This window comes from Anopheles nili, chromosome 3 (assembly GCF_943737925.1).
Source record: "Anopheles nili chromosome 3, idAnoNiliSN_F5_01, whole genome shotgun sequence".
In the NCBI taxonomy this organism is placed as follows: domain Eukaryota; kingdom Metazoa; phylum Arthropoda; class Insecta; order Diptera; family Culicidae; genus Anopheles; species Anopheles nili.
This window is the reverse complement of record NC_071292.1, coordinates 33,394,776-33,516,671: the sequence shown is the minus strand read 5'-3', so window position 1 is coordinate 33,516,671 and position 121,896 is coordinate 33,394,776. Positions and strand designations below refer to the sequence as shown.

Below are 121,896 nucleotides of genomic sequence, written 5' to 3'. Positions count from 1 at the left end.
AAGGATGTCTGCATTGCCACGGCAAACTTGACGGCCTGCTTCGATCAGCTGAAATAGCGACAGATCAAACGATCTGCCGATAGTCGCTGGCATGGTGGGAAGAAGTTGCTCACAATTTATCAACCGCACCGCGGTTCATGTAGTGTGTCGCCGTGATCATGTCATCATGTGAGTAATTCACTTCTGCGCTCAGTCGTGCCACTGAGCCATCGTTGGCTGGGGTTCCTATTCCAGCAGGGAAGGAAAACCCGATGCAACATTATGAGCACAACATAAGCGTGAAAAATGGCCATACACGTTTAAGCTGATCGTCCTTCTTTCCAAACGATGCAAACAGTTTTCCGCGTTGTGAAGGAATAAATTCACATTTGATTTAAAAATAACAAACGGATACACAATGTCATCTTAAAATTCTCTGAATTATTCGGTTAGTTTCCCGATTGCGTGAGGTAACTTTTTGTTTCAACTTAGTACATCCCGCAACATTCGCTAATGGAAAGACGTTGTGTCAAAGCTTAAACATCATTATCACAATAGTAATAGCGCTATTATACGCCATTCCACGTCGTCCAGAACGAACCGTTTCCGCACTCCGAGCAACGTGAGGAAAATCGGGAAGCACTTAATAGCAGCTTGATTAAATGGTTGCGAAACGTGGAATAGAAATTGATCAAACCCGCTTGGAAGGTTGCAAAAGGAGAGTGAATCAGACGAAGCGGAGCTGCAATCTCGTAGGATTCCCCGCTAGTACGGAGGATTCGCTTCATTTTCCCATATAAATATCGCTCGCCGGTTGGTGTGTCTGGGGCTTGGGTTGGCGATGGGCATGAGAAAGCGGAGGGCTGATGTATGTATGTTATGCGTATGTTCCCACCTCATTCGAGCGACCCATTCGCATCGACGCAAAGGATGGAACGACGAGGGAGACCGATCGTTAGAGATCAGCGGGAGGATCGCACCGATTTGGTCTGGCTTTGGCGTGCTTCCTTTTCCCCGGCCCGGGTACACCTCCAGCAGCACCGTAAACCAAGACCGATCGCCATAAATTAATCTCACTCGAAATGTATTACGCTAATGACGCGACATTCTATGTAACCGATCGGGAGTGGATCCTCCCAATCCGGGCGTGGATGCAAAGCGGTTCCTGGCAGTCGACCGTTTTTCCTGGCTGATGCTTTGCTATTTTATTAGCCTCTGCCTAGTGCCCTGCCGTATCGTTTCACCCGCACCTGCGGCGTCCCATCGGAACGGGAATGGGTTATAAATAAGTTCCTGATATTACATGCCGCCATAACTGCATGATTAGCCGCCGTCCCAGACAGCACGGCTACAACGCAACAGTCTACGTCTCGTAGTTTGGCGGGACGCGTACGTTTGGCAAGTCTAAATTAGATTTTGCGAAAAACCACCATCACGTCCAGGTGATGGTACTTCGCACAACCGAACGACGTGGTTCGACGATCCCACCCGGGTGAAAACTTTGTCAGTCACCTAATCGTGACGACTGTCGTCGTTTTGGTGGGAAAACATAATCCTATCCACCACGACTTTTCCTGTCCTCCAATCCCACGTGACTAACGACCTGTTCGATCCCTCCTCTTATTTGTTCGTCTTACTTTCACCGAATGCAACGCGACCCAATCTTGGGGTGCAAGCGCTCCTAGCGATTACTCCTACTCCGGAAAATGGCTTTTCCCTGAGCGTATGCTCTGATCGGTATACTTGCCATCGGCTCGTTAACCAGCGTGAGTGTGAGCGTCTTTTTCTTGCTTTGTTGCAACTGAAGGTGGGGAAATGTTTGAGAAAAAGCTCTTTGAAAGTCCTCCCACAAATCGTGACTCTTCGTTGGACACGGATCCAGGAATGCCCATAATTGCTAACCAGAGGCGAAATAATACTTTCCCAACCAGTGGGCGTGTTTTAACTAAATCAAATGAGCGAAATAAAATCCATCGAAACGATATGATTTTGTTGACTAAACAGTTCAAGCAATGCCATTACAATTTAATTTAAATTCAATGTTTTCAACCAATATTCAAACCTTCGAAAGTTTTAAGTTGCTGTTTCGATGTATCTTGATTCGAGTCAATAAATTATAAGGAAATAACAGAATTTTCTGTACTCTTGCAAATAATTAAAAAAAGGTGATGGTACATTTTGCATTTTATACGTTTATTGATATGTATCAAATTTATTGATAAAACGGTTGAGATATTTACACTCTATATACCTTGTTGAGCATCCTGATTTTTGTTCGCTTCAGCTGTCAAATCTGTCAAAATGTTTGCGCGGTTGTTTTTGTGTTCGGCGTAAAGAACAAAAGTGATCAAAAACGGATTGCAGTGGAAAATACCAGTGTTAGCAACGTGAAACTATACTCTTACATCAAACAATCGTGTCTGAGCATACAGTTCAACTTTCAGAGCAAAAATGAATGATAGCTGTACGTATAGTGTTGCAATTCGTTATTTCGCACCGAAAATTATTCCGCCATTTCATGAATCTTCTTGTATGCTATCTATTACAGTTGGTGCAGGTGGTTTCAACACTTCCGCAGCTGGTGGTGGAGAAAACAAAGCGGAGGGTGTTTTACCACTCGTTATCCAGCAAGTGCTCGACTCGACAGATGGAGGTATAACATTATTCGGGCACCAGTACACCATGATAACACTGGTGGCAATTGTACGAAATGTAGAATACTCTTCAACTAAAGCAACCTACCAGCTTGAAGATCACACAGGTGAAGTACATATACCTAGTCACATTGACGTGCAGCAAGACCATCAACTAACAGTCGCTTATATTTTGAACAGGTCAAATCGATGGGCACTTGTGGATAGACGAAGAGGGAGTTTCCAGTGCGCCCTCCATCGTACCGCAATCATATGCTCGTGTTGTCGGTTCGCTGCGTAATCATGGTGGCGCGAAGTCGATAATGATATTTAAAATTGATCAACTCAGTTCTCCGAATGATGTCACAACCCATTTGCTTGAAGTCCTGCACGCGAGATACAAAGGCGAAGAATACATCAAGCGCAAGGCGGAAGGTACCTTCGATACGAACGCAAATGCCAATTCAAACGGTGGATTCATGGAAACCGACTCTGTTGGTGCATCAATGGGTTTAACCGGTAAACAACTGGCCGTATACAAAGCTATCAAAAGCCATGTTTCCGATATCGGTATCAGCCGCAAAGAGTTGCAGGCTAAATTCAATCATATCAGCCCCTCAGAGATGCAGTAAGTTATTTGTAGATGGATCAATCTTACTCTATGAGTATTTAATTTGCCTCTTCGTTTACAGAAATATCATCGAGGGCATGAACCAAGAAGGAATTATTTACGCAACAATCGATTCAGAACATTTCTTCTGTGTAGAAGCATAAATTATCGAGTCTCTCATTACCCTTCTCCATATTTACCGTACATTCGTATATTATAAAAAAGAATTATTTTATAATAATAAACCATGATCTAAAGTTGATTTCAATTCTCAGGAATTTTCATCTGTTAAATATATACAATAACTACTGTTACTATAGATGTTCATAGATACTAATAATTTGTTCATTACGAAAGCATCGCCGTGCTGTTTTTTTAAGTTACGTGCTTGATTATTATTGTACAGTCTTAAATAGTCGTGCTAAGCTTAATAAACTAGAGGGTTTTAAATAATGATTTAGTGTAGCATTTTTTCTGCGACCAGGATCAGGATGTTAAGCAAGGCATCATGTTATTGTTTTGAACGCAAACGCGCCATTTAACAATTCTGTCTTTCAATTGCGGTCTCTTTCTTGCATCGCCGGCATTACTAAACGTCAAATGAAGCAACAGAAAATGTCATTTCAAGTTTGTTATCAACAGGCTTCGCAGCTTGTAAAAGATGACATGAACATTCGAAAACACAGAATAGATAACGTAAAGTAAAGCTTAAATATGTTCGCGCTGGTTATTGTGGACTATAATTGGTGAAATATTTAGAATTACTAGAAAAAGCAGTGTCGCGCACTAATTCGCCACGATGGTTCTCTCCGAACTGGCAGATCTCATATACAATGTCTTCCATCTGCTGTACTACACCGTAAAACTTTGCGTCTTCATTGGATTTGTGCTTTATGATGCCCTGTTCCGAATTTCTTCTACATTACTATGGGCTCTACAAAATGTAAACGCCTTCATCTCCATCGTTTGCGAAGATAATCAACATCTCTTTCGGGATGTTACAAATATCATAGCCGGAACATCCCACTTCTTCATCGATAATATAAATAAGGTGTACAATGCTGTCTGTGCCATGGTATCTATGTCGCAAGATGCGATAATATCAGTTATCGCGATGTCGGTACTAGTCCTTAACACATGTAAGGAAGGCGTAATTCTGGTGGGTGAAGCAGTCTGGTTCCTTTTCACAATTCCATATAATCAACATCTCTTTCGGGATGTTACAAATATCATAGCCGGAACATCCCACTTCTTCATCGATAATATAAATAAGGTGTACAATGCTGTCTGTGCCATGGTATCTATGTCGCAAGATGCGATAATATCAGTTATCGCGATGTCGGTACTAGTCCTTAACACATGTAAGGAAGGCGTAATTCTGGTGGGTGAAGCAGTCTGGTTCCTTTTCACAATTCCATATAATCAACATCTCTTTCGAGATGTTACAAATATCATAGCCGGAACATCCCACTTCTTCATCGATAATATAAATAAGGTGTACAATGTTGTCTGTGCCATGGTATCTATGTCGCAAGATGCGATAATATCAGTTATCGCGATGTCGGTACTAGTCCTTAACACATGTAAGGAAGGCGTAATTCTGGTGGGTGAAGCAGTCTGGTTCCTTTTCACAATTCCATATAATCAACATCTCTTTCGAGATGTTACAAATATCATAGCCGGAACATCCCACTTCTTCATCGATAATATAAATAAGGTGTACAATGTTGTCTGTGCCATGGTATCTATGTCGCAAGATGCGATAATATCAGTTATCGCGATGTCGGTACTAGTCCTTAACACATGTAAGGATGGCGTAATTCTGGTGGGTGAAGCAGTCTGGTTCCTTTTCACAATTCCATATAATCAACATCTCTTTCGGGATGTTACAAATATCATAGCCGGAACATCCCACTTCTTCATCGATAATATAAATAAGGTGTACAATGCTGTCTGTGCCATGGTATCTATGTCGCAAGATGCGATAATATCAGTTATCGCGATGTCGGTACTAGTCCTTAACACATGTAAGGAAGGCGTAATTCTGGTGGGTGAAGCAGTCTGGTTCCATTGCACAATTCCATATCAGTTGAAGGTAGAATTGGAACATTTGATAACACACGGAATGGATCAGTTAGTTCAAACAGCAACGAAGACATTGTCTGAGTGGAAGAGCTCAGTGAATTCCTTCGCTATTTACACCGCCCAAAACTTTCCGTTCGAAGCGATTTGCGGATTATCGGTGCTACTGCTTGGCGCCTTAAACCCCACCATAACGAAGTTTGTGATAACATGCTTTTACAACCTAATATGTGACCTGAATTGGCACATGCGGAGGATCATTCAGCAACGGATTCATCAGATGTGTGGCTGTATTATCCGTGCGGCTAGAGTGATATTTGCTGGAATCTGTCACTTTTACACCATGAGCATCCGTATCTACGATACCGAATTTTATCCAATGTTCATCACAATAGCCAACATGTTCACATTGCGATCTCATGAAGAAATAACCGAGACTGAAGCAGAGAGGCACGTGGAACAAATACCTCATCGTAGCACTGTCAGCGTCTTCTTACATCGGATTGCGTCAATCCGGTACGCAGCGGTCCTTTATTCATTAAGGAATATTTTTAACTTCAACGCCTCTCGATCAGCACAGTACGCAGAACCCACTGAACAAGCATCACCGCATAAAACGGTACCAAGAGCGACAATTGGAACCTGCATCATATGCGAAGATAACGACCGATGCATTGCATTTGTGCCTTGTGGTCATCTTTGCGTGTGCAAACTTTGCGCAAAACATTTGAACCACTGTAATAGCCAGTGTCCGTTGTGTCGTTCGGAAATCGTCTCGAGGCTGGAAGTCTACATTTAAAAACTCAACCCAGAACGCTATTCGTGTAAAATATGAAAATAAAGACATTAGTTTAATATAAACGTATAAACGGGTTTTTACGTCCAAAATTTGTTTTACGCAAATCCATTGTGCAGTATCTTTAAGATATAAGAAATAAATCACTTGATTATTTGTACACGTTCTATTTTACCCTTTTGTATTTTAATGAGGCAGTCTTGTGAAGAAGACAAATTGGACTGTTTTGCCAAAGACTACATTTACTTACAATACAAGTACCGTCATTTACAGCACTACCAACAATTTAACGACGTATGGTTGTATAACGTTTCCATGGACTACAAATTGCACAGTTTCGAGCTTTTGTTCAAACAGGGACATCCACAGCCCGTTGCGCAAACGTCATGCCGCTCGAACCATATCCGCATGTGCTCCGTATGTCCACCGTGACCGCAATGCAGGCAAGCATTGGCTGCTCCTCGCACCGGCAGTCGGCATAAGCTGCAGTACAGTACCGGTTTCTTGCATGTCGCACACGCTGGCGCCCCGACGCGACAACAGTGCAAACATTCGGTTACAAACTCTACGCACCGGGGCGTATCGACGTAGTTCGACAGGTACTTAAGCACCTTCGCCCGCTGGACCAGCAGGCCCCAGCGGTACAGCATTTCCGCGTAGCTGCGCTTGAAGTTGTCGTACAGAAAACGATTACTATCGCCCAGTAGGCTCCTGTTGATATCCCCGAATCCGCCTCCGCTTCCCGGGCCGAGCCGAAAGTCATCCAGCGAGTCCGACCACGAGTTGCTGCGCAGGTGCTTCAACTGTTGCGCCAATATCCAGCCCTGGTTGGAAGACGGGTCCACCGGCAGAATCGTGTGGTAGGGCGATCCGCTAGGCTGCGTTTGATGACGCGAACGAACGTGAATGCAAAAAAAAGAGGAAACATAGCACACACACGCACAAGATTATTAACCGTTTTTGAAATCTCATGGGAGTCCGGACACATAGTCAGAGAATCGGAAGCATTTCCAGCAACACACACGCACGCACAAACAGGCTCAAGCTCCACACGGACAGGAAGCTTCCAGGTGCTGGCGTAAAATCACATGCCTTCCAAATTTTGGGATGGGCGGTTCGCAAAGACTTTCCCCGGATGGGTATCAATTCAAATGTGATTAGCGGCAAGTCGATGACACGATGGCAGGCACACGACGCATGAGTGGATGAAGAAAGCACGGCAGTAGCTGGTAAGGATTGGGGGATCCCACCAAGGAATGGCTGTACAGCATAAACATAAATAGAACGTATAAAGCACAGGGATGGAGACAATAACGCAAAACAGGATAAGGAAGCGAACGGAAATGGTTAGGGAGGCAGGTACATGCAAAACACACGACGGAGCGAATCCGGCACCGGTTTACTCGAACTCTACCTCAGACGTCGACGAGACCGTCAGTGGGCTTTTGTTCGGAAACATAGCTAGCAGATATTAGTAGACGAGAAATTTTGTGTACGCATTTCTTTTAACAATCACACAGCCGGTAACATATTATACCTGATTTACCTTAATTTTTCGATGACCGCTAAGTAAGTGCTATAATGAGTTGAAGGAAAGAAACAATTAAAAAGCTAACGGAAGAAGGTACAACTTACTTAGCTAACCCATAAAACGAGGAAATCACTACCATTTACTGTGGAACTGAAGGAGGGAATAATGAGGCAGGAAGTATATAATGTTGTATATACATAATCTTGAAGAACTATTTCGAGTTCAATGATTATAGTTCATGAAAATAAATTGTTCGTTTGTTACTAAACTCTCAATGGTAATGGTACAAAATATTATGACAACGTAGGTTTACGTAATTTTTAAGAAATTCCACTATCACATGAAACGATATCTTTTTGTTAACTGAACAATTCAGATGAAAACAAATGAGGTTCCCGCAATCGATTAATGGATGCAACAAAGTCATAATAAAATACTATGCCTATTTCAAAGAGTTATCAGTTAACCAAGAAACCCACACTAGCATGTTGGTAAGGATATCAGAAAACAATATAAAATGGATCTTATGTGCTTAGGGGGTTATATTCACTAGCCAGGCCCAGAGCATGCGGCTATCTAATCTAAGTTGTCTAGAGCGTGAAAATGAAAACTTTACATTTAGGTATCTTTTTGCTCTTTTAGTCACGTTCCTAGCGGGTATTGAAGAGCGTATGAATTAAAAACAAATTGCATGTTGTTCTCGGACACGACAACTTACACTTTGGTTGATTGATTTGCTGCTTGAGCTGGAACTCATAGAAAGCTCCAGCGCCGAGGGGCAGTGTCGACCAAAGGCACAACAGAGCATCGCGGCCGTCTGGACATCGTGTATGCGCGCGAAATGATGAATGCTATAGGCGTAAATTAGAAGAGCGTTTTAATAATAGCGGCCCAAATGTTGAAATGCAGAGACGCAATCCCCCTACATACAGTGACTCTAGCAAGCTCTTCGCGAACGGATTCTGCGAGCACAACATATCGTCATCGGTTTCAAAATCCGTGCTCGGTTGTGCGATCATTTCCGCCAACGACCAACACTGCACGAGATCCGGTCGACCGTATCTCTCCGCAGCAGCACGATTATGGCGGCACATTTCGGCTATGTTCGTTGTGTTGATGATGTAATTTTCTGCAAGCTCACGACTTACATACAGGATCTTCGAAGCGTCGTACACGTGCACGGCGGAGACGCTGATCTTGGCCGAGGCGCCACGATGGCGTGACGATTTCTGAAGTAATTTACGAAAGAATAATTTGTTAGTAAAATAATTTGTTTCGCAGAGTTTTAATGGTTGTCGGTTCGCTGCGTAATCATGGCGGCGCGAAGTCGATAATGATTTTCAAAATAGATCAACTCAGTTCTCCGAATGATGTCACAACCCATTTGCTAGAAGTCCTGCACGCGAGATACAAAGGCGAAGAATACATCAAACGCAAGGCGGAAGGTACCTTCGATACGAACGCAAATGCCAATTCAAACGGTGGATTCATGGAAACCGACTCTGTTGGTGCATCAATGGGTTTAACCGGTAAACAACTGGCCGTATAAAAAGCTATCAAAAGCCATGTTTCCGATATCGGTATCAGCCGCAAAGAGTTGCAGGCTAAATTCAATCATATCAGTCCCTCAGAGATGCAGTAAGTTATTTGTAGATGGATCAATCTTACTCTATGAGTATTTAATTTGCCTCTTCGTTTACAGAAATATCATCGAGGGCATGAACCAAGAAGGAATTATTTACGCAACAATCGATTCAGAACATTTCTTCTGTGTAGAAGCATAAATTATCGAGTCTCTCATTACCCTTCTCGATGTTTACCGTACATTCGTATATTATAAAAAAGAATTATTTTATAATAATAAACCATGATCTCAAGTTGATTTCAATTCTCAGGAATTTTCATCTGTTAAATATATACAATTACTGTTACTATAGATGTTCTTAGATACTAATCATTTGTTCATTACGAAAGCATCTCCGTGCTGTTTTAAGTTACGTGCTTGATTTTTGTTGTACAGCCTTAATAGTAGTGCTAAACGTAATAAGCTAGAAGGTTTTAAATAATGATTCAGTGTAGCATTTTTTCTGCGACCAGGATCAGAATGTTAAGCAAGGAATCATGTTATTGTTTTGAACGCAAACGCGCCATTTAACAATTCTGTCTTTAAATTGCGGTCTCTTTCTTGCATCGCCGGCATTACTAAACGTCAAATGAAGCAACAGAAAATGTCATTTCAAGTTTGTTATCAACAGGCTTCGCAGTTTATAAAAGATGCCATAAACATTCGAAAACACAGAGTAGCTAACGTAAAGTAAAGCTTAAATATGTTCGCGCGGGTTATTGTGGACTATAGTTGGAGAAATATTTAGAATTACTAGAAAAAGCAGTGTCGCGCATTAATTCGCCACGATGGTTCTCTCCGAACTGGCAGATCTCATATACAATGTCTTCCTTCTGCTGTACTACACCGTAAAACTTTGCGTCTTCATTGGATTTGTGCTTTATGATGCCCTGTTCCGAATTTCTTCTACATTACTATGGGCTCTACAAAATGTAAACGCCTTCATCTCCATCGTTTGCGAAGATAATCAACATCTCTTTCGGGATGTTACAAATATCATAGCCGGAACATCCCACTTCTTCATCGATAATATAAATAAGGTGTACAATGCTGTCTGTGCCATGGTATCTATGTCGCAAGAAGCGATAATATCAGTTTTCTCGATGTCGGTACTGATCCTTAACATGTGTATGGAAGGCGTAATTCTGGTGGGTGAAGCAGTCTGGTTCCTTTTCACAGTTCCATATCAGTTGAAGGTAGGATTGGAACATTTAATAACACACGGAATGGATCAGTTAGTTCAAACAGCAACGAAGACATTGTCTGAGTGGAAGAGCTCAATGAATTCCTTCGCTATTTACACCGCCCAAAACTTTCCGTTCGAAGCGATTTGCGGATTATCGGTGCTACTGCTTGGCGCCTTAAACCCCACCATAACGAAGTTTGTGATAACATGCTTTTACAACCTAATATGTGACCTGAATTGGCACATGCGGAGGATCATTCAGCAACGGATTCATCAGATGTGTGGCTGTATTATCCGTGCGGCTAGAGTGATATTTGCTGGAATCTGTCACCTTTACACCATGAGCATCCGTATCTACGATACCGAATTTTATCCAATGTTCATCACAATAGCCAACATGTTCACATTGCGATCTCATGAAGAAATAACCGAGACTGAAGCAGAGAGGCACGTGGAACAAATACCTCATCGTAGCACCGTCAGCGTCTTCTTACATCGGATTGCGTCAATCCGGTACGCAGCGGTCCTTTATTCATTAAGGAATATTTTTAACTTCAACGCCTCTCGATCAGCACAGTACGCAGAACCCACTGAACAAGCATCACCGCATAAAACGGTACCAAGAGCGACAATTGGAACCTGCATCATATGCGAAGATAACGACCGATGCATTGCATTTGTGCCTTGTGGTCATCTTTGCGTGTGCAGACTCTGCGCAATACATTTGTGCCACTATAATAGCCAGTGTCCGTTGTGTCGTTCGGCAATCGTCACGAGGCTGGAAGTCTACATTTAAAAACTCAACCCAGAACGCTAATCGTGTAAAATATGGAAATAAAGACATTAGTTTAATATAAACGTATAAACGGGTTTTTACGTCCAAAATTTGTTTTACGCAAACCCATTGTGCAGTATCTTTAAGATATAAGAAATAAATCACTTGATTATTTGTACACGTTCTATTTTACCCTTTTGTATTTTAATGAGGCAGTCTTGTGAAGAAGACAAATTGGACTGTTTTGCCAAAGACTACATTTACTTACAATACAAGTACCGTCATTTACAGCACTATCAACAATTTAACGACGTATGGTTGTATAACGTTTCCATGGACTACAAATTGCACAGTTTCGAGCTTTTGTTCAAACAGGGACATCCACAGCCCGTTGCGCAAACGTCATGCCGCTCGAACCATATCCGCATGTGCTCCGTATGTCCACCGTGACCGCAATGCAGGCAAGCATTGGCTGCTCCTCGCACCGGCAGTCGGCATAAGCTGCAGTACAGTACCGGTTTCTTGCATGTCGCACACGCTGGCGCCCCGACGCGACAACAGTGCAAACATTCGGTTACAAACTCTACGCACCGGGGCGTATCGACGTAGTTCGACAGGTACTTAAGCACCTTCGCCCGCTGGACCAGCAGGCCCCAGCGGTACAGCATTTCCGCGTAGCTGCGCTTGAAGTTGTCGTACAGAAAACGATTACTATCGCCCAGTAGGCTCCTGTTGATATCCCCGAATCCGCCTCCGCTTCCCGGGCCGAGCCGAAAGTCATCCAGCGAGTCCGACCACGAGTTGCTGCGCAGGTGCTTCAACTGTTGCGCCAATATCCAGCCCTGGTTGGAAGACGGGTCCACCGGCAGAATCGTGTGGTAGGGCGATCCGCTAGGCTGCGTTTGATGACGCGAACGAACGTGAATGCAAAAAAAAGAGGAAACATAGCACACACACGCACAAGATTATTAACCGTTTTTGAAATCTCATGGGAGTCCGGACACATAGTCAGAGAATCGGAAGCATTTCCAGCAACACACACGCACGCACAAACAGGCTCAAGCTCCACACGGACAGGAAGCTTCCAGGTGCTGGCGTAAAATCACATGCCTTCCAAATTTTGGGATGGGCGGTTCGCAAAGACTTTCCCCGGATGGGTATCAATTCAAATGTGATTAGCGGCAAGTCGATGACACGATGGCAGGCACACGACGCATGAGTGGATGAAGAAAGCACGGCAGTAGCTGGTAAGGATTGGGGGATCCCACCAAGGAATGGCTGTACAGCATAAACATAAATAGAACGTATAAAGCACAGGGATGGAGACAATAACGCAAAACAGGATAAGGAAGCGAACGGAAATGGTTAGGGAGGCAGGTACATGCAAAACACACGACGGAGCGAATCCGGCACCGGTTTACTCGAACTCTACCTCAGACGTCGACGAGACCGTCAGTGGGCTTTTGTTCGGAAACATAGCTAGCAGATATTAGTAGACGAGAAATTTTGTGTACGCATTTCTTTTAACAATCACACAGCCGGTAACATATTATACCTGATTTACCTTAATTTTTCGATGACCGCTAAGTAAGTGCTATAATGAGTTGAAGGAAAGAAACAATTAAAAAGCTAACGGAAGAAGGTACAACTTACTTAGCTAACCCATAAAACGAGGAAATCACTACCATTTACTGTGGAACTGAAGGAGGGAATAATGAGGCAGGAAGTATATAATGTTGTATATACATAATCTTGAAGAACTATTTCGAGTTCAATGATTATAGTTCATGAAAATAAATTGTTCGTTTGTTACTAAACTCTCAATGGTAATGGTACAAAATATTATGACAACGTAGGTTTACGTAATTTTTAAGAAATTCCACTATCACATGAAACGATATCTTTTTGTTAACTGAACAATTCAGATGAAAACAAATGAGGTTCCCGCAATCGATTAATGGATGCAACAAAGTCATAATAAAATACTATGCCTATTTCAAAGAGTTATCAGTTAACCAAGAAACCCACACTAGCATGTTGGTAAGGATATCAGAAAACAATATAAAATGGATCTTATGTGCTTAGGGGGTTATATTCACTAGCCAGGCCCAGAGCATGCGGCTATCTAATCTAAGTTGTCTAGAGCGTGAAAATGAAAACTTTACATTTAGGTATCTTTTTGCTCTTTTAGTCACGTTCCTAGCGGGTATTGAAGAGCGTATGAATTAAAAACAAATTGCATGTTGTTCTCGGACACGACAACTTACACTTTGGTTGATTGATTTGCTGCTTGAGCTGGAACTCATAGAAAGCTCCAGCGCCGAGGGGCAGTGTCGACCAAAGGCACAACAGAGCATCGCGGCCGTCTGGACATCGTGTATGCGCGCGAAATGATGAATGCTATAGGCGTAAATTAGAAGAGCGTTTTAATAATAGCGGCCCAAATGTTGAAATGCAGAGACGCAATCCCCCTACATACAGTGACTCTAGCAAGCTCTTCGCGAACGGATTCTGCGAGCACAACATATCGTCATCGGTTTCAAAATCCGTGCTCGGTTGTGCGATCATTTCCGCCAACGACCAACACTGCACGAGATCCGGTCGACCGTATCTCTCCGCAGCAGCACGATTATGGCGGCACATTTCGGCTATGTTCGTTGTGTTGATGATGTAATTTTCTGCAAGCTCACGACTTACATACAGGATCTTCGAAGCGTCGTACACGTGCACGGCGGAGACGCTGATCTTGGCCGAGGCGCCACGATGGCGTGACGATTTCTGAAGTAATTTACGAAAGAATAATTTGTTAGTAAAATAATTTGTTTCGCAGAGTTTTAATGGTTGAGTGAGTTCCACGTTACATACCCTGTCTGGAAGATAGAAAGAGGACGAATTTGGATCACGATGCGCGTAAAGGATGGGTTGGGATCCCATGACGTTCCCGAGGTAACCACCACTGAGGGCCGAAAGTGCCCTCGGAGTCGTGTTTTGTTGCTTCAAGCTGATACGCTTCGTGTTTAGTGGTCGCGAAAACGTCACAAGAATGCCCACCTGACTGAACCGAACCCCGGACGTCTTAGGGAACGGCACACAAGCATCGTGCAATGCGCTGCTGAGTGCGCCTTCTAAGCGAGGTGACTGCAGCCGCAGGTGTCGATCTCCATTGTTGGAGGATTTCTTTAACTGATTCACCAACGCACGCAAGCACTGCTCTAGACAGGTGCGACCCTTCTTCACACGATGACTCGCGGTCATGCGTAGTACCTTCATCAGCGTCACCGATAGAGCGTCGTCTAGCGATGTGCCTTGGCAATAGTGAAACTCCGGAACGATGCCGTTATTTGGATATAGCGAGGGGAAGTTAACCTGCAGCATGATCACGTATCCGTTGACCGAGATTCGTAGCGTGGCGGTTCGTTTGATCGGATCCAGCACCTCAATGTCGATGTGGGGAATGTTGGGATTAAGCAGGGAAAACTCGTGTTGCAGCGACACCGACGGTTGTTTCTCGCGCAAGGGACTCTTCGGACCAGTCGATCGGCTCGGCGTTGCGGTGTTTCCCTCTTCGATCATGAACCCGTCGTCATCGTCTGGCGGGTAGCGCTCGCACAGCTTCCGCACTTCTTCGTCGATGCGCCAAATGCGAATCGTTTGATCACGCGACCACGTGATCAACTCGGGGTCCTCTATGTCCTTGCGGCCCCAGGCAAAGTCCAGCACAACGTCCGTATGCCCGACCAACGCGCAAATGGGCGCGTCCTGCTTGGAGTTGTTCCACATCAGGAGACTGTTTTCTCCACGGCCCTGCTGGGGGACGCTGGTCGTGACCAGGCCGTCCGCGAACGGGGTGTACCGAGCCCGCCACACTGGACAGGACGTGGTGATGATTTTCTCCGCCCGCCGCGGATTGTTTATGTCGAAGTACTTCACCGTACCGTCCTGGCTAGCAGTGGACAGGCTCGTCTCGTGATCGTGGCTCCAATTGATACCGTGGATGCGCGATAGGTGCGCCGTGATGTACTGTATCGGACACGATCCTTTGCGCTGGTCCCAGATGCGCAGGTCGCCATCGTGAGCTGTGGCGACCAGGTTCCCCGAGACTCGATTAAAACCCACCTGACTGGCACCGGACATACAGACAGCACTCAGCGATAGCACAGGCTTCCGTGGGTCCCGCAGATCCCACAGATGCGTGAACGTATCAATCGAGCAACTAGCTAGAAGGTGCGGTACCTTCGAGTGCCAATCGATGTCCGTTATCATTCGGGTGTGCGCTCGAAGCGAGTGTTTCAGGGTTGGCTCATCGGAGCGCCACGTGACGACCTCGATCTGCTGGCAGGTCGCAATCGCGCAGTACTCCTGGCTGTTCTGGCAGATGGCCCATTCGGCTGCCGTCACCTCGTACTTCGAATGGCGCGGGAACTTCCGTAGGCCACAGTCGATCGATTCCTCTAACCGTGCGGTGCTTCCGTCGGTCGACTCGTAGTCACGCAGAGACTGCAGGGCCAACAAGCGCCGGCCGGCCAACAAAATCCATGACCCGGTCCAATCGACCGACATTACGTTGGCTTGCAAATCCCGGTACTCCCGTACCCAGGCACTTTTGCGCTGTAGGCAAAACGGTTCGCTGCCGACGGCTCCTGCACCACCTACGCCGACCAAACCACCCAAGCTGCCTCCACCTCGTGACTCCGTAAAGGAAGACATTTTGTTTTGGATTTGTTGGAAAACTTTACACTTCCTGCAATCCCATTTCTAACAACGCACAACTTTTGCGAATTCTTCGATACCGAGGGTTTGTTGTTGTTATTATCCTTTCAGGATTGATCTCGTATGACGACATCAAGCTGTCAAACTAGTGCGAAACGTCAAACATTGTCAAAATATTATTATCTCATATGGTGTAAAGTTGCGGTAGTAAACATTCGTGAAATTCCAAAGCGATATTGTACGAAATAAACATTTGGGGTACTTAACGATGCCTCAAGGTAGGCGTAAGGTTCCGTTCAGCGGAAAGCAAAAAAAGCAACAGCTTTTAGCTAAGAAACAAGCAAAAAGTAAGTGGGACTTTTTAGGCAATCGCCATAGCTATAAAGTGTGTCTGCGAGAATTACTTATAAATGTATGATTAAAACCTTCGAATAGATAACACAACTTCGCACAACTTGATACGAAACCTGAAAGATGAAGAATCGAGCGACATCAGTGAGGACAGTGATATGCCGAGAACTTTCGGCGATAACATCGAAAAGATCAACATGCAACCGTTAAAGGATCCACGCAGCAAGTCAAATCGCTATGTGCTGCAGTTCCACCGCGAGACCGGTAAGGAGCTAAGGGAATTAAAAGAAGAGGCTCGTAAGGCTCTCACACACCGTAGTGAGCAGGAAATGGAGTTAGGTGATAACTACTTTCAAGAGTACGACTTTCCTAAACGGCCGAAATGGAACTATGAAATGTCCAAAGAGCAACTGGACGCCAACGAAAACCGGTACTTTTTTGTACGTTATAATTCCATCCCGCTGGCTAATTTCTGGCTGGGACAACCACGCTAATTTCAATTGAATCTTTTTGTTTCCTTCTTCAGAAATATGTTACCCTTCTCGAAAAAACGCATTATGATGATATGAAATCGTTAAGCTTCTGTGAGCTGAATCTCGAAACATGGAGGCAGCTGTGGCGCGTGTTAGAACTGTCGGATGTAATATTGGTCATAGTCGATGCCCGATTTCCGGTGCGTTTCCTGAACGAACTGTAATATCAGCTAAATCAGTTTTATAAAGTTAATTGTGGCTGTGGTGGTTTATTTTACAGACACTAATGTTTCCACCCGCTTTGTACTACTACGTAACGGAGGATCTGGGCAAAGGTATGATGCTAGTTATCAACAAAATTGATCTTGTTGAATCCGAGGTGGTGCTGGCTTGGAAGCGATACTTTGAGCAAAAGTATCCCCACATCAAAGTGGTGCTTTTTACGTCATACCCTTCGTACAATTTGCGAGGAAAGCAGGAAAGCAAACATGGGCTTAAAATTCGTCGTCGCCGTGGACGCATGCGTATGGCGGCAGAGGGTGCTCAACAGATCTATGACGTGTGTCGAAAGTACGTCGGGGACGAGGTGGATTTGGCTTCGTGGGAGGACAAAATTCTTGAAGAACGTAACTTTGTTCCGGGCGCCGATGACGACGAGGATGAGAAATTGGTGTCGGATAGGACACATGAGGAGGAGAAAGACTTTGCTTTTGAAGAGCATGTGAAATTTCAGAACGGAGTGCTGACAATCGGATGTGTCGGCTTTCCTAACGTTGGAAAATCATCCTTGCTCAACGCCGTAATGGGCCGGAAGGTGGTAAGCGTGAGTCGAACGCCCGGCCATACGAAACATTTCCAGACGATTTATCTTACCAACACCGTACGATTGTGCGATTGTCCTGGTTTGGTGTTTCCCTCGTCCACACCCCGACGGTTACAGGTGCTTATGGGAAGCTATCCGATCGCCCAGTTGCGTGAACCGTATGGCTCAATTCGGTTTCTTGCCGAACGTATTGATCTGGTGCAACTTCTTTCGCTGAAACATCCTGAAAACGATAGCGATGAGTGGTCGGCAATTGATGTTTGCGATGCCTGGGCAATCAAACGTGGCTTCCTCACGGCAAAAGCAGCACGTCCTGATACTTACCGGGCTGCAAACAGTATTCTCCGAATGACACTAGATGGTAAAATTACTCTTTCTCTTAAACCGATCGGGTACACCGAGCAGAAAGACAAGCTCTCAAATGATCCGGAACTTGTACGTGTTAAAGAAATACAAGCCTTCGCTGAGGAGGAAAACAGCGACGAGGATGACGAGTATCTATCCGATTCGGATGCGGAAGAGCGCTCGGGCATTAACCAAGGCAAGGATAGCACGGATGATGAGGATCCAAATGCAACGCTTACACCTTCGGCCTCAACCAACGTAAATCCGTTTGAACTTCTTGGTAGTCCTGAATGAACGAAAAAACATAATTGAAACGACATCGTGGAAAACACTTCCTTCTATATTAAAATATTGGGTTTCACTTAATATTCTAATAAAGATGCGATTTTAGAACGCTTATACGAAACGTGGGTTTTGATCTACAAACAACTATTTGAAGTAGTTCTGACAATCAAGCAGAACTGATTGTAAAAACATCCACTTTCAAATAATTAATTTACTCATCACCTGGTAAATCTAGAACTTGGAATTAAAGGGTAGAATGTATCTTCAACCTCTCGCAAACTAATGATTAGTTAATAGCTCCTAAATAATAATGTTTAGTGGATGACTCAGAATCACCCAATTCACTTTATTTTACGATATTTCAATTCTCCTTCCGTATAATATTTGAACTTTTCAAACGACATTGATTACCAGAAAGAGTTATTTAACGTATCACAAATGTCAGGGGGATTAATCGACTTTGTCGACTTGCTACCCTATTTTGACAGCTTTTGATAACCACTGCAGCCAACATATGCAGCTCGATTCTCTTCGAGATGACAACTCTCTTTCCGGCTAACGCCACTGTTAAACAGACGTGTTGAAAGTAAATAAGTTGAGATATTTTACCTTTATTTCGAGAAATCTTCACGAATTCGTGAATCTGTGCGTTTCGTACGAAAGCGAGAACATTCAGCGAGTGGAGCGTTGTGAAATTTTCGTGAATAGCCCGTCGTTCGATGGTTAATTTTCAAGAATTATCGGTGATCGACTGGACCAGCAGCCCGATGTCAGTCGGCATTTGTTCACGGCAGGAGGCTGGCAGGCAGGATCTGGGCTCGCAGGGTTATGTGCGCTGTCAAACCGTCTATTCGTTCATTTCCTCTTTGGCCGACTATCAGTGTGCACGTGTTGAGAACGCAGCCGGCTTTTTCGCGTGGAGTATCCTGATGATACTTAGCTACAAACTAATTATTCTGAACTTTAATACGGTCATAAAGTGAAATAAGTTCACGCGCTTCTGTATAAAGTTGAATGTTCTCGTGCTTTCTCCGACGATTCGTACAGCTGATTTCTCATACCCTTCGGTATTGATAATCGCTTGGCTGAACTAAACGTGTTCTCTTTTCGCGCTGCGTTTTGGGAACTACTTTTTACCTGTAGCATCATGGCTGACGCATTTGAAAACTTCGAGGAAGACGCGCCGGTGGCGACTGATATGGAAGATGTCGTCCAGGACGATCAGGCAGCTCAGGTCTACGAAGAAGCCCCCGTCGTTCAGACGGCTGAGCTTCCTGAAATTAAGCTGTTCGGCCGATGGAGCAGCGATGATATCGATATTTCCGACATTTCCGTTTCGGTGAGTGTTTTTTGCCAGGTTTTTCTCGATGAATTGGTTCAACCACGTGTTAGAGCCACTCTCTCTTTCAACTTCAATATCTACAAAGAAATAGAAGACATTGATCGCAAATTCTAATTCTCGAAATGTCCACACCCTCCTTCGCAGGATTATATCGCCGTGAAGGAGAAGCACGCCAAATATCTTCCCCACTCGGCTGGTCGGTACGCCGCCAAGCGTTTCCGCAAGGCCCAGTGCCCAATCGTCGAGCGTATGACCAACTCTCTGATGATGAAGGGTCGCAACAACGGCAAGAAGCTGAAGGCGGTGCGCATCTTGCGTCACGCTTTCGAAATCATGCATCTGCTGACCGGCGAAAACCCGCTGCAAATCGTGGTTCACGCCATCATCAATTCCGGCCCACGTGAAGATTCCACCCGTATCGGACGTGCCGGTACCGTCCGTCGTCAGGCTGTGGACGTGTCTCCTCTGCGTCGCGTCAACCAGGTGAGTCGATGGTTCCGCGAATAAACGAAAAAAATGGGGGGAAAATAAGCATGTTACCGATTCTACACAGGCATATTGTGTGGGCTTCACTTTCGAGTAAATGTCCTCATTCAATTCCATTAGAATCGGAAATTGTAGTGCATGGTCTGCTCGGACAGTAACTTTGAACCGATGCTTTTTAGAAAGTGATAGGATTAAGGTGAACCGGCGGATCTGCTACAAACAACTTGTTTTAAATTTGTTAGAAAAATGTTTCTTGTTCCGTTCCTTGGCTTAACCGCTCGCTAACCTATTTTGTACGTCTTTCGCAGGCTATCTGGTTGTTGTGCACCGGAGCTCGTGAAGCCGCATTCCGTAACATCAAGACGATTGCCGAATGTTTGGCCGATGAGCTGATCAACGCTGCGAAGGTAAGTTGGGCTATGCAAATGTCTCTCGTTATCGTTAAGAAAAAACGCGAGTTCCGTTTTCTAACTGCCACTGTAATGGCGTTCCCTTTGCATCCGTCCTATTTGCTTTGTTTCGAAAATGTTACTACAATACCCACTCACTCTCCAGGGTTCTTCGAACTCGTACGCCATCAAGAAAAAGGATGAGCTGGAGCGTGTCGCCAAGTCTAACCGATAAAAAGACACGTGTGCGGTGTTGTTGGTTACGGGGGTTTGTGTATCCGGCTGGTATTGCTTGTCATCACTCGTTTCGCATCCATAGTGTTTTCTGCTCTGGGAAGACATGATTGGGCGAAACGAGGCTCTCTTTTCGAAATAACCACCATCCTGTACGGGGAGAGAGTTTGTACATCTTAAGTTTAAGGTGTAGCGCATGTGGGTGTATTCTGATGCTCACATGTATTGCCGATACAGAAAAGAGGTATCAATAAAAACAGGAAACTCAAAAATTTTTCTCTTTTTTTGAACGCGTTATTCTGGGGACAAACATTGGTAAAAAAACATACATAATGGTTCACTAATACTTGTGGTTCGTTACATATGAACGTAAAGTAATTTTAACACATTTTTGTAATATATTTTTGATACGTGGTCAAAGTCTAAAAAATTGAATGCTATAGGACGGCTTTGTTTGGGAATGGAACGTTTTCTTTTTGTATTTATTAGGAATCTTCACGCAAACACGCAGTCCATCGTATCGAGAATATGTACCATAGTTAATTAGCTGAAGCGCATATAAGGTAAGTTGTATTTAATTTTACATTAAAACTCCGCCCAGCTCTGTCATTTTTGCTTTCTCCACTTTCAATTCGATTAAGCAAAGAATGCTGCTGGGCAATAGTATAATGTTCGCAGGTATCTTGGTGTCTCGAGATCGTTTGAGACTCTACATCGCACGACGTAACGACAAAAATTGCAATTTATATTTAATATCATTTTGACTATGATCGGTGTCTATGTTTTACATCTATTTTTGTTTTGTATTTTCAGAATTTACATCGGTGATTCCTTTCGATTGGCTTCTCTGGTTCGGAGTGATTCCAAAGGTGAGCATAATCATTACATTTTCATTTAGTTTGTGCACAATCGTCCATTTAACCATTCGCAACGGAGCTTACTTGCACATTCGGTTTCGAAAGGATAATGAGACGAGATGAATTAGTAATTGATCTTAATTTATGCCCGAATGCAGTATGCTTAAATTCCTGATGTTAAATTACTACATCGATTAAAATAACTTTCAAAATCAAACACAAAACACACATTAAACATTTCTAAATTAAAATTCTATTCTTTTCAAACAGATTTGGACGAATATATACTACGATATTTACAATGAATCAGACGCTCATTATCAATTCTTGGTAAGTTTTTTGAATTTATAAATTTTCACTTAAAGACAATGTTGTCCAGCTCGTTTTATAATTTAATCTGATTAGAATCTCCATTCTAAGCAGTAGTTTTGTATGTTGGACTAAAACAATAGTTGGTTTTTTGCAGGGTATAGAAGTGCATCTTCTATACCCCTCATAAGATCAATGACAACACCATGTCTTTTTGTTTCATTCTCCTTTTTCACAATTTTATTCCACGTAATTAATATATATATTTTTTTCAAATTTTTCAGCTAATGCCGAATAGATCGAATCATTTACAATAAATCTGGTGTTCGTCTTATTATTACAATCGGCAAGATTAGGTAAGAAATCTGGCTTTTCAATTATTTTATTATGATAAAGATGATGATTTTTTACGTACCGCCCCAGTCTGAAACTGTCATGTGGAATGGTCATTTATTTTACTGAAAAATCTTATGTATAGCATTTGTTGCGTTAAACATAACATATATCAATAACCCTTTTTCGTTTTCTTTTTACAGCTGTTCTAAATCCTGCTGCACAAAAATTAAGAGTGTGCTCTATTCTGTTGGTTGTCATTGCAGGTATGAATATTACTTTCTATTACTTACTACTCCTAACAAAAATTGCACAATGCTAAAACCTCCGTCCAAATTAATTACCCTCTTTATGATGATTTTTTATGTACCGCCCCAGTCTGAAACTGTCATGTGTGATTGGTTTTTTTATCTGAAATTTTTTCGACAAAATATATTGTGCGTAAAACATCATTTATATACATATCATTAACACTTAATTTTTTTACAGTTTTTTTTTCACACGCAATTTTGCTGTATTTAAATCAAATGAGGGCCCTTTGGTTTGCATGACAACAGGTATGTTTGTTCTTTAAAAACTCTAATCTGATAAAAATTTGCTTTTTTGATGATTTATACGTACCGCCCCAGTCTGAAAATTCCATGACTGATTGTACAGTTTCACTGAAAGATAGTGTGCCAACTAAACATTTTCGTGAAACAAGATCGAACACGTGAATCATTTGGATTTATTTTTTGTAATTTCAGATTGTATATCCAAGCAAAACATCGCTAATTCCGCATGTGGTATGAAATCCTTCCATTCTGCAAAAAAATTAGAAGATCGTGACTCCATCTTTCCTGTACATTTTCTATGGTAAGATATATTACTATTCCAAAGAAAGGTGTTGATGCATCCTTAATTTGAATGATGAGAAAGGTATTTTTGCTTAAATCAATAATGTTGAGAAAACACTTTCGATTGGTCTTGCTGACGAGTAATCAAATTTATTGTTTGAAATTTATGTTTTAGTGAGCCTTACTTATGGTATATTTTTTCATTATTTGTTTCAGAATATCGCACACCACACATCACCACAGCAGAAACGATCACTACTTTTAATGTGCATTAACTATGATGTGCAATACTGTAATGAAAAAAATGCACTAATTTTCGATTGTCACCCAAAGGTAAGTTAATGTACAAAGATCTTGTTTCAAACAAGTGAAGTATTTCGTGATGAGCTATTTTTTACAGTTATCCCTGGCTTAAACATAATGCGGACGACCATTTATTATCTGATACATATATATTTAACTCTATCAGTTAGTAGTATTTTAAAGAAAATCACTAACGAAATATGATGTGCATTTTTTTTGTTTTCAGATAAAAATATGCCAGTAAGTCCCAGCTATGTGTCAATCCTGCAAAATAGCCAGTTAATGATCGGAATACTAACAAGAACTATCGAGCGGTGCATGTATTATGTGTAAGTATTTATTTTTCTCAATTTGACCACTTATAGTCCATTCTTCTAATGCAGGATATATTTATCCATTTGAGATAATCTTGCTTCGCTAATGGACTAGAACAAAATACTTTTTTATTCTGGTTACTGAGTTGCTATTGCTCTTTAGCCGTGGAAACGATTGTGACAATTTTCTTCATAATATAAATCATATTTGATTTCTAATGTTGCATACATTCTAAAAGAGATTTCTATTTCTGTTTTCAGATTACTGCTAGCTCTTCTCGATCCAAACCGTGTGCTCTAAAGACACAGACATCGTCCGTCGGATCAAGTAGGTAAGTTGTATAGGCATCATTTTTATTTTTCCAACTCACCATCTTGTTGAACATTCGACAGCAGTCTTCTGTACCCTCGGTATTTTTTTGTGATTCATTTTTACCGATTTATAACTGAAGACCAGAGCAATTGTGTTGCCTCATCCTCAGCAGTGGTTTCTGAATACCATTTTGCTGTCAGCGTTTTGTGCAACCACAGTTTCGAAGTTCTCATAAGAAATTGAAAACACTATTTCGTTCTATCCATCTTATCATATAATCCCTTTATTGTTTTCTTTCCAGTTAACATGATGTCGATACTCAGGCGCAGCGCGTGTGGATCTATCGTGAATTAGGTGTGGAACAAACAGAGAATGGGTAAGTGAAGCAAACAATTCCTAACCGGTTAATTTTCGTCCTTCGCTTTACACTCTTGTTATCAGACGTCATCATGTGCGTCCTGTTAATGATGATAAGAGTGATAAATGGGACGTAAATTATAACTGGCGTTCCCTGTGAGCAGCACTCACTCACGCGCTTATGTGGTTACGTTTGTGTAATAGTCCATTCGTTTTCTGTTAAACGTTGGTGGCGGCTCCTTAGAACGGTGAACATGTGAACGTTTATATGTTGGCTTTGTTTTTAGGATTGATTACACAGATTGTTCAAACAATGCATTGGTTATAATTATGTTTTTTTTCTTTTCTTATTGTAGATCTTTCCTGCTTCTTGAATCTATAAAAATGGAACAACAAAAGAGAGCAAAGATTTAAATCTAAAATGAAGGTAAATATTTGTAAATAGTACACATTTCGATCCCTTCCTTTTCCATAATACATTGAAATGATGGTTTAATATACGCTACGAAGTCTGTAATTTTCCTTGAGGACATATCAAGTTTTTCGGACTTGCCCTCTCTGATCAAACATATATACCATCTGATGTTACATTCGCCGCTTTGTGATGAGATTTGAATATTAAAAATTGGTGTTTTCTGTTTTCGTTCTTTTTTAGGTAAATATGCAAAGCAATAATGCAGCTGCACCTTTAGCGGCCATTGGGAAAACATCCACTTTAGTTGAGGGGAAGATCACCACTATTCCAAATAACATTATTTGACAGGTATGATACAATTTACATTTATTTGATTTGCTATGTTCTTTGAAATGATGGTTTAATATACGCTACGAAGTCTGCAATTTCTCTTGAGGACATTACAAGTTTTTCGGACTTGCCCTCTCTGATCAAACAATCAACATTTCAGAACTATTGATAAGTAAAATTTTGAGGTAATATCATCAGTATATTTTCTTTCTTTTGTTCTAGCATTATCCAACGCGTGTAGCTCATATCACTTCGGCATCGGATGTGTAATCGGTAAGTTCAATAATTGTGATAAAAATGCTCAAACATTATCGATGAATCGTCCCAATCCTAGTCAGTCATTTAAGCCTTAACTATGCCATGGCTAAATGATCTCCAAAGAGGACGAGAAAATCAGGTGTTCAGATCAAAAAGGTTTCTGCTTCTTGTTGCTCGTTTCTTCACGACAAGGGCACATTTCTTCGCACCGACAAGTTTTAATGATAGCTAAAAAAATTGGGTGTATGATTCATCCGATTTTTATCATTTCTAGTAATTAATGAATTTCGTTTTTTTTTCTTTCAGCACCAGTACGATGTTTCCGCCCGCATAAATAGCGCCATATGGATGATGAAAAGGTAAGCACAAGATTTGGGTTGAACTTTAAAAAAATGTCCTGACTAGAGCCTTTCGAGTGCATTCCATCAATCGTTCGGTCTCAAGATGGACAATATCAATGTTTTGGTCCAATGGGTGACAATGGAAGTTCTGTTTGCCAATTGTCACTACATATTTCCCTCATTACGAAACCAAAAGACAGCACCCTTTACACGTAGTTTTTTCAGTAAGGCGTGTCACTTTTAACCGTCAAAAGCATATTTTAATGTGTTAAAAAGTACATATGAGATTTTGTTTTCGTTTTCAGATGGATCAGTTTCGACTGGGATAAATTGATTGGATAGGATATTTCTAGCAGCTTCGAAGCAAAAAAAGGTGAGATAATAGACAAATTAAAAAAAACATAGAAGCATGAAAAATTCGCTTGATGAACAATAATTTTTCCTTACCTACATTGTCTGAATGTGGCAGTGACCGATAAAACATGTACTGAAACCTAACACAAATGCATTTGTTGAAACAAAATAATTGTTGCCATATATAGATGCGCTAATGGTTTCTAAATTCTTTTTTTTCCAGAAAACATCTTTCGCTTATCAAGAGATGCATATATAGGCCATGTCATTAGGTAAGTTGCAAAATCATAAAACTGATAGTAACTGTATCATTTTATTGATGATATCACAAGATTTTCGCTAGATACATTTCATATGAGACACAAAATTGTCATCAATGATTTGAAAACCTTGGCTGTCTGAAATTTCCCAGACCCGCTAAATATAGTAAGCCATTCTTTACGGAACGTATCTAACAGCAAGAACTTCTCGTTTCAGTAATCGCTCAAAATCGGTGCTATCGATCTTTTCCTGTAAAGAAAGAAGATGGGCTTCAGCGTTTTCGTCCCGTAGGGCACAGGTAAGTAAAATGAAACAAATAGATTCAATGACACCAAGCATTCAATAAAAGTCTTATGGTTTAAACAAATACTTCCCGTCTTGTGTTTTCGATTAAGTCATCCGAAATACTATCCCGCCTTCGCAGACTATCCTGTCGTACTTCGATATTTTTTTGCACTTACCTAACATTTTCCGAATCCATATAAGAACCGAACCCCAATGATCATGAAGTTATAAACCGATGATTATTTTTGGGAATCTGTATATTTACTCCTTTGCTATGTTTATTCCATTCGTTTTCTAATACACATGGTGTGTGTGTGTGTGTATGTGTGAAGGAGTGGGGGGAAGGGGTGGTGATGGCTCACAATTCAATTGTTCGTTCGTTTTTACTATCCTGCCGTCGGCCAAGGGGGCTAGGGGTATTTAAATTTAGAGGAAAATTAGTCTAATGCTATTACTCTAAATTTGTATATTCCTTCCTTTTCTTTTCCTATTGAATTGTTAAGCCGCTTGTTTTTACATCGTTTTTCTTCTTTCACCCAAGTCGTTTCATCTCATCTTGTGTGACTCTGTCAACAGAATGTACTATAAGAGGGTACTGCTTGAGTTGCTCTTGTTTTTTGTTCATCATTTATCACTAATTTAATTCAGCACTCCTGCCCCATTTATACGATAGTAGTACGAATGAAGTTAGTAGTAAAAAATTAACCGCTATCCGATCAAGATGTGGGCTTCATTTATTCACGTATAAAATAATGCAAATACTATAGACGTGGCCGAATACTCGCGTTGGGATTTTCTAGCTTTCCGGTTCGCTCCACGCAGAATTGGCGCCGCCGTTGTTCGCTAAGTCGAATTTCGTTAGTGATTTCCAATCGAAATTTGTTTAAACATTATCATCTCCTGCTGCGTCAAAGTTTAATAAGATCACTCTTTCGTACGGCCTCCACGATCGATTTACATTTTTTGAAGTACTTTCAATTTTTCATCCCGACACGACTCGGTAAAGAGATATTTCCTTTTTTTCGTTTTTTTGTACTATGAAGTAGGTGTAAAAGACAATAGAAAAAGAGCTTAGATAAAAAAGAGGGATGTTGCCCATCGCTTCGATAGTACTAGCTGAAGGAGTCCTTGTTCCGTGAAAAGTAGCGCGGTACGGGAGAAAGGTTGTTGAGGCGAACGCGCATGTATGTTCCTATTTGAAAAGCCGGCAGTGCGCAGTCTGCCACATATATGGACCAACACGCCAGTGTTTGCAACTCCTGACGGTTCCCGTGATCATTCCCTCTCCAGTCGTGGTATATAAAATCTACGCTACTCGATTGTTGAAGGCAAACGAAACGACGGACGCATGTCTGTATATGCAGGCGTATGATAGTCGGAAGCTTTTTGTTTTTCTCGTGGGATTTAAGCTTAGCTTGGAACAGTGTTCGTTGTAAGAAGCAGTTTGGAATACCAAAAACTGTCTGCGGCAAGGGGATACAAAGCGGTAAACTCGAGCAAGAATAAAACACGGCTCCCTTCGTTCAATTGAGGAAACATTTTGAATTTTGAAAGGTAGTACCGTGCAGAGCTATACCAGTAAAAAAAACACGGCTAATCAGTACTACGTCTCCTTCTTGGCGTCTATAGTGTTTCGTGCATCTGAACTATTCGTGTGTGTGTGTGTTACGACGCTCTCGATAGGGCTTTCATTCGGTTCTAATTAAGCTATTAAACATTTACATTATCCCGAGGTCATGCCCCCCTCCCCCTAAACCGGATTGCTTGTACATGATGGAATGCATTCTTTGTTATCGATTAGGTAATGAGTGTTTACTTTCACGCGTTGTATCCGCTTCTCGCAATTCATCACCTGTCTTACGATACCTCAGAGCCCACACAGGGATCGACACCCCAAGCACGACGTTTTTATCTAGTTTGCTCCACAGGTCATCACATCCACCCGCAACATGTGCCCTCGCCTCAGCTTGCTACTAATTGTGCTACTCCCGCTAAATGCCCGCCCCACGCCCATTCGGCTCTAGCTTCATATTAATGTTATCTGAGAGTCAATTTCATCTAAATTTCATAGCCGCGTCGTTCTATTGTAGCAGCTAGAGGAGAAAGAGAGAGAAAAGTAAGACGATAAAAAAGAAGAGGGAAAAAAATGGAGAATGAAAACAGGTGGAAACGAAAAGAAACGAAGAGAAAAATGAGAGAAAACTCGTTTACTAAATATGGCGCTCGAAAGCATTTCGGTTGCGAACGCGCGTTCTGTTGCAAGACGAGAGGGCGTGGTAATTAGTACTATTGAGGTGTGATGAAGAGATGAAGAACAGTCGAAGATAGGACGAGCAGAGGACGAGCAAAACCTAGCTGGCGGCTAAAGGGAACTAAAAAAGGAGATCCATAGAGATAGATAATGAAATATACAGAAGATAGTGAAAAAAAAAAGATCATTGTATTAAACACTCAGTGGTATGGTTGGTTTTTAGAAAGTTCGGTAGGCCACATCTAAAAAAACAAAACAAAACAAAAAAAAATACAGTACTCATCGCACACATCGATAGCTTAAGGGAGTCTGCCCCACGGAAGGATAGACACAGCTACGGGCAAACTACGGGCTTATGCAACACAACACTACGGGCACAGCCGCTGGCATTCCGGTCAACGGTTCACGGTTTGGGATGCCAAACTACACAGCGGTTCGAATGCAAAAAGGATACGGTGTTTGGTGTTAATGCTAAGATTGGAAGGGGAAGGATGCATTTGGTCTTGTCGCGATGCGCAAAAGCCATGCGGTTGTCGTCATTGTGTCCTCACGCGTCAACTAAACGCGTACGATCGTTCGATCGATTGCGGTTGCAACAAAAAAAAAAGATACGCTCATAGATGATAAAGTCGCGCGAAAAACGTACTAGCTAGCTTCGAATGATCTACTTCAACCTTACGCTGCTACTCTAAGGGCTGCAGCGATGAGATATGGTCGCCAGTGTGCTACAGTAAAAGAGAACATTTCAAGTTCGTAGTGAAACAGGCCTTTTTTTTTATTACTTACTCAATCATATCGGGTTTCGACAAATGTCGGCAAGCAGAGGCGTGCGTGTTTTACGTTTGTAACTTTATTCGGCGTTAGTAATTCAAAGGGCTAGACGAGAAAAATGGTGTCGTTTGTACTTGTGATATTCCTCTAAAGCGCGGTAGCCGTAGTGAAACGATCTCTACGCTCTATGCTGCCAGAGACACATTGTAGGACCTCGTGCGTCCACCGCCTCCCTGAACACACGTGAGTTAGTACTGACTGGTTGCCGGTTGGGCTCGATAATGTAATATCACTATGTAAACGCTTTTACATATTTTAAAATACTGGTTTCAACGGTGACGACTGTTCTACTGTTGCGATCGTTCGCAATGCGTACTGAATGCGATCCGTTCTTATCTAACTAAGCAAATTGACTAGATGCTAGATCATCATTGTAAGGAACTACCAGCAAAAGTGGGTAGCTTCGCTGCGATGCGACTCTCTTCCCTGCGAATGTCTCACTCCTTATGTACACACAACCTGCCGTTTCGAGTGTTTTTTTTTTCCCATGCAACTGAAACCCATGTTCGCGAATGTGCATGTCCTTAACATTAGATTGGTCATAATACGGATTAGAGATTGAATGTGGCTAGATTGGTCTGCAAATGTCGTACCCACGGTATGGTAAGAGAAAATGGTTTGGTGCATGGGTTTGTATATGGTTTTTTTTTTGCTTGCTTGCTAGCTTTCTTCTTCAGTAGTAATACAATCTCGTACGGCTCATAGTACAGCTAGCTGGCCTAATAGGGACAATAACAACAGCAATAAAACAAACAAAAAAACCCGCATCGCAATGGATGGCATTTTCTTTCTTAACGCTCCAACTTTTGCAACTCGTCACATCGAAGGCATCATCAGATAAACGTTTCCCTAGAATAACATGGAAACATTTCTCGGATAATCACACACAATCGCAGACGCTGGATATGGTTAGGTGAACGTAAAAGTTTGTCAAATTGCTCGTTTTTTTTAAGGTGCGTGTGTGTTCGAGGAAACTCGATGTGGTGGTACGATGGTAGTTTTTGCTCTCGGCAAACAGGATACGTAGGAATAGAGAGGAGAGTAAACAAAGGTCCTAAAGAAAAGCCGTAACGTATCACGAAAAAAAAAAAAACACATCACACAGAGGCATATACATACGAAGAAAACGCTCGCACGCACGCACGCACGCATATGAGGAGGGTTACAACGAAAAAAACAGGAGAGAAAAAGTCCAAACAAAAATCCATACAAAAAGTGTACATTGACATCGACCAAAAACAAAAACAACAAAAAAAGGAGCGAAAGAAAAAACCAGGAACAACGAGAAACAACACCAGCTAGTAGTAATCGTACACATCCTTGCGCAACAGCTGCATATAGATGTCTCTACCGTACCTTTCCAGCAGCCGTCGCTTCAGTTCCGGTGGATACGTCACGTAAATGTAGTGTTCGCTTTGGCCAAGCTCACCGAACTCGCCACCTCCGGCGGATGCCAGTGGTCCTGCAGCTCCCGTTAGACCGCTTCCGGCGGTACCGCTCGAACTGGTCGCAGTCAGATCACCCGGTGGCATCATCTGTGTGGCTCCAGCAGCGGAACCAGCCGCATATCCGTAGCCATCTTCGGCCGTGGTGTAGAGCATGGCGGCCGATCCACCTGGTGGTCCGGGTGAGGCGTGAATCTGGGGCGTATGCTGGATATCGTTTCCGCCGGAACTGGCACCGAGATTGTTTAGGCTGATCGCAGAATGGCCGCCATCCTGCAACCGATAGATGCCGGTGGACGATCCTGGCTGCAGATAGTGCCGCCCGTGGTGAAGATGATGGCCATGTGCGGTGCTCGGATGGTGCGCCCCCAGCTGGCTGCTGCCTGACGGACTAAAATCATCGCTGCTGCGCTCGCCATTTTGGACACGTTTGGAAGGGTCGGTCGGGGTTTTTTTTTGGGTGAGGGCAATCGATTACATTGAGGAAGGATTGTATTGTACACATACACACGTACACACGACGTGGTAAGATCATGAGAAACAGAGACAGCAGAAAGAAGACAGGCAGGCAGATGGAAAGAGAAAGAAAACAAAGAAATGGTAGGTAATAGCAAGAAAAAAAAATGGAAATCCCCGAAAGTGTGATAAGAAACGATCCCGCAGCAGAAAGGATACCTCGAAAGGTCCTCCGTTGCGATCCGTGCGATCAAAGCGTGATCAGCATGCAATTAAACGAAGAAAAAAGGAAAGCAGCCGCAGGAAGATGAATCAAAATGGAGCAGATTTACAAACTAAATTAATCATAACAAGCAGAGATGCGTGGTGATGGCGCACTTGTCGCACACCAACGCTGAGGCACAATTGGTGGCGTGTGATGATCTTGCGACCAGAATCGTCACTAACACACAGAGCCGTACTCACTCGAACAGTATCCAGATGATGTAGTAGCAAAGGCAAACGCCCATCGAGAGCACCATGACGAGCACGAACACGAGACCCCACGGAAAGGGTCGCTGCTCGAGCGGACCATCCTCCCAGTATCGCTCACACGTCAAATACCAGCAAACGGCCCGGTTCAGCTCTTCCTCCATGTTCCGGAAGTCCTCGTGCGAAAGCTGCACCAGCAACCCGACGATACAGTGCCGCACCAACACTTCACAGCGCGTCTTCAGCAGACCGATCTCGTCCGCGTTGCAGTTTGCTTTCATGCGCTGCATTTCCGAAAGACGCTGCTGCTTCCGGTCCACGGGTGGTAGCGAAGAATCGACTAGGTTTTGCTCACACTGCGAGGTTGCGTTGCTGTCGTTTTCCGATTCTTCTTCCTCCTCCTCTTCGTCGTCTTCCTCTTCATCGTCCTCTTCGTCATCCTCTTCATCGTCCTGCTGCAGTTCAGTGCGTCCTGGAATGAAAACCGCACATGTACGACAACGGCACAAGCGGGAGTACACCGCTTCCTGCAACACACTAACCTCCTTTAACACCTCCAGCAGCTTTACCTCCACTGCGCTTCGTTCGCTTAGTTCCATCACTCTTATCGCAATTGCCCGCGCCCTTCGCACCCACCACAGACGTTACGGCTGGTTGGGGTTGCCGATTTCGAAACACGTCATCTCGGATGGTCTGCAGCATCTTGGGCAGTAGGGACTTTCTGTAAATGCATACAAACAGGGTTACACACGTACCAACGATCATCTTCGAAGGGTGTACTACCTTTCCGGCACCTTGGCCAGATCTCGCGTCCCGGAAGTGGTCAATGCCGTCCGGTAAGCGGTTGCCTCACTCCAAACCTCGATGTCCGTTGTGACCGCATTAGGATCGCTGCCAAACGCAAGGGTCGCATCCTTCGCGATCAACACGTCACAGCGCATCATGTCGCAGTAGTCCGCCAAACAGACGGCATCCTCGGCCGTGTTGATGTTGGTCCGATGCCGATTCTCGAAGTGCATGTCGAGGTGCTTCTCCTCGAAGAAGCTTTTGCCACAGAAACCACACGTCCACTGGCTCGGTCTGTGCTGCTTTTTGGCGCTCTGCTGCGGTCCGAAGATGTCGCGAAGCGGATGAAACGGACACTCGAGGGGCAACTTCACCTGGTACTTCTCCAGTATGGGCAGCCAGCGCGAGTGCACTATTTTGCGCACGACGCGCGAACTTTCGCGCGAGCATGATATCTTGAACACGCTCGGACCCGGCCATGGAATGATCGACAGTAAGCAAATAACTATCACCTGCAAGTGAACAGAGAGAGAGAGAGAGAGAGAGAGTATAGCATTCGATAAATTTTGCACAACTTTTGACAATGTTGTACATTATTCTCCACAGTGATCAGTGATCGTTAGTGAATTTAAATCACGCGATCAAATCGACCTAGAATGCCCCTCTCGATTCTCCCATTGTGTATTATCGAACCTGCGAGTAGTAGAACAAAAAGCAAAAAACTAAAGTAAACCAGCACCACTCTCATGCCATTTATTCGCCAAAAATTTAAACCCCACCCACACCGGTTGCTTTCCCACGGCACTTTCACTTTCTAGGCGCGTCGCAAAGGCGCGTTCCACCCACGCGGTAGCACTGTTCCTTGCTGCACCAGCTGCAACTCGCCGGAAGCGATGGCAGCGGCTTTCTTGGAGGCGAAACGGCCACCGCATAAGCCGTGGTAAGCATCATGCTCCCCCAGAAGCACATCTGATACAGCATCCTCCACAGTAGCACCATCAGCACGGTGCATGATAAACTACCGTCCTTGGAGCGATGGTTGCAATCGCTAGACCGCGGCATCGCCGATCAGACACCACCGGATGCACTTGCGAAACAAAACGCGAGAAAAAAAAAACAAACACGCACTGTTCGCTCGTTGGCCGCTTTCTACCGCGTGTGGAGTTTATATTTATTTTTTTTTTGCGTACTTGCAAACCAAAACACGCTGATAAGCAGGGCCGATGCAACCGTTCCCCGACGCTGCAAACTCGCACGCATCGGAAACGCACCTTGGACAGAATTAAAACAGCGTACGATTTAGTCAGCAGGCAGCACATTACACAGTTGGCGTCGTCGTGGCCAGTGTACTTGGCTGCAACAACCGATCCGGACCGTTGCACTTTCTGCGCCAGACTGCGTTGTCCGGACCGGGAACTGCGAACGTCGTCCATCGTCTCAGTGTCGATGATTCCGTGTCGAAGCTTATTTCGTCAGAACGGAAGTAATCCGTTGTGGGGCGCAACATGGGCTCCAAGGGTTTGCGGGTCGGACATCGGTGAGCATTTATGCGTCGTGTATCGGAACAGGAGGAAGCAGAAAGAAAAAAAAGCACCAGAGCTCACACGAAATAACCACGAAAAAATGTCAGCGCACGTTATTAATCGTCCGTGTCTCGCACACGGTTGCACGCAGGGGGAATATTTCTAATTTTTCTTCTGTTTTTTTTTTGCAAAACCCACCACCCAGGAAGTCCGACACCGTGTGCGTGCGGCAGGACCTTTCACTGTCCCGTCCAACATTAAGGTGTCGTCGGAAAGTCGCCCATTTACGAGTGCACGACGAGTCGCCCTATCTCCGTACGCGCTTAAATAGGTGCTTGTGCGTGTGGGCTAATTTTTAAACCATTTCCTTTATTTAAATTCACCCCCACCTGAGCTCATGAATAACATAACATTTTTTTTTCTCTTTATTCACTTTATAGAGCATATTATGGAAATGGCAAAAATGTTACGATCATCTAGATGATTGATTGCGCTCGAGGCCAGTTCTCCGATGGAGGCGCCTGGTGGTGCAAAAACCAAAAAAGGTGCTCTAACAAACTCATCCCCTGGATGCGCTGTTCTAAGCCACGAGCCACGACTTCACACCACCAAAAGATCATTGAATTTCATGGCATCGAAAGGTATACGAGGCCCTATGTAACTATGTCTGGCTGAGCGAACTGACCAACACGTCCTAGGATGGAGGCTCCTTTTGCCACCCGGGCGTAAGTTTTCGACGGCAGCTTAACGATGGTACAGATGTTATCTGTAGCGGGGCGAAACAACATCAGCCTGAATTCCCAGCCTTAAGGAAGGGGATGAATAAAAAATTACGACTTCGTTGCGGTTCCACCCAAAGTGTGACCCGTCAGTCGAAAGTCTTCCAAATGTGGAGGGAAAAACTAGCGGTCTCAAGATTTGCGTTTAGCCGTTCGTCCTTTCTATGGCTTACCGGGGGCCATTTCCGTTTTATGGTTTCTTTTTTCGAGGACGGGGTTCCTTCACTTCATGCCAAAATGCCGCCACTTATTTTTGACACTCGTCTCGCAGGAGAAAAGGTGCCGAAGTTCCGACGCACTCGAAAGGTCAGATATATTAATGTGGGGTTATGTTTTTGGCACGCACCCAAAGGAAATGCTACCCCCTCGGTCCGTGATTGTGCCCGACCGGTACGAAGGTAAACAAATGAGTGGTCGCAGTCTCAGTCAGACCTTGCCGGCCATCAAAAGTAGGCACAACGGTTCTAGTATCATTTGTTCGAGGGGTTTATTTTACTATTGATAGAAAGCAACACTAAGAAGGAAGAGGCAGACTTCCGGCCAACGGTCAAAGGGACGGTTTAGCCGTCGTTTACCTGCAACACCTTTCAATGGCAATGGCGCGGGAAAGGTTTTCCCTAATGAAAATAATTGCTTTGCTGAAGCACAAGCAAAACGGGCCCGCTTCTTGTAGCGTTTTCCGCCGATCTGAATGCGATGGGCGAGCGTCCAGCACAATAGCAGCAGAAAAAAAGGCTAATAAGCTAATGAGCGTTATGCAAACTTAATCATTCACTCGATTTTGCTTCGTGGTCGCGCGATGCTAATGATTTTTTGGCGTCGCCCCGGTTTCGAATTTCCGGTTCTGGTGGGGGATTTTTCGAGTGCGCCACGTGGAATTATTTTCAGCAGGGGAGAAAAACGATAAAAAAGACGTGTCAGATTTGCTTTCGATGCAACAAATTAACGGTGGTGACGCTTTAACGTCAACTGAGCAGGCTTTTGTTAGGTAAAGAAGGAATAAATTGTTTGCTCAAGAAATAGAGCGGATTTTAGCCTACTGTGGTGGGGTTCAGTTTCTTCCCAGCTGGAGCTTGTAATTCTTTCGCACACCCAACGCCACTTACTCATCGCAGGATTTAAATACCGCTTCGATCTATCTGGGGCACGTGCTTGACGCAAACCTATCTTTATCTCGCTAGACGTAGAACGTAACAGACGACCACGGAAAACGAATCGATGAGGTCAAGCAGTAACTGGGTCGACGGGCGTCTTGTACCCGTCTTAGAGCTTTGTTCGCTCATTACGCTAGATGGTGGCATGGAAATGGTTTCTTGCCTCATGATGCCACATTAACGAGCAACACTCCCTCAACTATCGGTCCCCTTTTTCTTCCCTATTTTTGCCTCAAAAAGCCCACACTTCCCTTGGGCACGGGTTGTGGTAAATTGTTCAGCCACATTCGCAGCCCGAGGTGCTTCAGAATTGCATGTGTAATTTATGCAAACATTCAAATTGCTCAGTAAATGCGGCGAAAGCACAACTGGCGCTGGTGCTGGCTTACGGAGCCGTTACGTTTTTTTTTCTCCCCTGTCGTCCGGGAAAAAAATTACATTAAAATACCATTTTGGGCCTTCGGAGGACGGGCGTCAATGAGCGGTACCGGTGGGGAAGTTTCACAGAATGCACACGGCCAAACCGAGTGGCAACCGGAGTGTTTGCTCCGGCCAACGCGATAAGGGCGAATGTTTGTGCATCGTGTGATTTCGAACGTGATGGAAAAGCGCACTTTAAGACGAAAAAGACGAGGAAGAATTAATAGCAACCAGTTCCGCACAATTTGCGCCATGATATGATTACGGTGAAATTGCACGGCAAAGCAAAGGCCGCTGCTTGAAATCATAGGTTTGCAATACGGTAACGCTTTTTTAGATCTTTTTTTTATCCCACTGCCATATCGCGTGCAGTGATAAGCGGTCGTTCAAGAGCGGAAAAGCGCAAAACATAAATAACATGTGATGATTGTAGAATCGAATAAATCATCTAAAATGGTAATGGGCTAAAATGGGAAAGAAATCTACAACACGATTGCGCTCCTCCATTGACCTTTTAACAGAAACAATTTTTCGTCTATCAGCAGTACCAATGGAGCAATGTTCAAAAATAAATTGCGATAAAATATAACATTGTTCCAAGACGGTCAGAAAGCTCAAGCTAATATCTGCGGTCTTCTAATTTTTGTTTGTGTGTGAGCCCTACACCCCAACTGACCGCATACTGTGGATGCCGGTTTCTGACTGGCTGACCTGGAATAAAATTCCTACACGTTCGAGGGCGTATGAAAAACATGATTTAGAAAACACCGAAAATGTGTGCGGAAGGAAGTCAAAACCCTCACCCCCGTCATACACAGTGGTTTGGATCCGGATCCGGGTACGGAACAAACAAAAAAATATACCGCAAATATCCTGTCCACGAGACGCGGATCGACGGACTTGCGAACACCACCCACCAGCCAGCCCGTCCTAGCGATGTGTGCAATGGGGCAAGAAAATATGAACATTTTACCAATGGGCACTCCGGGGTCCTTTCTATCTCACTCGCTCGCCGCCGCGCTAAGGACGATGACAAGAAATCGATTCTGGGTTTACCAGGGGCGCACTCTCGCGCACTCGGTGGGCTGCATTTTTCTGTGTACTGTGTTCTGGACCCGCTATTTCCACAACAATGTTTTCGTTTCTCTACACCCAACTGGCCAGAGAGAGGAGTAGTGTTGCGTTAATTTCAGGACCGCTCAAATCTGTCGATTCCGAGGGCGAATGTTTGGATATCGCTGCCTTTTGCTGCCCACATTCCTACAATCTATGCTCGTCGCGTGGCCAAAGCAAACGAGCTAAAAATAATTCATTTCTAATCAAACGTGCGCGTAAAAGCTCGACAGGATGCGAACCACCCTCGCTACCATCCTGTGGACCGTTTTGTCGCTGTGGCCGGTATACAAAATTTATGACTCTTCCGCAATCGATCCGATACCTTCGGAGGCGCGTACGGTTGAACAAACCGCGAGGCTCAGTATGTCGGCTGGGAGCAGTAGTGTTAGGCCAGAATTCTAGCGGCTTATTAACCTCAATCCGCCAATAAAACTCCCGGTTCCCGGCTGGAGCCAATTGTTGTTAAAATGACGACCCGATTTGCATACCCGATGTCTGTCCGAGGCAGCATTTCATGGTTTTTTTTTGTGCTTTGCTATTTTTCCGTGATTTCTTTCCGTGCCACTTGGCGCCGGTTGATTCCCCTCAGGGTTTGTGGCCAGTTTGATTTCATTTTGCGCTAGTGGTACATTTCCAGCCAACGTAGCACGGGGTAGCCCGGCTAGAGGTTAGAGAGAAATTATTTGGCCACCGTCCATAATGAGGGTCGATCTATTCGACTGGTACCGCCCTGGAGCCAACATTGTTCTCGTGGCGTGTTTCTGTATCAAGCTACACTTTATCACATTTTGAATGCATTTCAGCCTGTGCCAGAAAATGTGGTTCATGCGCTGGTTTTTTTTGTCTCTTCTTTCCCAATACCTCTCCCACAGCAACTAGGGCTTCCTGCGCAGCGTGTGCATGGGATCAACAATTAGAAAAGTTTCTGGCAAAAGACGATATTACTTGCGTTACTAGCTCGGGACTATTCAACAGCTTATGAGGCGTAATTCACAGTGACCTGGAGCTACCTGTTATGTTTGGGAGGCCACCAAAAGCACGGGATTATTTCACCATCTACTAAGGGGATGTGTAAAAAGTTTCGCGGATAAAAGCTGTTTTTTTACGGTACCGGTTAGGGGAAAACTAGCCAAATGCCAACAGTTTGTCTTTTCTCGTTTTCCCTGCAAGCAATCGCGTATATAATTAAATGTAAAGTTGCTCTCTCTTTTTCAAGCTGCCTTACAAGCATCTCTGGGTAAGGAAAGCAGTAAATTGGATGTATTTTATGTGATATTCAATCAATTGCATTCGTCCGAGTTTCGGATCGTTTTTTTTCTCTCTTACCTCGATATTAATCGATTTAGTCCACATTCATAATCCTCTTTCATAAAGGATGTAACGAATTATGTGACAGTCGCTGCAGGCCACACAGAGTATTCCTTTCTATTTCTCAACCGCAGGAACTATCGCGAAGGAATCGATATGTAGAGGCAGTAAGTGAACTACCCTGCAGTGGGAGAAAATCAGCTACGCAACCCACAAAATAAAACACATCAGCACACTTTGCACTAGAAATACTAACAATTCACACACGGAACGCACTTTTCACTGCCTTTAGGATTTTTTTCGGGGCGAAAAAAAAACTTGTAACACTCACGAATCACATTTTGTACTAGGGAATGCAGTCACATACTCTGCAGCGAAAGGACAGTAGCGATAAGCCAGGTGTAGGAAGGAACTTGCAAGTGCTGCAGTATTTTAGTTTACAGTTATCTTGCAGCAACAGTCACCGCGCAGCAGTAGCAGCAGGTCAATTATATTATACGGTGCAAATGAGCCCGATGGACGTATGTTACAGCAAACTTACCAATACTGCTTGTGACAGCGGCAGCAGAATGTCCTTGCGCAGAAAGGATTTCATTTCCTGGTAACCGAAAGCGGTTCTTTTGACGTTCCGGGTATCCTGACGGTGATAAACTACGACACGAATCAAGAGTAGCCTGCTAAGTCGCTTATTTGTTGTACATTTTATATTTGGTAGTATTTTTATGAATTGTTTTTTCAGTGGTGCATAATCAGAGGTGCGTTGTTAGGAGAATACGCACCCAATCCATCTTTTGCATAGCATATAAGAGAGTTTAGAGGGTGTGAGCTACAATAGAAATTATAATGAATTAAATCTGTTTATCATCAATAAGTATGCAGAGATACTATTTTTCAAACGTAAAATGAATTTCGCGATCCATAATTCCACGCAACGAGCAAACGTCAAAGTACCTCATGTCAAGCTGACGATAGGGCATAGTGATGTTCTGTCAGAATGTCTCAACCAATCAGCGAGCACCAGCGAATGCTGAAAGCACCACGACCGCAGAAAACCGCACAGCCGTGTACATAGTGGCCGATTCTCGATGAATATTTGAGTGAAATTCGTTAGGAACTTGTTCGGAGCGTGTTACAAACGCACGGAAGAGAAGCTGTAGAGTTAGATTCTGTGTTAATTTAGGAAATTAAAATACATATAGGTGTAGTAAAATGAAACCATTCGGCTTCTGTTTCTCACTGTTGGTTGGTGCAGTGGTTTTGTTATTAGTCGAAGATGCCCTGGCCGGAAGAGATTTCTACAATATTCTGGGCCTTAGGAAAACGGCCAGCAAAAACGAGATCAAAAAAGCATACCGGTACGTTCAATTCCATGAGATGGTGGTTGATTAAATCACGAACTTAAAACTTATTTGCTTCTAATACCGTCTTCATCCTCACAGAAAACTAGCAAAAGAGCTGCATCCGGACAAAAACAAAGACGATCCGGAGGCTTCGCAAAAATTTCAAGACTTGGGTGCCGCATACGAGGTGCTATCGGACGATGACAAACGCAAACTTTACGACCGATGTGGCGAGGAGTGTGTCAAAAAGGAGGGCATGATGGATAACACAGATCCTTTCGCGCAATTTTTCGGCGACTTTGGTTTTGGGTTCGGAGGACAAGAGCAACGGGAAACGCCCCGAGGTGCTAATATTGTTATGGATCTTCACGTAACACTGGAAGAGCTGTACAGTGGTAACTTTGTGGAAATTACCCGCAACAAACCTGTGATGAAACCTGCTTCCGGCACCCGCAAGTGTAACTGCCGGCAAGAGATGGTAACGCGTAACTTGGGCCCGGGCCGCTTCCAGATGATGCAACAAACGGTGTGCGACGAATGTCCGAATGTAAAACTGGTTAACGAAGAGCGCACCATCGAAATCGAAATCGAACCAGGAATGGAGGACGGACAGGAGACGCGATTCTCCGGTGAAGGAGAACCACACATGGACGGCGATCCGGGAGATCTAATGTTGAAGATCAAAACCGTTCCTCATCAGCGATTCGAACGACGAGGTGACGATCTGTACACCAACATTACGATTAGTTTACAAGACGCACTGGTAGGGTTTACGTTGGATATCAGTCACTTGGATGGGCACAAGGTGACGGTCACGCGGGAAAAGGTGACATGGCCGGGTGCTAGAATTCGCAAGAATGGCGAAGGAATGCCCAATTACGAAAACAACAACCTCCACGGTACGCTGTACATTACGTTCGATGTCGAATTCCCGAAGTCACAGCTGAGCGACACGGAGAAAGAAGGTAAGTTTTGCTCTGTGCGACACGGTAAACTAGCATAGCAATATAATTTAATGTGTGTATTCCATTCCTTTACAGATATTAAGAACCTGCTGAATCAACCTTCCAACAATCGCGTATACAATGGTCTGAGATATTCTTAATTGATCCCTGCAGCTGGGAACTGCATTCAATGCACTCATGTAGGGCTTCATTGTGAAAGGCAGTCTTTATAATCTAGGCAAACAACAAATTTAGTTATTGAACTTAGATCAAAATACCTTACGGGTTCAATTATTCGATGTCCGCTGTGTTCGTGGTTTGTTTTCTGACCCCCAAACAAAGAAATTAATGACAAGAAATAAACCATGAAAACTTTTGCTTTAAGTTGGATCGTACTCTAGTGCACTACTAGTTTCTCTTTCTTTTTTCCTATTGAGACGCTCAAAACTCGTTGGACCGTTATTGTGTCCTTTACATAGTGTATTTATTATTGGGTAACAATTTACCTGTCCTCTTCAAAATGCCTCTCCTTTTTTTTGTAAGACGCTTTTTTGTAAATATGCGTTGTGTCAATAAAAACAATATCGACGAAGAAATTGTGCTTTTTTGTTACTCTTCCGCAAATATATAGAAAGAATTTTTGAAGTTTACGAATGCTAAAATGGAACATATATGTATACATATAATAATGAGCTTTTAGTAGCAAGCCATTGCATCTAAAACAATCGCAAACTCGTTCCATCACAAACTGGTCTAAATATACACGGAATAATGCTTCCAGTAGGGCTTTCTTCAAAACACGCTCAGGAAATCAATTATGTTGCTTATGTACGCTGCGAATTGTGTAGGTTATGCACAGTGGAGAGTGAATTGGCCGGAAATAACATGACAATTGCTATAACTAGTCGCAGTGTCGTGCTCTCCGCCTAGAGTTCAAAATAAACCGACACGAATGCCTGCGCACCAAGGTCGCAAGGATATGTGCACCGCATGCGTTCGTGGGTCCGCTTGTTTGTGGATATGGTTTTAGCATAAAAATGATATCACACAGGCCGGCCTTCAGGTTTTGTGATTGTACAGGAAAATGATGCAAAAATGAATGCATTACGTTTGGCCTGTTTCTCCGCTATTTTCTTCAAGTACTTGGTTTCCATTTCAGTTCAGCTAACACTTCTGAATTGTTGATTTTAATCTGTAACAAAAAATGTTCAAAATGTGTCACACGTGGTGCCTTGGTACCTTCAGCAAGTACTTCTTATTCGGTTTGTCAAGATATTTTCGCATCGCGATTTTTGGGAGTGACACGTGTCCTTTAAAGTTTAGTTTTGTTCACAGTTTTGCGCTTATATGATACAATTTTATCAACCTGTAAGCTCCTAAAAGCTCAATTTTGCATGCTTCACAGAGAATAGATGAAAAACCTTCCTTTATTGTTGAGCTACAATTGAAAATTAAAAAAAGAGTATATAACTTCGTAGCCAAACAGAATCGCATTCTGACTTACGACTTGGCCGATACAAAAGCTCAACATGTGTTCAAATAAAACGCACTCGATGTGCTCGTCTAATCGAAGGCCCGAGAGCCACAAATTCTACAGCAACTGTTTATATACTTCATCTTCCCAATCATCTCCGGTCCTGGTTCCGGTTCACGACATCATGCTTCGTGTTGGTCGTGAGTCCAACGACACGACCGGGCGCCTCCAAGTACGGGAAGTCACATGAATGTGGGAGCTAAAAAGCGATGTTCTCCTGCCCGTTGAGCTGTGGAATGTTTCCATGACGACACGAAGATACGCTCTCTCAGTGCTATGGATGCTATGGATGCTTCGATCCGTACGATAGAGAAAAGCACAACGACATCACGCTCGGCGCAGACTCCTCGACGATGTTCCGGGTCCGAGCGAGAGGCTTTCAATTTGTCAGGTCCCGGACTAACCGGTGGCGTATAGTCAGGTGACGGAGGCGACCCAGCTAACAACTGGCACCGAAATTGGCGTTAGAGTAAACGGGACAGCGCGGAAACACAGAAGCTTGCATCCATAAATTCCAGCGCCGCGACTATCCACAATTTGTTCCGTTCACTCTCGCTTTTATTCGTATAACAGGCCCCGGCGCCATCCATGGAGGCGCATGGTGGCGCAACGGGGTCGCACCGTGACGTTGTATGGCAGAAATGTTGGTGTTATTCAGCAGTGCACGATGATAAAAATCTCCTGAAGCTCTCAGCAAATCGTCACATCTCCTCCAAGCTCAGTTGTTGAAGCACCATCTCGGCCGATGGCAGTTAGTTCCGTTGAGTGCCGAGAGTCCGTGTACAGAGTGCGTGCGTGTGTGTGTATGTGCGTGGGTGCGTGTTTGTGTGCATGTTTCCTGCCAGCAGCAGGGGCAGCTTAATGTTACAGGGATTTTATTGTGCGTGAAAGATTGGCTTACAACTGCGTATTTTTACAAAGTATGCAATGAATAGTGGACATTTTCCCTGCCATCCACACCGTATTGCAGTAATAGCTGGTGCGAGGTGAGGGATAACACACCGGACAATAGCCGGGCACGGAGAAATCGCTGTATAGCGTGGGGTTAATGGAGTGTATCATTCCATTCCTTACTTTGCCACCGTCTGGAGAGCCATCTGCAGCCAAACGCGTCCATGTGATCGAACAGAATGGGAGTAATTGGTGGAAAATATGGAAAAGTATGCGCATTTACCAAGGCGAAGGATATCAGTGCCAGCGAGCGGGAAGAAATGGGTCGACTAATCTAAGCGGGCTAATCAGCGTCTCGTTTCGATGCGATAGGAAGCGAAATAAATCGCTCTCGCACTTTGCCAGGCTCGCGTTCACGGTTTTCCAGCCAAACAACACTCACGAGGGACGGTGTTCGGAACGAATTTCCTCGAACTGTTATCCGGTAGTGAGGAGGTTTGTAATTTAGTTCCGGGAAAGCGAGCCGGAGCTAATAGTGAGAATTGAAAGAATCTCGATTCGGTGAAGCACGCGATTGAATTAAAATCCAATCCATGCAGACTTTTACGCGTAGTTGTGTAGTGCGTACTCGACAATAGGAAGCGTTTCTGTAAAACTTGATCACCAGTAGAGCTTAAACCCCCGTATGCTGCTTTCCAGTTGTCGTTATTTCGAAGAGAAGCGACATAAAATGATTAATTCGCGATAACTACCACGCTGCCGGAGGAAGATTTTATTTTTCGGACGAACGCAGAGCGAACGTGAAAAAAAAGAAGTAGTGTTCCCTTACTCTACGCCGGCGGCAACAACTTTTCCGCATTCGTTTCAGAATGGCTGAGAAAACAAGGTAAGTAGATAAGCCGCCTCGCCCACCTCACGTGTACCCCCGCCCACGAGCTTTGGTAGCGAGTGCAGGACGTCATCACAGGAGAAAAACGAATCAGATCCAAAGGGCAAACATCTGTGGCTCGGGAAGATAAATCGCACGGTGGAAAAGGATTGATGAATATGAAACTTTCGCTGCCTTTTCGAGAAGTATGGGTTCTACGAGAGCGCCCTTTTTTCTCCGTTATCTCAGTTCCTCTACGCTGCTCGACAGCTTTACGGTTTGGGGTTTCAAACGTTAATTTGCTTCAGATATAAGAGATAAACAAATTAGGATTAAACAACCATATCTGAAATTTGTATTACCTTCATATTCACTTAAATTTGACCGAGATTGACTTCTAAGTTGTTATTTAAATCAATAAAAGAACACTTGGTCATATTTATGTTCCTTAAATTGATCCATATTTTGAAAAAAAAAATCCCTCTTTCATCGACAAGAATATTGCAGATTCGGTTTGCAGGGATTTTGTTATTCTTAAACCTTTGCCCGGCTGACACAAACGGCATATTTTTCATGATTAAATTAGTGACCACATGGCCATGAAAGGGAGATGAAACCATCTCGTCCAACGCCAATGATGAGCAGCTTCATCTCATGCAAGAGCTTCATTATCTTTGCTTCGGCACACTTGGGAGGCTGTAAATTAATTACATGGGTTGTAGTTGGCCGATACAAATCGTTCACCGGCAAGGTAATTTAAACTGCACATCACAAGCGCCCAACGTCACCAAAAGCGAGTGCCAATGGCGCTTGCAGTGAGGCTGTCAACAGAATCAACCCGTTCGTCATTATCGTGCCAAGGCTGTCGACAACAAGAGCGTCTTGCTTTTGCGAAAGAAAAAAGACGATTTGGCACGGTTGCACGGTAATCGCCCCGATGCTGCTGGAGCTAAAGAAGAACCCTTTCTGCGAAGTGTCGGAACGTGGTCGCAGTTGGCCATGCTGAGCTTACCGACCTTTTCCGGTCGGTTGGAGAAGACCAAATGCGGTAGCAGACCTTCCGTCGGCCAAAACAAGGCCGGTGGAAGTAGAAATAGAATACAAAGTTGCTTTTATTAATTAGGAGCGAAGATTGGATGAAAAATGTGTCCCCACCCAACGCTCGTTATAAGGGTCGTTTCAGCAATAAATCCAGAGTTATGACCGATGAAGGTTGTTCCGATCCATCGCCTACTCTGCTAAATCTAGTGTGATAGGGAAATTGGAATCAGTAAAACCGCACATAAGGTGGTGGAGCAGTATTGGCATCGATCCTCGGTTTGAATTTGTACCCACCCATCAAGAGATAAAGGAATGGGGCACAAGAAAAAGATCATTCTTGCAAGGAAGCTGGCGGCCGGTGGTGGAAGGCAGAAATGAACGAAAACATGAAAACTGGAACATGACTTGGATCCGGTCCAACTGGGAAAAGTTTACTGATTTATTTGCTAAAGCTTTTCGGGGAAAGGCTGCGCAGTTGAAAATAGTTTATCGGCGCCCTAGATGATCCGAACCTGGGGGCATGCCAATGCTTTCCCGTCCGAAAACTCCTTCTGGGGGTCTTCACTCGCAATCACTTTTTTTACTGTTTGCTTTTGAGGACATGTTTTGCACACATCGAGTTGGGGGCACGTGAAGAGTTCGGTGACCGAATATAAAAATCAATTCTCACATGAGCACGGGAATCGTTTTGAATCAGGATTCGGGTTGTGTGCGAGTGTGTGCAACGAACTGGTGTGACTGGAGCACCGGTCTGGGCTGGTTGACAAATTAAATTGAAGCCGGAGGTTGTGCCGGTGAAGAACGGTACGGAAGATGCTGCTTCATTTCAATCGTATCTAATATGGTCAATTTTTTGAAAATGAATGTTGACACATCGAAGAGGAAAATCGAATTTAATGGCGTATTGGATTTGCTCGCGTTTAACTACGTTCAATGCAATTACTTTATGAATTTCAGTATTTTACACACGCTCTCTGGTGGCAATTTGGTTTCGATATGGCCCCAATCACCTCTAACCACATGAAACCATATTTGGCACCTTTACAACGGCTGTTATGTAAAGTATATTGACAAATTCTCATGATTAGCCAGGCCTATTGCTCCCCGCATCGTTGGAGTAACGTTTGAACTGGTACACCACTAGAACTAGACGTTTATTAAGATGTTGCTGTGATATAAGACAGCGAATCGATAACTTGTTATTTGAATATTCGCATCATCTATTCCATATACAAGAAAAGAGTTATGCACAGCAACTTGATTGGTATTACTGGTGTTTAATACCGTCTCTTCATAGATTGCAATGCAGCATACGGTATCGTAGCCTGGTTAGATCTTAGCGAAACTATTAGCTTTTTTAGAATCCCGACCTTGCTGACAAGTCTGGTAAAAATGACCATGACTAACGCCACAATCCATGTCATGGTGCATGAAAAATTATCAAGACCCTTTACCCAGACCCGTGGTGGAAGATCTTGTCTGTCTCCTGTTCAACACGACACTTGAGAGGGAAATTCCAGACTCTGGAGTGGAAACCACGGGGGCCATCTTCTACAAGTCAATTCAGATCCTGATACATTCCGATGGCAAACACATGATTGGTTTGCGGTTTTCCTTTATAGCAGAAACATACAAACGGATTGAGTAGCCGAACAGAAAGCCTCGGGTAGGAGATAAAGCCAAAAATAACAACGATAGGGCATATTTAAACGGCTCTTCCTACAAATACATATCTAAGCTGGGGTGATATACAGATAGGTGAGCATAACTTCCATAGCTACCTATTTTTTTTTACCTATCGCTGGTCAAAAGTCAGCATTGACAAATGATGTTGTAATACGCATTAGCAGCGAACCAGCCATACCAAAACCTGAGGAAACTTCTCCTCTCAAACTTCCTGTCGCGATGGCTGCAACTGGAGTTATAGAAGACATTTATAGTTCAAGTTCTCACATACACTTCTTGGGATATGGACTGTGTCCAAAAACAGCCGAAACCATCTTAGTTACATTCGTGCGGAAGATGCTCAGAAGGATTTTGGAAACGTATGTGCAGAAGGACAATGGAAAAGGCGATACATTAATGAACATTACGAACTGTAGGATAGCGTGACTGTCCCGTAAAGTCTTTTTAGGCTATCTACATGGACAGAGGAATCGTGGTAGAACCAATCTAAGATAAAGTGATGGCATTGATGAATTCACCAAAAAGGCCGAGGCTATTCATTAGCACACGACGGTGCTCGTCCGCGAGCGGTTCCGAAGTATTCTCCAGGAAGCCAAATATACGCTAAGCGAGGGATAAAATAAAAAGAAGAGTATCTTTTGACAGGTTTTGCACAGCTCAAATAAGAAAAGATACACAGTAGTACGCAAGTTACCAACATCGAGATCGTGAAGTGAGCTACATCGAGACCGGCACAAGGTACTTCAGACCACGGAAACGGAAGCCATGAGAGAGTCAGCATCGTGCTCAGTCCAACGCAATGCCCGGAAGACGATGAGTCACATGACGATCGTACGCACCCCAAACGTCCGGAAAACGATGAGACTGTCAGCATCAGCAACGTACGCACCCCAATAAAGGAAGCTCCAGAGCACCATCAAAGCAACCCTTCGTCAAGTTGCACGAACGGATGTTAGGGAGATCACGAACGGATGTTAGGGCTATTGCGAGCGGAAGTTCTAAGAAATGATACGATCGAGCTCGATCAAAACTTGTCTAGATAGGCTTCCATATAAACGAAGATCAGGTGCTCACCAAGTTGACTTCGATAGTAAAGTTCAGCTAGGACGGACGTGTTGTCCAAACCGTGAAAAATAAATAAAATTATTTTTTATCTGCACCAAGCAGTCGTTCTCCATAACTCGCATGCAGTAAATGTCAGCATTCTTTTGTGATTAGGAGTTAGGGAGTAATGGTCGATTTCAGTATCTACCAAGTTCTCTGTGACACTGTTTTGAACTGCTTTTGTTTGACGTTTTGCAACTTCGTTCCAGTTATCCACATCGTTATCGATCAGCACACAGCGTTCATCATTACAAACCGTTGCTACCGAGTGACCGGCGCATGGGACCGATTCGCAAAAAGAAAACCCGCTTCAAGGTGCTGCTCATGATGGGGACCGTGTTCGCCTGCCTGCTGTACGCGATCGAGCGGCCATTTTGGTGGGACTACGACGCCATGGAAGCGCCTCTCTGGAATGAAGCCCTCGAGACGCGCGACGACGAGCAACACTTCAACTACAACAGTTCGTATTTTGTCAATACGGCTGGCTGCAAGATGCCTAGCTTCCCGATCGTGAACGATCGCATCCAGAAGTTTGTTGAACGACCGGAACCGATAGAGTGCGTTCCGGCGCTGCTGCAATCGGACGAACGGTGGCTTTGGTTCCGGCTGTCGGAGGACGACATTGAGCGGCACTACAATGTGACGAACGTCAGTTTGGTGCAGTGCTGTGTTCGGCCGTTCGAGCGGTTAACTGATCAGGAGGAACATCAGATAGGCAACGAAAGTTGTTTCAAGTATCCCGCTCGGTATGATGTAAAGGATGAGGAGTTCTTGATGGTGAACTGTCATCATCCGGGTGTGAAAGATCCCTTCTATAGGGACTTTTTCGCGTTCGTACCGTGGAAGAAACCGGTCGAGCAGCGAATACGAAACCGTGCCAATGGTCAATCGTCGGATTTTGTCAATGAGAATAGACTAAATGTGATGATACTTGGCATAGATGCGGTATCACGGTTGAATCTTCATCGTCAGATGAATCAGACAATGGATTACGTCCTCAACACCCTGGACGGTAAGCTCCTGTGCAGCTGATCCTTAATTTTTATTATTTTTCTCATCTTACTCTCACACCACCGTTGCAGGAATAGAAATGTTTGGTTACAACAAAGTAGGTGACAATACATTCCCCAACATGGTACCGGCCTTAACGGGGCTCGACATCGACGAACTCGGTGCAGCATGTCTTCCAAACTCCAGCAGTACCTTCGACCTGTGCCAGTTCGTGTGGAATAAGTACGGCGATGTGGGCTATCGGACCGTGTACGCCGAGGACAGTACGACCATGGGAACGTTCAACTATGGCAAAAAGGGCTTCCGCCAACAACCGACCGATTACTACCTGAGAAACTTTTTCCGCCAGATGGAAAGCAGCGTGGGTTACAACAAGAAGCTAAACGCCAAACTGTGCCTGGGAGGCCGCAGCCCCACGCAAGTGCTGCTGGATTACGCGCGTAAGCTCGTGAAAACGTTTGACGCCAGGCAGCCGGTGTTTTCGCTGCTGTGGGGCGTTGGCATGACGCATGATTTCTTCAACAATCCATCCTTGATCGATGACGACTATCGGGCGGTGCTGGAGTACATGAACAACCAAACGCAGTACCTCAACCGCACGGTACTGATTCTGATGAGTGATCACGGTATCCGGTGGGGATCGTTCCGCAACACGTACCAGGGCATGATGGAGGAAAGGCAGCCGTTTCTGATATTTATTCTGCCCGCTTGGTTTCGGGAGCAGTATCCCACGGCGTATTACAACCTACGCCGGAATCGGTTACGATTGACGACACACTTCGATCTGTACGAAACGCTTAAGGACTTCCTGGATATGCCTGGCCTAGCGACGGGATCGATACGAGAACGCACAAACGAACTGCTCGAGACCAGACCAACTCCAAGGGGAATAAGCCTATTTCTACCGGTACCGACAACGCGGACGTGTGAAGATGCCGGTATCGCTTCGCACTGGTGCACCTGCCATGATCATAAGCCGCTGGCGAAGAACGATCACCAAGTGATACAGGCGGCTCGGTTTGCGGTTGATCGCGTGAACCATCTTCTGCTGGACTATCCGCAGTGCAGCGTGCTGCATCTGAACTCGATCGAGGATGCGAGCGTGGGAATGTCGCCGGAAAACATCACGGCTAAGCACAAATTCAGTGACATCAGCGTACGGTTCGTGACGAAACCGGGCGACGGAGAGTTCGAGGCAACGGTGCGTATTGATTCAAACAACGATAGCTTTCTCACGGGTACGGTTAGTCGAACTAACCTGTACGGAAAGCAGAGCTTCTGTGTCGATGATTACCGATTGAAGTTGTACTGCTTTTGTGGTCGATAGTCTGCCGTATCTACGAGGCGGGTATTATTTATTACCAGGACAGGCTAGGCGACACAAGTGAGCAGAATTTATATCATCAAGCACTGGAATGAACTAGGATAGAATAGGGTAGGATAGACACCGTGTATTCCTTTCTAAGTAAGCAGGCATAGTTTAGAATGCGATAAACCATCATCTCAATCAAAACCACTCGTTGCGATGCATGCAAGTGATAAAGTAGAGATACGAGAATTTTGCTTCCATATTACGAATCGTGTGTATCGATCGGATGAAGAAACAGCAAGGAACTAAGTGTATAACAAAAGTTTGATTTAACTGTTTCTTTTTGTATATTTTTGCTTTTTTGTCTCATTCCCTGACGTTCGTTGAAGTAATAAATGAGAACATTTTTTATACATTTTTATGTGTTTTTAAAATATCTGATTTCTAAGCACATGGCTTACAAAACGAGCACATGGCACAGCAAAGGGTAAGTATGCTAGAGGTATGACGTGTGATAAAAAGTGCATTTCATCGATTTTGAACTGACGAATAGGGTGAACAAAACCCCAGCTCAGAAGCCTAAAGCAAAGTGCTCTATTTCAATCGTAATTTATTCTGTAGAGTTGCGAATAGTATTTGTTTTAAGTTAACACTACATTTTAAAGCATGCTTTTGAAAATCTGCAACTGCCAGCATTATGAGCTGTCAAATAGGAGTTCATTTCACTGGGGCCGAGTTCATTCCTGCAGCGTGCGTTTGTTTTGATTTTCGACGGGAGTAGTAAGGATATGTTTTAGTTGCATAGAATTAAGCAAAACATTGAAACACACAGAAGATGAAAATCACAAAACACAAAAAAACTCGTAAATATATGAGTTTCTACATAAACAACTTCGGATTTCGGGAACCGCTTCTCGTACTTATCGATGGGAGTTTTTGCTACGCTGCGTACAAGGTATGTATGAAGTGCCGGGCTCTGAAACGTGTTTGCTGAATTTGAAAAAAATTCGCCAATTTTTCATCAGGTACGTTTGCAAATCGCGGCGCAACTGAAAAAGTATTTCCAGTGCGAGGTGAAACCAATCGTTACGGCATGCATCATAACGGAGACGGACAATCTCGGAGCCGGTTTCGTTGGCACCAGTCAGCTGTTGAAAACATTTCTCGTACACCGTTGTGGCCACGAAAAGCGGCCACTGGATGGGTCATCGTGCATTAAAGCCATGACGCAAACGTGCCACTATATCGTTGCCACACAAGACCGCGCTCTTCAGGAGTGGGTACGGAGCAATCCGGGCATACCGTTGTTTTATCTGCACAACAATTCCGTCCCAACGCTTGTGCAGCCGTCGGAGGCCCATCGCCAGGCAGCCACTGATGGTCAAAAAAATCGAGTGGGAATGCGAGCGATAGACCAGACGACGATACATGCGATGAAAGTGAAGGAGGGTCTCGTTGCGCCGGATGATGTCGAGCGAAAGAAGAAGAAAAAGCTTAAAAATCCCAATCCGCTTTCGTGCAAGAAGTCGAAGAAAAAGAAAATCCTTTCGGTTCGGTTGATCGAAACCCAGAACAAGCCTTCAGTGGATGGAGACGAAAAAATAACAACGAAAAAGGCGAGAAAGCGCGTAAAACTGCCAAAACATGTGGTAGAACATCTAAAACAGACTACCCAAACATAGAACGAAGGCTCGGATGAAACAGATCTTATTTAATACCCAAGAAAGTTGAAATAAAAATTAAAACCAACGTATTTTACACTTATTTCGAAAACAAAGAATATACACTACTCGTTTTTGTGGAGCATGGATGTTTTATTATGAGTTTTTTTTGTATTGCGTTATAAACTAAAATTGATCATGCTGCATGTTTACCCATCAGCTCGGCAACTTGAAAACTATACGGACAGAACGAAGTTCCTGTTAAAAAGTGTTTGGAAGTTTGATTGCATCTAACTCGTAGGAAGCGACATGGTACGGCGCTCCACATGCCTTTCGCATAATTCGCTCCCTGAAAGAGTTGCGCATTAGTCAAAAGGCGGTAAAAAAAGAAGATTCGACGTAAAAAGGGGTCAAATTAATGGTCATTAAATCGGTTTCGTGTCAAATACGGCTCCGAAAGCTGGTAGTGCATCTTTAGATCACGAAAAAGAAGCAGAATGCGTTGACTTCCCTGCAATGGTTGCTGTGTCCTTCCGAAATGTAGATGTGGCTTTTGATTGCTTTGATTCCATGTGTTTTGTTTTGTTGTTCGGATACCGCTCTTCCGTTCGCGGGACGAGACGAGGTTTGAATGATTTCAGGTGCCGTCAGTCTTTGCTTTGCTGCTGGTGCTAATTGAACCGGAATCAGATACTTTGGAAGCCCATATACTGCGCGGCAATAACCACCATCTTGAGGTTGGTGCACAGCGGACTCGACGGGTTGGTGGTCAAAAATGTCTGACAGTTGGTTATTAGCTCCATTATCACTTTCGGCGAGTGCTCCTTCGTGATCGGATCTTTAAAATCCAGACTAACGATTGCGTCTGACAAATATCTGAGAACAAAGGGGAACGTTTTCGATTAGTTGTGTGGTGGGTGGTGCGCAACATACGCTTGAAGATGTCGCAAGCCACTACTTACTTGTGTTTCAGTTCATTGTGGTTGATCATGTCGGCAGAAATCTGCTGTATCAACGACAGCAGCACAGTTTGTTCAAGTGGGCATGGATTAAACACCTGCTTGTAGTCGGCCCGATCCAGCAAAAACTCCACCAGGCTCAGATCGTTCGAGATCAGCGCTTTATGGAAGGCTTTATTGGTCTGACCGCTGCTGAGGTATTGCTTGATCTGCTCCTGCACATCTATGTTGCTCGGCGCGGGGGTCTGCGCCTGCGAGCGTACCACTGACAGGACGGAATCTTCCAGCGTTGACGCCTGTGTCTCGAAGCCCTTCTCGATCTCCTGCCGGATGTGATCACGTATCGTCTTCAACAGAGGCGTCTGCAGACCCTTGATATCCTTTTCAATGTTTTCTCGGATCGTTCGCACGGCTGCGGTCGTCGAGCGCTCACCATCGACGGCTAACCTTTCGGGCAGTTGTCGGATGATTTCCACGATCTCGTTCGTTCTGGCTTGCGTGCGCCCAATCCGTAAGACGTGCTGATCAACCTTGCGCATTACTACGAACACCATGGCATAATGATTAGACAACGGAGAAAATCTTTTCAGCAAGAAACAAACGGATGCTTACGCTCTTTGATGCCCTCCGAAAAGGAGATATTCAATTGACGGAACAATTCCTGCGAACATCTATCGTAACCGGGCAGTATGATTGTACGCAGTGATTCCTGGTAAACCTGCTCCAGCACCATCCGCATGCCAGTTTGCACGGACACTGAGATGGCCTTTACGATTGGCTGTTGGGTTGAAGAAGCAATTAATCGTCAAAAGGTAATGGAGACAAGTGAGAAAATTACCTCAGTTCGGATCGTCCTTTGGATGGCATCGCGCGTGGCACCTTCATTTACGCGTAACTTCTCCGTCATGTCCATGGTGATGGTGCGCAGCATAACATCGAGCTTATCACTGATGGGTGGTAGCAGTTTCTGTTGCAGTTCTCGCATCAGCAAGACCGTCAGCCGTTCGGACAGCTGAGCCAGTATGACCTGAGGTAGCGTGTGCGTTAGAGCCTCTGTTAATCGCGTCTGCTGATTGTTGAGACACGCTATCAATGTCTGCTCAATTTTGATCGTTTGCTGCACAAACAGTTCGGCCATATGCGTTTCAATGGCCTTGGGTAGCGTTTGGTTTACGCGGTTTAGCAGCATGTTGTAACGTCGTTGCTCTTCGTTTTTGTTCTTCCTCATCGCCTCGAGCTGGCTGTTCAGTTGCTCTATCTGCTGCGATTGCAGCAACATCATGTTCATCATGCTGTCCAGTTTTCCGTTCAGTTCATCCATCTGCTTCGATTGCACATTTACGACTGGCGGCGGCGGTACGTCAAATTTGTCGTTCACCGCCGTAGATGATTGTTTGATTGAATTCTTGACTTCGCTTGCACCCGTCGGAACTTCCGTCGGTATTTTGGACGGCCAGAAGGCTGATGATGGATTCACCCCGCTGGGATTCACTCCGGCATCCTCCTCTGCCGCACTGTCGCTCAGAGCGATAGCTGTTTCTATCGCAACCTCTTCAAGCTCGCTGGAGGTGTCGTTTTGTGCGGGAACTAACGCTGCTGGTTCCTTATCGTCATTGGACAATACAACGCTCTTTTCGGCCACACTTGCCGCTGGCTTCTTACCATCCGCCTCATCGGGATTATCTTCCGTGCCGTTGGCAATCGTCATTTCCTCTTCATCGTTCCGATCGGTGATGTCCAGCACGCCTTCTACTTCCTCGTCGTCATCATCATCGTCGTAGGTATCTTTACGATCGCCGTACGCGTAGATGAAAAAATCCTCCACCATACTATTGACTGGACCCTTGGTGGACATGATCTGTTGTACCTCTCGACTTGGACTCGATCCACCGCTCGCAAGCATCTCCGCGGATGGCATTGGAGGTACCACCGGTGCATCTGCCAGGACAACAAACATATCCCGTGATTATTGAATGATACGTTTGAAGTTGAAACACATGATAGTAGAACAAGCTAAACGACACTAACCTGTGACATTCTCCTCCTGCATGTTCGTCGGACCGTTGGTCGACTTCCGGAGCTTCGTTTTCGCGCTCGTATCGTCAACCGGCTCCGATTGGCTTTTTACCATATTGACAAACGCCTCCAGCGCGTTCGTTGTGGGTAATACGGTGGATGGGTTTGTTTTTTGTGCCACAGCGGCAACCATATCTGCCACGGCTGTTGTCGGTTGTTGTAGGTGCAATTGTTGTTGTTGCTGCTGTTGTTTGGTTGCTTTTGCTAGCATAAATAGTGTGCTTAAGACGTCCGGGTTCACAGTTTCGTCGCTTTTTAGTTTTTCTGTAAGTAATGGGGAAACGATATTAACAAGTTTTGAAAAAAAAAATGACAGCGACATGATAACGGAAATTGCGGATAACTAAAAATTACGAAAAGATGATAAAATAAACTACCTCGAACCGTCGGTGGTTCTGCTTCGTCAAGTGTAAGTATTTTAGTAAAATGCTCAATATTCAGCGATGTCCCTGAGATGCTAAGAATTCCTCCGCCCCCCTTTTCTCCTCCTCCAGCTCCAAGGCCTTTTTTGTTTATCGGATGCTCGGCGGACGAGTTTGCGGACCCGTTGGCCAGCCCAAATCCAACTTTCCCGATCTTCTTTTTTCCCTTTACGATTACAAGTTGCGAGTCCTGCTTCATATCATACTTCCTGTCGTCATCGGCATCGTCAGTGACGTTGGCGATTCGCTCAGAACCTGCCACGGAGGCGATGCTAGTGTTTCCTTCGGCTTCTACGTGCTCGTCACTCACGCTACTGTCACCGCTAGACATACTGCCATTAGCACTGGCCGTACTCGTGACGGAGGAGTTGTGCTTTCTCACACTCGTCGTGGTGGTTGTCGTAGTCGTTGTTGCTGCCGTGGTAGAAGCCGTACCTCGGCCACCTCTACCAGCCTGCCGATCGTACTGACTCATGATCGTTTCCATTTCGGGATATGGCAGTTCCGAAAGGTTAATGATGCGCACATCCTTTAGACTGTCCTTGGCTGCTTGTGATGATCATGTCCGAAACGGTAGCAAAATAGAAAACGCAAGAACCATTACGGAAACCGCTCATCACCTGGTGCTTAGTTCGCGACAAATAACGAGCAACGTAAAGAAGAACGCCTAATAGAACATATCTACTAAACGGAGCTACTGTTGACGCATGCAAACGGAACGGTAGATACTATAGCGTTCAGCAATCTTGTAGACGATTGTACAAGTACTAACGCAAACAAGAGTAATTGATACTCTTCATCAATCTCAAAAATATATACATCGACACTAATAATGAATCCCCACATAAAATATATTTAAAAACATACGCCTACAACAAACTTAAAGAAATTTCTACTGTAAAAGGACTAGAGCACAGCGTACCGCAGGATACTACAATAATCAACCCAAAAAATGTAAAGTCGAAGACTTGAGAGGAGTACAAAACGCATCATGCTAAATAGAACCGTTCACTAACCGGTAATAATAAACTGATAAAGATATTGTTATTGATAGCTCTATATGGCTTACCTGATCTACTGCCGCTGGCGGGTGTACTGAAGGATTCGGGTGTCATGAGATTAACTTTGGTTGCACTGCCCGGTGTCGTTGGTGCGCTGCTTCCACCAGCATTGGCGCCATCTGCCGAAGAAGACACTGTGCGAATTGCTACGAATGCTTCGTTCAATTTTTGAGCTGCTTCGGCCATCTTCAGCGCTAATGGGTTACTAACGTTAGCGTCGTCTTCTTCGTCTTCCGGATCGTCGGATCCGTTGTTATGAGTGCTTCCTGCTACTCCATTATTGACCTCTCCCTTCACTAGCGTCACCTTCGCTGCGATCTCCTCCGAAGAACGATCATCTTCCTCTGACGGAGGGTGCGACACATTGTTGTCCGTGGTTTCGTTAGAAGACGAAGAGGACGATATGGTAGAAGAATTACGCTGGCTTTCCGGGACATCCACCTCTTGGTCGGGTTCATCCGCTTCCACCGACACGGTTTCGCCTTCGCTTGGCGGAATCGCATCGAACATTAGCGTACAGTCCTGTAGATTATTGGGCTGCACCAGAAACATTCGTATCAGAACGCAGCTCGGCAGCATCTGATCCTCGTCGTCTTCGTCCTGTTCGCGCATCATGTAATAATCACCAAATTTGCAGTTTCGTACAGTCGCGTAAAGAATGCCGAAACCAAGAATCGAATTGGACATCGGGTACTCGGCAATGGATACGATGTAAGGTTGAATGCTCGAGCGAGACCTCTCCTTTGCCAAGCTTGAAGACGATACCTTCGATTCCTGAGCCGTTTCTGTGTCTGGAGAGGTCAAGCTTTTTCCCTTGCGTATCTGCATCACATAAATCTGCCGAGTACTCCTCTCCGAAAGCACGAGATAAGTGGAGGAAATGTCAATTTCTGCTTTGAAATGTAACGCTTGATCTACAGGTGACGTTAAACGGATTTTTTGCAAACACGTCCAAGACGCACAACACCAAACTTTTATCTCGGTGTTGTAATCCGCACACGTAATAGCGTGCTTCCAAATCGTCTTGTTATTTACCGTTTCGGTATAGTTATCGAGGAAGAAAAAACTGGTCACAGCCTTGCCGTCGTGCGGTTTCCACAGATGCAGCCGGCGAGGTGAGCGATCATTTGCGTGCTGATACACCTGGTAGAAGCGGATCAGTCCGTCGGCAGAGCTTAACGCCAGCGTGGTTCCGTCATCGGAGAACAGGCTTCCTGTAATGATGGCATCGCCATCGCTGGCCTTAAACCCACCCACCTCAATGTCGGATGCCTTAAGATCGGTGGTGTTGAGGTAAGATTTCGTTAGCGCACTAATACTGTAGCACTGGAAGGTTGAACCTCGGGTCCACACCAAAAGTTGTTTGGCGAAATCGTCGATTTCATCTCCACCGTTACCCAGGTACGGACACCAGGTAATCCGATCGCACACTGGTACGTGCCATTCAAGCGGATCTACGATTTTAACCTTCAGAGTGGTTGTAACCTTTTCCGCCGTGACCAGTACCTGGTGCACGTGAAGTGCCGTTCGTTCGATAATACCAAGCAGGCAGTCAGAGGTGCCCGTGTGCGCAAACTGCAGATCCAAAATTTCATCCGATAAGCCTTTGATCAGCCCTCGCTCAGGAAGATCCAAATGAGCGACACGCACCATACCTTCGCTCCTGGACTGCTTCGTTACTGTTGTGAAAACATCGCACGTTAGATTGGATTGGTGACTGTGAGGGAGAACACCTACCTCTAATCGAGTACGCTATAAGATCGCAATCCTTATGACACGCTATTAAACGGCCTGGATAATTTTTTTGTTCCCATTTGAAGTTGATTACGTTAACCAGCTTGATCTTTGAGCTACCACGATCATGTTTGCCCTCGGTGCACACAACTGTGATATTTTTATCGGAGGTTTTAAAGGAATGTTGGTTCTCTTCCGCGCTGAAAACGCTGTCAAACAAATTGGATTCAAAAGCAGTTAATTAGAAATAATATAGTGGTTAAACGGGCAGGCTTTCGTTAGCAAACTACATTTACTTACAACTTTTGGCTACTGCCCGTAACGGTAGAGGCGGTTCTTTCGGAGATTTCCATCGTATCGTCGTTAGCTTTTTGTTCGTCGGTTCTGTTTGACGCTTGTTCTGGACAATCCAGTTGGTCAGCTAATTGCTAGCTCGGTTGCTGCCGTTCTGTAACAGCAGGAAGAGCCCTGTGCCTTCGTGAAAATACTCGATTCAAGAACCGAGAAAGCTCGACGGTGGTAATCACGAAAAAAATTAACATAACATTACGGTTCTTCGCGCTTTTGGGTACTTGATTTTCACTCGAAATCACGCCTTTCTATTAGACAACTAGGTAGTGATGGGTTCAACTGCTGATGTAATCCGAAATGTTTATTTTCTGGAAACCAGCGTCAGCGAGTTTTAGTATAAATTTTACAACTAAACACACACTGCTGCGCCGCCTTCGATTGGTTCTCAAACAATATTTTTTTTACCAAGCGTTCATTCGCTTGTCAAGGATGTTTCCTTCACAGACGGCGAGGTATGATGAAACGATGAAAGGAAACAAGACAATCGTGGAAGCAAAAAAAGCGACCTTTTCTGTGGAAGGTGATAGTAATGCGTTTACGGTTCGTCAGTACCGCTGCCTTTGGACCGTCTTCGTTTTTTACCCGGATGCGGATGCTTTACTAATGCCAGAGACGCGTTTGCTTCTTCTCTGCGATGCGCCCAGGGACAAACCGGCTTACCTCACGCTGTATGGCGCAGGCACTGTCCAATAGAAGATATACACACGGAATGGGACTGAAGGTTCGTCGAAAGTTACTCAAAACTAACACGGTACATACGAGAACGAAGCGAATTGCTGAAATTTTACCGAGATTTTCTAATTCCCGGTTCGTCGGAACGCTTCGATTTTCTGCAAAATAATGTATATTTTTTCTCCTGCGTCAGATGTCAAAATGCAAAGAAATCGATTAAAATGAGGATGGCGTTTGCGGTTCGTCGATCTTTTCTTTGAATCTGAGAACTGACAGCACGGACTGTTGAAGTAATGGACTATATGTGATATAAACTGAACATATGGGAATTAAATATGAATTATTAAGTCGGTATAGATGATTACTTTTATTTTATTTAATTCTTGATGTATTCTTTCGTTTTTGTATCTGTTTTAAATACATTTACATATTTACTTTGACAACTGTAGCTTTTATCTATTAAATATTTCAACTGCTTTCAAATATCCTTTCAAATGGCGCCGTGGAAGATAGAGCTTCGTTTTAGTACAGACAAAATTCAAATATAAGTCAATTTATCTCAATGTTAATTAACTGTGTATATGTTTGTAGAATGTAGTTTATCTTTATAACTAACGCAAAATAATAAATAAGTTGGTTCGTCAATGATAATCATTAAGATAACTTTTTTTTAACATAATTCTAAGCGAATATTTCTTAGTATTCCAATTTTACCAATCCATTGCTCCACTTTTTCCTTTATTAGCACAAGACATGTGTTTTCAAACACATGGTAGTTACAGCTGAACTACGGCAAAGGCCAGCTAGTAAGCTTTATGGTGCAGAACCAACCAAAAGTTGTAAAATATCCTGCCGTTCCCGTGTTTCGATTATATAAGGACCGACCTGCGCGAGGTCCCTGTTCCCGATGTGTTGGTGGATACGTTAGCCACCACCGTGTGGGTCCCATGGCGACGCCTCCTGCTGGACGGACACGTATGGCAGTTTGGCAGTGAAAATGGTGCTCCATTGCGTCGCGATTCATAGTCCCTCGAGGTAGTCAGTGGTATTGTAAATGTAATTAGCATGTCCGATGGGGGTGGTGTCGTAAGAAGAGTGTACGTGAATCTGATAGAACGAAAGAGATAGAGAGAGAGAGAGACGAATGGAGTGTCCCAGAATTTATCGGTGTTATTGAATGGAAGAAGTCTCGCAGGGTGCCATCGCTACAAGAGGCATCGTATTTACAGTGTTGATTACAGTGGACCTTGGTAGGGATAACACCAATGCTCCAGTGTTCCACATTGTCGTCGGTTGCTTAACAACCACACGCGTCGAGGGCCGCACGGTTCAAGCGTCGTTGATTCTAATTGACGTTCCGAACAGTGAACAGTATCGGGTCTGTTCCGAGGTGTAACGCGCCAATTGGGCACTGTTCAAACACACTCGCTCCAAACCGTTTGTCTCGTTAGCACAGTGTAGGGGATGTATGAAAAATGCAAGACATCAGCCCTGATTCCAAAGAACACATGAAGTGCACAAGTTTGGTGGTTCTTGTTGCGTGTTTCACTAAAAGTGCGGTGAATGTTGGAAAACTCCGAGCTAAGAAGCCATAGCGGTGAAATTTGCATTCAACAAAGGTTCAGCGAACTCGCGCGATGTGTCGCCCGCTGTCGTGACGTTCGTTAAGGCGCAAAATATCGTTTTGCCTCACAGTTTTTTGTGCTGCTCGGTTTTCCTTCTTGGCACTCGGCGGTCGTTCGTGTGCCCTGCAGGTGAAAATGGTGCACCTGTATCAGACGACCGCAACCGAGCGGGCCCGTCCCAGCAAGGTGAGCAGTTTTGTGACCAGCTTCAAGGGGTTGTTTTTCCGCACGAAACCACCCATCGGTGGTGATGATGGCACACCTCATGTGGCCGCCGCTGGGCAGCCGTTAGTTGTGTCGCGTCTTTCACCGAAGGCACCAATCGCTTCGCCAGAATCGGGAAGTGAACCGTCCTCGCTGGTGCTACCACGTTCCGCATCCGCCGGTGCCACCAGCAACCAGCCGGTGACGGGCTATCGGACGGTAACACTGCAACTACCGTACCACGGTGAGAATCGGTACGACATCCGACGGACGAATACGGACCGAAGAGAGCGCAAGGATCGACGTGGCGCGAAATCACCCATCAAACCCGTCAAACGGCGCTCCTTTGGCAAACGCATCAACAACCTGTGGAGCAACTTTGGACTGCTGCGAAGCTCGGAGAAGATCGTGGAGTTCGCCAACGGTCACGGTGAGTCATTCCGACGAGCTTACTTGCCTGCTTGTTTCGATTGTTGCGCCATTTTTTGCTTTTCTTTCATTCGAAAAGAGGTTTATGAGAGGGGCGTGGGATTGTTTTTCCGCGATATAACAAAAAAAAGAAGCAATTTAATTTGCCAAACCCACCAAAACCAAGCAAATACTTTTCACACCTTCACTGACTGGGCGTCTCCATCGTGGCAGAGTGCTTGTGGTGTCTCATTTTTTTGCCATTGAAGATGTCTTTTTTTCTACATGTCCACTACCACTGCCACCAGCTGTCCGGGTGTTTCTTCGACAGGCGAACATAATCATATTGATTATGTGGTTTATTTGCTTGCATAGCGTTTGGTGGTGTGGGTCCTTCCCGGGGGTGTATTATTAGAACGCGGCCACAGCTCATCGTTCGAAGGAAAATCAATCTGTTTCTCGCGGTACGTGTGCTTTTTTCCTTCGTGTGCTTCACTCTATCGATTGCTCCGTATCGGTGGTATGAATGAAGTGAGGTGTGAACGGTTGGGTGATCAGTTAATTCGCGCCAAATGTGTTTGCCCTGCAGATTGGGGGGGGGGGGGGGGGGGCGTGTGGTGTTCCAAGAAACATCCATTTTTGCACGAAAGGAACACAAATCGTTTATGCCGAAGAACAACAGATAACACATCATTTGAGCTGGTAGTAGTGTAGGTAGAGATTTCAAAAACGAAACAAAATAAATGGTACAATGTGTTTTTAATTTTAATTTTAAAAGACGTGACCAACCGGATTTGAATATTTCAGATTCAATTACAAAAGAGCAACTGGATTCTAACAAATATACAAGGAGGATGCCAAAACTGAATTTCGATGATAATTTTAAAACCAGATTTAGACTAAATCAACAGACTGGTTGAAAAGAGGTTTAGAAATTGCAGTTTAATATAATTTAAACCTTTTATTGTTTGCTAATATGAAAAATCTAGTTTGCTCGTACAATTATAAATTAAGTGTTTCAATGATATTTTATATAAAATGTACGTTTGGTGATGTATACAATATTGCAAATCGAAAGAAGTTCAATTTGAAGATTCAAAAATGCTTGTTTTTAGAAGCTATTGAATGAAAAAAAAAAAATACAATAAAACTCATCACAAAGAGGTACAGATTAGACTACAAAATATCGCTCCAGATAAGCTGCTCTAAACACCAACTTCCACAGTAAATTGACATTCAGTAAGACTCCATGCCTGTTGTGGAGCACCACAAGCACAACCCCTCAAGCGCGGCTGTAAGAAAGCCTTAACACCAACCAAGGGAAAAGCCACCAACTACATGAATAGCGTGCCGCTGATAGGCATCCATAACGCGTGTGTTACGAAATATAATGACTTTCTGGTTCCACCGGCGCGTTTCCAACGTTGCACTGTTTACTACGCCAGACCAAACAGAACCCCTCCCAGATGCTTCCAACAAGACCGCAGCACGTGGCTCGATTGACCTGGAAAAACAGGTGAATGAACCGCCGGTGGGACCTAGCGCTGGGTTTTCCCTTTATTTTAAAACAAAGCCAGCGACAGCGTGTTTTTCAGCGGCTCATTTACGTAAGCAACCCCTCGCGTGGAAGCAATTCATTCCCTAATGTCCTTTCCTGGGGGGAGTGGTTGCGTTGTTTACGTGTAGCAAGGATAGGGGGACCAACACGGCCAACGGATGACCACAAAATACACGTTTACATGCAACCGACGAGCCCGCTGAAATCGCTGAGGGCACGTTTACCCTCAAACCGGTTTGATTCTGTGAGTACCCGAGTAGCCGATCATTCGTACTCACCTGGCTGCGGCATCACCGGAATCTCACCACGATTGGGCGAGTTCCCCACTGGTCTACCACCGGTAGGCCGGTTTGATCTCGCGGGCTTCCACGGTACGGCTTCCTCGGCTTGGGATGCGTGTCCATGCTCGAACGATCGCCAACGAACAGTCAGTTGTGTCGGTGTTGTTGAACTCGCTCGATGGCTCTCGTTTGATCGTGACGCTTTGCAACCGACTGTACGGATCCCATCCACCGTGGACGTTGGTATTCGCACGTCCACCCAAAGAGAAAAAAGAGGTTAAAACCTGTTCGACGAGTTTCGCGTGCAGATCGCCGATCTCGATCGTTGATCGAGAATTGTACGGCTTGGTTCTTCGAGCAGCCGGAGAGGAGTTTTTAAGCTACGGATTCCGCTGCATTCTGTGGGGCGCGTGTTCGCGATCTTCCCGGCAGTGGTGGAAGAAAACCCCCACAACGGTCGGGAAAGCAATAACCGCAGTAAAATTGATCACTTCTCCGTCAACACGGGGTGTCCCGCGGGAAGCGCGTGTTTCTGTACGCGTCCCACACGCGCGTGAAAGTGATTATTGAGGTTTTCCGAGTGCATTTTCGGTGGCAGCACAAATGGTGGAAACCCGGTGTCTAGAGGGGACTTTTCCATCCCGAAAATAAATGTCACCAGATGACCTGCTCGTCCTGCTCGGTGTTCTCGGTGTGGAGCAAAGCGTGTGCGCGTGTGTGCGAAGGAGAAACAAGTGTTTCAGCGTGTTTGTGGGTCGTTTGTGGATGGTTCCATTCGAAGCGAAACGATCATGAGGACCGGCAGCAAAGGGTGTAGATCGCCGGGTTTTAAGGGTGCAGTGGAAATCGATTTCATGCGCGATCGGTGGTTAAATACTATACGGCTCCCTTGTATGCGCTCCAGTTAATGTGCTCCAAATGTTGCACAGAACCGGCCGGGTTTCGCTAACAACGCTTCCGGCGATGGCCGAGTTGGGTCCCGAGTGGGTTAGTGGCCGGAAAGAAACAAACAGTGCAGCGCCTCCCCGCACGGGGTTGTATTAACAATTCGCTAACGTCAATCATGAGAAACACCAGCACCGGTGTGGATCGCGATCATCGTCAATTGGCGCTGCGCGATGGCAAAGCACTCTCGATTAGGAAACATTAAACTCCCATCCATCTGGCTGCTATGATTTCCGGATAATTTAAGCTCGCGCCTCACTGCCGCTCGATCGATTAATTCACTGTCTGCAGCGTGTGGTGAGGTCTGCCATCTTACCGATCGCACGATCCTCTAGCACGGTGAAGTGCACTCGGAAAGTCATAGACTCATTCACGCGCGACTCTCGCTCTTTTTCTCTCTCTCTCTCTCCGTGATTTATGGTCCAACTGCACCGGGTGAAATCAGGTAGGGCCGGTTTCCTCCTGACTTTTGGGAAGGGGCTTCAAACCCGCACCCCAACCCAGTCGAGTGGGTGTACTCCGTTCTATGGTTCGTTTATTTTGGTATCTTTCTATTGCTTGGACGCTTGGACGATGGAGGAAGATGATACTTCCATGTGCCGTCATATTTAATTCCCCCAGCACGGACTCACCCACACGGCCTCGGTTGGGTGGATGTTGCCGGTGAAAAGTCCAGAGATCCGCAACAAGGCTGTGGGAGAGCCGGCGTTTGAAACAGAAGGCGCGGGCGTTGTTGTGCTGGTTGGCAAATCAAGCGGGAAGAATCGCCGGCCCAGTATCCCCGATTGTCGCCCCGAGGCCGGGAAAGATAATGGAAATGGAAAATCGGAGACATCGGGTTGCATTTTCGGGGCGTATGAAACGTCGCGGGGAATATAAACGGCGAGATTATGCTAAACATATGCGAACGGGGAACGCTTGATAGACGGCGCTTGAGTGGCTTTGTCCGCATTGTGCATAGGTGAATGTGGGCTATTTTCTTTTCATCTTGATTGGTTGATGCTGAGCTCTGGAAGAAAGAGATGAAAGTTTCCTTTTGATAAAAAACTGAACAAACTCGTTTCTTAAGCACGACAAATAGACGAATGTGGATGAGCAATGAAACCACCGCCGATGGAGCCTCAATTAGTGCGTGTGGAATTGGAGGTGCTTAGGGCGAATTAACGTTAGCGTGGTTGGCAAATCCCTGTTTAAGAAGCATCTCAAAACAACACGAAACAAGCGTGGTTTGTTTTGTAGTTTCCCACCTTCATCAATCGATCTCTGGTCTGGTGCTGGTTTTGTCGCCGCTGGTTTTTTTTGTGACTTTTACATGCCTTCTTCCGTGTTCCGTTTTCCGAAGATCATCCCGCACTAGCCACCCAGCGCGTTTGTTAGTTTACACACATGTCAAACGTGCTGTTTGACAAGCAGGAAGAAGATCGAAATCGGCTCGTCCGGCGATTCGCAAGGGCCGGGGTCTGGGTCGGCTCACATTCAGTCCGGGGTTGCGAATGTTTACCTTCGAATGATTCGCAAACACGCCGTTGTTTGAATTTTCGCTTCGCCGTTGCGTTCGCGCGCGCACGCTTTTCGTCATCGATAATTTCCGCCCACTGAGGGCTGGGGTGCGTTAGGCGCAGCAACGAAGACAAGAAGAGAAAAGAAAAAACAAAACCCACCCGAAACACTGCCCCTTGGGCTTGGCTTTTGTTTTGGCTTGCCGTGAGCGAGTCAACGCACTGGCGTAGGTGTTTCGACCACGCGTTCCTACATGCGTTATGTGTGTGTCGTCATCGATCTCGTCCCTGTGGTCGAGTTTTCCCAAGCAGAGCTCGTGTGATGTGGGAAAATTCTCTCTCCTTACGCCTTCCCGTATTGTGACACCGCACATTGCTCGATGGGGCTCATTTTCGTGCTCTCTCGCACTCTTTCACTCGCTCTCTTTCACTCGCTCTCTCTCTCGCTCTCTCACTCGCGCGCGCTCGCTCGCACACTAGATTCATCTCAACATCCCCGCCGTGACGTCACGAGTGTTGTGGAGATGCGATTTTTGTGGTGGCGCAACCGTTTCGCGGCTGCCGAAAACGGGCCCCGAGCGATCAGTTGAAGATAGTGCGTGGTCGTGCAAACCACGTTGACCGGTTCGTAAGCTGCTTCGGGAGAAAAGTCGCGAAAAATTAACCGACCGTGTGTGGGTAACCACCCATTCTGGCTTCCGGTTCCGGGCTTTTCCGGGGTATCCTGCAAACCTTCGGCTCAAGTGCGTTTGGTTTTGGTTTGTCATTTGTCGTTTGTTGTGCCGCATTTTTGTTTTTCGCCTAATTTTTCACTTACCACCCGCGCATCCGTTCGCTTTCGCCCGCCGTAAGATGGCGTGTGGCCATGGGGCGGAAAATTTACATTTCTATCTGACACTTTAACGCCCGTGACCACCGGGAGTGGTACGCTCGTGGCGTGTTTCGAATAGCACATTCGTTACTTAGCTTCTGGCAAATGCCACCCCCACGTGAAATTTGGCTGGCGCCCTGTTCCGGTTGGGGACTTCCGTCCCAGTGCGCGGGTGCGAGTGACCGAGGTCGACGATTCCTCGTACGGGGGTGGAATAGAACATCTTCATTACGCCGCGCGATTCGACACAGTTCCTTTATTTTTAGTCCTTCGACACGGCGATCGCGTCCCCATCGGTGGTTATTTGTGTTGTTTATGATATTCCCAGCCCGGTTGCGCTCATTATTGTTCAAGTACCCGTCCGATAGTTGGTAGTTTAGCAAACGTCGCTGGTCGACGTGTCGGCCACTCGATGGTAAAATGAAAGGTGACAAATTTTTCCGAAAGACACACCATACGCTGACATATGTTTTCCATCAGACCCACGATCGCTGGGTAGATCGCTTACACGTTGTGTAACATCGCGAAGGATTAGTGTATCCCCGCGTGGGGTTGATGTGTTTTTGAGTGATCATTTTGAGTGTGTGTTGTTTCTTTCTTGCCTGCGATCCTTTCCGCATGTCGTATGCTGTATCCGTGTGTCTTTTTTTTTCTTATGTGTTCCCGTGTTGTTGCATTGTGCTGTTTTATTTTTAGTTGGCTAAAATTAATGAACGCACGCAAGCGAACATGACAGTGCACGGGATGCGCCCGTAAAGTGGACCGAGTGTGGAATGGAATGTACTCCATTTTCGCGCGGGGAAAACCGGGAACAGTTTGGAGCGCAGTTGCTCGCCCGATATCCCGATTGATCGCCAGCGGGTCGCTTGTGAAGCTGATTAGCGCATAATTATCATTTAGTGCATGCCGTTTGTGTGTGCTTGTGTGCGCCTCGAAACGTGATCGGAAAAATTTCCACCAACCAAATCTCCACCGTGTTTCGTCCCTTTTTCGTCCTTTCAACGCTCGCCCCCTTCTCCTATGCCGGGATTGCCCGGAACCACGGGATTGCTATGGTTCGATTCGGCAAAAAGGAACCCACCGACAAGCGCCAGCTGTTGGCCAGCATGGACTCGATGCAACATTACGGCAGCACGAAACTCGACAACGGTAAGTCCGCCGCGGTTTGTCGGACCCTTTTTGGTGGCAATCTTCAGGGCCGACCGGCGTGGAAAGTGAAAATGAAAATAGAAAGTAAATGTATGCCAACCCGCGGAAGAAGCGCGTCGTGGCTGGTCGCGTCAGAGGGCCGTCGGTTTTTGCTCACTTTTTCCTGTAACAAATTCATTACGATATTTCTGTAACCGCGCGCGTCTGTGTTCTAGTGGTTGACTTTTTTTGTTGTTGCTGGCTACCCTCTCCCGATTGCGTGACTTTTTCCGAACGCTTTCCGACCTGTCGCCTGCGTGCCACGATCGTTCACAAACGACACACTAATGATGACGGTAAAAAACGGCCCAGTTCCTACGCGATCGTGCGGGATTTGGGTTGCTTCTTTTCGGTTGCGTTTGCTGTCTATCCCAACCGTTCGCTCGTTCGTGTGTGTCTGGCGTGCTTCAATCATGCATCATGATCGCCGATTTCGGAAGGGGATCTGCAATTTTTCAAGTGCTCCTTTAATGTTTGCCTCGCCGGTGGATTGGTTGGGAGGTTTCTTGCTCCGCACCCCATTTTCGAGTGAGATTTGATTTAATTGATTAGCAAATGCCGCTCGCTTCAAAAACGGGTGCTGCGTGGTTTGGTTTCGTGGCGAACAAGACGCAATTAAATTGGACATGCTGGTTAGCAAGTCGGTTGGGTGGTTAGTACGATTAATTTGGTTGGTTTTATGTGCCTTGGTTAACAACAGAAATGATGTTGCTCGTTGTGTTGGTGGATTAGTGAGAAAATGAAGCACGACCGAACTTTTCGAACAGCAAGTTGTAATTGCATTTTATGGGCTCGTTAATCTCGTTTGTTTGAATTAAAACTGCAAATAAACCGAGCGGCAAAATATAAATCAAATTTACAAGCGTGCCCCGCTGTGTTTTCAGCAGCTTTTGAGCGTTTTTTTTTATTAGTTCAATATAAATAGAAAAACATAAATCAGCATGCATACTACATTCAAATGCTGTTAAATAGCAACTATTTTCGTAAATCGAATATGCGCCCTTCTTTTTTTTGTGCTTCAAAAAACTCGCTCAATATTTTTGCATCAAATTGAGCTGTAACAAAATCGATAAAGCGTGCGCCAGTTTCACACAATATAGACATCACGAGCTAGGAATAAATTTACGTTTTTTTTTTACGACGCCCATCATCGTATATTGAACGGGCTTAGCCGCACCACCCAACCATGACGAGCTTATCCTTAAAGACTCGCGACATCCTTTTACACTTTCCGACCGCTCAATCTGACACATCCAGCATCAATTTACTGACACCCATAAATCCTTGCTCCGTTCGTTCATGCGTTCGAGGTCCGGGGTCGCGTGCCTTCGTCCAAACTTTACGCATGTAGCGCCTGGCAGACCAGCCGTCGGCTTGCTTTGGGCCAGTGCGTCGAGGGATGTGTTAAGAAAAAAAAAACCACCCCCGACTATCAACACCTCGAAGTGGGGCGGGAAAGAAAGGGGCGACGCAAAGTACCGAGTCGTAAATTGCAAAATTGTACGACAGCGTTGACGGCGCCGGCAACGGCGAAAGGCGAAAAATAAAATGCATCGGAAAATGCGCTAAAATCATCGAGGATTACCACGCACGGGAGGATGTTCGCGCGACCGTTTGGAGCACCGTGGAGATCAACGCCGGTGGAACTATTTTTTTTCCACCTCCCCCAACACGAAATCGACCCAGCACATGGTTGCGCCGATGGTGTGGAATTTTTATCCCGCAAAAACCGCCACCACGATGAGAAATGGTATAAACAAACCATCACTTCTCGCGATGCTATGGCGACGGCTTCGGCGGCCCAAGCGCGTGAATTTCGTTCTCGTACGATTTTTTATCGCTTTCCCACGGCGATTGCGACTGAGTAGGCTTTGGCTGGGGCGCTAATCCTAATATCAAACTAGCCGCAGTAGCTCTTCCGGTGGCACGTTGGTTATGAATGCGCACGGTGGTTTTAATGTTTCCTTAAACGTATGCAAAAGCGCCCGCCCTGCCTGAACGCGGTGTTTATTTGTGCGATGGAAATATTGCATTTTAAAGGCAACAACTTGTGCGGGTGGGCGTTACGCAGAAAATAAGGGGTGTTGTTGGTGCTTGTCATTGCGATCGTCGCCGGTGTTGGTTCGCGTTTGTTGAGGATCAAACGATGAGGATATGCGCCTGTAGATAAATATTATTATGAATAGCATCTTCAAAGTGTCGGGAGTAATGATTTGTTTGGCTTTCGACTGCTCGGTGGTGGTGAAAATCGCCCGCCAGAGCACAACGCCGGTATCGTTTAGATTGTTTTCTTTTTCGAACATATTCATTTGCCAACGGTCACCTGTCGCGTGGTTTGAAATATTGTTTGTTGTGTTTGAAATAGAGATAATTTGCCATTTTTGAGTAATGTGCATTTTAGTACTAAATTAGGTTATACGTGTTTTGTTTTATTTTTATATTTAGGAGGATGTTTATAGGAGGATGTTTGTTTTGTATATAGCAAAGTTCCTTCAAGAAACTGTTCATTAAGTGAAAAATACTCACTATTTGTGGGTTTCATTCCATTTTTTCTGTACTTCAATAAAGCTATTAAATTTTCGTCATTACGCTAAATGTTGTTAAATCTTAATAATAATAAATTCCATCCAAAATGTGTAATACTCTAGGCTAAATATATTATTATGATCTAGTATACTTTAAAAAAAGTATTTATTTCGCCAATTTAGTGATAAATGTTAAAAAAAATGGCATTTACAAGAATTCAACATCTATCGGCTCACCATAATAAACATCAATTTCTTCGAGAAATTGCTCTACTGAAATAAAATCATACAAGCTTGCTTGAAACGCATCGTTCATCTTTATGATGATATCTTCCAATGGTGGCCATTTTTGCCTCAATTCAATTCAATTCTATCCTCACGCTTCCGGGGTGTTTTGCAAAAAAAATATACTTTGTTGCAATTTGATACCAATCTGTTAAAGCGCTGCTGAAGTAAAAGTATGAACGAGGTACGGTCTTCATTTCGCCCTGCTCGGGCTCAAACGAGACCAAACCCAGCGCATATTACCAGCCATAAAGCTGGGCAGGGTGTATATTTTCCGACGAGAACGTTTCTGGGTGTGTTCCTTAGCCAGCAGCCTGGCTCGCTCTAAGGATACGGCTATCGGAGGTAATGGGGCAATTACAGCATTTCCTGCGGATAGAGTGAATCATAAAGCGATAGGGAGAATGCCCCAATAAAACTAGGAACCATCTCGTTGGGAATGCGATGGCAAAGAAGAACGGCACCGGGAACACCTCGGAAAACAACGGAAAATGATTTGGTGGTTCGTGAACGTAGTAGTAAAATCTAACGACTAAACACATCGGCCGAACGGACGGACTCGTTAGGCGGTTGGATTGATTTGTCGTCTCAATCATAATCGGTTTCACATTTTCACGTTTTTCTTTTCTTCTCTTTTTTGTCATGCCACATTTTCGCTCCAGCCGCGTTTCAACATGTGCGAGAAAATTTGACCGATCTCAATGGGCGCTCGGAGGCGAACGAAACGGACCTTGTTTTTCTGCAAGGAATACTGGCGAATCCTGCCGTTACGCAGCTGATTAAGGTACGTACTCTGCACGGTGTTTCGTAAGTTTGGAAGGGAGGTTTTTTTTTCTGGCATCCATTGGACATGACCAAACGTGGCCACTAATTGAATAACTCAGCGAGCATGCGTACGTCTCTTGGGGATTGGGCGTAATAGTAGTACTGCTGGAAGGTGACTCGTTCGAAGCGTTCGTCCCAGTGGGATGGAAACTTTGGTGGAAAAAACGACGATCCGTGAGGAAATTGGTTGTTTATTTTCACTAATTGGATTGGCTGCGGAGCCAATTTCGTAGCGCATAAAGTGTTGCGCGGTTAATTGGTCGAGTGACACATATATCCTTCCCGTTTCTGCCGGGGGCTAAACACTCGGTCCAGCACTCGAGCAGGGCCAGTGCAGTAGGGAAAGGGAATTTCGGGTTCGGTGTGATGCTGCCGCTTGTGAGTAAGGTTAGGTCTTGAACCCAGCCCGGGGTGGGATGGTGTCCAATATCCGCCAACAGAGCAATGTAGAGCATCGGCGCTGACGAAATGTCGGTCATTTCGTGCCTGAGGGAGCGTAAATTGGCTGACTCGGGTCGGGGTTGTACGCGGCGCAAATGTGCGTCGAAAATCTAATTGGTCATGAATCAGTGACCCCCATCACCTCTACCATGGTCGGGGCCGTAGGTTAGCCGGGCATTGATGAGCTGCAATTAAATCAGATTGCTTTAAATTGTTTAAGACGGCAGGGCGTGCAGCTCGGTGCGATGTGCACATAGTGGAACAATACTTGAGCCCGTTTGCGTAATTGCTGCAGACAATGTCGTCGATCGTATCAGATCGTTCGTTCGTTTGGAATACGTTTACTCAGAACAATGAAATTTCTTTCAGACACCATGACTTTCGGCGCAAAACACGCTTCTTCCACGCGCTAGAAAAAGGGGCTTAACTTCAAGCCACACTAAAGCAAGATTGTTTCAATTTTCTCCATCTTCAAGGCGGCGGGCAGTCCTCATGGAATGGAGGATTAATTTATTCTCGCTTGAGGGTTCTAACCGTCAGCCTTCACGTCAAGACGATCTTCCCCATTGCCCTGGGGAAATGGAAAGCAAAAATGCCGAAATGAAAGTTTCATACGAACAGCCGGCCCCACACCGACACAGGCAGTGGCATAGAAGCCAAAACGTACACAACCCCGGCACCGGCAACTCATTTTCATCCCTGATGAGCTCCAAAGCTCGGTGGTGGTGTTGGAGCCGGATAGTCTTTAAAACCGGTTTCCGTAAATTCGTTAGCGCTCCGCCGGGCGGTTGCACCGGCTTGAAGCTTTCCATGTTTGCGGTTCGGTTGGTGTTTGCTGAAAATACAACCAAAAGAAGCATAAAGCCGTCGAATGGTAGTGAGATGAACGAGATGCCGGTTGTAGGGTTGGGTCTCCGAGTGTTTTTACCCACACCACTGAAGCCTCGGTGTGGGGAAGAAAATTGGTGTTTTTTTATGTTTTCGCCTTCCAAAAAAGATCCCCCAAAACATGCATGGAGCGAGCCAGAACCAGCCGGATTTTGGGAATGACATCAGAATTTCCAGTTCCAGCCTCGGTGGAGATGCGAGAAACGTTGCGTTGTATGTGTAACGGGGAACGCTTCGTTCAGAGCCTACTTTGGTTGATTAGTTCCACCGCAAGGCTCGTTCGTAAGCAGTAAAGGCTCTGACGAAAAGGTGCAAACATAAAGCCTATCACTACGAGCTGGCTGCTGTTAATGTGATTAACACGTGCGCAAGCATTTGCCCAGTGAAAAACGTTGTCACCATTTTAAAGTGCATTCACGTGGAGGATACAGGTAAGCCCATTGCATTACGAAATGGTGCTGTTTGCTGAAACATTTATCTGCCGTTGGAGAAAGAGGTTTACCATCCACGAATGGTGGATGCTCGTGTTACGGACGTGACCGCAACGGTTCGTCACGGAGATTAGGTTCGCTTGGTGGCATTTATGCTGCGTTGAGCAGATTTATTTTTATGCAACGCTTTGACCAACACGAAGCAGTGCAAGGAAAGCAGCAGTACAACCAACAGCTGCGTATTGGCCTTTCATTCGCCTTTATTAACGCATCGAACGCAAACCCTTTTGACCCTTTCCGGCGAGAATGGAAACCGTTGACTCATGCCAATTGGTGGCATCCGGCCCGGTGACCGGAATGTCCTAATCGCCCGTCTGGGAATTCGGGAAGCGTATTAATTGCCCCTCTCGGTCTCATCGGGGCCGCCTGGGACCCATTGGCTGCATCATTAACTTTGTCATATTTATGATCGGCCTTCTTCCCGGCGGCACACGCCCGATCGTCTCCGCCGGGTCGTAGAATATTTATAAAACAATTAATCAGCGCGCCGATGTCGCTTATGATGCCGAAAGGTGACGAAGCTGGCCGCTCTCATCGAGTGATGACGATAATTGGCCGCACTCCGTCGTCTGTGGTGTCGCTGTGAAGCTGATCGAGCGATTTGACCACCTGTTGCTGGTGGGTTTTCGCTCAATTTCGATTGGCGCTTTATGGACCTTGGACGATAGGCCGTGGCAATTCGCTTATTACCTCCCATAATTGCCTTGCCACGGGCGATGTGCCGTAAGGGAAAGAGATAATGGCAGGAAGAAGAAAAAAAAACAGAAACATCGTCTCACACGACATGCATTGGTGCACCCACGCAGCTCGCCACAGAAGGGGAAACGCCGTCTTCAAGAACGTTTTTCATCAGAAGCAGCATTAAGCTTGACCTGCGGCACCTTCGTCACGAGAAACAAAGAGGCCGGTTGTGTGCGTTGCCGTTCTTGTGCTGTGCGGTATGAGTCGTTGGGTATGGCTCTGGTGACTCGCACCAGTAGTTCCCAGCCCTGAGAACGATCGTTTGCGCTTGCGGGACAGACCGCTGTCTGCCGCATTCCGAGTATAATAGTAACGCGATTCTTCGCTGACCCTTTGCTCCGACGGCTGCCGCGGCAAGTGCTGTTCTATTTCTCGCCAACCAAGCCTCTTAGGTAATGGGTGTTTATGTTCGACGTTCTCCCTTTCTGTGGCCGAGATCGACACACGAGAGGAACGATGGGTTTGCGTGATGGGATGTGAGCTGCTGACGTGTGTATATGGATAGTGTTTCGTCATGGCTTGAGAACGGTGAGTCCGATCGCTTGAGAATGTGTTTCTGGGAGAATGTACGTTTGGTGATCGTTTGAGAGACTTGTAACAATTTTTATGATCTTGACTCATTCATCTGGTACAGTTTAGTTTATAGTCGAGAAAATTAGATATGTCAATTTTTATGTGCTCTTTCTTATGCGCTTGCTATTTAAGTATTTTATTTTCAATTAATCTCAAATAAATCCTAGTTTTGTCTATAATGTTCACATTCAAGTGTAAATGGTAAGTGTATTAAGTGGATGCTGTTAACCCGAAATGAGATGTGATCATTTTCATAATTCATAACTATATGTATGTATAATATATTGCTGAACCACACCTCGAAAAATCGTCTGCCAGAGTTTAATGTAGAACATCGCGACTCGAACCGTCCACGAGCAGAGCAACCTGGGCAGCATATTCCCCACTCGTAGCATATTCACCACGCGAGCATCAAAGCAGGCGCTCAGTCGGCAGCGGTCTCGCTTGCGGTTGCTCTCTCTCTCTCCTTTTCTCTCTCATAGCGCTGGTGGCCGAAGCCACGCATCAAATGGTACGAGGAGCCCGGCGTGGCGCTCTCATGCCGGTTGCCAGAGCCACGCATCGAACGCTGTGTTTTGTAATGTTGGCGCGGTGAGTGTCATTTGCGAGTGAACCGTTTGCGCTGTTAGTTGCGTGTGCTCGGGAGCGCGTTTTGTCGTTCAAATTCCTTTTTTTCCCCCTTTAGCGAGGCGTTATGTGTCACGCTTGACGGTGCCCGTGGTTATTGTTTAAGCCCGCACCGTGCATCGCTTTTTGATTTCATTCAGTTCGATCCGATTCCAACGCAACGTCTCGGCAGCGTGCGTGGAGTCACAAACGTGCATTCGATTCGCGTAGAGAGAAGTGCGCGCGCGCGCGTGCGAGTGATTGTGATTTGCGTACGAGCAGAGTGAGTAAGCGTGCGGTTAGCTGGTGACGTGCTAGTTGGTGCACCGTTTTAGTGACCGTTGCTAGCGGCAACGGGTGATTCATAATTGTGACATTTGCTTCAACGGACACCACCGGGACGGGGAACTAGAGCTTCTGCGAACGTCCAGAAAATCGATACCGACCAAACCCTCGCCTGTGTTGCGGGAAAGCGAACGACGCCATCAGCAACGACGCCGTAGAGCACTGCAGTCGCTCGAAGAAAGGAGGTTACATTTAAGGTGTGTACCGTTTCGATTTGCGTGATTCGTTTTTCACCCCGATGGTGCGGATTTTCCCTCCTCCCCTTTCGATTTCCTCTATTCCATGCCACGCTACCGAGCGTTAGCGTGGAGGGAAATGGGTGGAAAAACAAAAATCCGTCCATCCGTCCAGCGTTCCTCAACGTGAAGTGCAGCATAAGTATGGTGGAATGTGAAACACAGAAAACCGGGGTAGTGATTGATTTTCTTCCCACCTGTACACACATACATACACACAAACAAAACCCAAGCTTTCGCCAACCCCTAGGGAACGAAAAAAAAAACGAACGGGGAGAGAAAGGTTGACCAAGGGTCATTATGATTCAAAATGGCTTCCACGAGCCCGTCTGCGAGAGACAATGGGGCTTCTTTTTTTATTTGTGGGGAGCATACGCAAACCTCGTTAAACCTCGGTAAAAAGCAACCGATTTGTGGAAGAAAATTTGTGTGTTTTTATCAAAAAAGTAACCCTTGCCCAACAGCTACACTGAGTCACCGGAGATGATGGAAACCGAAAAAGGTATCCACCCATAATTAGCGCCCAGTTGGTGTTTGCAACTGCGAGGTCCCACGCATCAGTATAGGTGCGATCTTCCAGCGCCGGAAAGTGGTCGTCGTGCGTCGCAAACGTGATCGCATCACTTGCGCTCGAGCGGACGCCTCGATCGCCTTTTTCGCCTGTGGCCTGTACGATCAAGGTGCTCGCGCCTCGATCCAAGAAGGCAACGGCTCGCGTATTCTCATCCTTCTACCCGCAGAGTGAGGGAAAGAAAGAGAGAGATAGACAGCGAGAGCGCTACAAGAGAGCGAGAGAGAATGATCGTGTGGTTCGGTGGTCGTGATGAATGTGCCGGTGGTTGTTTACGTTGACGCGTCACTGAGTTGATGGAAGACGAAGTCCCGTCGTTCTCTCGTTGAAGTCTTTTGGAATGCCTCGTCTGAGAAGCTGTTGCTTCTGGGGACGGGGTATGGGGCACACTAGGAAGGGGGATGCGAGGATGTGTTGGTTGGGAGTGGAGAAGGCGAAAACAAAGCTTGGAAAAACGAAGAAACCTTCACCGCGATGCGCGATGCAATGGGATGGAGCCGTGCACAACGGTGGAGCCTGTGCGCAGCGATGAGAAAACCTGTTTTTCGTTGTTTCATTGTGGTGGTGTATGTATGTGGGTACGAGGGAGCCTCACCACCAACACGCAAACACGGCGCATCGCTCTGTGTAGGTGCGTATTATGCTGCCAATGTTCGGTGAGCGGACAGTTGGCATACTTACATGGCCTACTGAGCGCGAGAGTTGGTGAAGAAGTCCAAGCAAACCAAGCGACAGGGAAAACATACAGCAACCAGAGAAGAAAAACAAAACTCCCAGCAACGCTGCAAGTTTTCACTAACGCGTTGCGGTTTGCCTTTTTTTTGCCCTCGCGTACTGTTGTTATGCAATGATAATCACAGCTTTTCACTTTTCATGCCATCAGTGGCATTAACGCCACCACGAGCGGATAAGGCGCGGCAACGTGGTTGGATTTTATTGGTAAACAATTAACCGTCATTAGCGCACGGTTTGAAATGTGGTTTCCCGCGCTTTTTCTCATCGCGGCTCAAGGTGACACGCTCGCTGGTGGAGCTGGTTGAATTAATTCAATTGCTCGTACCACTTGCGGCATTTTATAAGCCGACATGCGAGATCAGTTGCATTCGATCAAATAATCCTCCCACTCGAATGCTTCACGCTGGTGGACGTCCGAGGTGGGTGGATTTGCAACGAGCAGATAAGATATTGGGGCGCCATAAACTCATAGTTTTATCGGTGATTTAAATTAACAGGCGAGACTCGTACATGCCGTTTCGGTATGGAATGTCCAATTTACGAGCGTTTATCTCCCGACACGAGGTGCATGTGTTCTCGTACGGAAGCCGGCCTGTCTGCCACCCATGTGGTGCTATTTCTCCCAATCGGGCTGCTCGTTAGCATCGCGCAAGTGTTTGCCAAGTAAAAACGTAAATTTTGTTGATAACAAACAAATGGGTTCCATCGCAAACATTCCAAAGTCTATCCGTTCCTCCCCAGCTTGTATGCACTTCACGTTGACACGTTGCGCTGCCCGAGGCCTGTGTACTGTATACTCAACTTAAAATGGCACAAACTGAGCGAAACAGAAATGCAAACAAAACAAAAAAAAAACCACACTCGAAGGAACGACACCAAGCTTCGATGACGAGAAATTTCACAACTGAACATTGACAAAATTAAGCTAGCGAAGTAAAAGTCCGGCATGAAACGGCAAATAGGAAATGGAAAAAGAAATTGTGTGAAAAGAAAAACGAAATTAAAAAAGAAGGATAGCAAACTTAAGACAAGCGCATGCAGTAGTTAACAAAATAGAAACTATCGCGAAAACAGCGGCGAAGGCGAAGGCTACACGCGTTTGTTCTGATAAAATGGCACAAGACATGAATTTGATCAACTTTCTCCTTGCATTCGTTTTATTTGATTGTTTCGTTACCGTGGCGTGCAGCGCGTAGTTAGTTCGTTTATGTTTTATGTTTCCCCAACCACCCACTCGCTGTCGGTTGCTCGGTTTGAAATTTCTCGTTTGATCGATTAAAACAGGTTCTCGTTCGTTCGGGTTCATTGCTCGCTGAATGATGAGCGGTTTTGTGCCATTTTGTCTGTACAGTCTGATGGGCGAGAGTGAGGAACAAAAAAAAAATAACACATCGTTCTGGTTCAAAGGGCGCGAATCTGCGACATTCTGTCGATGTTTGTTCGAGATAGCGCCCTCCTTCGCGTTAATGTCAAGTGTCAAGTTCATGGAGTGAAATTTCTCAACATCGCCCGTTCCAACGTGAGTGCCATTTTTGGGGAGATTTTTTTTTGTAAAGCACAGAACGTGACATTTTAAAGTTGTGCCCTTCGGGTTGTGTATACACTTCGGGTGAGGTGAAAACGACGGGCACATCGCTGGATGATCAGTTCCGCGTTCGAATAGCAAGACTGACGAATACGTTCCTTCCAGTCGCACCTCATCAACATCGAACCGCCATCATGAATTACGGACGCAAAACGCCCTCGACGTATCGATCGACTCCGTCGGTGTACTCGCACATCACCAGCCGATCGCAGTCTAACCTGCATTCGCAGCGATCACGCTCGATGAAGTCCGTCATGATACCCTGGTACCAGAAGCCGATCTTACACAACAACAAGTACCTGGACATTCAGCGCGGTGCGTTCATCATGGGCCTGTTCTCGATCTTTGTGGCGATCTTCACGATCGGTACGGCCGTCTTCGACATCTACTGTCTGGCGTTAGCAGCTCCAGGATCTTCGCACTACGGTTACTACATCATATCGTACGAGTTCGTGTACGTCGGCAACGTGCACGTGCGCAATGGGTTGATGGTAGCCGCACTGTTCTCGCTGATAGGTGGCCTGGTGGTGCTGGTAACGAGCATAATGTTGGTGCACGCTCTACGCAAAGAGTACGAATCAAAGATAGTACCTTGGTTGTGGTCATTTGCCATCTTCACGCTGTTCCGCCTGTTGGCGTTCCTGTTCTTCTCGATCGTTAACGACCTGATCTTCGCGTACAACATCCTGATCACGCTGATCTGGAGCGTGATCGTCGTGGCGTCCATCTACGGTTGGCTGATGGTGTACTCGCTCTATCTCGAACTGGCCGACCTGACGAAGCTGGAGGATCTGGCTCACCTGCGAATGGGTACGATGCAGTCGTTAAACGCCTCGGTAGCGCACTCTTTGGCCGGATCGCGGCCTACGACACCACACAGTACCGTCTCGACCATGCCGGTCGGTGACACCAAGTTCATCTAGAGCCATGACGATCCGTCCGCACCGCACAATCGTTCCGTCCATGCGATACAAAGAGACATACATGTTAGACCCTGCCCATCGTTCTCAAAAAAGAAAAGGAAAACAAAAACACAGATTCAAACTCGAACCGTACAAACGAACGATGAAGAAACCGCCAGTCGTTAGGGAGAGTAGCTTTGTGCACACAAAATCGAAGCAATTTTGCGGCCCATGTGCCTTCCGAAAACATACAAAATGAAACAAAAGTGTATTAACGTTTAGTTTCGTAATCGTAATTTTAGCCGCTAAGTTTACAGTTTTTATTTCGCGGTCAGCTCTCATCGCTCGAGCCCTCTACGGTGCACAGGTGTGGAACCTGTTCGGTTCGAGCACGAGAGCTGGCCCACGTTTCGTTTTAACACATTCCACAGCGATCAATAAATTATTGATTTCTCGTAATGAACATTATGATTTGTTTTCCTGTTTTTTTTTTCTTTCGGTTCATGCATTTTCCTTTCATTTTTCATGCCGTAATTCTTGCGTTTTTAATTGTGTTTTTATTTCGCTCCGTTCATCCCTCCATAGACCATGGAATGTGTGTGGGTCTTTAAACGGCCCTACGCATTTGAGAACCTTTTTTTTCCCGTTCCTCTTTGTGACCTTCCACCGAAACGTTCATTCACCTCCACGCATCACAAAAGGCTAGAACATAGCTCTATGGTACGGTGACTTTCTCCAGCCTAGACTGTTGTGCCTTCTTTGCGCACTTTTCGTTGTCGTGTCTTTTTTTCGGTGTGTATTTTTTTGTTCGGTTTATTAGGGGTTCCCCAGATAAAAAAGCGTACCGTGTCGAAACAAAATGTCTTAGGAACAATGACCTGCAGGGGTGGTGAAGATGGTCCTTATCTGTAAGCGGACATCTAACTTAACATCTGGAGCTGGAATGATGAGCTGAGTTGACAAAACCTCTCACACGTTAACGGAAAAAAGGTTCTCTATGATCTTTGCGCCTGTTAACTTCTCCTGTGACGATTCAGGAGTACAGTACCGATTGAAGGGTTGCCTTAAAATATGCACAATTTGACGTCACGTGACGTGCCCTCCATGGGCTCAGCAGCACCCGCAGGTTTGCAAGGTTACAAGCAGCGCATTGGCGCTTAATACAACCCCCGAGATGCATGTATTTCTTCTCTCGCGCGCACCCCGTGAAGTTGGTGAAAGACACTCGACCAATTGGTTGGGCCAATCGGTCTGGACCTCCGCCTGGCAGGTAGAATGGCACCGAGGGTATATAAAACGCACCCGCAGCAATCGCAAACAGCCGGTGCACGAGTGCCGTCCGCTGGAGAATGGAATGGAATTTAGATGCATTTCAATTAGGACGTGCACGTCACTCGTCCGTTTGGCTGGTGGTAAACGTTCTAACCATTATTGCGGCCCCATGCTCATTTGCATACCGGTGTGTTACTTAATAATGCGCTTTAAATAGCGCAACGGCATGGCGACCCCCGAGGGGAATTATCCTTGACGCGTCGTTTCGCTGCAACCGAGTGATTGTGTTCCTGTGGCGCACATTTCCTGCCCGCTGTTGGTGTTTTGCTGTGGCTGAAATGAGCCACCGTTACTGTGGTAGTTAAAAGTGTTTAACGGGCCTTCATCGTCGACTCGACAACTTGTTGGGATTCACGGCCCAGATCATTGCTAAAAAGATCACCGTTTGGTGACACAAACTCAACCCTTGGGTTTAGGTTACGCCCGAGCCTCGCCGAATAACAAATGGGCAGACCTCGAATGGCTTCCATGGTTACGCCTCCACCATCAAGGAGCCGTCTTCGGTAACCATGGTAACCGGAATCGTTACTTTCAGCGACTCAACATCGACCCCGGCCCGGGGGCCACAGAACGATAGCATCGAATGTTACATCGCACATTGGGACGTTTAAACCCTCCACCCTCAGGGTGGTGGTTTGTCTGGTCGATACGGCGAGTTGAGTTTGGCGTTGTTTTCGTGCACGCGTGTGTAATCCACCCCGATGGGTGTGTCACCGTAGACGTGACCTAGAAAGCCCAACAGGGAACCGCAACCTGTCCGTGTGCAGCACAAACAGAGCCACGTTGATTCGGGCGTGCCGGAAAGGCCAGTTCCACGTGGATTGTCGAGTGTAACGCAAGTACAATTCCACTCCCAGGAGGTGGTTGTCTGTGGTGCCGTACCTTCTTTGCATACGCGACTCGCACGAACAGTCGTCAGAAAGCGACTTTCACGAAACAGCCCCACAGAGACCGGCAGTTGAGAGGCGTCTTTGGCAAGGTGCTTCGGTAAGGAAAAGCGACACCGCTTCCAGCGTGCCGGTTTATGCGTTGGCCCTTGGGGTCGAGTGAAAGCGCATCCGTTCCGAGGCATCGATCGTGAGGTCGGTGTGCTGTGAGTTCGTCTCACTGGAGCATAGGTACGACCATCTATTGTTGTATTGCGTTTGTCTTCAGCCCTCTCCGGTGGATCATTGTTTGGTAGGGGTGCTTTAAAGGTTTTTTTTTTCGGCCAGCCTCAGCAACCGGCTTCTCGGTGCAACGAAGGAACAACACAAAGCGCACACGTGGAAGGTCAAAGGAATTAGAAAAAGTGACTTGCGCGTCCGCGGGCGTGCGTTCTCTTCCTTCGTTTGCTGGTTCGCTGTGAGATGCCGCTCGCAGCACAACCGATGTAAGGAGTTATGAAAAGGTGTTAAAATATGAATCAAGATAGAAATGGGAGAGATTTATCGGTTTTTTAGCTACGGACGAAGCTAGGATCGGGCTGACGGATGCGTTTGTTTGCTTTTTCTTGTCGGTTCGAACATCCCGAACGCTTATTGCGTACTGTATAATTAGGATAATGTTCCGGCCGGATCCGGCTCCCGCGGGCGGAAATATCTTGCCTCACGGGAATTCATTAGTGTCTAGACTCTAGAGAAAAAAAAAGAAACATCACAGAGAAAATAATTGACAATGATGTGTTAATTTGCTGGCTCAGGCGGGGCTTGAAGTTGATGTATTAAAAGCGCTTTTAATTCCAACTTGTGAAGGCGTGTGGGTTTTTTTTCTTCAATTGTGCTCCCCGGGATGTACAGGAAGATTAAAATCCCCTTCCGAGCGATCCAGCTCCATTCGTCAACGAACGTGTGGTAAACGATTCATTTGCGATTGTTCTAAGCACGAACTGGAAAACTAAGGCGCCATTCCACCGATGCATGGTTTGTTTGTGGAGATGATCAAACAATTCTAGTGCTGTGGAAGTAAATCATGCGATTACTCCTTTTTCCGTACGGTCGGCACGCTTAATTGAAATAGTTTGAAACTCATTGGCAAAAGTTGGAAACAAACATCATAGCGGGAGTGGTCGCGTGTCTAATTGCCATTTCAAAAACATTAACATGCATGCATAGCTTGTGATGTGATTGAAATTTCGATTGCCTGCACCACACGCGATAGTTAACTCTTTCCGATAAGACGCGTGGTTTAAAATTCCCCCTCCTCAAAACACGTGAGGAATTAACGCGCCAAAGAAAAACAATCTAACTTTTGCTACGACCCAACTTTTGCTGCGCCCGCTGGCTGTTGCAACGCTTTGCTCAATTAAACTTCAGTACCGATTTCGCTTGCACACGGAGCTGTAGCTCGATCGAGCGAATAAAGTCACCTTTTGCTCTCCAGCAATATAAGGCTGGCCTCCATTAGCACGCGGTTGAGCGTATGATTCATCCGTACGAGCATAATTGAGAGTGATCTTTCCACACGCCAACCAAACAACCCTGACTCGTCGAGCACGTAAACGATTCGTCTAAAAACGTGTCCCCAAGGCGCGTGCTGCTGGAACTGGCACGGTATTTGGCTCGTTGACAATTGCACCTCGAACAAAAACCACCGCACTCTCGAGCCCCAACTGTGTGTGTGTGTGTGACTGTGGGTGTGCATTTGTTCGTGTACGTGTGTTTGCGTGATCGTCGACTCCAGTGTTTCACGGGTGGGGCGACAGAGCCCAGCATACCGTACCGTACATTGCGTCACCTTGATCAACACACTCACAGAGTCGTGATCGCTAGTGAGACCCAAGGCAGGTTTTGTACCGTGAGTTTCGTCGATGTGAGCTAGTGAACGGTGTAGGTCCCTCTGAGCAGTCGTTGTGTTGATCGTCAAACGATCACTTACTGCAGGTGCTGATAGAATCGCCTCTTTTTCTTCTTCTTCTTTTGTTTTTCTCCTCTCCATCGGTATCCGGGGAAAAAAAAAATACAGATCCAGGACAAACTCGAGGAAGCACCAGCGCCACCACGTCCGGTCCGAGTGGACAACGCGCCCCTGCTGAAGGAGGTGATCGATCGCTGTAGCCTCTCGCGGAATCCGCACGCCCGCGAACTAGCCCGGATCTTCCGCTATCCGCACTTTCGCGCCCTGTTCGAAGCACACGACGAGATCGGTCAAACCCAGCTGACCCACCCGAAAGCGCCGTCTCAGAACAGCAGCCCGGCCAGTGCCAGGAACGGTGGGAGTGCCAGCGAGACCGACGGTAGTGCAAGTGCGGAACTTTTCCCGATCGGTGGAGGCGGCGGCGGTGACATGCCCGGGGAAACGATCAAGATGGTCGGGATCCGGCGGAATCCGGACGAACCGCTCGGGTTGACGGTGGAGGTGGACGAACACAACCAGCTGGTGGTGGCGAGGATCATCGCCGGTGGCATGATCGATCGGCAGGGACTGCTGCACGCGGGCGACGTTATTCTGGAGGTGAACGGGGTGGCCGTGACCACGCCCGAGGAGTTGCAGGGTGAGATCTCGATGGCGAAGGAATCGGTGACGCTGAAGATCGGGCCGAGTGTCGAGGAGGAGATGAAGTCTGCCCGCATCACCATGACTGGTGGCCAGGTAAAGAACGGGCGCAATTTAGACTCGGGCAAGAAACTGACGGTAAGTGGAGTGTTCCATTATTTTGTGTTAATTTTGGGTTTCTGGTTTGGTTTGTCGTTTCCTGGTTTTCGTTTGCTGTTAGTTTGTTTAGCTACAAGTACTAGCTTTTGCACCAGAACGCCTTATCGGTTAGTGTTTGTGTTGCCTTTGTTTCGATGTGTGGCCCTAAAACTTTGTTTCGAAATGTGGCGCTTTCAAAAAAGGGCCAGCATCCGTTGAAGTGTGGTTTAAGTTTAAGTAATTTTTGTGTGTTTTGTGTACCATAGCTGAGCTGTTTTGTTGCGAAATCTATTTTTCGACCTCTTCTCTTTGGTGCTAATTTGCTTTGCCTTTCTTTTTTGTGCGTGTTACTTTGAAGTTTTTTCATTTGCAAACTTTGCTGTGTGGTTTCATTTACAAAGAGTTTTGTTTCCGTTCGCCATAATTTTCGTATGACGACGATCGAGAGCAGCAGCTCCACCAGCTCGTGCGCGTTGTCGACGAGCGCTGTATCATACGTCTCAGCGTCACTGACACACCAGTACCGTATCCACAACCACGCTAAAAGTGCACTTCATCGATGTTGCAATGTATGTACAAGGTAGTGTTTAGAGGTAGTGCTCAGGTTTAGAGGTTAGGTTTCACGTTCACACTGACACATCCAGGGATTAGGGTAGGCCGCAGGATGATACGACAACTTGCTGTCAACGCGTGCACTAATTTGGAATGCGTTTGGTTTTCGTATGCTTCCCATATATCCCTTTCCATAGTGCTACATGCGCGCACTGTTCGATTATGACCCGAACGAGGACAATCTGCTACCGTGCAAGGAGATCGGGCTGTCGTTTCTTCGCGGTGACATCCTGCAGATCATCAACGTGAAGGATCCAAACTGGTGGCAAGCGAAACATGCCGGCGAGGACGGACCGACCGGGTTGATTCCCTCGCAGGAGCTCGAGGAGCGTCGACAGGCTTACGTTCCACCGGAAGCCGATTTTGTGCACAAGATCGGCATATGCGGCACACGGGTAAGTTGGGTGAAGCTTCCCGAGTAGAAGATGTTTAAATCGTTTGTGTTGCTTGCAGATTTCAAAGAAAAAGCGAAAGATACTGTACAAAACCAAGCAGAACGGAGAGTTCGACAAGGCGGACCTGATGCTGTACGAGGAAGTTACCAAAATGCCACCGTTCAAGCGAAAGACGCTGGTGCTGATCGGCGTGTCGGGTGTTGGCAGGCGCACGCTGAAGAACCGTCTGATCAACAGCGATCCGGATAAGTTTGGATCCGTTTTGCCGCGTATGTCTCGAAGAGAGCGTTAGCATGCTTTCGAACGGCGTTTGCATAACCCACCGTTTTTGCTGTTGTTTTAGACACTTCGCGTCAACCTCGGCCGCTGGAGGAATCGGGCAAAGCGTACTGGTTTTCTGACCGCGAGGAAATGGAGCAAGAGATAAGGGAGAACAATTTCCTGGAGTTTGGCGATCACAATGGGAACTTGTACGGTACTCATCTGGATTCGATTCGCGATGTCATTCGGCAAGGTACGCATCGATCGCTTGAAGATCACTGACGGGGAAGCTTCATGGGTATGGTTTGGATGATTTTTGTAGGTAAAATGTGCGTCCTCGATTGTTCGCCCGCGGCGTTGAAGACTTTGCACAACAGCCCGGAGTTTATGCCGTTTGTGGTGTTCATCGCGGCCCCGGGAATGGAACAATTGAAGCTGCTGTATTCCGAGCGCAGGTCTGCGAGCGGATCGACGAGGAACTTGCATGTAAGAGTGTGGATTTATTAGCTTTGGTTAGGGATATGGAATCTATGTACTGCGAATGTTTGCTCGTGTTGGATCCTACGCAAGATGTGCAGTATTTTAACACGGTGTGCAATGTTTTGGGGAAAGGATAACTGCATGCGTTTCGAGAACACAGTCAGCATTCTTGAAACATTCTGAGGCGTACATAAATTCCTATTTTTGTGTTGTGAAAACGCATGATAACTAACTGGTTGTTCTTTTGTTGGCGTGTTTGCTGTGTTGGATGCTACTTTGTTATTGCCTGCAGTTCGACCGTCAAAGCTCTATTCGCTACAGCTCCCGCCGTGCGAAGACTCTGGAATCGTTGGCATCGTTGTACGAGGTAACAAGCTGTGTTTCGCATGACCGAGAATGAATGTTTTCGTGCGAAAAAGTTTCAGAACGTTGCCGTACCCATCGGCGGCTTAATAGCGTGATTAGAACTAACATTTCTGTGCTTGCAGGATGATGATCTGATATCAGCGGTTGAGGAGAGTGCGTTGCTCCAGCGAAAGTATGACAAGTACTTGGACATGGTCGTTGTGAACGAGGACTTCGACGAGACATTCCGCCAGGTCACGGAAGCCTTGGAGCAGCTATCGCACGAGCACCAGTGGGTTCCGGTGAACTGGATCTACTAGGACGTGTCACCGTCGCTTCTTGAGTCGCTTCTCACCGTACGGAACGGCCTGTCGAGAACTGGGAATATGTGTTCAAATCATTCGCTTCGCGAGCCACGTTCGATACAAGTAACAGTTCAAATAGCCATAAAGGAATGAACTCATTCTGCTTACTCGCCCACTGGAGGTCACCAATATAGAAACGGTATTCTTTGAACAACATTCATCGAGTGCATTCATAGCCTTTATAAAAACTCTATACACTCCAGTTGCCTTATCGAACGTAATATCATCATCTAAAACTTACATACCGCTTTACATGTACACGAAATGGTAGTCAGTAAAACATGCATCGTTGCAAATCGCCTTCCAAGGGATCATAATCGACATACAATCAACTGCTCTGGCCTAATGGCGCGTAAGACCTATCAATCGGCATGAATCGGCACGCCTTTATCACCTACTCGAACGTAACGTCTTTGATGTTAGTATTTTTCTAGTGCTTAAGGTCAATCAAATTCGTCCAATTTAATTTCGTCCGTTATCTTTTATTTCAATCGAAGCGCGTTCGATCGTTTTTAAGCGCTTTAGGCGCGAGTGCAGTAGCTGCAACCGTGTTTTAGACAATGGTATTTTTAAATCGTAAGATGGGTTTTACTTGCTTACACTATATTGTAGCTTTTTCGGAACCGTCCTCTGAGTTACGTTAAATATTATCGTAGATGTTAAAGCGAAAGAAAGAAAGAAACAGAATAAAAAATAAAAGATAAAATCTCTGCTTGGTAGCTGATAAGTTGAAGTGAATGGTTCAAACGTTTGTTTATGGAATCTGTTGCAGCATTTCATTGCATTTTATATGTTATGCGAAATAAAAACTTAGTATTGTACGTACAAAATTCGTTTCGTTACGATAGTTTATGATTGTTGACGAACAGTGCTTGCTAATGTTTATATGATTTCTGATGTTCTATGAAATATGATTGGATTATCTATAATTGGAAATATGATTGGATCATTATTAAGCCTTGCATTCATACTAATACTTTACCTACAATATAAATTCTATGAAATGGTAAAAGATGTTCGAGTAGTTTTTCGAGCAGTTTTCGTGCGCTGTTCAAATCGTACGGAACCCTACAAATGTTGGGGCTTCAAATGTGAAGCACGCATCCGTATTCATAAATGCTTTTCATAATATTCACTTTTTTAAGTCATTTGTTTTATATTGATGTAAAATCATCATTTGAAGAAATTTGGAAGAGTTTAATTATTGTACTTTTGTTATTATTCGAAACTTTGTAGGCTTGATAAAAAATAGAGCACTTACGGGAGATAAATGAGTTTATGTAAACTACTTCCAGCATTCAACTGCCATCAAATAAATTGTACATGGCATTGGTGAAAAGCTAGCGATAGTTTAAAAGAACTATTAAACAATTTCGTATTTACGAAGTTCTTGTGTACGAAATTGATACTAGAAATATTTTGTTTATAATATTAACCACATTCTAACTATGGTTTGCTCATGCATCGAAGAGTTTTAAACTCTAAATTCCGTATTTCTGTACTCTATGGACAGTGCAAATTAAAATTAATATTTCGTTTCTCTAGCATGCTTCGGGGTTTGAGTTTCTAGGTATTTATAGTTCACATATGTCACAGGTCACATGCGTATTAATTCCAAAGCCAATTCTACATCGTACCATTGGTCCATACATCGGTTTCTATGGTTCAGGAATCTCTTTTTTCATAGATCTTTTGCGTAAAGCTCGAACCGTTTCGTATGAAGCTCAACGAAAAAAACCGCATAGAGCGAAGTTGAGGAGGCGCATGAAGACATCTTCATCGGGAAAAAACTCCAAAGAGGAAACAAGGCCGCCGTGGAGCCTTGCATAAGTGAAATGTCACATTTTTGTTTTTTGTTCGCTTCGTTCATATGCCTAGAAGGCAAATGATCCTTCTGGAGGAAAATTCACCCGGTGCTTCCTGGTTTTCCGATGCTCGTTTTTGCTCTCGTGTTGTTGGCTCTATTTTTTTTTTGCAACATTTATTTGGTATGTGTCATTCAACGGAAATTCCCTGAGAATTTCACCATCGTGAGTGTAGCACTCATTGCCTCTGTTTCCTAGCAACGATTGCAAGCCGTTTGCCTTTGCGATAGCATTTAGATTCAGGTTTCTCAAGAGGAGTTTTTTGTGCACCTTGAGGGCTGTTCGAAAGTGATCGTGTTTCACATGTTTTACGTTGTCGCACCGACAAACCAGCCAATTAGATGCCTAAGAAACAAGAATTGCTAGATATTGTGCTGTGTGTGAAGGATGATGGACTATTTTTTTTACTGATTGTTGAGAAGTGGTGTTTTCACCTAAACAATCACGTTATTCAGGTATGTTCAAGTTATTTTATTTTTATAAAAATAGTCCCAAAAAAGATTTGCAATTTAAAAATTCAAATGAGCAAAATACAACCAAATCAAACGAGCAAACTCTATGGAACTTTCTCAACGAATATATTATTATGCTTAAATTTTATACACACTGAAATGGGCGGTGTATGGTTATAGAAATCAAAATGATGCAATTTTACATGTTGTAAAGCCTTCCTTGAGTTGTTAAGATTCTGCTGATTCATTCCTCTGGATCCGTAAAATGAGTATATCAAAGGGCACATAAAACAGCTGTGCTGAAGAATTGCATGGCAAATGCTACATTTAAAATCTTTGATAATCTTTTTTTTAAATCGATAATGAAAATGGATTCGCTTTTTTGTATAAAACATAGTGTTTGTTTATGTGGAAGAGATAAATGTGTTTTTGCTACATTACTATAAAAGAAAAAAAATTACATTATCTAGCCAAAACGTGTTCATTTTAAAGTGTACAAAATCGTTAAAATTAAAAAGCAATCCCAATGCGGCGAAGCTCAATAAATTTTCTAGCTCAATGCGCAAAGGTCATCAGTTGATGATCTGTAACAGAAATTGCCAGCGTTTTTAATTAATCTTCACGCGGTTGGCATCGTGACATGCGCCATCGTTCGTTCTGGGAGATCTGATGGACTTAATGCTGTCACTCTAACGGGACCCCATTTCGTATTATCTTCGAATGCGCGGAAAAGGATACTTCTACTCCTTGCGATACTCGGGCGCGCGGACCACGTTGACGGTCCACTCCATGAATTATGGTTATTAAAATCATAACTCATCCGCTGACGAGGAAAACGGCAACAAGCGTAAATCCATGCCAGAAACCAACCAAACGAGCGAGCGAACGAATGAGCGTGCGGTTTGACATTTATGGTGGCATCCATGTCCTGGAAAAGCGTGGTTCGCGTAGTTGCAAAGGCTGCAATCGAGCGATGTGATGGGGGAACTAAGCTTCTCAGCAAATATATCCCCACCGACTCTCATCTGGGTGCGATTGTCAAGGCTTTAGGGAATGGTGACAAACTTCATTTCGGTTCTCATAAACACGGGACTTAGCGTTTCAGCTTGTGTTCTGCGGGTAGCATGTCTGAGTGATTTCGAAAATAAGCACAACTTCAAATTACTTAATTGTTTCTGATACGATTACTACTGCTTAAATTTATTATGTATTATCTCTGTATAAGCTGTTATAAACAGGACAACATTCAAAAGATGTGTCACTAAGACATTTAGATTTATCGTTTTTTATAAAAGAAATGTAACGCCACCATATTCTCGATTACAAGGCTGTATTTAAAAAATAATTTATTTACATTTAAACCATCTTAAATATGTAGTTTATGATTTTTTGCTCTAAATTTGAACGATGTGTGGTCTCGTTACCTAATGAGCTGCGGCTGAACTCACGTTACACGAACGTTTAAAATAGGTTCGGAATGAAACCGCCATAAGGACAGTTAAAAAGGGATAAGGTGAAAAGGTGAAAATACCGCCGCGACGAGAAAATGCAATTAAAAAAGAAACCTCATCCACTAATGGGATGCGCTTCGTGGATGGTTCATATACAGTGAGGCGAAAAAAGCCTCAAGTCTGACGAAAGCCGTACCCGTTATAAATTGGAACGACATATGACGAAGCGGAGATGTGGATTTCATTCAACGTGTATACTTGTCCTGCCTTTTTTGCACCTTGTTGCACCGCACCTCGAGCGTTTGGTTTCTTATCGCCCTATCTTTCCTATTCTGAATTCATTACAAACCATGACCACTTTTTGTTGCACTTGCTTTTATCGTTTTATATGCGGTAGACATCAAAAAGATGGTTTATTTCATTTCTTTGCATCTCAAGCAACTATAAATGGTCTCATTTGTCGGAGTTGTGTTTAGTTTTCTACAACGCAATCCACGACTGCTCAGCAATTGTTCAACTTATAAAATAAAACATGGTTTGTTGTTGGTTTACTCACAACATGTTTTTATATGTTCAGCCAACACTTCAGGTATGGAGAGTCACTTATCACGTATAGGAATCACTGTTTTGTAAACCAATTTGTGGCTTCAGAGTCACGACACTGAACCGAACTTCCCGTGGCGGTACATGAACATGAACCATGAACAGAATCTAAATGTTTCGCGAACATTCCTGAATGCTCATGTGGTAGCATCAGCTTGTACGGCTTGAAACCAAATCCATAACTTCATTAATTCCACCCCACACCTTCCATTCGTAATTGGGAGACCAACAGGATCCGTTCGAATGGAGAGCATCTTTTATTGCGTTGATTACTCGCGTATTGCGGGTAGAGAGATTCAGAGGTGGAAAGACTGCAGTAAAAACATCGAATCAATTCATCCGTAGGCGATTCGTTTAACTCTGGTCGGTGGTCAAGTGTCGAACGTGGTCCAATGATAGTAGTACCATGCAACGCAGCCACGATGCACCGTGCGGTATATTGTGGTTTTGTTCTATGGGTCCACGCGAACGAGCACCTCAAATTTGTACAGTGAATTCTACTAATCGGAGAGAAAGAAAAAGAGTGAGAGAGAGGAAAATGCAGCAAAATGTGTTACACCAGCTTTCAAATGTATAGAAAGAAAACTATTTCTTGAAAAATAGGAAAATACGCAGTGCCCTGTTTTTTGACTACATTTGACAACATGACAAATAACTCGAAGAAAGCTAGTATTGTGTTTCCGTAATGCTTTCACGTTTCCATAGCAACGCACGAATATGTTGATAGTAACTTGATGCTTTTACACGGTTTCCGATACTACGCGGTGCAGCTTTCCATTGTGGCATCGAATGTAAACAGGTTTGATCGAAATGTTTTTTTCATCCTCTGGTGTGTGGCAGCATGCGCGGAGATATCGTGCTATTCCCGATATGAATGGGTTTCTCATCGGAAATTGAAAATTTTGCATGCTAGGTGAGACCGGCATAGGTATATGCAGCGGGTGATATGAATATGCAACTCGATCCACCAGATGTTGTTCGGACATTCCTTGCATTCGTTGTTGTCGCATGCGTTTCCTGATATCGTTCGAGATGTCGATTCGTATTGCATCATAAAACACCCGAATCGTGCCGATCAAACACGATTTTCGGTAGTGTTTTCAGGAAAATTTTTTGCATAATGGTAGGAAAGATTTAGCGGTAGAAACGGTAAAGGGAATATTTCGATCAGCTACCTCGATTGAAAATAAATTCCATTTGAATTCGATGAATACGTTAACAGAGAATGTTTCGGATGCTATGGGAAGTGTGAGGAAATGCTATTATACAGCATTGCAACATTGCATAATAATAAAAAGCATCATAGGTTTTCATCAAAATACACGAAATAAATGTATTTGGTAAAAGATAGTGGGATTTAAGCAGAGGTGTGCATTATGTATTTGGTCCAGCATTATAAAGCCTATGTTATCGGGGGTTTATTTGTATGTATATTATATGCATGAGTTTGTTGTCCATTGTTGTATTTTGTATATTCATTAAACTAAACCACTCTAAACAATCGGTTCCAAAATGAATCGTAGCGTCTTTCAAAGACAGATTGATTTGGTGATAGCTTTTATTTAATAACATCTACTGCATTGGCTGGGGTATTGCAAAATCTTTCATGCAATTAAATCATGATCGTTGATGGACAAAAATCATCTATTATTTAGGTCACACATTCAACTCACCTTAATGATCGTTTGGATCGTTCCGAAAAGAGTATGAAAATAAAAACCATCATCTGCGGCAGGCTGGAAAATGGCAGAGAGATAAAAAGCTGGCTGCTCTAAATTTGATTGTTGAAATGAAATTCCTGTTTGCAAAATGCAGAAGAGATAAAGCAATTTAAAATCGTCGGTATAGTGGTTTTCCTGTTTTTTGTATGATTATAAGAACACCACTGTCGGGATTAGTGGACAATATTTTGAGCTTTGGGTGCAGACGCCGATGAAACTGAAATAGTTCTAAATGCTAGCGATAACGAGCTGCAAATTCAAATGCGATTGCACATTTTCGATTATTGTTATAAAAAGTTAATGACTTAAAGACAACATTAACAAACTTTTTTCGGGTTTTTTTTGGGCAACAATTTGATCGTAATAAAATCACCTACCAATTTCAGAGTTTTATTTATGGTGAGGATTGACAAATTATATAAACGATTGACGTTGTGTGATTTACGTAAGGTTGTTTTAGCACGTTGGCTAAGAAGGTTTTCATTTGAATTGAACATTGGTTCATTTCATTTGCATTCAACCATCAGCAAAATCATAATAAGACACGCGTTGAAAAGCAAAACGAAGCACAATTATTAGATAAAATTTGGGTCTTTTCCACGTCCACCTCCTTGATGTCGTTATTAAACACCCGGTTAGCTTGCGGGCGGCATAAATGTTCATCTTTTCATTTAAAGAAGGGCCGATTTCATTTCTATCCGATTTGGATGCCCCCTGCAGGGCGCTATTTATAGGTGGCACAATTAACATCTCGTGAAACTGGTCTTGAAAAGAGATTATTGCGGCTGCTCGGAACAAATTAAATGCTGCATTCTCGATGGTGGGAGAAGGAAAACTCACAAAGTTCGCATAAATTCCCGTAATTGGTATGGCAAACAGATTGGGGATGTGAATTGGAGTATTTTGAGCTTCAGCTGGATTTATGGATGTGTTGTTTTGTTCGTTTTGGAATATTAAATGTTTTCAATGGTTTTAAAATCTGGATAATCTGGATCTACCCGCGTGATATGAAAACAAGCACAGTTTATATTAATATTGCAAACCTTTACTTACAAAGTAAGACATAGTTTAATTTAAATATCTTTGGTCAAAATATAAAGAGTTTCACGTGTGCTGGTATAAAATTATTGCTTTTCTTAATTGTACAATTTATGTTTTCGAGCCAAGACGATCGACGGCCGAGCAGGGTTAGGCTGAAAAATGATGGTCCAAGCTGACTTATCTCAACAAACACCTGCATATTAGTAGCATATTTCCGAACGATATGCAGAACACTTCGAGAGGTGCTTTCGAGAGAGCTAAGATAGTAAGCTCTTACAGCACGAGCATCCTGTTGCTCATGGTTTACGACTGCGGATGGATCTGATACAACACGAAGATACATCAGCCGTCATATTTCATTTTTATGGGTGCTACCACGGAGCAAGGGTTCACTAGGTTTTGCTATTTTGAAAATAAATCGTGCCTTAACCGGAGTAGCAGCACGACTGCTTGCATGGTTATCTCGTGGAAGAGAAGGATGAACAAGAGGATAAATGTACCGGTTTTGCTGAAGCGCGTCGCAAAACTAGGGTCGTGATCTTGAATTCAATGTTATGTGTTTATGAGTAATTTATTGGCTAGAGCACGGGAGCCAAAAACTCGTGTTTAGGCCATCAAACTTAAATGTATTATACGAAGCATGGTAGAATATGAACTTTTTGATACCCAATTAGAAGTAAAATTAATATAACAGCATGAAATAAGGTCTCTACTTATTTTAAAAAAATTAAGGAAAAATCAAAACAAATAATGTCCTGTAGCCTTATGTATCACAAACAATTTATTTTAATTACTTTAAAGTAATCTACTGATAAATGTAGTAAAAATAGTAAAAGTAAAATAGAGTAAAAGCTAACAAAGTTATGAATGTACATGTTGTTGAAAGTGTTTCATGTCAGGTCCAAATGATTGTAAGTTAGGGTAGGCTCAAATGATGGCTCAAAAGAAGGTTAGAACAACATATATTGCAATCCATTCAGTAAAGTTTCGATTCCAGCATTGTGCACCGTAGAAGTATGTTTGCTTATCTGTTCGAACAAACAACAAACGATTCCGCAGATTGTTGGTTCCGTTTGGTTTTTCCAATCCGATTGTGATTCAAAAAATAACAAATTGAATTCACTCCAGCGTCTGGCCCACGTTAGCTTGGTAGCATACGGTATTGTTTTTATGCCATTGAAAAACATTGGCATGTTTCGTTTCGACTTAACAACGTTCCGTTTCATCGAAATGCTGTACCAAAACACTGACCAGATGAATTTATACTATCCCTCGCAAAAAAAAAATGGCTGAAACATATTCATACTTATTCCGTGCAGATAAATTGAATTTATTGCGACACAAACTATTGAGATTTTTCTTTTGTCGGAATGATCTGGCCGCAATTGACCCATTTAGAATGAACGAAACTACGGGTGCCTCGGGTGGCACCGTTTGTGACCCGGGTGAATGTGAACGGGGTGCGCGTTTCGGTGCTATTGGTCACGTCGCACGCATGATGAATTGTTATTGCTGCTGCTACTACTGATGATGATGATGATGTTACGAGCGGGAATGTGTTATTGCAATCAATTAATGTCGTGGCTGCTTAGCACTAAAAAGCGCAGCATACCGGAACAGCGTAGTTTTGATGTTTGGTGTGTTTTATGTTGCCCGAACATAACATATGGGCCGTAAAAATTATCTATTGTGTGCTGCTGCTGCTGCTACTGCTGTTGCTGCTATAAACAATCGCTCATAGCTATTGCGGTTTGTGAAAGGTGGATATCAGGCTAGTGAAACTATTCCAAAACATGCCGTTAAGAGAGGCTGAGTTGAGAGCAAATTTAATGCATGGTGGCCGATTTCTGTACAGGACACACACAACGATGTGCACATCTCTACATGGTACGCGAATTTGTTCCGTCCGCACATTTCAAATAGAGCGGATGTGCTTGACACTTGATATCTTTCGTCGGCCCGGAAGGTCTTATTGAAAATGTGCTTCATTGAATTCACGACTTTCAATTAGGTTCGTCAATATGGCCCTTGGATGAAATGGCGACCTACCGCGGCTACGTTCACCAGCAAAACCGGCAGCTGCTCCGACATCCGAGATCGAATATCGTCCATCGAATCGCGTCGGCCCGAAATCGAATGGAGCCAAGCATGGCGCGGCGTAACGTAATTGAATTTTACGTACCCACCACGACGAATGCGTGACGGGATCCACGAACGAGAGGATCACCCCGGGGGGACACGCTTGGAGCCAATTGTATCCGATGTGACAGTGTAGCGCGATTCGAGGCCCCTACGGTGGTGGATAAGAAGCGTACGATGACGTACTGGTGTTGTTTGCGTCAGATGGCTTTAATTTCCGTCAGCGTGCTGCAATGGGATCCTTTCTTTGGACAGGCTCAGGGACTGGCAGCGATACAAGATAGCAAGATTTAATGAGAAAATTAATTGCATTCGGATGAATTCTCGCAACCAAGGTGGTTGCAGAAACGGTTGCTCTTTTATTTGTTTTCGGCAGTGACACGCAGCTCGGTATCAGTTGACCTAAAAATCTTCGGCTTGGTGATGGAAATTTGAGAAGTTTCAATCATCGGAAACAGTAGATGCGTACTCGTAAAAACTGTAGAAACCGAAGAAGGAACGAGTGAATGAGAACGAAATATAATCAATTTTGTTGGGGTTTTGCTGTTACCTAAACAGCTATTGAAGCATCTTTAACATTACAACACAGCAAAAAGGTAGAAGCACTGTGGCAGTGTTAAAACACGTTGATATTTTGTTTGATTCGTCGAACAGAAAAATTAAAATAAACGGTGAAAGAGAATTAAAAAAACATTTTCCTTACCACAGTACTGCTGCGCTAATGCAGCCACAATTTTGAGGTTTATGCTATTTCAGCTTCCTTTAGTTTTTGTGTGTGGCCGTATAATTGTTGTAATTGGCTTGAAGTTTTATTTTTGCTTGCCAGTAAACTTATTATTATGCTTTTTAACGCGCCACGAACGAGAAAAGCCAAAGAATTTGGTGAGTGTCGAGGCGGGAATATGTTCGTTCAGATGTTTTTCTCACTGTAGTTAGACAAAGTAGTAAGCGAAGTGTGCCATGTAGTATGCAAATCCACCTCTAAAATAATTTCTATTTGCATCAAAAGCAGGCGTTGGGTGAAGTGTGAGAAAGTGAGGAATCCAGCTGAATAGGTCATAGTAGTGAGAAAACTCACCAAAGGAGCAGTTATTTCAATATATTTCGAATGATCTACTCACCGTTGCTTTGAATGATGTAGAATGAAGTAGGTATCGAGAGATAAGAAACCTCACTAAAGACATTAAATAATGCGAGCGTTGAGAAGAGGGTTTAGAATACAATAGCTCAAGTAAATTGTAAAATCTTGCCAGAAAGCTTTTCTTGTGGAAACGAGAAGAAAACACTTTATGAAGTTGTATCTGCATTGGGGCTAGCTATTCTTACAATAGCTAGAAAAGGCATTGAATGAGAGTGACCTTAAATAAGAAAAAAGGTGGTTCCCTAGTTTGATAAATAAATAAAGAATGCTTAATAGGGGGAAAATCTTGTATATAACGTGCCTTGTCGGCGGGAAAAGGCATAGGATCAATCGATATTGAATGAGGCAATCTTACAGGATAGTAAACCTCGCCTGTTAGTTTTTACACAACAACGAGAACAATCAACTTCTAAATGTCATGTGATGACCAGCGTGTCCTCCGGCGGGAAATAGTTATTAGATATGGCGAGCAATGAAGCAAGAAGAAACCCATTTGCTTGCTTTCCCTGAACTAGCTGACTACGGGACGGGTATAATCTCGTTCGAAAGCTTTTTCTGCGGCTCCGAGATCCGTTTTGCAACTCGATTTTCGTATCTTCTTTACCTCATTTAGTTCATTTTCTCACGTTCGTGAAAAATACTATCGAGGGAATTTTTTTTCGGCCAGTTATGTGCTCATATCTCTATGCTCTCAGTTTTTCCTTCGTAAAGGATTTTATCGCATTAACTTTTAACACATTTGATCAAGTCCACATCAAGTCAAATGCCGGTGGATGAGCGAGCTTTCTTCTGCTCAAAAGATCGCAGATCTTACCACTCCTACTTTTCTTATTTTATCGGAAAATGAAAATGCTGTAACCCGGGTACGCATTTGCGCGGAAGTTCGATTAATCTTCCCTTTTCACTCCGCTTGGTCAATCATTCGCCAGAGAGCTTTTCTAACCAAGTTGATTTTTCGCGTCCTCAAGAATTGGTGATCGCTGTGAGAGCTTTTGCCTGGGATTTGCACTGCCTTTCCTTTTCTAGCACTTCGACAGTGTAGGCGAGAAATGCTATCGGTTGGGTGAGCTTTCACACGAGAATTTGCCAACTGTCGCTTTTGCTCCACATAATCCTTTTCTTGTGCAAGAAATGCAACTAAGAAGATGAGCTTTTGAGCGAGAATTTTTTCAGCTTCCTCTATCTCATCACTTACTAAATTTCTCGCGTCCGCATGAAATGAAGCTTGCTTTTCACCTGCGAAGTTGGGCCCTATTTTAATACGTTCATTTCTACCGTAACAAGTAACCGTAAAAGGAATGGATGAATATCGCACGCTAAACGTATAGGAAACATATGTCTGTAGTATGATATAGTTAGATTGATTTAGCTGATGTCTGAACAGCTATATAAGCATTGTTTCACATTTGTTTTAATGTTTCAAAAAATTATGCTTCATGTTATGTTTGTCTCCTTAAAAGGCTCAACAATCGTTCTAAGGACTTTGCTACGACATGATTTTTTTCTTGTAGTCGGATAGTCATTCCTGCGAACAGGGGAAGACTTGTGATATTGTAGTATTATCATCTGAACATGCGTTTGTCGTTCTGTGATTGGCTTAAAACTGCAAATTTTCCGCTCGCATCTACAGCGATAAGTGCAAAAATTTCAGCAATAAAAATCTCTACCGAATGCATGAAATCAGACCCGGCAATTAATTCATAGCGCAGCTTAATTGAGTGTTAATTTTTCAGCTGAAAACAGCAGTCGGCAGCGACGATTCAGCTGCTCCTGACCGCATGTATTCAGGTTCTGTATTCATATCGTAATTGCAAACCATCGCGCTGCGTTACGTTCGTTTTTCTCGCATGCACGTTGTTTGCCTGCAGATGCCGGTACATTCTTGTGCGGCGATAGCGGAACACGTACGCCACGCTTTTTTTTCCCTTCCATTCTGGGGTTTGGCCGAGATACTAAGCATGGACCATAAATTGTTTCATCGTGCGGAAACTACGGAAGTATAATGCCCGATACGGGAAGCGTGTTGTGGTTTCGCTTGGTCCGTACGTGCAGAGTACGTTATTGTAATTGGCTGGTTTTTTTGTGTGTGTTCCGATATGCGGCACTGTGATAGAGGCACTTTATCTCATAGGACTAATTGGGTTTTCGAAGAAGCAAAAAGCCGTTCGCGATACAAACGGCAGCCTTTGCTTTGCGTGAAAATGCTTGATGATGTAAATTGTAGCATGAATGTTTTAAAACGGCTTATTTGAGGTGGCTTCAATAGCAATGCAACGGGCAAGAGTTTTCGATACTTTACTTTCGCACTTGAAAGCCCAAAGACGTTCCCTTTTTTGTTCAGTGCATTATAGCGTACACAATGAACGAGCAACTTTTGAGCGCCGCAAACTCAAGAATAAGATGCGCGGCATCAAAACAGTGCTATTTTGTTGCGAGAGAAAGTTTTCCTCACGCTTGACAGCATTTGAGAAGCGTGTGTGACGTTGATGCTGCGAAACAACCCATGCAGCACCGACTGTACCGTAGCTACGGCTCGAAAGAATCCCGAAACGAGACGTTTGCGAGAGTATAATTTTGCGGCATGCTAAGCGGTGCACGATGGCACGGAAAAGGGGTAAAAGAAAACTTTACCGAAACCACACACTGTGTGGCAGATTTCAGACAGTGAAATGCACTAAAAATGCCAATGTCTAATTTGAAAATCTTTCACAAGAGTACTCAGTACAAGTACGCGTGCAGCCTGAGCGGTTACGTTTTGCGGGTACTCGGGAGCATTTCGTTTTTCAAGCATGCACAATAGAAGAAGCAAGTAGCCGAGGAATGCATATAATAGCGTTTACTGATGTTTTGGGGTTTGTGTATTGTTTCCATTAGCGGTGGGAGTGGTTTCATATGTTGAGTCATGTTGAGAAGTTATTCTTACGTATGACTGGTTAAAATTTTCATCTTTAAAATGTAAAATATATGTAAAGCTGAATAAATTTACCGTTTTTATAAGTAGTTTTCAATGTATTCAATAAAATCCGTGATTTTTTTCTACCGTTCATACGTTATATGCGACGCTTTAGTTGTGGTGTATATGCACTCTAGATAAAAAAGTAGGATATTGTGATAAAAATTATACTGCGGTTTTACAGAACGATAATGAATGTTCTCATTAAAGAGCTCGTTCGCTTGAAGATTGAATGGAGTGACACGCAGTGGTTTATTGCTTCCATGGCATCGTTCGCACAAGCAAACAGTATGACACCATCCACCGCTATGCCAGGTTCCAACAGCATGGTGCACATTGCTGAATGGCGAAGCGCAATAATAAATCAAAGATAATGTCAGCTTATGACAAGGAAATTGAATCTGCTTCGAATGATGGGTGAATTAATCTCCTTATGAAATCTTCAGCCATGTGCTTGGGGCAGACGAAGCGTGTTCGGGTTGATTTCTCGTACCACGAACGTACCTGCTCGATTCTGCATGCGCGTTTCCGTATCCATGGCCAGCCGATCAAATGTTTCATAATTTTGCCGAGCTGCGGGGGACAGGTTAGCCGACGGGGTGGGTTTGAATTAAATGTAGCATTGTGTTATTAGTGCCATGGAGAGTAAACGGCAATCTGCTCCAACAGGGCGCTGGATGGAAGGATCTGACACGTGTCGTCAGTGTAGGGAAAATGCTTACGTTGTTGGATGGAAGATTGTGCATGGTTGAATATCAGCTAAATTGATTCCATTTCGATGAACGGCTGAAGGCGATTCGTTAGGCATCGAGAAGGTGAGTATTTTATGAAACTGTGTTAGTTGTCGATATCATATCGATATTTGATGGATTAGTTATGTTAGTGCTTGACTAAAATTAGAACAAAACAAACGTAATGTATTATTTTTTGGCTACACATGAAACTACAGCATAGATTTAGGATCATGCTAAAGTCAGTTGGAAAAGGAATGGTTGAACGGTGGTTTCGCTTCCGATAACATCAAAACACAAATGCAAATGTACATAATTAACCTTATTGGCTAATTGGTAGCAGAAGCAACGGAGCCGAAAAATGGCAGATGGAGGCTTATCAGAACGCCAAATGAAACCACGTATTTTCTCTTTATTCGTAATTGAAATCTACCTCCTTTGATGGGGTTCCTGAGAAAGGGTTCTTTGAGTACGTTCCGTTACTGTCGGGTTCGTTTTATTAATCTCCGTGCCTGTAGCCGTCTCATATCAAGCTACTTTGAAACAAGTAAAACATCTGAAACGGACCCCTTGTGCTTAGTTTGCGATGTTAGACCTATTTATTACAGGTGTGTGGGCTCACGTTTGACTCCTTACATAGCAAGATTATGCTACCGAGAACAAGGAAGTGGAATGGAACGGCTGGTGACCGTGCTAATAAATGTAAAAACCTAGAAGGGAAGGCTGTATAACTTATTCATGAGTGTATCAAGGCCGATGAAGGAGTTTATTAATTTACACATTTTGCTCAGCTTTTAGTAATTATCACTTCATTCATAGCAATCACATACCACATGTTAAGATCTCACAAAATCGTCATTTTTTGTGCTATGATGTGTACTTTCGAAAAGCTGCGTTTAGGATACATTACATCTAAATTTTGTAAAGTACTAGTTCAATCAGCTAAAGTGGCTCATAGCTAAAGGTGGTTTTGAGTGAATGAGACTTTTGGCGAAAAGTTTCAGAGCCCATTATTATGTCGTAGCTGTCGAAGAAGCGCAAGAATTACAATGAAGCTGTCCAAGAGCTCGTCGCATGCCATTTGATTATACCGGTTTTATTAGGAGCATGTTTTTATCAGCCTTAATTGATTGTGATACTAACCGTTTCCGTAATGGAAATACTTTTGCCAGTGCTTTAGCGTGACATTGTGCTCTCGTTCACCTTTTCTTGTTCCAATGAGCGTTCATCTTATCTAAGTACATTATCTAAACTTACCGTTGTCCACCGTTATTTTGTACCGTTCCTGTAGGTTAAGTGTTGAAACTTCGCGTGGCTGTTTTTATCTAACGTGCTTTTGCAGGATCACGGGGGGTTCTACAGCAACGTAGCAAAACTTTAGGGTAATTAACATGAAACTCGACCAGAGCATTTGCAAACGTGTTTGGCCGTGCTTTAGTCTGTTTAACAATCGTCTAAGGCTGGTAATGGCCGTGTGATTAGCACAGTCACCATCGACAAATAGCTTCCAGGCATTCTATGCTGATCGTACCGATTATGTCGGCTTGCTTCTATAGAATTAGAGCATCTGAACCCAACAATTTTCCAATATCGCTGACGATGTCCAATACCATTACCAAGTGTTCTGTCCATCTGAAGACGCATAAAGTGTGTGGTTGAATGCAAGTCAGGATTAGGGGAGGGCAATTGCTCGACGAGAACATGCGAAACACGGGATCGGCCTAATTTTATGCCCGGGTACTGAACGAGATCAAAGTTTTAGTGAAGTTATTCAATTTGGCTTCCATTTGGGGTGGATGAAAGCTACATTGGGTGGTCAGCGCATGAAATTGGCGTGCAAGATGGAGGAGAAGGATAAGTAACGAAACAATAAAAAAACTTCTGCTGCCACAATCGAGGCAGACCTTTGGTCGAAAAAAAATCGAAGGGTCGTGCTTGGCGTATTTACTCAGGTGAGATGTTGTGCATAACGTAACTTTGTCGCTTGTTCGGGTAGCCACTCAATTTAAGGGAGAGTTGTTTCATATTTCTTTACGCGTGACACCGCGCGAGTTGGTAGTGTAACGTTGCCAATTTATGACAATCTTAAGGAGTTTTTTTTCCCTGAAATGGTGATAAATATAAGGCCCTTCCTATGAGGGGTTTGTGTTTCCGAGTGACCATTTATGACCAACGATGAAAGGCGTTTATTTTTCCTATGATTTGATGGGATGGCTGTTTGCAACAGTTTATGAGCATAAAGGCTAGTTGTAGTCGTAAATGTTTCCCATTTTGCAGACAGAATAACGTTATGGTAATCATTTGTAAGGTGTAAATGATTGAAAGTGTTAAAGTTTTCTAAAAGGTAAGGGAGTTTCGGTAATCAAACACTGGTGGTTTAACTTAAAAGAACTATTCCTTTTACTGTGTTGACGTTTAATATGGATCACATACATAAAATTTTCTTATGTGAAATTGAGGAATTTTTAAATAAAAAGATGCATTGAGCTTTCAGCAAAACAAAACTATGGAAATAATTTTAGAGTAATTTAAAATCACAAAAATTTCTTTGAAAAATGAAAAAAAAATTCTCTATATTTTCTTTAACAAAACCTTTTAAAATCATTGGCTATATTGAATTCACTGCACTTTATTACATGGACAAGAATGGGCTAACAGCATCGTATAAATTCCAAGATCAAGAAAATATATGTCTTTCCACTTCGTGGAGCTGTTGAAATCATCTGGTCATTATGCGGGTGACGATAATTTCTTATTTCATGTGATTACCATCTCCCGCTCGTGAGCCCACAGAGGCACCCTTGTTTGTGATGATAGCGATAAATTGTGCCTTGCATCATCTCGTTTGAAACTTCAACTTAAAAGCGCCGTACCCGGCGGGGCTCATAAAGCAGAAGGTCCAATAGCTTTATTGTGCCAATGCGTACTTGCCTATATTAATTCATAAATTACTCGGCGGCTTTCCGGCAACGAGGGATGTCGAAAGTGAAAGTAGACGCCAAGTTGTCCCTTGTGGTTGCTGCCCAGTAAGTGACAAATGGGTGGTAGATAAGTGCAAAGGCGGCAGCTGAAATGTATAAAACAACACGACACTTCAGTGCCCAAGGGAAAGTTAAATAAGCTATAAGTTTTCATCATGAAGTGTCAAGGGAAAAGGAACTGATGGACGGAAATGAAGGCACTTCCGTACGACGCAGGGCCATTGCTCTGGGACGAAAGGTGCTGACCACGGAAAACTTTTTTTTGAAGGCGATGAAAAGTTTGCTATTTGTGGTCTGGAAACCGAGACCTGAAGTTTGCCATTTGGTCCCAATTTTTTCGCCCGTAATTTACTAAGGAAACGAGAAGAGTATTTTTTATCCAACAGATGGTGAGCAGTGGAAAGGGAAGAGTGACTAGATGGATGAATGAATGGTCGATTGAGTGTTTGGACTATTTTTGAAGATGTCTGGTTATTGTTTTGTATTGAATGACAAAATTATAAAGTTTATTTTTGATGATCGAATATTGTACTAAAACAACTCTGTTGCATAGTTGTTTGAGTACAATGTTCTGTAATCAAAAATAAACTTTATATTTTTATTCTGATTTGGATGTCATTAAATGCAATACAGTAAATTACTTAGGCTAGTAAATTATAATATAAATTATTGTTATTATTTTTGAAGTGACGACTAATAAAGATTTAGATTGTTTATTAACATTATCATACTTTCTACAAATTAATAGTGAGAATGATGAGAGAAGCCGTCTTGATAGTAATTGGTAAAAGATTAATATCATTCATGATTCACGCACACATTAGTTTGAATACGATACTACAAAATTATGTGACACCTGAACCATATACTACCATTTACAAAAATTAAATGTATTGTATTATGTTATCGTATTAGTAGCCATGTAATACAAAAGCCAGCATACCCGTTCATTGTATGAAAATTGTTTGTATCAAATTTATAGGAACAAATATCCTGGAAGTACATACAAACGAAATAATAAAAAATAGTAGCAAATTGATATATCACCATCAAACATACTCATTGATTGTTTATTCATTACTTGATTTGAACTAAATCCAACGAACGTATGCTAAAGTATGCAAGTCTGAATTTCCCAGAGGAGGATGTATCCCCACGATATTGCTTGTTTTTTGTATGTATCAATAGTGTTAGTACATACAGATGCTACAGCTTCAGGTGCAAATTGAGTAGCGCGGAAATAAAGAATCCGAAATGGCTGGGGAAATGCCTTTAGTTGCCGTATGGCTGTAGACATGTATGGAAGCAGCTGGTACCGCGTTAGCCAGTCGTATTTATGTTCGGATGGAAATCCGAAAGGAAAGCAGAAAATATTGCAACTTGATATTGCAATCGTTCTCGAGGATTTCGGTTGTTTCGGAGCTTAATTCTCTTCAAAGATCGAACGCGGTGGAGGATAGAGATGGCAAAGATGCATGTGCGGAAGTAAAATATGTGTATATATACATTCATTCAACATCAATTGACCTTTAGTTTTTGAAGATTTTTTTTTGCAGAATATTTTTTCTATGATGACCTTTCCATGTAAATAGACTATATATTTTGAGCATTGTATACATTTTGAACATTGTTTTTCATAAAATTGTATATCATAGTACATTTACGTTTAGCAAAATGACACTGACAACATTAGAAAAAGAAACATCGACAAATCAAATGAATAATGTCTGAGATTTTTATAGCAGCGATTTTGCTTTAAATTGCGAAATCATACACTTATGTAGGTGACACCTGGCATCTGGTACTTATTCAAAATGAGTTACACTCGAATAAGTGATGCAGCAATTTTAAGTGATATATATACTTTCGGTACCATTGTAAAAGGAAACTGCATTTGGAGCACTATTATTGGATTCGATGATGAACCGTTTGTGAGAGCATTCTCTTTTACGACAAACACCTGCTGGACTGCTGTGAGCGTGTGCGGTATAAATGGATTATACTATAATCCTGCTGGGCTGCTGGCTTGCATTGGATGGAAGTAGAGTTAGAACAGTATTCGTGCTATGAAGCCAGATGCTGCCCTAGGGGTCGATAATTGACGGTAAATTGTCGGAGCACTTTGACCTGCTGCTTTGAGAATCAGCACTGCTAATGATTGCGATTGGGAATCACTGCAACGCTGATTGACTATGCCATACCGTTTCAAATACGAATTGCAACGTTTAAGATACGTTCTTATGGTTTGCTGGAAACACCATGAGCTGAGCGGCACAGATATTAATGAATCTTTAGTGCTGGACGTTGTGGTTGTTGGTGAGCGTGTATTGTACTGATTGATATGTGCTAGAATGGGTTGAAAATGGTTTAAGGGAGTAGATTTTCAGTAACAACTTAAATGGTATGTTTTGCTACATTGACAAATCCTTTATACTAATAACGAAATATCTTGCAGGAATCATGTGATTTTTTATATTTCTTTATGAATTCAATTGATTTTGTTTTATTACAATTAAAGTATTTGTAAATAAATGCAATTTTATATATCGCCAGTATTCTTCTTCAAAAAACAATCTTCAGTAATTTACAGAATTATCAGAAATTATTATTATTGAATTTACTGATAACTGCAAAGTTGCACATAATACTTTTAACAATAACTAAACAAACATTTTAACACTATCATACACAAATTTGAAACGGTTGTTTCGCAATTGCAGAAAAGCGCATTAGTTCAAAATCATGTTGATGGAGGCGCCTGGTTTTTTTCCAAAGTGGTGAGCCATTAATCATTCAGGCTAAAAAAATAGGTAGAATCAATGAGCATTACATGAGTGTAAAGCTCATTTTGCTTCTTTTAATATGTAAAGTGATGAGACTTAATTAAGTCTCAGTATAAAATTTTTGAATAATAGACAAATTAAAAAAAAAACAGTTAAATAAATATAAAAAATAGTTGTTGTCTTCAATGAATTAACACGTATGTGACACGCAATAAGTTTAATGTAACCAGTAGAAGTCATAATTGGAGAGTTTGTTTCTCGATAGTAGTGATATTTGCAGCAGCTAACACTATGATTGTTGAAAAGCTCCCATTCAATCGATTCCCATAGAGCCTAATTATACCTTTCGCGATGCCAAGTCAAGTTGGCTAGAGTTTGAATTTCAGCTGAATGTGCTACTCCACGGATGCTACCATCGTCTGGTTTAGTTCAGGTCTCGGGAGAGATTATAAATGTTTCAGCAATTATACCCGCGGTACCTTATCGACGTTGCGGCACTAAGCGATGCTAGATATAAAACACGGGGAAGTTGTTGAAGTTGGAAAGTTTGAATGGGGTCTAATTAATTTACATAAACAGGCTCAAAGGTATTTCGAGTTGCGTCTGGTAGAGCTACAAAAAGTTTCGGTGAATGTGGCTGAAAGTTTTACGAGATTTATAGGAAATTTCGTTTAAATGTTCAAGAGATGAGATGCTGTAGAAAACATTTTCGATATTCGATCGAATGTCGCAAAGCTGTAGGGGAAGACATATGTAAATGGAGATGTATTTGTACATTTGTCGTACATCTTTCCTTGTAACAGCACGAGACTGAAACCTGTAAGCTGTCTTAAGTGCCCGAACGATTAACTTCAAGCTACAGAGAGGCAAAAGATATTTACAGTGTGATTTTATAACCCCAGTGGCTGACGTATGCATCTTTCGAGAATGCTTCATCAGAACCACACTTGCAAATGTCATTGAAGTGGTTGATCTTGAACGACGCCTCACATGCCAGACCTGGTGTTGAATATGTATGATAAATGTCTACCTAAGCGATGGCTGGCGGTGGATAGAAGTAACTGCTTTACTGCATCATCAATCAAAGTGGTGTTGTCTGCTGGGAGAGGAATGACCGTCTGTGAGCTGTTATTCAATTCACTGGAGTGGAGTGGCATACCAACATCAGGGAATGAATAGTTATTTTCTTCTGACTGTGTCAAAAAAGAATCAAACAAAATTGTCTGGTCTTGAGGTGTATCCTTAAATCTCGAACAAAATCAACTGGATGACTAGAGGTATAGAGTAATGGCATTCGGCCAGAGTGCACTTGTGATTCACTTCAATTTGGTAAATTGCTTCTCCTTGAATGAGCATTTATTTTCATCAAATGCATGTTTTCTTTGCGCGATTACATTCACATTTCACCGTATGCAGATGTGAATTATTTGGAAAGCACAGTTTAGCCATCGGTGGAAACATACATCAAATCATGTTGGTAGAAAATATTTTGCCACTTTTGAGATAGTGCAACTTGAAAAGAAAATAAAACGATTCAAATTTAAATATGGTTATATCATCGATTGTCATTAATCGTGAAAGTGATAAAGTGTACTTAACACAGAACATAAATAAACTTGCAAGTGAGAAAAAAGTGAAAAGGCATTAAATCTTGTGAAACGTACCCTAACAGGATAAGGAACGTTTCGTACAAAAGAGTAGGGCTCGTGATGCCGTGGCGAGTTGAGAAGAATCGTTACAAGCTTTGATGGGTCTTATTTACATGTCTCGTTCCGCTGTGTACTTGGTGCTATCCTGTCTGTATAATGACCTTCCACGCGTTTTATCGAGAGATGTGGCACATCTTTGGCATTGATCCGTGAATGGTGAACTAATTTTGTCAACTCAGATCGAAACGAAGGAGCAGTTTATGACCGAGTTTACAGGTTTAGTGATAGTGATAGAGAGCTTCAGAGGTTGTTGAGAATGTTTGGTTCACTCCAAACAACGAGGTTTTGTTGTCGAAAAATTTGAGCTTCCTGGATGTCCAACCGATAAAATTTTGTTTGTAATGTTATCATTCGATGCTATCGTAGTTATAATTGTCAACGATCGTTACCATGATTCATCAGACTAATTTTCCAAGCCATTGGTATTTCTCATCCCTATTTTATAAAGTTTACCTGAAATACGATGGTGTTTCCCACTGTCACCCATAAATAATAGCCTTTAAAGAAAATTTTCCTGTCACGTACTTTGACAGACAAAATTTGTTAATTAAATAAAAATAAATTGTTATTAAATAGCAATTCGAAGTAGCAATTGATTATCAAGTAACTTTTCAGCTAGTGCAAGAAAATAGTCAGTGGTACTCACCGGAGCACGAGTAACAGTGTGTGTAATATTGCGATGTCGATGACGCATCCCGATAATGCGCACGTGAAAGTATAGCATTCTACCCATTAGCAAAAGGATTCCTTCCAAACGATTTATAAAACTGGGCTCTGTTCTCATTCGAATATCAGTAGCTTGGGTTGCTGCCTACAAATGAGGAGAGCACAACAACTGGGAAAATAATCGTTGTAATGGCAAGCTAACGGCAAACATAATTGTCCAGCCGGACCATCGCTCATCAAAACAGTTTAACTTAATTCATTCGTCTGTCCGGTAGTGCGACGTGGCCGGTGAAATTGGAACAGTTGTACGTGAAATTGACACGCAAGAGAAGTACCGTATGTACGAGGGAACAGTTAGAGTGAATAAAAACAAAAAAATTGGCTCGGTTGCCGTATCAATAGTATGGTTTCGGAGTTACGTTCCAAATGAGGAGCATAGCAAAAAATTCATCACATGTCGATGATAAAATCGGTAACTTATTGATCCAATTGAATGACACTTTTCACTGACACTTGGCAGGAATCGATCGGTTGATCACCCGTCAGTATGCTTTTCAGTTGCGTTATTCCGACGGTTATGGGGCAAATCGATGAGCCGAAGGAAGTAGATGTTCGGTATCAATTTACGTCGATGGTGATTGAAACAGGTTCATGACATGATATGCTAGGATACCTTTCCTTTCGCCTTGAATGTAATCAAAGCAACCCTCAAAAAGCCTCAAAAAGAGTATTTTGATACAGCCGTGCCATTTTCAAAACTGATGCTTTTTTTGCTCTGTAACCCGAGCTGGTTTATGTAATTGAGGGCTAAGTTGAAGAATTATTTAAGTCGTATATTGCGACGGATGTTGGAGAAAAAAAAATCTGGAAAGGGTAATGATGCTTCGGTCTAAGCCAAAGCAAAAATGAAAAAAATCCCTCTAATACTGTCTGAAGCACACTGTCTGTTTTAAAGGGTACTTGGGAACCTCTTTTTTCATAATCAACAGGTACCTGGGATGAAATGGGTCGAGCGGAGCCATCAAGCACAAATCTTCTAAGCTTCAGCGTAAAAAGCTTCAAGTGGCGGAAGCAGAAGGAAATGGTAGCACTTTGGAGTATAGGGCAAAAGAACCCTGGGAAAAGGATGAAAGTGAATTGAGAGAGGTGTTTTTGCTAAATCTATCCCGGTCCGGAAGAAGCGATTGGGAAAAGGGTTTGCGTTTCGAAACTTTCCGGGCTTTTGAACCCGGCACTTTGGTCGTAGGCGTTGCAAGTGGCGTATCCTTTCCATCCACTTACCGATCAATAATTTATGGCCATCGTTTTATGCACGAGTTGAATTTCTTTAAAGGACCGGTTCCTGGCAAGTGCTTTCTCGTATTAAAAAATCAATTTGGCGTGGTCGTATATCCACAGTGCGTGACTGTGAATCAAATTAAATATACTTAATGCTGAAGAAATTGCTTCAGTATAACTGTTCTTTTAAACACTGTAGAGAGAAACGAAAGAACCAATTCGGAAGTGTTATAGAATCACACGGGAAAGTACAAAATTTGCCAAAGTGATCTAGCCGATTCCTTCTTAATCAGATTTTTGTAAGAGATTTACCATAGAAAGTTTAGTCTTGCTTTAGTCACCAGAGATTATTATTGTTGTTGCGTAATCCATTATTGATCATCGTTCGTTACGAAGTGTAGTATTGATGTTTTAAGATGTTTTGTACCTGCCCAAATAAATATTGTTGGCTATTTAATAGTTTGTAATTGTAAAGTTTTCTTTCGAATGAGCCGTATTAAGTGATCATATTTATTTTTATCTTGAGCATGGGTATTGGATGCATCCTATGAGGATGAATAAAAACGTTGTTTTTTAATCAATGCAGGGTTTGTTTATGAATCTCTTCGAACGCACATATTTATTTTTCTATTCAGCTCATCAATATCCTTTAAAATACATTGACTGAAAGTAAAACGGTTTCTGTTCTTTTTTAAATTGTGAAATTATCATGAATTCATTACTCTGAGGTCGGAGGAATGCTATTTTAAATTGTGTGAATATTTAAGCTTCCAGCCTTTTGTTCAATCAAGCAAGCTGTAAGTAATCTATGAAAAACTCCATCTATCATAAAATTAAATATTCTTTAACTCGTTAAATCAGTTTTAACAGAACGCAAACTAGAGAAAAAGCATGTCGAACGCAAACTATTGGAAAAGACTTAATTCAACTTAGTCGGCAATTAAAATATTTTTGTAGTCGGTAGTTGATCTCATATTAAACTTGTTTTGATCCACCACACATATTCCTTTTTTTTTTTAATCTATTTTGCAGTCAGCAAATTGGACAGAATCATTTCCACGAATTGTTTGCCATTTAACATCATAGTATGTTGTCGTTTGATCTTACAAGGGATAATAGCAAAATGATAATCGATGAACTAGACATGTGTTGTTTGATGTAAACTTCCGCTAGATCTATGAAGAATGGAAATACTTTAAACAATATTGAAAAAAATCTATGAAAATTTGTTAAAGTTCAATAAACGACATTGAAATTATGAAAAGAACTTGTTTTTTAAACTCTTTACTAGTTTTTGAATCGTAACAAAATGAAGCCAAATGCATCGACCGTAGTAATTTTTTAAGTTATAAACAAACTTATTTGAAGGTATGTTTTGCTAACAAGTCGAATTTCAATGTAACTTGTTTAACGGTGCGATTAACACGTCTAATCGCTCATAAAATCATCACATTAGATAAAATGCTTTATATACTGAAACATAGGATTCAAACTTAACGAGACTCTTTGAGCTTGTCGGTTGTACTTGTTTGAAAAAATAAATTGACCAAAGCGCCATTTCTATAACGCCGATAGTGCCGTATATAAAATGTTTACCTCATCGCATGACTTATAACCGACCGGTATGTAATTACATTATGACTACATTGGTCAAAGCTTGGGATAGTACTTGCGGTAAAGAGCCGTGTGCTATCTTTTTTACATGAATGAACGAATTAATTTGATTGTCGGTTTACTATTTGGATAGACATTTGTTCATTCATTTGAAATAATTCGTTTGATGTGGCTTTCAGAAGAGGTCATTTTTCAAAATTTGCGCTTTCAATATTTCTTTCACAGGATCATGACTGTGGGTAAAATTTCAAAAGTACATTGTTGGAGAACTGTGCTTCAAAATATAAATTTTGCTGTAAAATCTTTTCCCAGACGTAACGGTTGAAAGCTATTAAAAGCTGCAGAAGATGTATTTAGATATATTTAAGATATCATGTTCAATGATAATATTTAGAGAAGTGTTTTCTCATTCAAACAGCTTAGGTAGAAGGGTCGAGGACTAAATGTCAAATTTGATCAGGCTTTGGAGTGAATTTGAAAGAGATTTGTATAACACAAAGAATGGGAGAATATTAGCTAAATTTCACGATTAAGCTAATTAAAAGCAAAGCAAGTTTTTGTGCTGAAGTGTTTTGGGCAAAGAAGCATTAAGTGGCTTACCTCTGCTACAACTTCGTCGGCAACTCAGGACGGTGTCACTTATCATGCTTCCGAAGAGTACCGTTAAATCCACGAAAAGTCCCCACTAATTCTCCCGTTTGGAGCTGGGTGAAAATTTAATTACGCTCGTTGTGTGAAAAATGACACACATTTTTGTGTGTGTTTCTGAGCTGCGGAACAGGATGATAGTAATTCGAGGCTGTCATAGCCACGCGAATATTGTAGTTGAATGTGAGAGTGTTGAATAAGCAAAACAGAATTAAAGTATACCATCAACAACGACCTCTAAATTCCACCAACATGCGTTGCAGAATTTCGTATTTAAATCCGTTTGAAAATATTCGAAGTTTTATGCACATACTCTTAAATTATAAGTAATTAGAAATAGGTATTATAAGTATTTTGATTATCGGTGTGGTACAGGAAACTTTTTTTATGTTAAAAATCATTGTAGAGAAATCTGTTTGGCAGGTAAGAAAAATTGTTTATTGATTTTACGATATAAAATTGTTGAAAATCATACATGGTTCATGAATCATTTTAAATTAAACTCATTGGTGCCAAACAAGCCAAGTCTGCAATAAAATTTCAGTCACAAATATTTTTTTTTTAAATTTAAAACGTTTTTTCGTTTCTCAAGTATATTTAACCAAATCGTATTCAAAACTTGTTTGTGCTTCAATGCAGTAAAGCAAGCGGTTCACAGAACAATACCTTTCAAAAACTGTTGCAATTTTCATCGAACCATCCCTGTATTGAGCATCGAGCACCTGATGCATGGTGCCTGTCTTTCGTTTTGAATCTATAATGCTTCACTGTCGTTTATCCTTCGTCATGTTATCAAACTCAGACAGCTTTGACATTGGTCATACACCTGTCATCGCCAGAGCCAGCGATTGGCACTCGCACTTGTGTGCAGTTTCAATATTTTATGCAAAACTAACGCTCAAACAAACTTTGACGCGACGAGCGCCAACTCGCTGCCGAACTGTTTGCCATTTAGCCCGCATTTTCATCTCCCTCAAATCCATCGATCGTCCGCTACGTCAACGAGGCACGACGGGAGACAAATTTTGAGCCAGCGATGGTGTAAAGCGAACGCACTCGTCTCTCGTTGAGTCCCTTTTGTTGCTGTGGTGCACATGTTTGAGTTTTCATCGATCCATCCATGCTGCAGCTGCCGTCGATGGGAAATAGTGAGCAACCACCAAAAACTAAAGCACTATCAACTCAATTAGTGGAAATTAAATTTACATAAATTGGAAAACCTCCATCAGCTGGCGCTGTTTCATCGGCGGCAAATATGATAGGTGACGAACATTGGGTTCTGGAGGATGTCGTGGCGTGTTCGACATGTGCGGAGACAAATTAAGCCGTTGTGTTTGTTACCGAATCTCGGCCTCGATGAGAATCTTTAGGGTGGGATGTCCTGATGAAAGAAAGAATGAGAATGTTGATATTTTCATGCCGGCAAAGTGCTAGCAATTCTTCACAACCAATTAAGGTCAACCAGTATCTCGAAGTCTAGCAAATACAAACTAGTAGCAGAGACGATTCCTTCCATATCTTCCTAATTTCATGATATTGATAGTTGAAGAAAAAACCTTGTGCGGTAACATTATGCTAAAAACGCTAAAATCGAAATAAAAAAAATCGAGCAGTTTCAATGAAATGCATGAGCATTCTATAGATAATTCAATTCAAACATGCCTTAATTGTAAAATTTATCGAATCATTCATCATGGATAATAGAAGTGTTTGGTGAGGACTGATGCAAGCACCTGATCGCTACCACGTGGTGTTGATTATTGGTGTTGTGTTGAATATTTGAACATTGTAATGGAACATATTTTGAGACGAACTTGTATTGCTTGTTTTATTAAGTGAGATATTGTAAAATTACTTTTAAGACAAACTTGTGCTGTTGGCCAAATTGAGCAATTAGTAACAGCCCTTATAACACGATCCAGCTGAAAATGTATGAAAGAGTTCAAAAGAATGATACGCCACTATTCACCTAATCCCATCCCTCCGAGATGAACACTTCTTATGGTGGCCGTTGGCATTTTACGCGTTAAGAAGCGTTAAGTGCTAGCATGATTTTGAACGTAGGATAAATGATTCCAGGAAATAAAAGCCTGAACATGAAAAATGCCGTAAACCCGGAGCTGTCGCAATATCGCGCAGCTTATAACGAATAGCCGTCGTTGACTGGCACTCTGTGATGTTCTGGTGAACTGATGTTCATTAAGAGAAGGTGAAACAATATGCGATAATAATCCTTTCATCCTTCTTTTGATGATTTTTAGGAGAGCCCGTCAAGGATCAACTTTTTTCTACCTGTTGTTTCTAGATGGATTTGTTCATGGATTTGGGCGTAGGATCTTTTGTGTTTTTTAGCAATTCACAACGATTAAATAAAAAAAAATGCTGATTAGCGATTACAAATTACATGTAATAAAATCAAATCAAATTAGTTTATTTATAGAACGTTTTAAAGAAATGAATAGCGGTGTAAATTCAGAAATACATTTAAATCGTTTATTTATGTAATAATCATTAAAAAGGGAAGAATAGTATTCTAAAATATTTCTTTCAATGAAATTGACTAGATTTTCATAGTGTTAACGATTAAGAGTTTTGATCTTTTATGTTTTAAGCCTTTAGGTATTTAGCATATCATTCTAATCATGACACACTCTTCCTTTTGAGTTCAGCAAGCTACATCATACCAAGTCGATCATCATTGGAGTGAAAATAAAAGCGGTTGGATAATATATTGTCGTAAACCATTGAAGCAATCAGCACGCAATGTAATTAACAACGGAGATGCTATAAGAAACTTTGATGAAGGTATTTTAAAATGTGAGGTTTGAAACAGCATTTCAGGTTTTTTTTACTTAAATAATGTTTTAGAACACATTTAAACATTGACATTTTTTTATGTGATATAATATACTTGTAATGAATGAATAAACAGAACTATTAAGAGGTGAGTATTGCGCACATAAAGTACGCAGCGCAAAACATGTTTCTAATGCATAAATTAATGTTTGGAAAATTAAAATTTTTATCTTTTTAATTCTTTATTCTTTTTATTGATCCATTATTTTAATTTTTCAATTGATCCTTTTAAAAGTGAATGTGTGATGAAAGCACACCGAGTACACATGTAGTGTCGAAAAATTAAATTCTATTCTTTCCTCGTTTCTTAGATTTCATAGCTCCCTCTAATGCCATTGATGAAACATAATCGAAACCTTTGGGAACAAAAGGTCAAAATATTTGATTGGACTCATCTCATGCTCATGTTCATGTATGCAAACGTACGACGATTCCCCTTATATGGGCGAGATTCTCAAATCGATGAAATAATACTCTGTTCGTTTCCCCTCATGGAGAAACAGCTGTGTGAGCCGATTCTCTTATTCTTCTGGGTCACTCACGCACTATAGAATCGATGAAACTACGGCAAAACAGAGCGAAATCCAAGCTCAGCTCACTCTCAGGATATTTTCTCGGTTTCAAGCTGAGTACTTTACTTTAGTCTGCTGAAACACGCCTTCGTAATAAGTAGGCATAAGTGCAGAGCCGGTGAAAAGTTTTCACCGGCATCGTCATTTTCACGTTCGGATGGTTAGTGCTACGAGGAAGCGAGTAATTATACCTCGGTTGCTAATATTTTCAAGACATCATTATCTCTGTCCAAGCGAATTGGATGTGACAAGCCGGTGAATAGTGAACATTGCGGTTGCAGGAGAGATTATTCAAGTGAAGCAGATTTTTTGCAATATCTACTTCAACGCCTTGGATAGATAAAAGAGAAAGCGAAGCATCAAATGGAGTATTGGTTATTGTGGCAACACTGAGGAAATCAACGAAGTGTAAATGACAACGATTGTAGAATTATTCAAGCCTCAATATGTTGACCTCGTCATGTCAAAAGAATCCATCCGGAAACGGATAAGATGGCGTGTAATTCTCTCGAAATGGAAATTCTTTTCTCATGCTCCATTGCGTTCTTCTTCACAAAATGGTAAGTGCTGTTGAGTGTGTGTGGGTGGTTGTTTATGATATTGTTGGATGATAAAACGATAACAGCCTAGCTGATGATACTTCGAGAGTGTGCAAACAAGCAGGTTGTACTGTCAGGTAAAAGTAGGCTTGAAATAAACTGTCGATAATCACAATAAATCATCAGCTGTTACGCGCTTCGATGACATGGCAGGTCATTCATCAAAGAAAGTGCTTCACCAATGCCGTAAACGATGCTGAACACTGATTTAAAATCTTCTTTTTTTGGTCGATTTTCGTACCACGATTTATCAATCTTGAAAACCAGGGATAAGCCAAGCGAGGTACACTGTTGTACATCTGCGAATGATTAATGCGTAGAGCGTATATCATTACTTATCAAACGAGCCTTTCAATCAGAAAACGATAGAGAAGCAAAATATAAATTTCTCCACTGCATTAAATAGCCCGTGTTTGTAAGGAAGCATACGAGTTTTTTTAATTATCTAAACCATTTTAACCTTGCTTGAGCACGATAGTAAACTGTACTGAGCATAAACAAGCGAGCTATGTGGACAGTGTTTTCACACAGCATTGATTGAACGTATTCATGAACATAGGCGATTTAATCACCACAAGGTTAATCGTCGTAAATCGTAATTATCCTGTTACTTACAACCAATATCGCGTAGGTGATTAAAGCTGCATAATTTACGTGTTGCAAGTTGTTTGGTGTCAAAACATGCCATCTGACATCGAACAGGATTACCGTTGACGTGGGTGTAGGTGTGAAATTGATGGAGCGTAGAGTGTGATAAAAAAATGATAACTGACGATGTGTACAAGCACTGTATTGATTTCATGATGTGACGTGCTCACATCCATGGAAGAAATATAAAACTATTGATACTGTTTTGTTTACTTCTCAATGCAACGAGTAAATCATTATAGATTGTGAAAGAGATTTATTATTAATTTCGTTAAGATACGGGCTATTTTACAAGAAATTTGAAATACTTTCGCTTTAAAGGAACTGAGAAGAATATCGTGTTACTTTTACTATCTTCGATCCAATTTTTACGGACAATATGTTTTTTTACCTTTCTTCTAACCCTTTCTAATCGGTACACAATTATCTTCGCTAATTAATGCTTTATTCGACAGAAAAGAGGTTTCTCAAGTGTACCCCAGGCAGGTGTGCAAAAACGCTTTTTAATCACGCACAGATCCGTCGATTCGACTGGAAATTCGACCAAAGTTCAGGGGTCAGCAGTCAGGTTTGAGCCATTACGAGAAAAAACTCCCTGAAGCGAAACACGGCGTAGCATGTCTGTTTCTGAATTTGGTCTATCACAAAAATGTTCTTTCTAACGCTCACCTGGGGGCATATCAGAATGAAAGAGATAAAGTATGCATTCGTGAGACAGGTAGTGAGAGAGACAGAGTGAGCACGAGAGCAAGGAGTAGAACAATCCATTTTGTGATGGCTGTACCAGTGGAACATTAGGTTTTCATAAGGACCTCTTTCCGAGGATAATATGGTGAACTATCGGCTAATTCTATGCCGTCGTTGCGAAGCAAGGTAGTATTAGACGGTCTGGATCAGGACCCCCATTTTGGGGTTCAACTCAACACATTTTCCCGGCTGGACACATTCATGCTGGTTCGGCTGTGTTCCGGTTCTGTTCATGTTCTGCCTCCAACGGGAAGACTAAGCCACAATGGGGGTGAAAATGACGAAGAAACATTGGTGAAAGAAGCGTGACTATGAAACGCTTGCGTTGGGCTTTAGTTACAAGCTTTGGTTGTATATCTTCTCGGCTTAACAGTAATGTCCGTTTGGAAGCCTTTTCGTAGCGACTTTGCACCATATTTCATGATAGGAAACATCTTCGTACGGAAGGCCGTGTTTCCATCGGCTGGTAGCATTTGAATTAATTTCCTATTACCAACCGCTTTCCGAGGCCAGTGGTCGTTTTCGATGAGTGGTTTGCTATGTGGTGGCATGCCGCTATTAATAAACGCTCGATTGATGTGTGGTGAGCTGGTTTGTCGAGTTGGTCTTAGTGGTTGAATGCTAAACGAGGTATTATTTATTGAAAGAGGTTTTCAGCGCGCCTAACACATTAGTCGATTGACATTGAACTCCAAACGGAAGGGCATTGGCATTTAGTAAAAATAACAAATGAACTAAATTTATCAAGCAAAAATACATTCGTGAGCTGCTTTTCACAACGAGTACTCGTAAAAAATGAAAGAAATGTAGGCAATGAGTTATGTGATAACGTGGAATCGGCCATTTTCCATGATTAAAGCATCGTATATCACCGTTCTCAGACATTCACGCTAGACCGATCGGCGATTGATCGCATTCCAATGAGGTAAACTTTGACCCTTCTTTTCATCTATTTCTGTAAATTATCTTTCCGCATTTTTATCCTTATTATCTTATCAAAATTTCGTCCTGCTGCTTATCGGAACGTAGTAAAATGGAGAATGAGAAACAAAAGGAAACTTTCAGCGTAGTTGATGCGTATCCTATTACACGGGGTTGCGGGTGGAAAATTGCTTACGATTGCTTTCCAGATAGGATTTTCTCCTTTGGATGAATTGCTTTTACATTGAGCAAAATTCAGTATGTAAGGTAATTATGCAATATCGGGTGTCTTACGACACTCACTACATCAACGTTCAATCGTATATCTTAGATATTACCAGTGATTTGAAATATTTCGAAATATACTAACCATACTACCTTAGTGGATCGCTAAGCGGTCTTGGCCTGCTGTAGAAAATTCTGGGACAGCTCGAGGTAGTGTATTTTTGTATGACTTTTACTAATTCGGGACTTGTTAATGAACCCATCTACGCTACAACTCAATCTCAGTTTAGACCTGCCACACCTTCTCTGTACATACTGCTGTCCATGCCACTTTCGTTCTCAACTTCCATATCATTAGAAAAAAAGGAACCTTGAAAATATGAAAGAAAAACATCCATACCAAACGGGACGGGTTTGGTTTGTGGTATATACTGATAACCGGTCAAGTTGTACCTCAGACGAGCGTTTATGAGAGGTCGATGGAAAAGGGTAAACAGTCAAATAATGTTTTCTTCATTCGGTTGACATGGGTTTCGGTTTCGGAAAAGGGACCGTTGCTCGTGACGGTGTTTCTGAGATTTTGCTGCGTTTTCATGCACAGGATGACCAACTTTCTACCGACTGCTAAGGTATGTTAGATAAACATGGATGCCTTCGTTAAAGAGAGATGAGACCTTGCAGTAAGTAAGGTGCACCAAAAGGCTCATCGTTCGTTTTGCTAGAAAATCACATTAAATTTTCATCGGACTAAGATATTCGCGGTGTAAAAAGAATGCGAATGCACGAAAGGTCAACCATAAATCATGACGCTAACACTGCCATCGGCGGCCCAGGATCCATCAGAGGAAATGACAAAAAGAGTCATAAATTCTATCTCTACATCAATGGCGCCCTTGTGAACCAGGGCGCTGTGATATCACTTCCTATTATTTTCAAGCACAACCACCAGACAAGCAGAACCCTCAACATGAGCAACATAGAGCGGTCCTTTTTAGTGTTCTCGACTCTCACCGTGCCGGGTCGTCAACCCAGCCAAGGTGGACAATGAATAACGTTGACGTATTTGGTGGCAGGTCAGAAGAGCTTTATGTAGCGTGGAGGTGTTCTTGTGATGGTGCTTTTCTTTTGGTGTTCAAAATGCACAAACACTCTGTTCGGTTGACGGGGTCCTATCGTTCTACGCTCGACGGTCTCGATCACCTGCTGGCTTCCTTTTCGATGTTGGGGGGTTGAGAGAAAATAAAAATAGAAGAGTACACAAAAGCTTTACACAGCCGAGCATAACGCTCAGCAGATAGAGTGTGATGATCATAAGAAAGACAGTTCTAAAGCATTTTTCTATCTGATTATGAACAATGGCAGCATACTTGTACTGCGATTTTTTGCTTCTCATACCAAACACAAGCAGATCGTTTTATTTTGATTGTGTTTAAGAAATCAGGATTTTAAATCAACACTCGAAAGACGAAGAAAAAAGGCGTATAGTTTTATATATTGTATTTATATATTGTAATCAGGATTTTAAATCAACACTCGAAAGACGAAGAAAAAAGGCGTATAGTTTTATATTTTGTATTTACTTTAATTGACAACCAGTGATTTAAAACAGCACAAACATAAACAGTGTAAACAGCGGTAGAATAGAAACATTGCGACACAAAATAGCAGAATGTCCCAGACTCAGATACATCTACAAAATGTTTATAAGTATATTTAAAGAAAATGAATTTCCTTGTATAAAACTCGAAGATATGATAAGACCAGAGCTGAAAAAATAGAGAAAAAGTAAGAAATTCCACTGATGAAATGTTTCATAAATTATATTTTTCTAATACTGACGGAAGACTGTAAAAGTAGAATAAGTTTGAACCACTTAAATAATATGTTATTTAATGTAAAATATCCTTAAGAAGCTGTGTTCGTAATTGTACATTAGATTAAAATATTGTTCCTGAATAAAGAACACTATTTTAAACTTAAAAAAAGTGATGCAAACAAATTCGAATCGAAATTTTGGGTTTTGAATATCGAACAAGTAATGATAAGTCAAAAGAAAAAAAATAAAGGAAAAGAAACTACATGTGCAATTTATGCAAAG

General features: G+C 43.5%; 13 protein-coding genes and 2 long non-coding RNA genes across 17 annotated transcripts; 11 read left to right on the top strand and 4 right to left on the bottom strand.

Annotated features, from left to right (window-relative positions):
* The first annotated feature begins 2,314 nt into the window (after nucleotides 1-2,314).
* LOC128725157 (replication protein A 32 kDa subunit-like) lies at nucleotides 2,315-3,521 on the top strand. Its single transcript, XM_053818881.1, has 4 exons — nucleotides 2,315-2,443; nucleotides 2,528-2,740; nucleotides 2,814-3,240; nucleotides 3,305-3,521. The coding sequence occupies exons 1-4, from the start codon at nucleotides 2,431-2,433 to the stop codon at nucleotides 3,384-3,386; spliced, it is 735 nt and encodes a 244-aa protein (XP_053674856.1). The 5' UTR covers nucleotides 2,315-2,430; the 3' UTR covers nucleotides 3,387-3,521.
* Nucleotides 3,522-6,263: 2,742 nt separating this feature from the next.
* LOC128727100 (GATOR complex protein Wdr59-like) lies at nucleotides 6,264-8,733 on the bottom strand. The gene is made up of 4 exons (XM_053820967.1): nucleotides 8,562-8,733; nucleotides 8,350-8,482; nucleotides 7,647-7,676; nucleotides 6,264-6,978 (listed from the first exon to the last, which is right to left on the bottom strand). Exons 1-4 carry the CDS (start codon nucleotides 8,723-8,725, stop codon nucleotides 6,421-6,423), a joined length of 885 nt encoding a protein of 294 aa, XP_053676942.1. The 5' UTR covers nucleotides 8,726-8,733; the 3' UTR covers nucleotides 6,264-6,420.
* Nucleotides 8,734-8,919: 186 nt separating this feature from the next.
* LOC128724106 (replication protein A 32 kDa subunit-A-like) lies at nucleotides 8,920-9,415 on the top strand. Its single transcript, XM_053817870.1, is given in 2 exon segments — nucleotides 8,920-9,269; nucleotides 9,334-9,415. Coding segments are annotated over 2 exon segments (432 nt in total).
* A 1,938-nt stretch (nucleotides 9,416-11,353) lies between these two features.
* LOC128727099 (GATOR complex protein Wdr59) lies at nucleotides 11,354-15,923 on the bottom strand. The gene is made up of 5 exons (XM_053820966.1): nucleotides 14,082-15,923; nucleotides 13,696-13,994; nucleotides 13,484-13,616; nucleotides 12,781-12,810; nucleotides 11,354-12,112 (listed from the first exon to the last, which is right to left on the bottom strand). The coding sequence occupies exons 1-5, from the start codon at nucleotides 15,921-15,923 to the stop codon at nucleotides 11,555-11,557; spliced, it is 2,862 nt and encodes a 953-aa protein (XP_053676941.1). The 3' UTR covers nucleotides 11,354-11,554.
* Nucleotides 15,924-16,194: 271 nt separating this feature from the next.
* LOC128725810 (guanine nucleotide-binding protein-like 1) lies at nucleotides 16,195-18,212 on the top strand. The gene is made up of 4 exons (XM_053819582.1): nucleotides 16,195-16,273; nucleotides 16,362-16,717; nucleotides 16,804-16,950; nucleotides 17,031-18,212. The coding sequence occupies exons 1-4, from the start codon at nucleotides 16,195-16,197 to the stop codon at nucleotides 18,210-18,212; spliced, it is 1,764 nt and encodes a 587-aa protein (XP_053675557.1).
* A 544-nt stretch (nucleotides 18,213-18,756) lies between these two features.
* On the top strand, nucleotides 18,757-20,920 carry LOC128727076 (40S ribosomal protein S5). The gene is made up of 5 exons (XM_053820943.1): nucleotides 18,757-18,789; nucleotides 19,347-19,542; nucleotides 19,690-20,028; nucleotides 20,340-20,438; nucleotides 20,587-20,920. Exons 2-5 carry the CDS (start codon nucleotides 19,351-19,353, stop codon nucleotides 20,653-20,655), a joined length of 699 nt encoding a protein of 232 aa, XP_053676918.1. The 5' UTR covers nucleotides 18,757-18,789; nucleotides 19,347-19,350; the 3' UTR covers nucleotides 20,656-20,920.
* Nucleotides 20,921-22,641: 1,721 nt separating this feature from the next.
* Nucleotides 22,642-23,318, top strand: LOC128725837 (uncharacterized). Its single transcript, XR_008410822.1, has 3 exons — nucleotides 22,642-22,710; nucleotides 22,900-23,008; nucleotides 23,206-23,318. It is a non-coding gene; the product is annotated as an uncharacterized LOC128725837 (long non-coding RNA).
* A 198-nt stretch (nucleotides 23,319-23,516) lies between these two features.
* Nucleotides 23,517-26,572, top strand: LOC128725836 (uncharacterized). Its single transcript, XR_008410821.1, has 10 exons — nucleotides 23,517-23,621; nucleotides 23,868-23,938; nucleotides 24,221-24,295; nucleotides 24,633-24,703; nucleotides 24,932-25,039; nucleotides 25,244-25,294; nucleotides 25,586-25,638; nucleotides 25,926-25,993; nucleotides 26,198-26,246; nucleotides 26,452-26,572. It is a non-coding gene; the product is annotated as an uncharacterized LOC128725836 (long non-coding RNA).
* A 4,328-nt stretch (nucleotides 26,573-30,900) lies between these two features.
* On the bottom strand, nucleotides 30,901-39,105 carry LOC128726142 (uncharacterized). Its single transcript, XM_053819931.1, has 5 exons — nucleotides 39,079-39,105; nucleotides 32,758-33,272; nucleotides 32,517-32,695; nucleotides 31,969-32,446; nucleotides 30,901-31,453 (listed from the first exon to the last, which is right to left on the bottom strand). Exons 1-5 carry the CDS (start codon nucleotides 39,103-39,105, stop codon nucleotides 30,901-30,903), a joined length of 1,752 nt encoding a protein of 583 aa, XP_053675906.1.
* A 1,158-nt stretch (nucleotides 39,106-40,263) lies between these two features.
* LOC128727363 (dnaJ homolog shv) lies at nucleotides 40,264-41,869 on the top strand. The gene is made up of 3 exons (XM_053821266.1): nucleotides 40,264-40,415; nucleotides 40,500-41,365; nucleotides 41,441-41,869. Exons 1-3 carry the CDS (start codon nucleotides 40,270-40,272, stop codon nucleotides 41,503-41,505), a joined length of 1,077 nt encoding a protein of 358 aa, XP_053677241.1. The 5' UTR covers nucleotides 40,264-40,269; the 3' UTR covers nucleotides 41,506-41,869.
* Nucleotides 41,870-44,638: 2,769 nt separating this feature from the next.
* On the top strand, nucleotides 44,639-51,179 carry LOC128724105 (uncharacterized). The gene is made up of 3 exons (XM_053817869.1): nucleotides 44,639-44,655; nucleotides 48,678-49,480; nucleotides 49,551-51,179. The coding sequence occupies exons 1-3, from the start codon at nucleotides 44,639-44,641 to the stop codon at nucleotides 50,804-50,806; spliced, it is 2,076 nt and encodes a 691-aa protein (XP_053673844.1). The 3' UTR covers nucleotides 50,807-51,179.
* A 442-nt stretch (nucleotides 51,180-51,621) lies between these two features.
* LOC128725686 (rRNA-processing protein UTP23 homolog) lies at nucleotides 51,622-52,500 on the top strand. The gene is made up of 2 exons (XM_053819448.1): nucleotides 51,622-51,743; nucleotides 51,814-52,500. The coding sequence occupies exons 1-2, from the start codon at nucleotides 51,624-51,626 to the stop codon at nucleotides 52,468-52,470; spliced, it is 777 nt and encodes a 258-aa protein (XP_053675423.1). The 5' UTR covers nucleotides 51,622-51,623; the 3' UTR covers nucleotides 52,471-52,500.
* A 131-nt stretch (nucleotides 52,501-52,631) lies between these two features.
* Nucleotides 52,632-59,054, bottom strand: LOC128723525 (enhancer of mRNA-decapping protein 4 homolog). The gene is made up of 9 exons (XM_053817279.1): nucleotides 59,002-59,054; nucleotides 58,705-58,910; nucleotides 56,976-58,646; nucleotides 55,862-56,455; nucleotides 55,437-55,748; nucleotides 54,247-55,346; nucleotides 54,021-54,186; nucleotides 53,412-53,949; nucleotides 52,632-53,325 (listed from the first exon to the last, which is right to left on the bottom strand). Exons 1-9 carry the CDS (start codon nucleotides 59,052-59,054, stop codon nucleotides 53,136-53,138), a joined length of 4,830 nt encoding a protein of 1,609 aa, XP_053673254.1. The 3' UTR covers nucleotides 52,632-53,135.
* Nucleotides 59,055-61,484: 2,430 nt separating this feature from the next.
* LOC128726827 (protein PALS2) lies at nucleotides 61,485-88,221 on the top strand. 3 transcript variants are annotated; one of them, XM_053820656.1, is made up of 9 exons: nucleotides 61,485-61,983; nucleotides 71,776-71,897; nucleotides 84,328-84,996; nucleotides 85,746-86,003; nucleotides 86,062-86,272; nucleotides 86,347-86,517; nucleotides 86,587-86,750; nucleotides 87,037-87,111; nucleotides 87,233-88,221. In XM_053820656.1, the coding sequence occupies exons 1-9, from the start codon at nucleotides 61,485-61,487 to the stop codon at nucleotides 87,407-87,409; spliced, it is 2,346 nt and encodes a 781-aa protein (XP_053676631.1). In that variant the 3' UTR covers nucleotides 87,410-88,221. The 3 variants fall into 3 exon arrangements, with proteins under 3 accessions (XP_053676631.1, XP_053676632.1, XP_053676633.1); XM_053820657.1 differs by lacking the exons at nucleotides 61,485-61,983; nucleotides 71,776-71,897 and having other exon boundaries at nucleotides 84,341-84,954; XM_053820658.1 differs by lacking the exons at nucleotides 61,485-61,983; nucleotides 71,776-71,897; nucleotides 87,037-87,111 and having other exon boundaries at nucleotides 84,341-84,996.
* On the top strand, nucleotides 75,692-80,473 carry LOC128726828 (uncharacterized). The gene is made up of 2 exons (XM_053820659.1): nucleotides 75,692-76,220; nucleotides 79,256-80,473. Exon 2 carries the CDS (start codon nucleotides 79,285-79,287, stop codon nucleotides 80,071-80,073), a length of 789 nt encoding a protein of 262 aa, XP_053676634.1. The 5' UTR covers nucleotides 75,692-76,220; nucleotides 79,256-79,284; the 3' UTR covers nucleotides 80,074-80,473.
* Nucleotides 88,222-121,896: the final 33,675 nt, after the last annotated feature.

Coding starts and splice junctions, on each gene's coding strand:
- LOC128726142 (XM_053819931.1), bottom strand. CDS start 39,105: ATGTGGACTAAATCGATTAATATCGAG. Junction 33,273..39,078: donor CTAAATCGATTAATATCGAG/GTAAGAGAGAAA, acceptor GTTCACTTGCAG/GTGATAGTTATTTGCTTACT. Junction 31,454..31,968: donor ATCATCTGGATACTGTTCGA/GTGAGTACGGCT, acceptor TGGCGAGCGCAG/CAGCGATGATTTTAGTCCGT.
- LOC128727076 (XM_053820943.1), top strand. CDS start 19,351: ATGGCTGACGCATTTGAAAACTTCGAGGAAGACGCGCCGGTGGCGACT. Junction 19,543..19,689: donor TTTCCGACATTTCCGTTTCG/GTGAGTGTTTTT, acceptor CCTCCTTCGCAG/GATTATATCGCCGTGAAGGA. Junction 20,439..20,586: donor AGCTGATCAACGCTGCGAAG/GTAAGTTGGGCT, acceptor CTCACTCTCCAG/GGTTCTTCGAACTCGTACGC.
- LOC128724105 (XM_053817869.1), top strand. Junction 49,481..49,550: donor CGTCCTCAACACCCTGGACG/GTAAGCTCCTGT, acceptor CCACCGTTGCAG/GAATAGAAATGTTTGGTTAC.
- LOC128723525 (XM_053817279.1), bottom strand. CDS start 59,054: ATGGAAATCTCCGAAAGAACCGCCTCTACCGTTACGGGCAGTAGCCAA. Junction 58,647..58,704: donor TATAGCGTACTCGATTAGAG/GTAGGTGTTCTC, acceptor TTTTCACAACAG/TAACGAAGCAGTCCAGGAGC. Junction 55,749..55,861: donor AGAACCACCGACGGTTCGAG/GTAGTTTATTTT, acceptor CATTACTTACAG/AAAAACTAAAAAGCGACGAA.
- LOC128727099 (XM_053820966.1), bottom strand. CDS start 15,923: ATGTCTTCCTTTACGGAGTCACGAGGTGGAGGCAGCTTGGGTGGTTTG. Junction 13,995..14,081: donor CTTTCTATCTTCCAGACAGG/GTATGTAACGTG, acceptor AAATTACTTCAG/AAATCGTCACGCCATCGTGG. Junction 13,617..13,695: donor AAGAGCTTGCTAGAGTCACT/GTATGTAGGGGG, acceptor TTACGCCTATAG/CATTCATCATTTCGCGCGCA.
- LOC128727363 (XM_053821266.1), top strand. CDS start 40,270: ATGAAACCATTCGGCTTCTGTTTCTCACTGTTGGTTGGTGCAGTGGTT. Junction 40,416..40,499: donor GAGATCAAAAAAGCATACCG/GTACGTTCAATT, acceptor TCATCCTCACAG/AAAACTAGCAAAAGAGCTGC. Junction 41,366..41,440: donor GAGCGACACGGAGAAAGAAG/GTAAGTTTTGCT, acceptor ATTCCTTTACAG/ATATTAAGAACCTGCTGAAT.
- LOC128727100 (XM_053820967.1), bottom strand. CDS start 8,725: ATGTGCCGCCATAATCGTGCTGCTGCGGAGAGATACGGTCGACCGGAT. Junction 8,483..8,561: donor AAGAGCTTGCTAGAGTCACT/GTATGTAGGGGG, acceptor TTACGCCTATAG/CATTCATCATTTCGCGCGCA. Junction 6,979..7,646: donor GCGGTCATCGAAAAATTAAG/GTAAATCAGGTA, acceptor CATCAAACGCAG/CCTAGCGGATCGCCCTACCA.
- LOC128726828 (XM_053820659.1), top strand. CDS start 79,285: ATGAATTACGGACGCAAAACGCCCTCGACGTATCGATCGACTCCGTCG.
- LOC128725157 (XM_053818881.1), top strand. Junction 2,741..2,813: donor CCAGCTTGAAGATCACACAG/GTGAAGTACATA, acceptor TATTTTGAACAG/GTCAAATCGATGGGCACTTG. Junction 3,241..3,304: donor ATCAGCCCCTCAGAGATGCA/GTAAGTTATTTG, acceptor CTTCGTTTACAG/AAATATCATCGAGGGCATGA.
- LOC128726827 (XM_053820656.1), top strand. CDS start 61,485: ATGGTGCACCTGTATCAGACGACCGCAACCGAGCGGGCCCGTCCCAGC. Junction 84,997..85,745: donor ACTCGGGCAAGAAACTGACG/GTAAGTGGAGTG, acceptor CCCTTTCCATAG/TGCTACATGCGCGCACTGTT. Junction 86,751..87,036: donor GATCGACGAGGAACTTGCAT/GTAAGAGTGTGG, acceptor TATTGCCTGCAG/TTCGACCGTCAAAGCTCTAT.
- LOC128725810 (XM_053819582.1), top strand. CDS start 16,195: ATGCCTCAAGGTAGGCGTAAGGTTCCGTTCAGCGGAAAGCAAAAAAAG. Junction 16,274..16,361: donor AGCTAAGAAACAAGCAAAAA/GTAAGTGGGACT, acceptor ACCTTCGAATAG/ATAACACAACTTCGCACAAC. Junction 16,718..16,803: donor ACGAAAACCGGTACTTTTTT/GTACGTTATAAT, acceptor TTCCTTCTTCAG/AAATATGTTACCCTTCTCGA.
- LOC128725686 (XM_053819448.1), top strand. CDS start 51,624: ATGAAAATCACAAAACACAAAAAAACTCGTAAATATATGAGTTTCTAC. Junction 51,744..51,813: donor TTTGCTACGCTGCGTACAAG/GTATGTATGAAG, acceptor ATTTTTCATCAG/GTACGTTTGCAAATCGCGGC.